The 144,179-nt window shown below is 38.8% G+C and overlaps 1 protein-coding gene and 1 long non-coding RNA gene across 8 annotated transcripts; one reads left to right on the top strand and one right to left on the bottom strand.

The window, feature by feature from the left end:
* Nucleotides 1-24,522: 24,522 nt before the first annotated feature.
* Nucleotides 24,523-27,187, bottom strand: LOC131524051 (uncharacterized). The gene is made up of 4 exons (XR_009266915.1): nt 26,295-27,187; nt 25,455-25,495; nt 25,264-25,358; nt 24,523-25,051 (listed from the first exon to the last, which is right to left on the bottom strand). It is a non-coding gene; the product is annotated as an uncharacterized LOC131524051 (long non-coding RNA).
* Nucleotides 27,188-30,343: 3,156 nt separating this feature from the next.
* LOC131524050 (galaxin-like) lies at nt 30,344-118,219 on the top strand. 7 transcript variants are annotated; one of them, XM_058750788.1, is made up of 13 exons: nt 30,344-30,450; nt 35,178-35,341; nt 36,264-36,388; nt 105,988-106,015; nt 106,178-106,275; nt 106,407-106,541; nt 106,691-106,864; nt 107,043-107,088; nt 113,289-113,308; nt 113,527-113,612; nt 114,554-114,774; nt 115,518-115,876; nt 116,004-118,219. In XM_058750788.1, the coding sequence occupies exons 5-13, from the start codon at nt 106,203-106,205 to the stop codon at nt 116,273-116,275; spliced, it is 1,386 nt and encodes a 461-aa protein (XP_058606771.1). In that variant the 5' UTR covers nt 30,344-30,450; nt 35,178-35,341; nt 36,264-36,388; nt 105,988-106,015; nt 106,178-106,202; the 3' UTR covers nt 116,276-118,219. The 7 variants fall into 7 exon arrangements, 6 of the variants coding, with proteins under 6 accessions (XP_058606771.1, XP_058606770.1, XP_058606769.1 ...); XM_058750787.1 differs by lacking the exons at nt 30,344-30,450; nt 35,178-35,341; nt 36,264-36,388 and adding exons at nt 102,727-104,027; nt 104,149-104,193 and having other exon boundaries at nt 106,181-106,275; XM_058750786.1 differs by lacking the exons at nt 30,344-30,450; nt 35,178-35,341; nt 36,264-36,388 and adding exons at nt 102,727-104,027; nt 104,149-104,193.
* The last annotated feature ends 25,960 nt before the right edge of the window (nt 118,220-144,179 follow it).

Raw genomic sequence — 144,179 nt, 5'->3', positions numbered from 1 at the left:
GTATTAAACTATACATTACAATTATAGCAAATGAATAAATCATATAAATGAAAAACTTAAAATAATGAATAGACGGTTTCAACAGCAACAACATAAACAAACGTTACTGCGCATGCGCGCTTTTGTGGCCCTAACTCAACTTCCGGTAGACATCCAAATAAGTCCCTCTAGAGTAGATTATGTTTTGATAACAAGCAAAATATGTTTGCTGCTTAAATCAGACGGACTGAGATGCAGCGATAACTACTTGGACGGACTTATTAAAAATGCAAATTCATTCTCTGCCAGCAGGAGGCGCTTTAAAGGCGGAGAACTAAAGTTTTCCCCAGAAACGGCTGTTGGGCTGTACGGTACACAAAGCAGTGCTGAGCTTACAAACGCTGCTTTATCAGGCATATAACTTGCTAGATGAAATGAAAATGACATTGAACATTTTCTAAAGACCTTCAGAAATACAGTGATATAAAAACACCCGCACCTCGTTTTGATTTTTAAACGTGCATTACGTGCTTATGTTTATTCAACGAAGCAATTTGGAAAATCGGTCCGTTTTGATATCGTGGTGGGTCGCCACAAATAAATAAATGTATGTGAAACACATCCCACAGCACAACAACCTGAGCCCAACTTCATTACTCATCACTTTAACTTTAACTGTGTTTGTAGCCGGCGCCACTAAGACCGATAAACAAACACAGAAGTTAACTTTGGTCCAGGCGCGTGCGCCCGATGAAACCGTCTATAAAACACAAATATAACAAATACATTAAATTATAAATTAAAATGCTCCATCGGGACAAGACCATGGGAATCAGATAAGCCCTTTACGCAATCTGACATGGCTGCGGTTAGAATTGAACTGCGGGTTTCGTCTGGCCAGAGGAGAACTGGCCCCCCGACTGAGACTGGTTTCTCGCAAGGTTTTTTGTCTCCATTCTGTCACAGAGGGAATTTTGGTTCCTTGCTGCTGTCGCCTCTGGCTTGCTCAGTTTGGGACACTTCATTTCTAGCAATTATCGTCATCATTTGATTGCACAGATACAATTTAAACAAAACTGAGCTAGACAATGACATCTCTGAATTCAATAATGAAATTAATTTAACTGAAAATTGAGAAAATTGTGTCTTTAATCTTATCATTATACATTACTGACACTCTATCCTCCAATTTGATACTGTTAAGTGCTTTGACACAATGTGTATTGTTAAATGTGCTATATAAATAAAGGTGACTTGACTTGACTTCCACGGCTCAACCATATTCTCTAAACTGGATCTCAGACAGGGCTACCTACAAGCACCTCTTCACCCCAGCAGCAGAAACCTCACAGCCTTTGTGACCCATGCAGGTGTATTTCTTTACACACGTATGCCATTCGGACTTAGCTCCGCCCCCAGCTGTTTCCAGAAAATCATGGTGTCTGTGTTGGTTGGTATACCGGGGGTGGCCATTTACCTGAATGATTTGGTTATCCATGGGCCCACCCCCCAGAGCCATTATGAACGGCTCAGCAGAGTCTTTGCAGCCCTAGCTGAACACAAACTAACCCTTAATGCGAAAAAATGTGTTTTCTCTGCACCGACCATTGAGTATATGGATTTCCAGCTGTCGGCGGATGGCGTCACACCACTTCAGTCAAATGTAGATGCCATACTGGCAATTCCCGAACCCAGCTCAGCTGCGCAGGTCGCATCCTTCTTGGGCATGACAGGCTACTATCTGAAATTTCTCCCACATTACTCTGCTACCACTGCTCTACTACGGCGTCTGCTGCGTAAGGATGAGCCATGGGTGTGGTCACAGGAATGCTCTGATGCTGTGTGATGAGATGACATGATACAGGGAGTGCCTCATCACCAACGCTTCCTAGTGGTTGTCTATGACCTGCACTCGAAATGGCCCGAACTCACTACCACCGGCTCTGTGACCTCTCAGATCATAATTAACTTCCTGGACTCTCTGTTCTCCCGCTGGGGCCTTCCAAATACTATCACTACTGACAATGACCTGTAGCTGATCTCGGCTGAGTTCACCACATACCTCAAAAACAAGGGTATTCGTCACATGCGCACGGCATACTATCACCCCCAAGCTAATGGTGGCGTCGAACGCTTCCACCAGTCACTGAAAAACAGTCTCAGAGCACACTTGTTCCAGGGATGAACCTTCCCACAGGCCATCCATCACACACTGCTGCACTACAGGGCCACCCAACACACAACAACGGGGGTCTCTCCAGCTTTCCTCAAGCCTGGCCGTGAACTTCACCTTCCCCTCGACAGGCTCAGCCCCACACTGCCTGAGGGACCACAACCGAGGGTCAGGGCCTCTGTCGCTTGCCAGCAGAGGCGGATGAAGCAGAAATTCAATCTCTCAGCACGTGCTAAGGTCCCTGACATAAAGGCTGTGGATCGGGTCAGGGTTCGCAGGCCCCACAGAGACAACAAATTCGCTTCATATTAGTCTTCCCCTCTCCAAGTTACTCATCAGTTGGGCCCAGTCACCTTATTGCTCAGTGACGGCACACGGTGGCATGCAAGCCGCCCTCGCCCCCGGCACATACAACATTTGTCACATCTCAAGCCACACCTCCAGCTTGGCAGGACACCCCAGCGCTTCAGCAGACGCCTCAGATAGCTCCCGCACAGGCTGCAGACATGCCCATCAACCTGCCAGCTGAGATTTGTGCCTGCCCATCACAGGCTGCCCAGCCTCATCCTCGTGTTTCTTCACAGCCTGTTCGGACTCGTTTTCGCTCGGGGCACTTACAGGACTTTGTGTCAACATTTCATGTTTGAAAACCTGTAGGAGGGGGGGGAATGCAAGTGATGCATCGAGTTTGATAGTGCTGAAAGCATTCCGTTATGCCTGATCAGTTAATGTGTTTGTTTACTTGGGACTGGAGACAGACAGGCGAAGTAAAAAATGTGATAAGTTGATACAACTCTCTGTGTCAGTGTGATCCTTATCAAATATAACAAGGTCATCTTCAGACCACGCTGGCAAAATGTTTTTAAAATATTTTCAACCAAACCGTTCCTGTATGGCTCATAAACAAATTCAGTAAAGAGCATGCCGAAATGGACTCAAGGTTTTATCTCTGCAATGCTTTAGTGTATTTAGAGCAAACTTGGTTTTTGTCTTATAATATTTATTACCTGACCCATATAGCAAAATTCCTGAGGCCCACACTGTAAAAAATTTCAAGCGGTTTCAGCTAATTATTATTTAGTAACTAGTTCCACATAAATTTTACATTCAGTCAATTTCTGACTTCAAAGTGTTATCTGAATTATTATTTTTTAGTTGGCTCAACCTTTACTGAACTAGTTTTATAGTCCATTCAACTAAAATGTTTTAATTGGTCAAACATTTAGAAAACTACAGCAAGTTATGTCAACTAAAAATTAAAGGGGTGGTTTACTGTTTTTTTCGAGGCTTGATTGTGTTTATGGGGTGCAGTCTAACATGTGTTCATGCTTCGTTTTTTAAAAAACGCATTATTTTTCATATAATGTACCTTTATTCCACACCGCTCTGTCCCTTCTCTGACAAATGCCTCGATTATTTCCTGTTTTTATGAAGCCCCTCCCTCAGAAATACGTGATGGGCTCTGATTGGTTAGCTGGCTCAGTGTTTTGTGATTCACTAAACCGCCAAGCATGCGTCTAAATGTCCCGCCCCTTGGCTCAGCGGCATGTGCTCCGGTTGTATTGTAAACAATGGCATAGTCTATATTGCTTATCAATTTGAGCCCGATTGAGACGCAGAGGATATTAGTGAAGAGGATCGCGCAGAACCTGTGCAAGCACGGCTCTTAATGGTATGTTTGTTTGTTTGTTGTCTCATAATTTTAGATACGCTGTTATTATGCTACTGCTTATGTTAGCTTTTAATATACGGTTTTATTCTGATTAAAGCTTTAATACAGTACGGCAACCGCACACGCGTCCATGTATAACGCTTCTCATTGCTATGTGAAAATGTATAATTGGAACAGTTTGTTGGAGCTGATCTGACGATCTGAATGAGAGAGAGAGAGAGAGAGATGCAGAGCAGGGCGACGCGAGGAACAGTATTAAGAACTGCTGCTTTAGAACATTCATTTTGAAACTTGTGAATCCATTAGAATCGTTAGAAGACAGAATCGCGATTCATATATGAATATATTTTTACGTGCACCCCTAGTTTTCTCTTCCTCTTCTCTAAAGCAGCACAGCATGGCCTCGCCCCCTTCCTTACATGTTCCCGAGGGCGGGGTTTATCTGGGTCCATAACGTATCAGACCCGGGAAGTAGCTCGTTGTAGTCCCTTACCAGCCATTTTTGTAGGCATTAAACTTCCAGAATTTTAAAAGACGATATCTCTGTTTGCATTGAACTTTCAGCATTGCAACTTTGCAGATATTGTTTATGCTCAAACAGCAACATTACACACTAACTAACGTTAAAAAAGTGAAATTGCAGTCAACCACCCCTTTAATAATTTACTCCATGTGTTTTATATGTTACCTTAACTATGATGTATTACTTGGTAGTGGTGGCACAGTACACAGATGTCACGGTTCGGTACGTACCTCGGTTCGGGGGTAACGGTTCGATACGATTTCGGTACAACAGGGGAAAAAAAGAAATCTACTATGCTCAGTTTCTTTTCATTTATTTTTAACAGACAGTAGTGCAAATTGCAATTTTTTCCATCTAGATGTGAAAATACTAAATATTATTACGTTATACTGTATATATAAAATCTGTTTTGTTTTCATTGTGAGTGTACACAAATAAAAGCAGACCTTTATACAGTGATTATTAATAAGACAATAAGTGTTTAAAGTTGATTCTGCTGGTATAAGGAAACAGTTGAAGTGATTGTGCCGGAACACACACACACACACATCAGTTCCAGCATTGCTAACTTGACAGCACAGTTGGTACTTTATCAAAATAAAATACAGTGAGCCAAACATTAGCACGCCCGCCTCTGTGTCACCGTTGGAACGAGACTGAAGTACAAAGCCTATCATTTACATAATAAATAATAGTTTAGCATTCAGATACGTTACATCGCAAATATGGAAATATTATGGAATATTTGGATTTGTACTGAATGAGAGAGGTAGGATTCACAAGCACAAAGCCCCATTTCGCAAACAGTTGAGTGCGCAAGCCTTTAAAGTATACTCCTTTGTCAGTCTATGTGAGAGATGCGTTCAGAATCAGCACATGGTCACTGTCTAGTGGACTTTGTTTTCAAGTGCGCAACTCATGGCATTCGCTGTTCTTCTGCTGGCGGTTATCAAACAGTGTTGCATTACTGCGGGTGCCCCCTTCTGGATTGAGGGTGAATTTCCTGTATTCGTAGTAAGGCCTCATGCACCGAACCGAGATGCCTGTACCGTGACGGTTCGGTACGCAGTGGCGCAAAAAAGGGGTATGCAGTATATGCAGTGCATAGGGGCGCCACACATAGGGGGGTGCCATTTTGCCAAAATCCCTCTGTGAAAATCTTCTATAGTAATAAAATGTAATAAATAATCAAAAGCTTAGTTATTCAAACTAATTAATGCAACATTTTTATTTAACAGTTTTTAGCATTTTAATGAGTTCAAAAATGTATTTATTAAAAACGTATTAAGACGTGGAACGGCCGTATCGCCACGACCACAACAAACGGGAGACTTTTCAGACGCGCACTTCAGCTTGCCCTTGGCACGCGAGTCAAACAAGCGTGGAAAAGGTAGGCTACAGGTGCCAAATTAGCTTCAGTAGAACAACAGGGAACTGCAGTCTGATGGGATATTGTTATATGTCAGTAAATCAAACTTTCCTGTCCTTTCAGCCGTTTTACTGTGCTCACGACGCACACTCTTCAGTTGCATGCGAATATGAATGTATGCGAACATCATAAAAAAACGCACTAGAAACTGCGAGCATACATCGTCAGTTAAGTCACGAAATTACCAAAATGGCGATTAAAGCTGCAAAGCTGTGCATGCATGTATGTGCATTACATTTAAGAAAGTCTCTCAAATGCATGCAGCCTACTGAAATATTCTGCGATTCGAAATCACGATAGGGCGCAAGATGATAGGCTATGTAAAAAATTGTTTTGTTAAATTGAATGCACAAGTAGGCCAAATGTGAGCACAATGCAGTTAAATGTGCTAGAAAATATGTACTTGTTTTTCGTTAACTTGTAAATACAAAAATGAAAAGAAAATTAAACAATAAAATGCATAAAATAACTCATTTTACATTCTTACATTATTTTCCTTTGTACAGAGGTATATCTCTCAAACTCTTGCTACTTCACACTTCAATACAAAACAATTCTGAACTTTGACAAAAAAGAGATTTTTAAATGTTATAATAGTGATTTTATAATGTCTAAATATAAATCCATTAGCAAAACATGTAAAAAGAACTATATTACTGAGTGGAAATGGTAAAGAAGACAATAAATGATCCTCTGCTGCCATTTAGTGGCCATAGTGGGAATCATAACAATCATTTTAATAGTATTTGTTTTTCTACCAGGTGAAATCTTGGCAGAAATCTTCCACTTAGCATGGCAAATTTTCCATGAATTAAAGAAAAAAAAATGCAGATGTTCTTTAAAATAAATTTTACTATATAAAAATGTGCAAGAATATGAATAACTTTTAGGCAAATAAATTATATTATATTATATAACAAGTGAGCAATATTACATATGTTTGAAAAAAAAGTGTTCTACTGTCTGGGGTCTACCATCAGGAGTTAAAGAGGATGTTATGTGACATACTTTTCTTTTTTTCTTGTTTTTACTTTTTTCCCTTTTTCCCTATGGTATTAAAAAAGAGGGAAGGGGGTTCAAACCTTTGTCACTTTTTTGTTGATAAAAAATGTTGACTGGATTTGTAAATAACCATTAATTTAATGTTTCTAATATATATTTGTCCAGACTTGATATAATATGTCTTCTCTACCAAGCCCAAGCAATAAAATTAGTTCAACTTAAATATTTTTGCCCTTCCAACATTTTGTTAATTGGATTTTTTACATTGCAGATCAGGCCGCAAGTAAGTCAACGGACCTTCCCGATGTCAGCCAAGAATAAACCAAATAAAGCAGAACTGGATCAAATCTGGGTCACATTGATTTTAATTCTGGCCCAGATCCGGCCCAGATCCAACACCTTGCTCCGGCCCACATACTGTGAAGAATGATGGCACTTGGGCGGTCCGCTCCTATTAGCAAAATTTGGGCCAAAAGCAAGCGATAGGACGGTCACACGGCAGCCATGAAAATAAATAAATAAATAAAATAAACCAGAACTGGCCCGAATCTGGGCCACATTTATTTTAATTCTGGCCCAGATCTGACCCAGATCTAACACCTTGCTCTGGCCCACATACTATGTAGAATGATGGCATTTTTGGGTGGTCCACACCTGTTTGCCAAATTTGGGCCGCAAGCAAGCCATAGGAAGGCCGCATGGCAGCCGTGACAATAAATAAATAAAATAAAGCAGAACTGGCCCAAATCTGGGCCACATTTTATATTAACCCTTTAACGCGTACGATCACACCAGTGTGATCAGTCTTGGCTGGTCCCAGGAGCGTACGATCACACCGGTGTGATTAGAACGTTCAGTGCATCATGTCATCAACTGCTGAATTCAAATCTGCTTTCTGGCGCGGAGCCAGATCAGACGCGGGAGCGCTTGTCATATTATCACTTATTCAGTGTTTTCAACCATATAATGCTTATGTGTATTTAAATGTCTGAAATCTAAAATAAGTACTAGCAAAACCATACATTTATAGTTTGTAAAATATGCACTGGTCTATGGAAGCAGCAATAATGATCCTTAGAAATATAATTTGACGACATGTTTTATTGATATCATATACAGATTGTGTAGATAACTTTAAAATTTACTCTGCTCTTCTCCCAGTTTACTGGAGACTTATTTTAATGTGTTTCGGGAGGAGAGGATGCATTTACTTGTTGTAAATCCCACAGCTGGGATTCAGCGCGAACAAACATGGCGGCGCCCATCACCCGGTATAGATCAACTAACACGGTCATTATAAAAGTGTTTAAACAACCAAATATAGTAAAATATTTGAAATAAGTCCTTCATAAGTTTGAACCTAAATGCTTCTCACTCAGACTCTACCTACACAGTAAGTCTGTAAGTCTCACGGCTACGCTGTGTTAAAGAGCGCAGAACGAAGATGAAAGGTTACATATCATAAGTCTTTAATCCAACAAGGGTAAATCCAACAAGGGTACAACCTGAATTCTGGAAATGTTAAGACATTTTTTAAGTTTGAATAAAATGAAAACTAAAAGAATTTCAAATCACATGAACCAATATTTTATTCGCAATATAATATAGATAACATAACAAATGTTTAAACTGAGAAATTTTACAATTTTATGCACAAAATGAGCTCATTTCAAATTTGATGCCTACTACAGGTCTCAAAATAGTTGGGACGGTGGCATGTTTACCATGGTGTAGCATCTCCTCTTCTTTTCAAAACAGTTTGAAGACGTCTGGGCATCGAGGTTATGAGTTTCTGGAGTTTTGGTGTTGGAATTTGGTCCCATTCTTGCCTGATATACAGTGAGGAAAATAAGTATTTGAACACCCTGCTATTTTGCAAGTTCTCCCACTTAGAAATCATGGAGGGTCTGAAATTGTCATCGTAGGTGCATGTCCACTGTGAGAGACATAATCTAAAAAAAATCCAGAAATCACAATGTATGATTTTTAACTATTTATTTGTATGATACAGCTGCAAATAAGTATTTGAACACCTGAGAAAATCAATGTTAATATTTGGTACAGTAGCCTTTGTTTGCAATTACAGAGGTCAAACGTTTCCTGTAGTTTTTCACCAGGTTTGCACACACTGCAGGAGGGATTTTGGCCCACCTCCACACAGATCTTCTCTAGATCAGTCAGGTTTCTGGCCTGTCGCTGAGAAACACGGAGTTTGAGCTCCTCCAAAGATTCTCTATTGGGTTTAGGTCTGGAGACTGGCTAGACCACGCCAGAACCTTGATAGGCTTCTTACAGAGACACTCCTTGGTTATCCTGGCTGTCTGCTTGGTCATTGTCATGTTGGAAGACCCAGCCTCGACCCATCTTCAATGCTCTAACTGAGGGAAGGAGGTTGTTCCCAAAATCTCGCAATACATGGCCCCGGTCATCCTCTCCTTAATACAGTGCAGTTGCCCTGTCCCATGTGCAGAAAAACACCCCAAAGCATGATGCTACCACCCCATGCTTCACAGTAGGGATGGTGTTCTTGGGATGGTACTCATCATTCTTCTTCCTCCAAACACGTTTAGTGGAATTATGACCAAAAGTTCTATTTTGGTCTCATCTGACCACATGACTTTCTCCCATGACTCCTCTGGATCATCCAATTGGTCATTGGCAAATTTAAGTCGGGCCTGGACATGTGCTGGTTTAAGCAGGGGAACCTTCCGTGCCATGCATGATTTCAAACCATGACGTCTTAGTGTATTACCAACAGTAACCTTGGAAACGGTGGTCCCAGCTCTTTTCAGGTCATTGACCATCTCCTCCCGTGTAGTTCTGGGCTGATTTCTCACCTTTCTTAGGATCATTGAGACCCCACGAGGTGAGATCTTGCATGGAGCCCCAGTCCGAGGGAGATTGACAGTCATGTTTAGCTTCTTCCATTTTCTAATGATTGCTCCAACAGTGGACCTTTTTTCACCAAGCTGCTTGGCAATTTCCCCATAGCCCTTTCCAGCCAAATATTAACATTGATTTTCTCAGGTGTTCAAATACTTATTTGCAGCTGTATCATACAAATAAATAGTTAAAAAATCATACATTGTGATTTCTGGATTTTTTTTTTTAGATTATGTCTCTCACAGTGGACATGCACCTACGATGACAATTTCAGACCCCTCCATGATTTCTAAGTGGGAGAACTTGCAAAATAGCAGGGTGTTCAAATACTTATTTTCCTCACTGTAGGTTTCCAGCTGCTGAAGAGTTTGTGGTCGTCTTTGACATATTTTTCATTTAATGATGCGCCAAATGTTCTCTATAGGTGAAAGATCTGGACTGCAGGCAGGCTAATTCAGCACCTGGACTCTTCTACTATGCAGATAGGAGTTTTACTTACTCTAACATGTTCTGAGGGCAGAAAAGAAAATTATTGGTTTACAGATTCAACCAATGAAATTGAAGCAGAGGCGGGGTCAGGAAATTTAGACGTGTAGAGGGAATACTTCAAACAGATATGTTACTGACACTTTGTGGAAGGCATTTATTGCAAGGTAAGTGAATTTACATTATTTTTTATTTTTTAATGAAAATACAAACATCTCTAACGTTTAGTGAGATAATTAGCAAACAAAGATGCACAGAACAAATAATTATCGACTAAATATATCATATCGTATGCATTTTCATTAGACTGCTTCATCAGTTGATCGCACCAAAGGTGCTATTGAGGTAACTGGAGTAAAACATGTTTTTCCAATGCTACCGCTCTGTCTGTGAAACCGATATGAGCAACAACAGAACTCGTTCAAATCTCCATGACATTTCATCAGTGAGTTATCATTAGCATTAGCATTAGCACTGCTCTCGGAGGAGGAGTACTCAATATTCATATTACTGTTATTTTTACTGAACTATATACTGCTCTCAGGGTAGGAGGACTCAATATTCATATTACTGTTATTTTTAGTGTACTATGCGCTGCTCTTAGGGCAGGAGTCTTTAAAGGAAAACACCACATATTCCATTTTCCATATTCTAATATGTTCTTCCCTCAACTTAGATGAGTTGATACGTACCTCTCCCATCTCAGTGCGTGCACTTAATCTCTCTAGCGCACGGCGCAACTATGTTAGCGTTTATCTTAGCACCATTCATTCCTTAGGATCCAAACAGGGATGAATTTAGAAGCCACCAAACACTTCCATGTTTTCCCTATTTAAAGATGGTTACATGAGCAGTTACACAAAATAAAACGTGGCGATTTTCTAAGCGGATAAAAAAAATAACTATAATGTATGGCGGAAGAGCACGTCGCAGCACTTCGACCTCGGCGCAGTAATATCATCACTCAAGTGAGCACGTCGCAGCACTTTAAACAAAAATAAACCGTTCAAAAATCAATGCCATTATGTCACGGGAAAAGAGACAGGATTCAGTAGCGGATACAAAACAAACAGTTTATTGAAGAATATCCAAAGACACACAAACAGAGAGTCCACAGGAGTCCTCGCGGGGGGCTGACAAGTCTCTGTAGTGCAGGGATGCAATGGGCAGCTCACGGAAGTAGAAATCCCAGGAAAAGGCTGTGAAGATGACCAGGGAGCCAGACACCGGCGCAACAGAGTGACCAGGAAAGCGAGGACAAACACCAAGGATCTGACAATACAAGATGAGGTTAGCACATCTAATATAGAGCCGCAAACGAGCCACACCTGGGAATGATTAGCTCGTAGTGGTAATCAGACACACCCACTCACACACACATACACAGACCAAGCACAGATGAGACCGTGATCCCATGAACCGTGACACATTAGTTATGCTTATTTAAAATTGTTTCAAGTTTTTCCACAAGTAATAAAAGTATGGAAAAAAGTAAACAAGATTCACCCAAAGGTTTTTGTCATATCTCTGCTGCCACTGAAAACAGCTGTAAACTGTTGTCTGTTTTAGGCTTTGCTGGGGTGTTTCATGATCTTCTTCAGCCTGCAGCTGTAAAAGGAAAATATAATATACTTAAGTAAAGCAATGTGCTGAGCCTAACCAAATGCAACATTAGATCATTGACAACAGCTAAAATATAGCATTTCAGTAAATAACAAACCTCAGCTTTTATAATAAATTTAGATAAGATTGCATATATTTTAAGACAAGTGTATATCAAATAGATGGAAGCTGTAGTATTAAAAACACTTTACAATAAGATTCCATTTGTTAGGTAACATGACCTATCAATAAACAATAGTTATATAGCAATTATTCTTAGGATTAATTTCAAAATGTACTAATACAGAAAATCAAAAGTTCATTCTGTTAAAATTAAATAATGCATAATGAACAAACATGAATTTTCAAGTGTGTGTATTAAATAACATTCACAAACATTAATTAATGTTGTAAAAATATATTGTTCACTCCCTGTAAGATGTTATGGCGCTTTTCCAATGCGTGGTATGACACGGCTCGGTTCAGCTCAGTTTGCGTTTCGACTGCATTCAATGAGTATAGAAGACCAAGAGGTGAAACTTTGTAGAAAGTTCCATTGCAACAGCAGCGCCCAGCAGCAGCCCAGCGCTTCCGCCATTTTGGGGTGAAAGCGACTCAGCAGTCCACTAGATTCTAGCTGTCGCTATGGCAAATATCAGCTCATTTGTTTAAAAAAACGTGCATTAAAGCTGAAATACAGCCTGAACGATGACAATAATAACGTACAATCACTACACTAGTGATCAACAGTTTATTTTACAGACTTTATTTTGAAGTCTTCCCTTTTTTTCACAAAACCTTTTGCTCTCTAGAAACCATGTCAGTTTCTGCTGAAAATATTTCAAGTGTTATTTAGCATTATAAACACTGAATTAATACCAACATATGAAATTAATTAAATTAATGACAGAAAAATTAGGAATGTTGGACAATAAATATATAACAGGAATATAACAGCTTGACAGTAAACTGTTTTTGCAGTACTGTCTTATATTAATGCCCGTTCCAGGGGATTAAAACGAACAATATAAGTACAATATAAGTTGCATAAGCTCATTGTAACTTAGTGTCATCCATATAAATCATTATTATGTTTTCTATGGCTAGGATGTGCAGTTCCTAAAAGGATTTAAGTTTACTACTAGACTAAAAACAAGTCAAGTCAAGTCACCTTTATTAGTTAGTTATTTTGTAATTTTTGGTTGATATATCTGGGGATATATCTCTGGGGGTCATCTGGGTGTCCTGGTCTCCGCTGACGATCAGGGCTGTAGACATCATCTCTTGGTGCTGATCCACCATCTGATCGGATACGGACTGAGAAACAGACTAGGAAAGAAACAGACAAATATTAGCGTAGATGCCATTCAACTTACGATGTAACGAGTACATCGTGTGTTATGGGGAGTGTTCCCGGTTCCGGTTGATCTAATTAATGCAGCCTAACAATCCTTTAACAGATTTGAATAATAGAAGCGTATTAATGTGTTATGTGTAAGCCAGGCTAAAGAGATGGGTCTTTAATCTAGATTTAAACTGACAGAGTGTGTCTGCCTCCCGAACAGTGTTAGGTAGACTGTTCCAGAGTTTGGGTGCTAAATAGGAATAGGATCTGCCGCCCGCAGTCGATTTTGATATTCTAGGTATTATCAAACGGCCAGAGTTTTGAGAACGCAGCGGACATGGAGGACTATAATGCGATAAGAGCTCGCTCAAGTACTGAGGAGCTAAACCATTCAGGGCTTTATAAGTAATTAACAAGATTTTAAAATCTATCCGATGCTTGATAGGGAGCCAGTGCAGTGTTGACAGAACCGGCTAATATGATCATATTTCCTGGTTCTAGTAAGGACTCTAGCTGCTGCATTTTGGACTAACTGTAGTTTGTTGATCAAGCGTGCAGAACAACCACCCAATAAAGCATTACAATAGTCTAACCTTGAGGTCATAAACGCATGAATTAACATTTCTGCATTTGACGTTGAGAGCATTGGTCGCAATTTAGATATGCTTTTGAGATGAAAAATGCAGTTTTACAGATGCTAGAAACATGGCTTTCAAATGACAGATTGCTATCGAACAGCACACCTAGGTTCCTGACTGATGAAGAAGAATTGACAGAGCAGCCGTCAAATGTTAGATAATGTTCTAGGTTATTACATGTGGGGTTTTAGGTCCGATAATTAACACCTCTGTTTTTCAGAATTTAGCAGTAAAAATTACTCTTCATACAGTTTTTATATCGACTATGCATTCCGTTAGTTTCTCAATTTGGTGTGTTTCACCGGGCCGAAGAAATATAGAGCTGAGTATCATCAGCATAACAGTGAAAGCTAACACCATGTCTCCTGATAATATCTCCCAAGGGTAACATATAGAGCGTGAAAAGTAACGGCCCTAGTACTGAGCCTTGAGGTACTCCATACTGCACTTGTGATCGAAATGATACCTCTTCATTCACTGCTACGAACTGATGGCGGTCAGATAAGTACGATTTGAACCATGCTAAGGCACTTCCACTAATGCCAACAAAGTTTTGTAGTCTATTCAAAAGAATGTTGTGGTCGATAGTGTCGAACGCAGCGCTAAGATCCAGTAGAACTAATAAAGAGATACAACCACGATCAGATGATAGAAGCAGGTCATTTGTAACTCTAATGAGAGCAGTCTCAGTACTATGATACGATCTAAATCCTGACTGGAATTCCTCACAGATATCATTTTTCTCTAGGAAGGAATATAATTGTGAGGATACTACCTTTCTAGTATCTTTGACAGAAAAGGGAGATTTGAGATCGGTCTGTAATTAACTAGATCTTTGGGGTCAAGTTGTGTTTTTTTAATGAGAGGCTTAATAACAGCCAATTTGAAGGTTTTGGGGACATATCCTAATGACAATGATGAATTAATAATAGCCAAAAGAGGATCTATGACTTCTGGAAGCAGCTCTTTTAGTAGTTTAGATGGAATCGGGTCTAACATACATGTTGTTGGTTTAGATGATTTAACAAGTTTATACAATTCTTCCTCTCCCACAGTAGAGAATGAGTGGAATTGTTCCTCAGGGGTCTATAGTGCGCTATCTGATGCGATACTGTAGCTGACGGCTGCAGGGATACAATTTGATCTCTGATAGTATCGATCTTGGAAGTGAAGTAGTTCATAAAGTCATTACTGCTATGCTCTTGGGAAATGCCAACACCTGTTGATGCTTGATTTTTCGTTAATTTAGTTACTGTATTGAATAAATACCGGGGTTATGTTTGTTTTCTTCTAGAAGAGACGAAAAGTAATCAGATCTAGCAGTTTTAATGCTTTTCTGTAGGATAGGGTACTTTCCCGCCAAACTAAACGAAATACCTCTAATTTAGTTTTCCTCCAGCTGCGCTCCATTTTCCGGGCTGCTCTCTTTAGGGCGTGAGTGTGCTCATTATACCACGGTGTTGGACTCTTATCCTTAATCTTCCTTAAGCGTAAAGGAGCAACCGCATCTAAAGTGCTAGAAAAGAGAGAGTCCATAGTTCCTGTTACATCATCAAGTTGTTCTGAGCTATTGGATATGCTGAGGAACTGAGATAAGTCAGGAAGATTATTTATAAAGCAGTCTTTTGTGGTAGAGGTAATGGTTCTACCATATTTGTAACAAGAAGTTGGCTTTACAGCTTTAGCTATATGGAATATACAGGAGACTAGATAATGATCTGAGATATCATCGCTCTGCTGCAAAATTTCAACGCCACTGACATCAATTCCATGTGACAGTATTAAATCTAGAGTATGATTTCGACAATGAGTAGGTCCTGACACGTGTTGTTTAACACCAATTGAGTTTAGAATGTCTATAAATGCTGATCCCAACGAATCTCTTTCATTATCAACATGGATATTAAAATCACCAACGATTAGGACTTTATCTGCAGTCAGCACTAACTCCGATAGAAGATCAGAAAATTCTTTAATAAAGTCTGTATGGTGCCCTGGTGGCCTGTATACAGTAGCCAGTACAAACATCACAGGGGATTTATCATTAACACTTGTTTCTTTGGATAACGTTATATGAAGCACCATTACTTCGAACTAATTATACTTGAAACCCAAACTCTGAGAGATACTGAAAATATTTCTATAAATTGTAGCAACACCTCCCCCTTTACCTTTTAGACGCAGTTCATGTTTGTAACAGTAATCTTGGGGTGTAGACTCATTTAAAGTAATGTAATCATCTTGTTTTAGCCAGGTTTCTGTCAGACAAAGCACATCTAGTTTATGGTCAGTGAACATATCACTTACAAAAAGTGCTTTTGAAGAAAGGGATCTAATATTTAATAAGCCAAGCTTTATCATGTGTTTATCTGTATTATATCGTTTTTTTATTTGTTGAACATCAATTAAATTGTTACTATTACTTTGGTTTGGATGTTTTCTGTATTTTCTAGTTCGGGGAACAGACAAAAAACAGTTAAAGTTAGCAGGTGCATAAGACAGCGCTATGTCTCACTTCAAAACACACAATATTTGTACACTTTTGTGAATATTCACCTGTCAGAGTCTTTGAAAAAATTATGAAAGGCAAGATTTTTTACTGTCACACTGATTAGTTTGCACCAATCCTGGGTTTTAGGTACTATGAAAGTGGCTTGGCTTTTAGCGGCGTTCATTGCCATAGTAACTTACACTCCACAGTTAACCTGCTCCGGGGCAGGTTATGTTCTGGGTTAGAGATTTCAAATTGAAATTGGACCAATCAGATGTGAGTAAAGTGACACATCTGAGGCAAAAAGTCACTCCCCCAGTTTCTCTTCCTCCAAATTAAAGGTCCAAAAAAAATTATATATATATATATATATAAACAAACCCGATTTAAAAAAAGTAGGGACACTGTACAAATTGTGAATAAAAAAGGAATGCAATAATTTACAAATCTCATAAACTTATATTTTATTCACAATAGAATATAGATAACATATCAAATGTTGAAAGTGAGACATTTTGAAATGTCATGCCAAATATTGGCTCATTTTGGATTTCATGAGAGCTACACATTCCAAAAAAGTTGGGACAGGTAGCAATAAGAGGCCGGAAAAGTTAAATGTACATATAAGGAACAGCTGGAGGACCAATTTGCAACTTATTAGGTCAATTGGCAACATGATTGGGTATAAAAAGAGCCTCTCAGAGTGGCAGTGTCTCTCAGAAGTCAAGATGGGAAGAGGATCACCAATTCCCCCAATGCTGTGGCGAAAAATAGTGGAGCAATATCAGAAAGGAGTTTCTCAGAGAAAAATTGCAAAGAGTTTGAAGTCATCTACAGTGCATAATATCATCCAAAGATTCAGAAAATCTGGAACAATCTCTGTGCGTAAGGGTCAAAGCCGGAAAACCATACTGGATGCCCGTGATCTTCGGGCCCTTAGACGGCACTGCATCACATACAGGAATGCTACTGTAATGGAAATCACAACATGGGCTCAGGAATACTTCCAGAAAACATTGTCGGTGAACACAATCCACTGTGCCATTCGCCGTTGCCGGCTAGAACTCTATAGGTCAAAAAAGAAGCCATATCTAAACACGATCCAGAAGGCGCAGGCGTTTTCTCTGGGCCAAGGCTCATTTAAAATGGACTGTGGTCAGACGAATCAAAATTTGAAGTTCTTTTTGGAAAACTGGGACGCCATGTCATCCGGACTAAAGGGGACAAGGACAACCTAAGTTGTTATCAGCGCTCAGTTCAGAAGCCTGCATCTCTGATGGTATGGGGTTGCATGAGTGCGTGTGGCATGGGCAGCTTGCACATCTGGAAAGGCACCATCAATGCTGAAAGGTATATCCAAGTTCTAGAACAACATATGCTCCCATGCAGACGTCGTCTCTTTCAGGGAAGACCTTGCATTTTCCAACATGACAATGCCAGACCACATACTGCATCAATTACAACATCATGGCTGCCTAGAAGAAGGATCCGGGTACTGAAATGGCCAGCCTGCAGTCCAGATCTTTCACCCATAGAAAACATTTGGCGCATCATAAAGAGGGAGATGCAACAAAGAAGACCTAAGACAGTTGAGCAACTAGAAACCTGTATTAGACAAGAATGGGACAACATTCCTATTCCTAAACTTGAGCAACTTGTCTCCTCAGTCCCCAGACGTTTGCAGACTGTTATAAAAAGAGGGGATGCCACACAGTGGTAAACATGGCCTTGTCCCAACATTTTGAGATGTGTTGATGCCATGAAATTTAAAATCAACTTATTTTTCCCTTAAAATGATACATTTTCTCAGTTTAAACATTTGATATGTCATCTATGTTGTATTCTGAATAAAATATTGAAATTTGAAACTTCCACATCATTGCATTCTGTTTTTATTCACAATTTGTACAGTGTCGCAACTTTTTTGGAATCGGGTTTGTATATATATATATATATATATATATATATATATAATTTATATATTATTGTTAATCCATCACACACAGTTTTAGTTTAACAATTATTATAAAGCATTTATTTTAAATGAATATTAATATATACAGATATGTAATATAAATAAGCTGTAGAATCAATAGATAATGCTTTAAAAATGACTGTATAAAATAAATTCACAAGTTTCACTTGTGACTGATAGAGCAAGACAATTTATTTTATTTATCCTCTTTCATGGACAAGTACTTTCTTCAGTGTAAATTTGTTTAAATTCCTCATATTCTTCAATTTTAACCTTTATCAAAAGAGTTTTGGATCTTTTGGCTCTCACGAGAAGTGAATCCCAATTGCTCTGCAAGACATATGATTGGCTGTTCACCATGATGTCACACATTCAAGTGCACGCGCTCCACAAACTCAGGGTATCAAAGCCTGAGTTGACAAAGAATGTTGATGATCAACATCATGGTACCAACAAAGCTGGATTGGTGTGGTTTGGTTTTGTCAACTCAAAACTAATCCTGCAAATCGGAATTTGTTTAGCTCCCATCATGGTACAGGCCCCAGGTCCTATAGACCCTTTTTCTGTTAGTAAACATTGTGATGTTTTTCTGTGGGCGGAGCTTAGGTGGAGGCAGAAAGATTCCACTGACTGCTTCACTAACGCTAGCTATGAAGTCTGTTAGCTTGTTTTTTTTAATAATAACTGGAGAAATTCCGATTTTACCTGCATACATAAGGTCACTCACTGTCCAGGACCGCGATTATTTGAAAAGGTTAACTTTAACGGACGAAACCAGATTGGCTGACCCGCACATGCTTTTACTCAAAGGATGGACAATCTGACAGGATTCCTTTCGGTTGAGTTCCCTTCGCCTCTGGCTTGCTCAGTTGGGGACACTTAATTTCTAGCAATTATCGTCGATTTGGTTGCACAGATACTATTTAAACTAAACTGAGCTAGACAATGACATCTCTGAATTCAATAATGAAATGCCTTTAACTGAAAATTCAATGTTTAATCTTATCATTATACATTATTGACACTCTATCCTCCAATTTGATACTGTTAAGTGCTTTGACACAATCTGTATTGTTAAAAGCGCTATATAAATAAAGATGACTTGAGTGACTCACATCTAACGTGTATAAAGACAAACTTATGTCTGTCTAGTCATGAAGATGTTTATATATATATATATATATATATATATATATATATATATATATCAATTTCAGCAGGCAACTATTTTTACAGCTACATTATTATTCCAGCCACAATTGATCACAACAATGTATATACAATTACAAATGATTAAGCATATAAATCATCAGTTTGTTGTGTTACACACATGCACCCAGACATTATTTCATACACGACATAGTAGTGAGATGCATAAGAAATCTTTAGACATGCCCGTAACAACAAAAGACAATACTTTATAGAACCTTTTCTGATGAGAAGTGTGCGTTTTTGTTTGGCATGGCAGCAGGTATGTGATCAAAATTAAAATTGGAGCCTCTACTACATCGATTCTGGCACCCAACATCACAACAAGATGATATTTTAAGCTCCTTGTGTAGCCGAATCTGTGCTGGTTTGAATTGGCCGCCTCCAGTTTTCGCTTTGTTTTGCCTCCAGCTAGCTCTGTGACGTAATTGTGACGTCGGCCCTAAAAGGGTCTTATATGACACTAAGTTATAATGAGCATATGCGACTTCACACATTTACAATTACTTACTATATTATTATTTACTATTACTCCACTAGGTCTGAAATATATATTGTACTTTTTAATCCCCTGTAACAACTACAAACATGATGATCTAGAATATGATGCATTGCTGTGTCTGTCATAATTAAATAATTAAACAATTTTGGAGAAAGTGGCTGTACTTTTTTGTTTTTGTTTTTTACATAAAAGCATTTTTTTTTTTTTTTTACAGTCTTCCTTTAACAGACATTAATATAAGACAATAATGCAAAAAACAGTTTACTGTCAAGATGTTATTCCTGTTATTTATTGTCCAACATTCCTAATTTTTCTGTCATTAATTTATTTCATATGTTGGTATTAATTCAGTGTTTATAATGTTAATACTTATTTTCAACACATATTTTCAACCGAAACTTACATGGTTTCTAAAGAGCAAAAGGTTTTGTAAAGAAAAAAAAAAAAAGGAAGACTTTAAAATAAAGTCTGTAAAATAAACTGTTAAAGAATTTGATGATGAGTACTCTAGTGATTAGGGTACAACGGGGCTAAAGGCCCACCTTAAGAAAAAATGTGCTATTAACTGCGCCTAAAATGTATAATTGTTAAAATATATACGTTGTATTGAACATTAATGGAGCAACAGATTTTGTGTGAAAATAAATCATTCAAGTTGTTTATTTTGTTTAAAAATCTTATAAATGTATGAGGTGGCAAGAGGGGCCTTTTACCCCACACACGGGGTAACACAAATACTTCAGCTAAAATAATGCTTTTTTAAATAATGTCTAAGTTAATACTTGTTCAAAACAATCACTTTAGCAAAGTTTGTACTATCTTCTGCTTATTTTGAAAAATAAAAGTATTAATTTTTGTTCAATAAATATACTGTAAAATATGTTAATATCAAAAATATATTTTAAAATACAGAAACAAAATAATTTTAATAAGTAAAGATTCTGAAAGTATTGAAGGAGATCCAATAATAATTGAATATATACAGTATTTACAGTAGTAACAACAAATTATAATGTATTGTATGATATGATTAATATCATGTTTTTAAATATGATGGTTTCATTCTAAACATGGTGATTATCTCTAATATGGACACCCAACATAATATATGATATTTGCCATCTGAATCTAAGCATGTCATGTCAACAAATGGAAAAGTCAGCGATCTATTAATTATCATGTTAATTACTGTGTGCCTTTAGCCCCAACAGCAGGGGCGCTTTTTACCCCAAATACCATACTTTTACATATTCTTTCGTTATTTAAAAACTGTTGCTTTAATTATCTTAAACAAAACTGAAAATCATAAAGAAAACCTTTGTTAAGACAGCCTCATCCCAGATAGCACTCGTACGTCTGCAAGATGTCTGTTAAAGATCTCTTGATCTGGAAAGCATCTGCTGTCTATAAACGTCTGACAGACGTCTTTCAGATGTCAGTTTTACATACATTCTAAATCATAAACATCTTAAAGACATCTAATAGACGTCTATTTGACATCTAAAAGGAGACGTCCTATAGATGTATTGCAGATGAAAACACCTAAAAAATATGTCTTGCAGATGTAAATGCAGACATCAAATAGACGTCTCTGAGATGTACGTGTGCTATCAGGGATAACCTAAACCAGGGTGCCCAATCCTTCTCCTGGCGATCGACTGTCCTGCAAAGTTCAGCTCCAACTCTAATCAAACACACCTGAAGCAACTAATTAAGGTCTTCAGGATCGCTTGAAAATTAAAGGGATGTGTGTTTGATTAGAGTTGGAGCTGAATTTTGCAGGACAGTCGATCGCCAGGAGTAGGATTGGGCACCCCTGACCTAAACCTATGCAGTCTGAGGGGAAAAGACTTAATAGTAATAACCATCTCTTTAGTTTATTACCTTTGTTACCACATTCAGTGTTATGGAAAAGAACCATCATGATAGAAATTCACACATTTATAAACTGCAAGAAATAAAAAGCTACAATTTGAGACCAGAAACGCATCACGTAACTGTAAGAGTAAATAATAATAATAATAACTATACTAGTTTTTAAGGAAGCTTGTAAATGAACTAATTTCTCTGTCCAATGCTGTCACGTTTGTGACAAAAGAACGAACGACTCGAAAGACTCGCGAGATGAACTAATCAATTCTCTTTCTGGCTCTGACTGCATAGGTTTAGTTTATAAGGCTGTCACTTGATGAACGAACGACTCAAACCCGAAGACTCGGGAGATTAACTAATAAATTCTCTTTCCGGCTCAGACTGCATTAAGTTTATGGAGCTGTCACGTGATGAACAAACGACTTAAACACAAAGACTTGTCAGATTTGAGGTGAGCTAATCATAGACTAAAGACCCAGGTAAACAATGAATTAATCTTTTCTGTTTCTACTGTCACCCCCCATTTTTGAACATATACATGAAAGTGCACTATCCACACTTAAACTCTTATAATTCATGAATGCTTTGGAATACAGACATAAGGTTGGACGCTTTTTTAAGAAGACAATCAGCAGATTACTGCAAAAGTGGAATTATTTTAAAATATGAAAGTATCAAAAAGTTATAGAAGTTTAAATTTACTGTAAAGAAAATACAAAATATAATTTTTTATATATTTTATATAAAATAAATATTTTACATAACAGGTTTTACTCTAAAATTGGCATAAAATTAAAGCCTTATGTCTCTATAAGTTATGTTCCAAATTTGAAGTTGATATGAGAAAAATTGAGGTTCCTGTGAGATGTTATTTAGGGCGTCATACCACAAACAGCCACCGGGTGCCATTCAACTCCATTGAATTTTTTTTGATGCATTTTTGTGTCACAAATGTCTATATTTCTCTGTCAATATTACTCCGATCACAAAAAAGCACCAAATATGGAATCCTGAGAGTCAGACCTTTCCGACAATATGTATTTTGTCAAGATTATAAAAAGTTTTGATTCTAAAAGACCGTAATACATTGTGTAATATGACACTTGACACCACCCACTAAGGGGGAGGAAACCGCCAAACGATTTTAAAGTACAATTTCCATGGTAACGCAATATCCGATTTCAAAATGGTTTTCACAGGATGAATTTTGAGGTTTTAAGCTTTCAAATGATATATAATTTATGATGATTACTCAAATATTTGATAGGGAAAAAAGACAACGAAAAAAAGAGCGCCAAGCGTCCCACAGGTGGGACGGTGACAGTTAAGGGGTTAAAGCATTATAGTTTTGTATTGATTGTAATGTGATCAACATTTGCATAAGTAGCACGTAATTATATTTTGCTAAAATGAACGAAATGGAAACGACTCGAAAAAAGATTCGTTCATTTTGCAGAATGAGACTCAAAGGTCCGAGTCAGTAAAATGATCTGAACTTCCCATCACTAGAATTTTCACTCTAAAATGGCGGCTGCCGAAGCGCCACCTAGTGGCTGTTACCGAAAATGCATCAGAGTTTCGTCTCTTGGTCTTCTATACTCTTTGGTTGTGTCTCGTGCCGCAAGTTCAGTGACGCAGGCAGTGACGATTCTCTCCGGCCAATCAGTGATCAGCAGAGTTTACACGTCACGTTTTGGTAACATACGGCTTGCTTGGAACCTCGGCCGAGGTGGTACTAAAAAAGTAGCAGATACCATGTAGTGGAAAACTCCCCAAAAGTGAACCCTACCCATGCCGTACCATGCAGTGGAAAAGCGCCATTAGATAATAACATGAAGTCATGTTAATGAATGGTATCTTATTGTAAAGTCTATACAGGAGATAAAATTTGTCTGTACTTTCATTTAATCCAAACTGTGTACATATTTAATTTTAAAGGGCTATTAAAACCTGCTAGTTATCCAGCCAAGGATAACTGTCTAACTACCCAGATAGCAAAATTTGTCTGGCCCACCTCTGGGCCACAACCTTGCTTAGCTTCTGGCCCAGTTCCGGCTGGGTCCCCGGCCCAAAACTGGCACACACACTGAAAACCGACTCAAACAATTTCCTCTGGCCCAGATGCAGCCCACGCCCCGTAAAATGACTCTTATTTATTGACATGGCCCAGATCTGGCCCGCACACTGTAGAGTGACTTCTATTATTTTATGTGGCCCAGGTCTGGCCCAGACACTTTAAGCCAGATCTGGCTGAGATTCGGCTTGGTCCCCGGGCCGAATGTGGCCCAGAAACTGCTAAATGTAATTCAGCAGTGAAACACAAATACAACCATTTAAAAACATTAAAAAGGCTTTAATTATAAAATTACCAAATACTTTAATATAAATATATATGAACAAATGCACTACAGTATAAACATTCACACTTTTTAAACCACAGAGTAACAAGTAAATTATATTTACTGATATATATATATATATATATATATATATATATATATATATATATATATATATATATATATGAATGAATGAAGAGTTCATTTGCAGAAACAGATAACTTCATATTTAACAATTTTTTAAATCATGTTTTTCATTGTGCATTCCAATTAATCTCAATCAAACTGCATTCAAGGTTATTTTGATTAGGTAAATAATAACTAATAAATACTAGCTAACTAACACAATAAAAACATAACAAAAAACATGATTTTTAAAAATATTTTAAAAAAAAGGAGTTATCTGTTTTTGCAAATAAACTCTTCATATATAAAACATTGTGTGTCATAATTCAGTTCAGTTCTTATCAAATGGTGTCAGTGCAGTCAAGTCAATAATATTGCTGAATATTAGGTGTCTTCAACCAAGCAAGACAAAAGGCAACAGTGACAAGGAACCCAAACAAGACCCGGCTCAGTCAGAAAACAGTCTCCACTGGCCAAACGAATCAACGTGGTGTGATTATTCCAGGCTGCATCACAAGTCAGATTGTGGATTGATATCATTCAGAATATTTCATCCAACTTCTTCTGCATTAAGAAACATCACGCCAGCAGGTGAAGCTGGTAAAAAGGGTCTGCACAGAGGGCTTGTCTGGTTCTCGTAGTCTTTGCTGAGGATCTGTGCTGGGGCCATCAATGAGGTCTTCACAGGGATCTGTGATCTAGCTGACATGATCTCCGCTGACAGTCAGGGATGTGGTGTGGTCGTTCCTGGGTGCAGGTCCACCGTCTGGTCTGGATACCGACTGGATCAGCTGATTACTGTAACCTAGGGATAAGGGTGAGACATTATATAAGCAACTAATATAAGCATTGATGTCATTCTTCTTACAAATTAACAAGTACGTTAGATATTATAGGAAGTGTTGCTGCTTACCCTAGTTGGTGCAGCATAAAAATCCTTTAAGAGATTTGAATTATACAAATGTGATAGTGTGTCATGTGTATGGAAGGTTAAAGAGATGGGTCTTTTAAACTCACAGAGTGTGTTTGATCAGCTGGAGCCACCTCTTCATAGTCCCCTTGACCTCCATTTCAGCAGCATTAGCTTGAAAGGTTTTCTTCCAAATTGCAGCCTTGAAATATGTATAAATATATATTGTAAGGTAATTATTTAATCTTAAGCATTACAGTTTTTTACAATCATTAGAACCAGATCCCAGAATTCACACCTTGTATGTTTGATGAATGTTCATGCAGCAGCTCAGAATTTCTGTAAAAAAAAAAAAAAAAAAAGTCAGATTACATACATATAGTGTTCAGATTAAACTATTAAATTTGTTTGCTCATAATAATCCCCACCACAGTAAAATAAGTATGATTTTAATCACATCATACGGCATATATATGCTTCAAAAGTTTTCATTCACTCTAAAAACTGAACCTGCTCAAGTGCAGCAGACAGATTAGGCCTCCATTCAAGAAAAAAAGATGATGCACTTACATTTTACGGCTCTCTCTTACGTATCGTTTTTCTCTGTCAGAGCTTCCCACACGGCAGTGTTACCACAAAATAAACATTATTATTAAATTCAGATTGCACATATTGAATTGTCTTAGCAGGTGTAATGCTACAACAGCGTGCTCAGTTTGATTCACAAATGACTCATTTGAATGGTTCAGTGAATCGAATCAGAGAGTCACTCGTGTAGATGTTTATGGCGCCACCAGCGCAGTCCGATTCCTTTGATTCAATAGCAATCACTCGTTGAAAAAGACGAATCGAATGAATTCTAGCAAACAAAATAGAATTTAACTCATTAAAATTTAATCACCTAACATGGACTGCACTGGATACAGCTCATCGGTTTTCATATTAAAAATTACATATCGTTTTCCTAAAGAGACCGCGCCTAACAGCTAACGTTACGTTACTCAACATATCCCGGACCGAATGGTTTTTCTGAAGCTATTATCATCGCAAACCTAACAGAAACCATCTAAAAACTATACTCTTCGTGACATTTAAACATCAAACAACACTAGACTGATCATTAAATAACTTAATTTACCTTTTTGCAGCTGAAGTATTCCTCTTGAGAACTGTGCCCGCCGAAATCTCCTCAGGATTAACCGCCAGATCTTTCTCTCAGTGGCTTTCAGTCTAGCAGCGGCCGCCGGAGACAAAACCAGCTCGGGCGGAAGATAGATACACACAACTACACCAAGTGCGGACCTGCCGCACGTACAACAGCTCTCAGCCGAGATCGGCCCAGAGAGAAAAAGCGTCTGTCAGCCAGAAGTGTTTTGTACAGTCGGCGCGGCTCTGGCCCATTATCTCACCGACGTCGTGACTGAGCCGACAGTGCCGCATTTCAGCCAGAATCGGCCCGAGTGTGCTTGCTATCTGGGTAACTACCCAGCAAACACAGAACGTTGTGACGACGTCGCCAGTTCGTCGTCCTTTGGTCAGCGCGACATTACTTTATGGCGACGTTGTGAGGACGTCGTGGTAAAGTTCAATTTTTTTGAATCTTGGCTGAAGTCCCAGAAACGTCGTGGGCACGTCCTCAAAAGACGTCGCTAGATAGTCCCATGAAGAACATGCGACACGGTCAGCTGGTCTCATGGTAACTTTTCATATTATTGCACTACATCATGTTAAGATACCATTTGGATAGCCTATACTGAATTTATCAAGCAATTTAAAAAGATGGCATGAATTATTATATTTGATGTGTCATCAAATTAAGGACAAAACAAAAACCAAATAGTTCAGCAAATGGTGATCATTGTTAATGACATGTTTGTGAATGACTGAGAATGAGATTTATTGAAAGAGGGCAAGGGACAAATTAACATTTAAACCAGCACTGGGCGGCGCGTCACGTCACTGTTTGAGTACTGCGCGAGAGTGCGCGTGCCCATCATTAACGGTCAACTTCCAGCGGCCTGACACGGAGGAAAAGGTAAGCGCTACAAATCTACTTGTATTCATCGTTTTTACTGATATATAACGTCAGATGTCACCAAAGATGAGTAGTGTTTAGTATTTTTTGTAGGTTTTCCAGTTTAATTTAATAAATGCCCTGTAAGGTTAATTAGCTCACGAGCAGTCTCATGAGGCGGTCTGAGGTAACGTTAACCCTTAAAACATTGAGGTAAAAATTTATACCTTTCTTTTAGTTATTTGAAATTTAACAAGATCAACTATACAGTATTCACTTTCAAATTATTTAAATTTTAACCATAGTAAAGTTAGTTTGTTTGACTGCCTGCCTTTCGCGCTAGTCATGATGCTCATGTTAGCCATACTGTAAACTTGAATATAAACCGCTGTATAAAGTTTAATTAGACCGAGGCTGCCGAAATCATGTTCAGTGTCTGTGGGATTAATAATTTCCGCCTTTCCCCCTCAAGTAACAGGCCTGTAAATTGTGTCATCTGCTCGTTAATGGTGTTTTTTACATGCATGCTTTGTATGCTAGTTTAATTCTCAAATAGATCTGATACTTTAGTTTCAGCAAATCTTTAATAAACAAATGGTTCACTTTTTGTAGGTCCTGACTGCCACCAGTTGAGTCAGTGATTCAGTGAGTTGCTTATAAGAAAAAATGCTCATTTGTTACAACCTTGTATTATACATTTTTTAATTCATTTATTCAAGTGGTTTTTTGTTTGTTTGTTTGTTTTAATCATCAGGTGGAGAGACAGTCTGGGCAGCAGCAACAAGACAACTATTACAAGTAGAGATGGGTTTCAAGAACTGGTAATACTTTGCTTCCTGACTTGTTCAGTACTGAAAAATGGATATACCCAGATAGCACACGTACGTCGCGGGGACGTCTGTGCGATGTGTGCGTTTGCATCTGGGAGACGTATTTTTAAGGGCGTTTGCTCATCTGGAAAACGTCGCATAGACGTCCTTTCCCGACGTTCCAAGGACATCTGGTGGACGTATTACAGACGTTAATTATTAGAATGTTACGTCTATGAGACATCTGATTTACATAGCATAGACGTCGTTCATAATTAGACGTTTTAGACGTTCATTCATATTTACTGCTATTGATAACAGCTGCCGCTACACTGATTATACTTGCGTTTACACATAATTGATAAGTATGATAACTAAACCCGAGTATTTCCACTCAGAATGAAAGAACACAACAGCTGTTGAATGATTTGTATCATTTTATTAACAGTGAATGAAAATAAGCAGTCATTTATTTTATTATTATTATTATTATTTTAATCCTGAAACAAAGAAACAAACAACAAAACGTTGATTAAGACGGCGTTGTCCCTGGGGCCAAGCGGAGATAATCCTTAATATGTTTTTCAGCCTCATGTGCTTCAGTTGGCGAGGGAAGCACGGGATTCTTCATAGCTGCTCCTGTATGTTAAAAGGTAAAACTAGAATAAGTTTAACAAAGACAACTTTTTCACTTATTGGTTACTTAAATCCATAAAATAGGTTTTATTTAACTGGGTTATTATGAATTTGGACAATGATATACATAAGCAAAACATAAAAAATGTTTGCAACATCCTTCCTTTATTAAAGCCATAATGTCTGTGTCAGTATCAATTAAATGATCTCGAATTAGTCATATTTTTAGTGCTTGTATAAAGTGTACGCCGACCCATACAAATCCATGCATTAACTGCAAAATAATGTAAAATAATAAGACATTTATTTAGTCTCATACGTCTATTTAATTGTTCATATGATCCCGAGGGCCGAGTTACTACCTGAGAATGATCAGCCTATGTTAATAAAATCTAATTAATATAGAAAATTGATGTGCAGTTAATGCTTGTCAACTGTTTTTACTGTCAGTCAGCGTTTTAGGTTGTAATATAACATGTGCTTTCAAATTGATTGGTCGCTGTTCATTTCCAATAGTGCTGAAATTCTGCTTCAGTCATAAAAACTTTAAACTTCGCTATGCTATTGTCTTTCATGTAATCGGTTTCAGGTTCTTTTAGTGTGACTCCCAAATTAGTGCAGACACAACCTGAGTCGAATATTAATAATTTTAAAGTCTACTTTGAAAACTGGGCTGGTCAGATTCAAGGAATCGACTCTTTTGGAGTCGACTCCTCATCACTACTGCGCACGTGCTTCCAAAGATCATCACATCGCACGTGGAAGACATCGCCGCGGGAAAACTGAGGTACGTAGCCTGATTCATTGTCATTAATATACGTGGTGGTCAGCCAAATATATATTTGATTTTATATAAAGTAAATCGAACAGATAAAGTATTACCTTAATTTTGACAGATAGGTGTTTCTGTGGTTTAATCAAGTCGCGGTAAGAGCAGATTTTGTAGTTCATCAACAGTTCTCGGTCACTTAGCCTAATTGTGTTAAAACAAAAGTTTCCATTTCTAAAATGCTCTTGTGTGTATGAAACAACATTTTACACTGTTTAAACGGCATGTATCTGCTGGTAGGCACATGCATCTTAATATATAAAGATATTATGTAGGCCTAAGTCTGTATGAAAAGTTCACGAGGAGTAATCACGCTTTATGAAGCTGTATCAACAGTTCCATCTTTAAAATTATTGCATGCACTGGTAACACTTTACAACATGGTATCATTTGTTAACATTAGTTAATGCATTAACTAGCATTAGTGAACAATGAACAACACATTTGTTACACTATCACTATTTATTAATCTTAGTTATTGCTTGTTAATAAAAATACAGGCATTCATTGTTTGGTCATGTTAATTCACAGTGCATTATCTAATGTTAACGAACAACTTATGATTTTAATGCATTAATAAATGCTGAAATTAGCATTAACTAAGATTAATAAATGCTGTAAAAGTATTGTTAATTCTTAGATCATGTTAACTAATGAACCTTAATGTAAAGTGTTACCCTTACACTGTACACTGTTTTGTTTATTCTTGTATTTTGGTATATGTTTTAATTTTGTACAGCACTTTGGCCAACAGCTGTTGTTTTTAAATGTGCTTTATAAATAAATATGACTGACTGACTGACTGACTGTACATTGGAAAACGTTTTGGACGTACCTATTAGGAGTGCTCCTATGTTTGTTTTCCTGATCCCTCGCTTTTCTCCCCTTCCACACCAGTTCAGCTGTTTGGCTACAGGACCAAAAACCTTGGAGCATATTCTCCATATGGTTTTCTTCAGTGTGTGTCCTCCACTGACGGATAACCTGTTCACCTTAAAAATAAAAGGTTCAAAACATTACAGACAAGCACAAACATTATGGCCCTGTTTCACAGACAGGGACAGAGCTGGGTAGTTAGCAATGAAATCCATTACATTACACATTTTAAATAATGTAATCAGACTACTTTTAGAATTCTTTTGGATTACTTTTGACCTAACTCGTCTATCATATTGATTTAAATAGGATAATCAAAGTACCATATGAACATAAAAATACAAAAAGTAAGTAAATATATTTTAGCTGTTGTTATTAACAACATGAAGTGCATTAAACATTATATTATATCAAGGTTTCCCAAACTGGTGTTTGTGAAGGAACTGCAGGGGGCTAATGAGTTTAATGAAAAGCTAATAATGATTTAAATCACAATTAATATATATATATATATATATATATATATATATATATATATATATATATATATATATTAAATGTTAAAAATATTAAAATGAAAGCATTTTAGAATCAAATAAAACAAATTACTAAAAAAATTCTATATTTTATTTGTTTACCTGCATTTCATGTGACCATAACCAATGTCAGAGAACCAATGAACATGCAAAAGGGATACTTAATTATTAAAATATTTATTTTAAAATCTCAGGAGTACTTCAAGTAAATATATTAGGTGAAAGAGTATCAAATGACAAAAAAGTTTTTGAATTTGTGTATTTTACTGTTTGAAAGACAAAAGCCTTCCAAAGACATAGAAATACATGGTTAAACAACCTACAGGGTAATGATTCAAATAAAAATTAATGTGTTCATCATCAGTAGATGCAATGTTCTTAAACCTGAAATTATATCTAATTACAAGTACTTAATTTTTGGAATCTGATTACGTAATCCAGATTACATGTAATCAGTTACTACCCAGCTCTGGACAGGGATTAGTTTAAATCAAGACTATAGGTCTTAGTTTTGCTTTTATAAAAATGCTGTGTGCATCTTGAGACAAAACAATGGCACTGACATATTGAAAGGTATGTCATTGCAAGTTATTTTCAGTTAAGATAGCTCACACTTGCATTTTAGTCTGGGACTAGCCTTAAGCCTTGTCTGTGAAACCGGGTATATAATAGAAATAATTTACTTCACTACAACTGTTAAACCTACAAATGTCAGTGATTTTTACCATCTTTTGCATCATTGCTTTTTCTGATAGTTGTCTTTCCAGTTTTTCTAGTTCCTCCATGGTTTTGAGAGGAAAGACATCATCCTCACTGTCCACCAGCAGCACTGGAGCATTGGAACGGCTGTTAGCTGCAAGGGACTGGACCACTGAAGTTAGATGTTTGATCTTCATGTCCAGTTCGTTGAGTGCCTCCAGAATCGCCCTCTCAACAGCTGCAACACAGTAGGTTTATCTGGGAGAGAGTTTTTATTAAACTATAAAATGTATAATTTTACAAATTTAGTATTTCAATTTAACGTACGTGTACATTGATTAGTGATGCAGCTCCATCGTCTCACACCAGAAGCACCTGCAAGCACAAAAAACTCTTAAATGTGATAAAACTAACACGTCATAAAAATGATGTTGCTAAAGAAATGGCTACACGCTTAAAGCCTTGGGCTGATGATACACCGGGCAACTTTTTGGGCAACGTTGCTGTCAACAGGCAACCAAGTGAGACACAGGGCCCACGACCGATCTAAAGAAGCCAAATTGAAATGTGTTATCCATTCTCAACGGAAAGTGCCCAAGCAACATTTCTCAAAAAAGTTGCCCATGTGTATCATCAGCCTAAAACAATTTTATTTACATTTTTAAAAACTTGTAACTATATCCATTTGATTGCACGTAGTTTCCATGATTAAGCTGGATTAAACTGTAAATCACAGGATCCAGAAAAGTAAAAAACACAAAACTAAATTTAGGGAAAGTAAAACTGAATTTAAAAAAAAATGAAACAAAACAAAAACAAAGCAGGCTGGAGCCGGTAGCCTCGTGGTCAGTGCTTCCATATTGTGGTCAGAGGCATCAAACCACGGGTCCTCTGAGTTTTCTGAGCAAAATGAAAATGAAATTTTTAACATTTTTGTAGCTACAAAATTATTAGTGCCCCAAAGTCATTGAATTTTGCAAATTTAGTCTTTTTGAACCCAAAATATGAAATTATGTGATTTGTGCAGAACGAATTTTGGTAACACTTTTGTCACGGTTCATAGATCCAATGTCTCTCTCTAGTCTCGTGCTTTGTTGTTTACATGTGTGTGAGTGGGTGTGTCCGGATCGTTACCGTTGATCAGTATCCAGCTGCGATCACTCTTCATCACCAGCTGCCACTCATCTCACCTCCTATAAATACTTACCACCTTCTCATCTCCTTTGTCAGATCGTTTTATGAGGTCAATGTTGTCTGAGCCTGTTTCCGTGCCTCGTGTCCCGTCTTCAGTTCCTGTGTTCCGGTTTCACATCTTGTTGGATCGTCTATGTGTCTGGTTCCCGTCATCCGTCATCAGAGCACGCTGCACTTCATCCATCACGCCACGTCTGACCATCAAAGTCCCTGTGCCACCGCCTGCATCACCCGGATCTATCACCTTCCATTTTGACTTTCAATAAACAGTTTTACTTGCAAATTGTATCCTCGTTCTTGACGTAACAACTTTAGAATGCTCCTCCATGATTACTGGGTCACTAATTTCTTTAGAAGGATTTGTTAGTACTTTAGTCATTATTAGTGGGTTATCATGATCTGTGCTTTAGAATTAATTATATACAAACATTATTTACATTAATACCATATAATAGTTCGTATAGTCCTAAAAAAAAATTGTAGTTATTGGTTAGCTATTAGTGAACTACCTCATTTTCTTGAGAACTATGCTTACTTATTGGTAATACTTTATAATAAGTATACACTAACAAAGCACTTCTAAATAATTTTCAAAGCATTGGTTAATTGGTAATAGTTCATAAACTGTAATTAATACATTAATACTGCATATAAATAGTGAGTTCTTCATTCATTGTCACTGTAATTAACAATGTGTTATTGTTTAATTAGCTCATATGTAATGAGTTAGATAATGCCTTGTTAACAACTTATTAACCATAAACATTTCTCACTGTAGGGTTGCGGAATCCGTGACAAAAGTGGTTGTGTTTTGCTTTGTGGATAGGCTTAATTTATTTATAAACATTTTATGGAACTCCTAATACCAATGAAATTATTATCCAAAAGAATTTGGTTTGAAACACTTAAGTAATGAAATCTTCCAATATTCCATGACCATTAATCTAAAGTAAAAATGGTAGCACTTTACCATTAGAATATACATATTGCAATAAATGTATTGATCATTGTTTTTTCATGTTAAGTAATTAATACATTAATTACTTGTGATTAATCCATAGCTAGATGTGTATAAATAATAATTAATTCTGCAGTAGTAACTGCCCATTAAAAAAATACAAATGACTTACTATTTGTTCTTGAGACGCAGGATGCTATTTATTTATTTATGTATGTATGATTTACTATTTTCACTTACAACAATCAGACGGCAATCGACACTGAAAAAAGAGATAAGAGAATAATTATTTTCATGATAGTCTAAATAGATAATGAATTCCCATAGTTTATAAAGGCTCTGATGAATATGTATAATATCATCTGATAATGCAAGATGAGAAGAAGAATGCAGAGACCTTACAGCCCACTAACAAATAAGCCACAGTAAGATGCATTTTCATTCTTGAGAATCACAACAAACAACAACAATAATAATAACAACAATTATTATTATTATGTTTTTTACAAAATGAGGGATGACAGATTTCATCTATACAGGTGTAAAGGTTTATGAGTCTCTCTATAGGTGCACGCGCCATCATGTGAGAGAGAGATAGAGCTCACGCGCTCACAGTCAAACCTGTGACAAGGCACTACTATCCATACAAATATGAATAATGAAGATATTATTAAGAATAATTGTATAATTTATCTCTTTTTAAGTAACGTTAACATGACAGATGACTCGCAAACGAAAGAGCGTCTCTCAAACGGACCGGATTGGCTCCATTGGCAATGACGTCACACTGATGTAACGGCATTTAACGATGTTTTTTGAGCGGACTTTATACAAAAAGACGGAAAATCGTTGTCTATGTGAGATGTTATACATTTACCGGAAAAGACAGTCCAACTTTTATTACAATTTAATGGGTTTCATGAGTGAAAACGCCTGCTATTTATTTTAGCGGTTATTCCCATCAGAAAAACTAACTGTTCCCGCTCAGGACTATTTGTTATTATAATTACTCATAATTAAATTGTATTTCTTTCTTTATAGTTTTAAATGTCATTTACTTTTGTTGTCGGCCCATACTTTTAAAAAGTAATTTAACTAAATCGGTTAAGTAAAGAGTAATTCACCTCAGAAAAACGCACTGCTGGGGATGTCACTCGAAGGGGAGTCAGGTGTGCGCGAGGTGAGCACAGACCCGGCTTATATATGCCCCGCTGCCCGGTTCGCGGGCTTGGCACGCGACTAAGAATTTAAATATTGAGAGAAAAGTTTTTTTTGTTGTTTTTTTAATGTATGTACAATTATATAATGACACACTGCGTTAACTTGGTATTAAACGTCAAAAAACAGGGTTTTCAAATAGTGTGGTGTTTGTGTTTTCATACTATATTCAAAGCAATGGTGTTACCAAAAATATAAGTCATATCTATTTTTTTTTTTTTTTTTACTAACGTTGCTTTCTTTGTCTCCCAGTTTGAGTCCCTCTTTGTTAAATATAGTTGAGCAACCCCATAGGTGGCGATGTACGCACGCGAGTCGCCAATGTGCCAATGAGCCAATGGATGAAGAAGAGCCAGCCACGCATTTAGCCACGCGATCTCTTCACTCACTGTGTATGGTACTTTAATGGGTGAGAGGTAAGCATAGTATGATAGGTGGAAATGTATGGTTTTATGATAGTATGTTTGTCATTGGTGGGATTGTTGTAACATATTTTTAAAAGTGAACTAATTTTAAACCGTTTTACTCGACCATATGTTGTAGCTCCGCGTTTTGCAACCAACATGATGCGTCGCCTATCTTAAGTAAGCAACAGAGATAACATTTGCTCCCAAATCAACTCCAATACACATAAATGCATAGCAAAATTCTTAATTTAAATAATATATTTGTTTTATAAAATTTTAGAAATTTAAATGCATGCAATACTATAAATCCATTAAATTCCAAACCCATGTGACCTAAAGGCATCAAAGCATGTACAAATTAAGAAAGTTATTCACTAAGCCTTGTGCAATATAGAGAATATTATTCAGAATAATAATAATATTTATTGCATTTTGCTGTGAAAGGGACATTTTCTTGAATATTTCTTAATGAAGACATTAAAGGGATAATTCTTTAAAAAAATAAAAACTAGCATCCTGCATTTCTGATTTGCCAGATTCATCATAGTATGCAAATTAATAAATAAATAAAAACTAGAATCCTACATCATAACATGCTAATAATTTCTATATTACCTGTGGCTCAGTGGTAGAGCATTGCGGTAGCTGCGCAAAAGGTTGTGGGTTCAATTCCCAGGGAACACGCATACTGATAAGAAAAAAAAGTATAGCCTGAATAATGGTTTTGGACAAAAGCGTCTACTAAATGCGTAAATGTAATAAATAAAAAGATACTGTTGGCTCTTAAAAAAGCCTTTTTGTGTGATAATGTCATATAGTTATAATTTGCTTTGATTTATAGGGATTAAACTACTTTGACTAGTGACTTTACCATTTGTTTTAATAATGTTTATTTGCAGTGTAATTTATTCTGTTTACCTGACTCATGCAGAATTCTGTCCTGATGTTTGGCTGTGGTCCCTCCATCATCCACTCTTCAGCAGCTGGTCTTTGTATGGTGTCCTCCATGATCTATACAGATCTAATTGTCTCGTCTCCCACAAACTCCACTTTCAGGTATGTTTTTTCTTTGTTTTTATTTTTTCAACAACATTGACTGCATTTTTGCATGCCAAAACCTAGGGCTGCATGATATTGAAGAAAAATGCATTATGCGATTGCAATAACTTGTAAAATAATTTGATATGCAAGTGTGTAAAGTACACTTAAATTATATGTAGGTATATTTAAAATCTGAAAACTCTATAACTCGTGTTAATGTTTCACATTCTTTTTGTGAGAAGAAAGCATGCCCACAACTTCTGAACAGCTGTGCTTATTGTAGCATTACATAAAAAGTGCCATTTTAACGAGTGTAAACCAGGGGGTTTAGGGTTTCACGGAGGCCCAAATTAGGTTTATTTAACAGCAGGAACTAATCAAATGTAAAAATTAAACACTGCTTAGTCTTCACTATATGAATTAAATACACACTGATTCTCATTAAAGCTACAAAATATATTCAGTCATGAGCAGTGAGAGATTTTCTCTTTGTCATATCATATTAAGCACACAGAAGGAAACAGGTTTATTTAGTTGCTGTAACTTTAAGTGCTTCAATATTTTGTTACACACACTTTCTGAACTGTTTGGTCCACTTAACCGACGTAACTGACTGTGTTTATGTGAATACTCACCAAGACAGGAATTTTGACCATTTTGGGTAGGACTGCACAATATATCAAAATTTCAAATGTACATATTGCAATATGCCTATTGCAACAGCTTGCATGACTTTAATACTTCAAAAGATTAAAAAGTCCAAAAAGATTTAGGTCGACACATACAGCAGAGAGTAGACTGGACACACGACTGTTACATGCGTGTGACATGCTTAATGTTATTAATACAGTAAGCGAAGTAATCACATGCACAGAAAGCCACCTCTGATTAAAAAGTTAAGAAAGAGAGCCCACGTGTAACAATATTTTGGATCCGTGCAGCTCTTAAAATAACAGCAGTCTGTTAAACCTGCTTCTGTCTGTGCTTAATGTTAATGAATAAAAGACAGAGAAAATCACTCACTGTCTATGACTGAATGTCTTGTAGCTTTAATAAGAATCAGTGGTCTGTGTGGGTCCTAATGCCCCGGTATAGTGACGGGGACACTATACTGTCAAAAAGCGCTGTCTTTCGGATGAGACGTTAAAACCGAGGTCCTGACTCTCTGTGGTCATTAAAAATCCTGTGACACTCATCGTAAAGAGTAGGGGTGTAACCCCGGTGTCCTGGCCAGATTCCCTCCACTGGCCCTTATCAATCATGGCTTCCCAATAATCCCCATCCACTTGATTAGCTCTATCTCTCTCTCCTCTCCACCTGAAGCTGGTGTGTGGTGAGCGCACTGGCGCCGTTGTCCTGTGGCTGCCGTAACATCATCCAAGTGGATGCTGCACACTGGTGGTGGTGGTTGAGGAGTGAACATGTAACGTGAAATTACAGAAGAAAACCTGGATTTACAACCATTCACTTTTATCTTATGTTAACAGTAGTAGCCTAGTTTGCATACCTGAAAAATAATGTCTGTCGTTTAACATTTTTTATATCATAAATTGTTAGCAAATATTACTGAATTGTCTCGTCATGTTTAGCTGCTTACATTTCACCTCAGCTCGCATTCAAGTGCCGTGCAGTTTAGCTCTGTGAACGGTAAATCCCACCTTCTACACTTTGATTGGCTATTTCAAACATTTTGACATTGATGAGCGCTTTTGAGCCGCTGCATTGAACCGGAGCACAAAATTAAATTAATTAGAATGTTTGACTCAAGTGGGCTGCTCGGGCCGATATATATATATATAAATCTGACCGGCCCACATTAAAGAAAATGGTCCGGCCCCTCTGACATTTGCCAGAATTGCCAAATGGCCAATCCGCCCCTGCCCACATGATTGTAAAGCGCTTTGGGTGTACAGCAATACACAATAAAGCACTATATAAATGCATCATTCATTCATTGATTCAGTGTGCATTTAATTCATACAGTGAAGACTAAGCAGTGGGTTTTTTTCACATTTGATTATTCAGTTTGTGTTGATAAACCTAATATAGGCCTACCTGAAACCTTAAACCCCCACTTTGCAGTAATTTCAAAATGACAGTAACTTTTTGTTATGCTACAGTAAAACACTACTTTTCACTTTCAGAACATGCAATAATTATTTCAAATTAGAATGTGAAACATGTATATTGGTTATAATTTGAAATATTTTAAATATAATTTAACTTTATAGTACACTCCTTAAAGGGGTCATAAACTGAGAAACCAAAATTCCATATAAGACATATAAGAGGCCATTGTAACTATAAAACATCCTGTAAGACAGTTTAACCCAATTAATTATAAAAGTAAAGAAAAACAAAAGGACAAACTGTTATGACTCATAGGTAGGCTATGTTTACACTGTCACTGTTTGGGAGTAACATAGAGACTCACATCTGTAAGTAAATGCAGATGTTTTCTACACACAACTGCTTACAGTAGTGTTTCGGATGCTGTCTGTATGCACAAGTAACTGAAGTCCAGCAGTATTATTACCTCTAATTATAGCAATAGTGAGTAAAGAGTTCTATTTCATCTCAGTCAACACGCCACAGTATGGGTCAGCCTCGCTAAGGATGAGCTGTCAGGAGACGATATATCAAATTAACCACGCCCCGCTTGCAATCACCTCCTATAAATACAGGTGTTAATCAGCCGGCCCTTTCTCTTTTTTGCCTCCTGGCTAACGATTGAGTTGGTAAAGACGGTGAGATTTGCTTTCTTTATTACTTAAAGTAACTGGCTGACGGGAACCTCTTTGCCTGTGAGGGTGAAAGTTACCGCGTTGTCGCGTGCTGTTTGTGAAGGAGCCTCTTAACCTAGAGGATTAAGGCTACAGTGTTACTTCTGTTGTAAAGGTGAGTATTTAACACAGATTGTTTGGCAAGGGGGCCTCTTCACCTGTGAAGGTGAAGGCTACCAAGTTTGAAGTAAGCTGTTTAAATAAAAAAAAAAAAAAAACACAGCAGGGAGAGATTTTCGTTTGTCATTTCAGCCAAAGAAACCTCTTTGTCTGTGAAGACAAAAGCTAGCTGAGCTGTTTTTCACTTCCCTATTTAAGATGCAAGAGGAAGAGAACATTGGTTTCCCAGCAGAGATCCCTGCAGGACAAGTACGTCAGCCTGAGCAGAATCTTCAAGAAGAAGGTATCGGGCGTAAGCACTCTCGCAAGCGCAAGCATGTAGAAGTGGATCATCTTCAGAGACAGATGCAAGGAATGCAAGAGACTCTGAATAATTTGTTACAGGCACAACAGTGGCCGGTGGGGCCTCCAGGCCCTGGGGAACTGGTGCAAAAACAGCCATGCCGCCACCCAGATGAGATATCTGTGATAGCATCTGGAGTGTTTGGAAGGGAAGGCAATTCTATGCCATCAGATCAAGAGGACATCTCTGATTCAGAAATGGATTACTCTTCTCAGGCTTCGGATCCTGTTCCTTTGGATCCATCAGATAAGGCGGTGATTGCTAGAGCAGCAGAACGGGCGAACCTGGCTTCACAACCTGCCTCAACATCAACTTCGGTGTTTGATAGAGGCTCTCAGCGAAAAACGGAAGGTTTGCCTATACTTCCAGACTTTGTGACAGAGTTGCATTCTTCATGGAAGGTTCCAGGTTCCACTGCCCTCCCTAAGACACAGCTGGGCAACCTGGCAGGGGCGGCAGCTTACGGGCTTGCTTCAGCTCCCCAGATTGGGCCCACATTTGCTATGTTGGCAGGAGCAACCACCCGGGCTGGCAAAGATGCTATACACCCTAACAAGTATTGTAGGTTAGTTGACAGTCAGCTAAAAAGAACATATCATGCCTCTGCCTTGTCTGCAAGACTGGCATGCACCAATTCCCTCCTGTTGGTTTATTTAGAGGGTATACTACAGGATTTGTCCTCTACCTCGACGAGTGAAGACATTCCAGAAGCATTACGGGTGATTGACATGCTGATCCGAGGAACAAGTGCACATGCCCAAGCTCTGGGACAATCGATGGCCAGTGCGGTTCAAGCGCGTCGTCAAGTATGGCTGTCCCAGGCCAATCTTTTGGACCAACACTGCATGGCAGTCATAGCAGCTCCATTGATCCCTGGTGAGGTCTTTGGGCCCCCTTCAGAGGCAGCACTGGAGCAGTCCCGTGACAAGAGAGTTGACACGCTCTGTGCGTCTGGCACCAGTTATTCGTGGGCGCGGACATCAGCGGGGAGCAGTAGCTGGACTCGGCCGGAATCGTTAACCCAGGCCTACCCAGGGCAGCGGAGAACTGCTGGCCAAGGGGCTCTAGGGGGACCAGGCCAAGGAGCTCGACAGTCCTTTCGTAGGGGCAGACAAGCAGAGTCTTCTATCACACGAATCGTCGCTGACAATCAGTCTCCGGCCACACACTTTTCCAGTCAACAGCTCCTCCACTGGCGCCAATGCACCCAATGTCCATGGGTGCTAAGCACCTTGGAGTTCGGATACAGGCTCCAGTTCAGGTCAAAACCGCCAAAGTTTCAAGGGATTGTCCCTACTGTTCTGGGAGACGAGAACCAGTGCAAGTCTCTCACAGCAGAGGTATCGGTCCTTTTAGGAAAGGGAGCAATAACACACCTGCCCTTGGGAACAATGGGGCAGGGGTTTTATTCCACCTATTTCCTGATTCCGAAAAAGGATGGGGGTCTTCGTCCCATCCTCAATCTCAAGGGATTCAACCGTCATTTGAAACGACTGCCTTTCCATATGCTCAACATATCAACCCTTTTAACCTTCATCACGCAAGGGGATTGGTTCACAACAGTGGACCTCCAGGATGCTTACTTTCATATCCCGATTCACAGGAACCACAGGAAGTATCTAAGGTTCTACTTTCAGGGCAACGCATACGAGTACAATGTTCTCCCCTTCGGTCTGTCATTGGCCCCTCGCACCTTTACAAAATGTATGGATGCAGCGCTCATCCCACTTCGTCGTCAGGGTATACGTATAGCAAACTACCTGGACGATTGGCTAATTTGTTCCCCTACAGAACAGCAGGCCAGGAACAACACAAAGGTTGTCCTAACCCATTTACAGAACTTGGGGCTGAAGCTGAACAGCAAGAAGAGTTGTCTCATCCCCACCAAGGCAGTGACATACCTAGGGTTGACCTTGGATTCAACAACGATGAGAGCATCTCTGACCTCTCAAAGGCAATTAGTGTTGGAAGAATGTCTATCCCAGCTCCTCTGGAAGGAGCAGGTTACAGTGAAGTTTGGTCGGAGGCTGCTTGGCCTGTTGGCAGCAGCCAGTCAGGTAGTACCATTAGGATTGCTTCACATGCGCCCTCTGCAGCTATGGTTAGCAAAATACAAAGTGAGTCCATACGAGAATGGGCAGCGACTGATCCCAAGGAACAGGGATTGTCTTCCAACAGTCCAGTGGTGGCTCTTGACTCCAGGCCTAAAGGAAGGAGTCACACTGGGCCCTTTATGTTTAAGGGAAATGATAACAACAGATGCATCACTGGAGGGCTGGGGTGCTGTCTGGCGAGGCAATCCAGCACAAGGACAATGGGATGCCTCGTGGAGAGGAGCACACATAAATCTGCTGGAACTGGAGGCAGTATTTCGGGCCCTGATCCATTTTCGGCCTCGGCTTCAGGAGAAGCATGTCATTGTTCGCTCAGACAGTACCACAGTAGTGTCATATATAAACCATCAGGGCGGGTTACGTTCAACGTCCCTTTACAGGAGAACTCGGGACCTTCTGTTATGGGCACATGCTCAGGGGGTGTCCCTGAGGGCCTTACACCTCCCGGGAGAGGACAATGTAGCAGCCGACCTTTTGTCCAGGGGGGGCCCCAGGCCAGGGGAATGGCGACTACATCCGGCAGTGGTGCAGGAGATCTGGTCTCGGTTCGGGGTGGCTCAGGTGGATCTCTTTGCCTCACTGGAAACCACACATTGTCCCCTGTGGTATTCAATAATGGGCCCCAAGGGGTCACTAGGGGTGGATGCTCTGGCAAACAAATGGCCTCCAAGGCTCCTGTATGCATTCCCTCCATTCCCTCTTCTGCCAGTGGTCCTAGCCAAAGTAAGGATCTTAAAGGCCAAAGTCCTGCTGGTGGCACCAGATTGGCCCCAGCAAGCATGGATGCCGGATTTGGTAGCATTACAGAGGGGACCGCCATGGCGTCTCCCAGTCAGGAAGAATATGCTGTCTCAGGCCCAAGGGAAACTCTGGCACCCAAATCCAGGGAAGTACAATCTGCACGTCTGGCCACTAGATGGGAGTCTTCCAGAGCTCTGGGAGAGGCGGTTCTAACAACATTGCAGGCAGCAAAAGCCCCATCTACAAGGAGACTGTATGCTGCTCGATGGGAAAGGTTCTCTCAATGGTGTCATTCCAAGGGAATGGGCCCAGTTTCATGCGGGGTGGAGTTAGTTTTGTCATTTCTCCAGTCCCTGTTGGAGACGGGACTGACGGAGTCAACCTTGAGGGGATATGTAGCGGCTATATCAGATCGCCATATGGACTACGGAGGTAGCACAGTTGGTGTCCATCCTCTTGTGAAATGTTTTCTGAAAGGAGCTCGTAGATTAGGTCCATCTCAAGCTCGGTTGGTTCCCTCATGGGACTTGGGCATTGTCCTGAAAGCTCTGACAGAACAGCCCTTTGAGCCATTAGACAAATTGGGATTAGAACTTCTCACGTTGAAGACAGCCTTTCTCTTGTCTATTGCTTCAATTAAGAGGGTAAGCGAATTGCATGCCTTGTCAGTACACCCTGCATGCTTGAGACTGGGGGAAGAAGATTCATCCATTTCTCTCCTTCCGAACCCATCATTTCTGCCAAAAGTTTTGCCTCGTTCTTATGTCTCCAGACCTTTGGTACTAGAACCCTTTCATCCCCTCCTCATGATTCAGCAGAAGCAGCCAGATTACATCTAATCTGCCCAGTCAGAGCACTGAGGAGATACATTGCTTGCACTCAACAGATCAGACAGACTGATCAGCTGTTTGTCTGTTTTGGAGACTCAGTGCGAGGCCAGGTGGTGTCCAAGCAGCGGCTCGCAAGGTGGGTGGTCAGGCTAATAGAACTAGCCTACCACAGCATTGGAAGGCCTCCTCCCAAGGGGTGGTGGCCCACTCTACTAGAGGAATGGGGCCTCTTGGGCATTATTTAAGGGGCCTCTCTGGAAGAAGTGTGTGTGGCAGCAGGCTGGTCGTCCTCTTTGACATTTGCCAAATTCTATCGTCTGGATCTGGCAAGGACAGTTTCATCTGCTATTCTGCAAACAGCGGAACAGTTATAAACTGCTTTGTTACAGTTATGTCAAGGTATTATTACCTGGTGGTTTGGTTGTAAGTTATATGAAGAACTAATAAAGGTTCTGTTGCATTAATCATGTCCTGGTTATTGCCCCGCTAGATTTCCCCTCATGACCTTATCTGGTACACAGTTGACCCATACTGTGGCGTGTTGACTGAGATGAAATAGAACGGAGGGTTACGTAGGTAACCTAGGTTCTGTGAATGAAGTCAACACGCCACGAAGCGTGGTCACTCGGGGACTGCTTAGAGCCAGTCGGAAAAAGAGAAAGGGCCGGCTGATTAACACCTGTATTTATAGGAGGTGATTGCAAGCGGGGCGTGGTTAATTTGATATATCGTCTCCTGACAGCTCATCCTTAGCGAGGCTGACCCATACTGTGGCGTGTTGACTTCATTCACAGAACCTAGGTTACCTACGTAACCCTCCGTTATCAAAGATGGCGACAGCCATACTACTAAAAATCTTAAGACCACTGGCACAACAAGAGTCCAGACAAGGCATGACTTCATCTGTTAAATCTGAACCAGCAGCATCTTTTATAACTGGAGTAGATGGGATTGAGTCAAACACAGAGCACAAAACTTGAAAGGAGCAGAGAAAGTGCTTCAATAAACAAATATTATTTGTGGTTTGCCCCGTCAGACGCTTCAACAGATGCGTGTGGACTTGAGTCATGTTTCTCCAGTGAATAACTTACATTTGATGGTTGTGTCCTTGTCTAATTTGGAAATAATTGAAGCAAATAGGAGCATAATAATTCTGACTAAAATTGACATTTTTCTAAAATATTTACTTTAAATGTAGGTTTAATATTCTGTTTAGTACCCATACATGTAATTACTTCAGTTGTTACATGTAAAACAATTGCTTAGCAGCTATGTTCATTTACTATATTCAGAATATACGTGTATATACATGTGAATGTGTTCCCCATACCAGTTAACCAGTCTGTGTTTTGTTTTTAGCATTTTAAATACGTTTTGTTTTTTGTGAATGTGTAGCACAGCCTACGAAAATACATTCACTATATTTGTTTTCTTTAACTTCAGTTTTCATGTTATTTGGAGGACAAAATTGGGCAAGATATAGGGGCCCACTGAAATTCTTCTTCGAAGTTTCATTAAGTGCAGTCTATAACCCGTGTCTGCCATGCACGGTCTGCACCTTGTTTTATTGCAGATGTTATGGATTATTCTATTAGAGCTCTTTATATTCTTTATTTGAGACTGTTATTATGTAGAGACTGTTATGTTGTGAATAAAGTCAATTCAACTCGATGCTTTCAGCAGTTAATACATTAAAGTGTGTCCTTAATGTTTTATTATTTAAAGATTTAAAGATATTATTTAAAGTTTATTACAGGCTCAGTGAATTTTCTTTCACTAGAATAAGTGTACTGCAAACTGTCATAATCAAGTCTGGGGTTTGTCAGTATCATTAATTTTGTGAGGCATTAAATCAAATAGACATTTGTATAGTGTTTCATCCAAAGGCTTCTTCCTCATTCATCAAGGGTTTTCTTTGCCTTTGTCACCTTTAACATTATTTGGAACAAAATATGAATATGTACACTATATTTCAATGCATGGAATGGAGTCAAAGAATCACTGACACAAACCGTTCACCTTCATACAGACCATGGTATAAATTAAGGTGTTACTCAAATTTTCAAGCTTGTAATGTTAACAATTGATTTTCTAAGCAGCAGTCAAGCGTGGCATAAGAAGGGTCTAATTTATGCTTTCTGCAAGATGACATACAAGGAATGTAAACCAGTAAAGTAGGTAAAATTACAGTTTGCTTGAAACGAGGGTCACTTCAAATAAGAAACGGCTGGCATTTTTCTGCATGTATTTTTGTCTACAGAGGATCAAACAAACAGATTTAAAGGCTGGTTGTGCATGGTGGGTTTCAAAGAGTGTTCCTGTGTGTGTGTTTGTTGTTGTATTTGTATTTTATTAAAGTGTCTTCGGACGCGAGTGGTGCGATGCACGCAACAATAATCACTATCGCCTGGATGCAGCGCGACTCGACAAATCTCCCGTCAGTAAAATGGCGTAAAATCTATTTCTGGCGTAATCATGCAACAACGGTTGCAAAAACCAGGGTTCTACTGATTCGTCTGCTTGCTCCGATCCGGCGCTGCGTGCATGGCAGCAGGTACTTTCAAATGCTGAAGATTCATCGTATAGAGGTAAAGAAGACAACTCATTAACAACAAAAAACGTTCGATCGAATGCGATGTTTATCAGATGCTACGATCTTTCACAGACGTCTCCGCGACGTACCTGTGCTATCTGGGAAGCCCTCATTTTGTCACTTCGATGTTCTGCCTTCGCATATTTTCAAAGAGGTTTTTCCAGCCTTAAGTCCAGTTGTTACTGCTATTATCAACAACTCCTTAACAAATAGAATTGTACCAGCCTCTTTTAAACATGCTATAGTCCAGTGGTTCCCAAACTGGGGGGCGCGGAGTTATGATAAGGGGGGCGCGGCAAGGCTAGTGTACATACAGTTAGCCGATATTTATAGGGACCAAAAGAGAAAAACGGTCCAATGAGCCGAAAATATCTGCCGCGCCGCCCGGCAGTATTCAGCGCTCTCTCTCTCTCTCTCTCTCTCTCTCTCTCTCTCTCTCTCTCTCTCTCTCTCTCTCTCTAATCACTGCCGTCTTGACACTCCGCTGAATATTCCGCTCTATGAATGTGCGCAAAGCAAAGTCCTCTCAAATAACGCGCCAACAGAAAATTTCAATGTATACTTGTTCCTTTTTGCAATAGCACTATTGTGATGTAACATGCTGTAGTACATATGTACTGCACAACGGTGGTAAAATGACGCCACCCTCTCGTGACGCGATGTTCTGCAGAGAGATCCCAGTGTGCTTTGTGTCCAAAAATTTGATTTATTACCTCTCATAAAGATAAGACCCCCCCACCCCTCCCTCCCACCCAAACTGGACACCTGTTTGTCCATGCCCCCACCCATCTAAATGAGCATCTGTTTTTACTGTCCAGTGATTCTAAGGTATTTATGAATGTTTTGGGAAGCGTGTTTTTGTGTGGGCCATTGAAGACTATTATGTGTTTAAACTTTAAATTGTGAAACTGTTAAACGGGACAAAGGGAAGTTTTTATTAGAGTTTTTCACGCACACATATCAACAAAAAACATACGTAAAATGAGCAACGACTTGCTAGTGTTGTTGTAACGAACTCTAACTAGTTTAAAAACGTTTTAAGTTAAATAAAAAGAAGTAGAAGTGTACGTGTTTGTTTATTTAAAACAAACAAAGCATCTGACACCTTAGTTAAAACAATAGCATAACATTACAAAGTTAAATAATATAGAGTTGAATTATCTTACCATCTTCTAAAACAAAACAAAAAAGCATCAGAAGCGAACGTTTTACAACGTTCTATCATTACAGATTAAAAGGTAGCTTTTCTCACAAGTTACAGCAAATAGATCTGACTTATCTTACCCGTATTCTAAAACAAACAAAAAAAAGTATCTGAAGCGAACGTTAAGTAAAAAGTCAAAATCTTGTCACAAAAATTAAACAAAAGAAAAAGAGCAGCCCATCCGTCAGATAACCGCACACTAGCGCGTTAAAGTCAGAATGCGTTTACGCCGCTGAATCCAGACCATGCCTTCCGCCACCCCCCTAACAGCGTAAGGAGAGACCGATGCAAAGATTTAAAAGAATTAAAGTAATGTTTTAACATTAGAACGAACGTTATTTTAATAAATCTTTAACATTTCTTAATTAATGAAACAATTCGGTACTCATCCTAAAGCTTTTCACTTTAAAATTAGGTGTTTACCTTTTAAAAAAACAGTAGGCCTACCTAAGCCGCAGGGTATTTTATTTTATTTTATTTACTTTAGTTTAGTTATTCGCACTTAATTTAGTAATTCCTTTATTTACTCTTCTATTTTTGTCAAGTTTAAGACTTCTGACGTGTTATATAACCCAGACTTTTTTCACTTTTAAAAATTAGGTTTTTTTCTTATAAAAATCGCCTCTAAGCCGCAGGAAAAGGTTGTTTGTCTTGTTTTATTTTATTTTAGTAGTATAATACCTTTATTTACTCTTTGATTTTTGTCAATCTTTAAACTTTCTAGCCTGCTATAACGGTTAAAACGCATACGCGCGTATGTGAGCGGTAACCGGAATGAAAGCAAATGTTTCGGACGTCTTTGGATTTTTCAGCCGTAGACGCCTAAACTTTTTACATTATAGCACGAAATGTAAATACTTTGTCTCACGCAGGGGACAACGAAATGAGTACGACACAGTGTGTCTGGACGTATGATTAACGACACGTCCGTATCAGATCGAGAGTTGCTGTAAAACATCTAAAGGTGTTTCTGGAGACGCAACTCATTTGCAATCTAAGAGTTTTTGAGGGGGGTGTGACATCGTAAACTTTGGTGTAGCTGTTCATTTATCAAAGGATCGTCCCCTTTTGAAGTTTTTATATGACACATAGCTGGTTAAGTTAAAAGTTAGGTATAGTTTAGGAAGAAAATACTCAAACATAAATACAAACATACACAAACAATCCCCTACATTTAAACATTTAAACTTTTATGATGTCTCATACAAACCTTTTACAAACTTGTGAACTTTTAGAATCACACTGGGTATCTCTACAAGATGATGAAAAGCAGCATGATTAAACAACAATATAACTATTGTTTTAACAAATAAGTTAAGATTTGTAGTTTTATATCTCTCAAACCTAAAACATGAACCTCTAAAGCAAGGATTAGAAGCAGTCAAATAAAACGACTGGTCTATATAGGTTTATTTTACTAAGAATTGATCAAATAATTGACAGAGGAAATAATGCAAATATTCAATAAGTCCAACTTATCAACCCCGCCTGATGTGTCTGACGGTTTGTGACAAATATCTTACTGATACAGTTGTGTTAAGATATTAAATATGTGTAAAACATGTGTAAAGTTCAATATTACTGTTAAAAATAGTATAATAAAACACAAACACTCGCATAAACAACAAACACACATACTAAAACAATCCTATACAGTTAAACATTTAGACTTGTATGATGTTTCATAGGAAACTTTTACAAATAAAAAACTTCACACTGGGTATCTCTACAAGATGATGAAAAGCAGTACGATTAAACAATGATATATCTTTTGTTTTAACAAATAAGTTTTAGATCTTTCAAACCTAAATCATGATGCTCTAAAGCAAGGATTTGAAGCAGTCAAATGAACCTCTGCTGAATGCAAGGCAGTTACAGAGATTTTCTTTATGAAAATTTAGATTTTCCAACTTATCAACCCTCGCCTGATGTGACGGTTTGTGACAAATATCTTACTGATACAATTGTATTAAGATGTTAAGTATGTGTAAAACATGTGCAAAGTTCAATATTACTGTTAAAAATAGTTTAATAAACCACAAACACTCACATGAAAAACAAACACACACACACACACACACACACACACACACACACACTAAAACAACCCCTGCAGTTAAACATTTCAACTTTTACGATGTCGTATAAATACACTTTTACAAATAAAAACTTTTAGCATCACACAGGGTACCTCTACAAGATGATGGAAAACAGTATGATTAAACAATGATGTAACTTTTGTTTTAACAAATAATTTAAGGTTTGTAGATTTTAGATCTTTCACACCTAAAACCGTGATGAGGATCCGAAGTTGTCAAATGATCCTCTGATGAATGCAATGCGCTTACAGAGGTTTTTTCTTTATGAATTAGATCTAAAATAGACTAAAATTAGCTGTTGTAAGGTTGTTTACAACAAAATAGTGTCTTAAACAAGGTGGAACAAATGCCTCATCTTTATAACAGATTAGACTTTCTTTCTCACTTTAAAAACGGTATTATTAACCATGCTGTTTAAATGCAATATTTATTTTTTCACACTATAATGTTTTATTTTATTAAAATAAAAACAATCGACTCTTTATAGTTTTATTTCACTAAGATTTGATCAAATAATAGATCAACAATAAAATATTTGATAACTCCATCTTATCACCCAAACTGATGTGTCTTACGGTTTGTGATGACATCAGAATCAGAATAAGAATGAGCTTTATTGTCAGGTATGTTTGCACATACGAGGAATTTGTTATAGTGACAGAAGCTCCACAGTGCAACAGAAAGACAGCAACAGGACAGGACACAGATAATAAAAGAATAATATACAAATAGGCAATGTACAAAATAGCAAAAACGCAATATATAATATAGACAATTATGTATATACAGTTATGATATGTGCAAAATTCTAATGAAAAAATAAGCATGTGTTAAGATGCATGTTACGCGTGTGTAAAATATGTGTAAAGTTCAATATTACTATTAAAAAAAGTTTAAAAGGTCATTTTTAGCTTTCATATAGGATTCACAACCACACTCAGTTGCTTTTTGTGTAACAGAGTCCCGGGGCAGATGAAAATAGAATGCATGAAAGACTTTTCATTTAAGATATTATAATGACAGACTAAAAACTTTAGATTGATTAAAACAACTGAGGTTATGCATCTCTCTTGAATATGTATACAGTAACCAGTGAGTACATGAAACATTATTGTATAAATACACATCCTTGTAAATTCAGCATGATTCTATCATATTAATCAATAAAAATAACAACCGGTTTGTTGGAAATAAAAATAAAAATAGTGTTGTGTTTCTAAGTTAGAATGTTTATAGTTTGTAGTAAAATCTTAACTTTAACCTAAAGCATTTTTCTTTCAAACTCTCTCACGCACGCACACGGCTTTCCCACAAACTCCCAACAACATACTTAAGTTTTGTTTTATCATCTAGAAACCCTATAACGGAGTTATGTTTTTCATTATTACAACTATAGATGCTGAAAGAGGTCATTAACCTGTTTAAAATGTGAACAATATCATTTAAGACTAGTTTGACAAACAACGATGCGATCATAAAACAAACCTGGAACCAATTTGAAACATTCTAACAACAAGTACAACCATTGCAGCAAATGTATTCAATCAATCAATCAAACTTTGTTACAGACTCAAGGTCCAGATTTAAAAAAGACAGTAGACAACATATACAACCCATAGCATCTATAACAGACATAAAGAGTTACAAAATACAGCAATACCGGTGTCTCCACAACTTTGACTGATACCGTGTAGTACTAACCCCTATATCTGATAAACCCGCAATAATCTCATTTTTAGAAGCATTAAACCGACAGATAAAACTATACATAAGATTTGTAACAGTGTTTTAAAAGTGATTACTCTCGCACTCACAAACATTTCACTTGCACTATGACATCTAGGCCTACGTAGTAAGATTCTCATTGCATCATTATAAGCTGCTTGCGGCTTCTGTAAACTAGATGCTCTGTAGTTACACCGCAAATGAGTGTAAAGTGTTGTACAGTATGCTTTGAAAAGTGACACCTTTACTTCATCTGAACAGAAACTAAAGTTACGTAAAGTATATTCGCCTGCATATACATCATATGGCGTAGCCTGTCAATATCCTCATCATCTGTCACGTGTTCAGTGATAAAATGCCCAAGGTATTTTACTTTCGCGCACACAGTGAGACTCTTGTTAGACAACTTAAAAACTGGAAAATTTATATTATAACACCGCAGTAAGATAAAACTCTGGACGAACAACTTATCAGATGTTCTACGTATTATTACAAGTCCCTGCTTACCTAGATGAAACTAGAAAATATAAACGTGAGCTAACGGGTGTTAAAAATACCGGTCACGTTCAATTAGACGAACATGCAGAGGTAGCGAACACAACGAACTTGGGGGAGGGTCGCGAAGCAAACAGTCTAACACAACACACGTTCTCCAGAATGGTGCTCATGATGGGTTCATAATTTCACGATGAAGACCGACGGGGTATTCAGACACCTGCAGCAGGACTGACTGACTTTTTCTTAAGATTTGATTTCAAGAACACACAACCGAATCCTAAAGCTATTTCACGAAATAACACAACAACGGGTGCACCATTTCAACATATACACAAGTCTGTTTTACCATAAGTATATCGTATTCTTTTTATATACATATATTTGTTTAGGCTAAATACGTTTTAACAATTCTTTTGTTTTTACAAAGATGTTAAATTGAACACGTGTAAATAATATCTCATTCAAGCGCTGTAGACTTTCAGGTCAGGGAACTACAACACCCAGCATACACCTCAGACTACAAACATGGCCGTATGCATATACCAAAATGGTCATACGCGACAGATCTCTAAATCGTCGGACTACTGATTATACGCACGCTCAGATAACCTATATAAAAAGACACACGTCCACACTTTTTGTGAAGAATATTAAGTTCTGTGTTGCGATCGATGTTACAAACCCCTTTTTGTGAGCTCTGTTAGTGTCGCGAAGCCGATTCATTTCCGCGAATCGATTCTTTCCCACAGTTCGGTTCAACGAACCGATTCACCGGATCCTTACGTCATCTCGCAGTTATGTCAGTATACGCTTCTTTTCTAACAACTCGGGGTCATTTTATATCAGTGAAACATTCAAATAAAGATAACAGCGTGAAGGCGTCTTTTGTTCATTTAACCTGTTTGTGGTCATGATTTCATTCACCGATCCTTCATGTCGGATACGAGTCAGACCGACCAATATTGAGTAGCCTACACGTAAACGCTGATATGTTCTACACGTCTGAAGTATAAGTGTGTAGAAAGAATAAACCGGTCTTATAAACTCATCGATTTGGCTTAACAACTTTAAAAAATAATCTGCATGAACGATAAACCATACACTCTTAAAATCGATAGTACACAAAATATGTGTAAAAGTACCGATAACATAATAACTTAATGTTTTGGTTCGTGTCTTACACAACTGCGCGTTACTTAACGGTTTATTAAGTTTTAATATAAAAGATAATAGTCTGTTAACAATTTAGATGCTTTTATTATGAAATCACACAAAGAACCGCTGAAGTACGTACTGTTATGGAATTAATTGAAACAATACTACGTGCTCATTTAACCGCTTTATTTACGGCATGCTGAATATAAAACTCTTAAACAGGAACATTAAAACATTTCAAACTTGTTAAACACCCGCTTCAATACATTCAATACATAAAACATTTATCAAATACTACAAAACAATAGTTAGGTAAACGACTTACAGTTGATGTCATTTTAAGCAAAAGGCGGAATGATTCACGTCTTTTTTTTATTCTGTCCACACCAATGCTTTGACACCGGCGTTTTAGGCGTCTGTCTTTTAGGTCTGACCCAGAAAACGGATGTCTTAATATTTTGTTCTTCTTTTTATGAAAACATGCGGCAAGCAGTTTTTGACCTCATCTGCATTATACCGACACATTTTAACATGTCGTAAATTCCAATAGTTAGCAAATGCAACTGTTTATTACTGAGATAAGACACATCAGAGTTGCGTTCTATTTAACATTTTTCATCTACCTACATGTTTATCGGCGCTACTGTTCTAGGCCTCCTCACACCTTTGTGAGATATAAACCGCAAAGTTTTTCATAGCGTTACGCTTTGAAACCGGAACCGTTTCAAAGAAGTTTCCATGACTTTGCGTACCGCGGTTTCACCATCCTTATCTTATTTTCCCAACCTAATTGTAATTGTTAGGCCTTACGCTTTGTCTCGTTAGCTCCTCTTTGTTCGCATAAGTCAATATTTCTACGAATTTGGTTGATTTAATAAAATATTGCATCTTCATTCGAGACATTTACGTTATATTATTATTATATCATCCTAGTTTATATCAGATATACAAGATTGTTTCTTATCAAATATTTTATTGTTGATCTATTATTTGATCAAATCTTAGTGAAATAAAACTATAAAGAGTCGATTGTTTTTATTTTAATAAAATAAAACATTATAGTGTGAAAAAATAAATATTGCATTTAAACAGCATGGTTAATAATACCGTTTTTAAAGTGAGAAAGAAAGTCTAATCTGTTATAAAGATGAGGCATTTGTTCCACCTTGTTTAAGACACTATTTTGTTGTAAACAACCTTACAACAGCTAATTTTAGTCTATTTTAGATCTAATTCATAAAGAAAAAACCTCTGTAAGCGCATTGCATTCATCAGAGGATCATTTGACAACTTCGGATCCTCATCACGGTTTTAGGTGTGAAAGATCTAAAATCTACAAACCTTAAATTATTTGTTAAAACAAAAGTTACATCATTGTTTAATCATACTGTTTTCCATCATCTTGTAGAGGTACCCTGTGTGATGCTAAAAGTTTTTATTTGTAAAAGTGTATTTATACGACATCGTAAAAGTTGAAATGTTTAACTGCAGGGGTTGTTTTAGTGTGTGTGTGTGTGTGTGTGTGTGTGTGTGTGTGTGTGTGTTTGTGTTTGTTTTTCATGTGAGTGTTTGTGGTTTATTAAACTATTTTTAACAGTAATATTGAACTTTGCACATGTTTTACACATACTTAACATCTTAATACAATTGTATCAGTAAGATATTTGTCACAAACCGTCAGACACATCAGGCGAGGGTTGATAAGTTGGAAAATCTAAATTTTCATAAAGAAAATCTCTGTAACTGCCTTGCATTCAGCAGAGGTTCATTTGACTGCTTCAAATCCTTGCTTTAGAGCATCATGATTTAGGTTTGAAAGATCTAAAACTTATTTGTTAAAACAAAAGATATATCATTGTTTAATCGTACTGCTTTTCATCATCTTGTAGAGATACCCAGTGTGAAGTTTTTATTTGTAAAGTTTCCTATGAAACATCATACAAGTCTAAATGTTTAACTGTATAGGATTGTTTTAGTATGTGTGTTTGTTTTTATGCGAGTGTTTGTGTTTTATTATACTATTTTTAACAGTAATATTGAACTTTACACATGTTTTACACATATTTAATATCTTAACACAACTGTATCAGTAAGATATTTGTCACAAACCGTCAGACACATCAGGCGGGGTTGATAAGTTGGACTTATTGAATATTTGCATTATTTCCTCTGTCAATTATTTGATCAATTCTTAGTAAAATAAACCTATATAGACCAGTCGTTTTATTTGACTGCTTCTAATCCTTGCTTTAGAGGTTCATGTTTTAGGTTTGAGAGATATAAAACTACAAATCTTAACTTATTTGTTAAAACAATAGTTATATTGTTGTTTAATCATGCTGCTTTTCATCAGCTTGTAGAGATACCCAGTGTGATTCTAAAAGTTCACAAGTTTGTAAAAGGTTTGTATGAGACATCATAAAAGTTTAAATGTTTAAATGTAGGGGATTGTTTGTGTATGTTTGTATTTATGTTTGAGTATTTTCTTCCTAAACTATACCTAACTTTTAACTTAACCAGCTATGTGTCATATAAAAACTTCAAAAGGGGACGCATCCTTTGATAAATGAACAGCTACACCAAAGTTTACGATGTCACACCCCTCAAAACTCTTAGATTGCAAATGAGTTGCGTCTCCAGAAACACCTTTAGATGTTTTACAGCAACTCTCGATCTGATACGGACGCGTCGTTAATCATACGTCCAGACACACTGTGTCGTACTCATTTCGTTGTCCCCTGCGTGAGACGAAGTATTTACATTTCGTGCTATAATGTAAAAGTTTAGGCGTCACGGCTGAAAAATCCAAAGACGTCCGAAACATTTGCTTTCATTCGGTTTCCGCTCACATACGCGCGTATGCGTTTTAACCGTTATAGCAGGCTAGAAAGTTTAAAGATTGACAAAAATCAAAGAGTAAATAAAGGTATTATACTACTAAAATAAAATAAAACAAGACAAACAACCTTTTCCTGCGGCTTAGAGGCGATTTTTATAAGAAAAAAACCTAATTTTTAAAGTGAAAAAGTCTGGGTTATATAACACGTCAGAAGTCTTAAACTTGACAAAAATAGAAGAGTAAATAAAGGAATTACTAAATTAAGTGCGAATAACTAAACTAAAGTAAATAAAATAAAATAAAATACCCTGCGGCTTAGGTAGGCCTACTGTTTGTTTAAAAGGTAAACACCTAATTTTAAAGTGAAAAGCTTTAGGATAAGTACCGAATTGTTTCATTAATTAAGAAATGTTAAAGATTTATTAAAATAACGTTCGTTCTAATGTTAAAACATTACTTTAATTCTTTTAAATCTTTGCATCGGTCTCTCCTTACGCTGTTAGGGGGGTGGCGGAAGGCGTGGTCTGGATTCAGCGGCGTAAACGCATTCTGACTTTAACGCGCTAGTGTGCGGTTATCTGACGGATGGGCTGCTCTTTTCTTTTGTTTAATTTTGTGACAAGATTTTGACTTTTACTTAACGCTCGCTTCAGATACTTTTTGTTTGTTTTAGAATACGGGTAAGATAAGTCAGATCTATTTGCTGTAACTTGTGAGAAAAGCTACCTTTTAATCTGTAATGATAGAATGTTGTAAAACGTTCGCTTCTGATGCTTTTTTTTGTTTTAGAAGATGGTAAGATAAGTCAACTCTATATTATTTAACTTTGTAATGTTATGCTATTGTTTTAACTAAGGTGTCAGATGCTTTGTTTGTTTTAAATAAACAAACACGTACACTTCTACGTTTTTAAACTAGTTAGAGTTCGTTACAACAACACTAGCAAGTCGTTGCTCATTTTACGTATGTTTTTTGTGTGCGTGAAAAACTCTAATAAAAACTTCCCTTTGTCCCGTTTAACACAGTTTCACAATTTAAAGTTTAAACACATAATAGTCTTCAATGGCCCACACAAAAACACGCTTCCCAAAACATTCATAAATACCTTAGAATCACTGGACAGTAAAAACAGATGCTCATTTAGATGGGTGGGGGCATGGACAAACAGGTGTCCAGTTTGGGTGGGAGGGAGGGGTGGGGGGGTCTTATCTTTATGAGAGGTAATAAATCAAATTTTTGGACACAAAGCACACTGGGATCTCTCTTTCTGCTCACGTGCTCTGATAATAATAGATTTGTAGGACTATAAAAAAAGTTATATCCGATTCGGTTTCATAGAACTGAATAAAAATAATATATTGATTGATATTTAATATTAATAGGCTATATTTTCTGTCCAATTTTGTGTTACTTTCAATAAACGTGGTTATTTTATTGGCTTGTGATTTTTAAATTCAGTATCATTAAAATTGAGTTAAATTAAAAAGTCTTACAAAAATGACTTAATATTATTTAATAAAATAATAAATAATTATTACAAAGCAGTTTTGGTTTCGGCCATTGATGTCACCTCTGATTCAACAACAAGGCTTCAGTTTAAGTCCAAGGCATTGGCTGCATTTTGGATTGGAGTGGAAAAGGACTACCCATTGCTGGACAGGAGAGCCCTGGCAATACTCCTTCCTTTTGCCACATCCTACCTATGTTAGATAGGGTTTTCTGCAGTTGCCTCAATCAAGACAAAATACAGATCAAAGCTGGACATTGAACATGAGCTAAGAGTGGCAGTCTCACAGCTGCATCCCCGATTTGAGAGGATCTGCAGCACAAGGCAAGCCCATCCCAGTCACTGAAAAGACTGTGGGACTAGTAAGAATAAGTCTAAATCCTGCAGTTCAAAAATGTTCATTTTTGACAACAAAGAGAAAATCTGTTGAAAACAATTAATACTGTTACATAGTTAATAATAATAATAATAAATAAATAAATGTTGAAGCTGCATGCTTTACTTGTAATGCTTCTACTATTGACTAGTTCCTTATTTATTTATTTATTTATTTTTTTCCAGTAAGTTGTCACACACCGAATTTGTGTTAATTACCATTAATGAATTACAATGTTTCAAACAAATCCTCCTGGAGGTGTGTTTGTGTGTATGTGTGGGTGTGGGGGGGGGGGCCTTCATTTTTTTTATTCTGCAAAAGGGGGGGCCGGCAGAAAAAGTTTGGGAACCACTGCTATAGTCAAACCACTGTTAAAAAAGCATCTTCTTGATCAGCATAATCTGAATAATTATAGACCCATATCTAAATTATCTTTCATCTCAAAAGTTTTGGAAAAAGTTGTTTATTCACAAATTTCATCTTACTTGAGTACTTTTAATATTTTTGATAGATTTCAGTCTGGGTTTAGAGAATTTCATAGTACTGAATCTGCCCTGGTGAAGGTTACTAATGATATTTTACTTTCCCTTGACTCTGGTTCTTGCTGTATCTTAATCATGCTTGATTTAAGTGCAGCATTTGATACAATAGATCATGACATCCTTCTTCAAAGACTTGATCAAATAGTTGGTTTTCAGGGATCTGTACTGAACTGGTTTGCTTCCTACCTTAAGGACAGATCTTTTTCAGTGAATCTGGGAAACTATTTCTCATCTCGGGCTAAAATGTCCTATGGTGTTCCACAGGGCTCTATTCTGGGTCCTCTTCTTTTCTCCTTATATATGCTTCCACTTGGTTATATTTTTCAGAAACATAAATTATCATATCATCTCTATGCCGATGATACTCAACTTTATTTTCCTATTAAAAACAATAACTGTTCTATGTCTACTCTGTTTGCATGTCTTCAGGACATTAAATACTGGATGGACTTAAATTTTTTACAGTTAAATAATGATAAAACTGAAATAATGGTGTTTGGTCCAACAGCTGTGTCAACTGGCATTGTCAAGCAGCTTGGCCCGATCATGTTAGAAACCTTGGTGTTGTCTTTGATCCTGTGTTGTCTTTTGATAAGCAGATTAGTACTGTTGTGAAAAGCAGTTTCTTTCAGTTAAGATCAATTGCTAGAATCAAGAAAATGCTTTCTATGAAGAACCTTCAAACTGTAATTCATGCGTTTATAACGTCAAGGTTAGATAACTGTAACTCACTTTATCTGGGTCTGCCTAAATCATCTTTGAACCGACTGCAATTGGTCCAAAATGCGGCAGCCAGATTATTGACTGGCACCAGAAAACGTGAGCACATTACCCCGGTTCTCGCCTCTCTACACTGGCTCCCGGTTCAGTTTCGTGTTGATTTTAAGATTTTGCTTTTTGTTTTTAAGGCTTTACATGGTTATGCTCCTCAGTATATCTGTAATCTCCTCACTCCGCATTCCACCTCTAGATCTCTTGATCGTCTAGTCAATTTCTTCTTCGGTTCCTCGTTCACATTTTAAAACGAAGGCGACTGGCTTTTGCTGTGGCAGCACCTAGGCTTTGGAACAGTCTTCCCCTCCACATTAGATCTTCTCCTTCTCTTTCTTTGTTTAAATCCGCTTTGAAAACCCATTTTTATTCTGTATGTTTTAATTCTGTTTGAGGGTGTACAATTTTATTTGTCCCTTTGTTTGTCTTGATTGGGTATGTTTTTACCTTGTTTTATATTTGTTGAACAGCACTTTGGTTGCAACTCCTGTTGTTTTAAATGTGCTTTATAAATAAATAAACTAAACTAAACTAAACTACTGCATTGTGGAAATTACCATGTATATGTGCACATCTAATCAAACAGACCTTGAATTATTTTTGATCTTGTTTGCTTTGTCCTTTCAGTCTTTTAAAGTCTTTTTTTGTATTGCTACAATATGTTGCTACAAACAAGCAATATGTTGTCTTGAGACTGATCCAGGTGAAATATCAATAAGAAGTCCTACAAAAAAAGTTTGCAGAAAGGTGCATGTTAGTACGGTAAAAACAGTTCAATGATTTGCAAAGATCACAATATAGTTTGGCTAAACATATGCGGACACCTGACCTGACCATTACACCTAACTGAGCATCCCATTAAAAGTGGGAATGCACTGAAAGTTGCTTTGTAATAACAATGTCAACCAAATGCATAAATGTGAGAATGTTAAAGTCGCTAAGTTCTTCCGTACATCCCATTAAATAATTAGCCTGAGGGAAGAAACTGTTCCTGTGTCTGGTCGTTCTGGTTCTCAGAGCTCCGTAGCGTCGACCAGACGGCAACAGTTATAATAGTTAATAATAATTAGTAGCCAAAATGTGCCCCCAAATTTTTAAACCCGTAGAGTAGTAACTTACTCGTGGTGTCTGTGGTCTTGCTGGCATCTCAGTCTTTAGGTTTTCTTGTAATCTTATGAATTTAACTTAATCCTTCATTTTTGGTAATATTTAAGCTTTCGTAGTCTCAGCTAGGTTAATTAAAATATCTCCATCAATTTCAGTCTGTTAAAACAACAGGAGTCATAAAATTATAGTTATAAAGGCAGTTATAAAGTACATACAAACAGTATTATTTTAATTCAATATACTACCTTGATAGGGACAATGGTGTCTCTTTTGAGAATTGATGATAATAGCGCTGCTGTCGTCCAGGTTCTTCACGAATGAAGTAGCGGCACGTGACCAAGCAATCAATGCAGCTCGCAGCGCCCTCTGTTGGTGAAAATAATCAATACACGAGTGCTCTGGTAACCAGCAGGCTAAAATCTTAAAGAATATCTTGAAATAAAACATCTGAGAAAAAGTCTTCAGGTGTAGTAACCATGGTATGTGTGGAATGATTAACTCTGGACCGGTAAACTGACTTAATATTGTGGCCACATTAACATCGTTTGTACTTAATTTTTCTACAATTCTGTGGCCCGTCGTCATTAATTCATTATGAAACACACAATTATGACATTACGTAGGTGTTATTTTCATAGCTTTTCAAAAAGATCGTAGTTTATTTGAAAGGTTTTGTTGTCTTACCTCAGATATTCGTGCTGCTCCACTGAGTGCCGCTGCTTGCGCTTGAATGTTTGTTTGTAACGGTTTTTCCGCGTGACCTCTGACCTCGCGCGAAACAGTTTCAGTGCTTTGCATTGCGTTACACACCAAGCCCAGAAACCCTCGACCTGGTTTAAATTGTTTTTGTTTTGTTTGTTTTTATTCTCAAAATCGAAACAATATAATCAAAATAGTAATAATAATAGTATAATAATGATAATGATAAAAACAACAACAATAATTAAACTACTAATAAAGAAAGAAAGAAAAATCTTGCTGATGAAACCTTACACAACACATAGACTTGCTTCACATTTGAAGGAGTGTTACAGAATGACATAATGGTGTTCCTCAATCATATAGGCAATAGCAAAGCTAGTATTGATCATCTATGAGTATTGATACTTACCAGCAACATAAACTAATATACGTTGATCAGGCGTGTCACACTCGTTAATATCCGACACTAACGTTACGTGATATAGCGGTGTCTCATCACTGCAGGAGAGAGAGAGATAAACACGTTTTTGTTTCATTAAGTGTTTGTGTGGTAAATGCAAGGCCATGGTCACAGCTGAGGAAAGTCAGTGCTGCAGGGAGTGTAGTGTCTTCCGTCTCTTTCTGAAGAATTACGCACAGTCTTGAAGTTTGATTCCAGAAGAAAAGACTTTATTATCTATATAGCGAGAATAAAGCCGAGATCCTTTCTGCAGAAAAGTCTCTCGATTGTCTCTGGGCTTTGGTATATATACACCAGTTTTTTAAGGCAGGTTTCCTATACATTAGAAGCCCCTCTCATGCATACCCTTCTACATTTCGCTTGCGTTGGCAAACCTATCTCTTCCTTGGGAGCTGAGACTTCCTAGACTTGTTATGGTAAAGGAAAAAGCTCCCCTATATTTTTCCAGATGTTTCCAGTTTGTACATTTTAGCCACATAGGCACTTTTAACACAGAGGCCTTTAGAACATAATAGAGGATTAAAAAGGATATATAAATGGCAAGATCAGAACCAAACGTCTCTCTCTTCACTTGACTAAGAGAGAGTAAAAGATTCTGTCTCCTTTCCCTTTTTATCATATAGAAAACAATGTTATAAGCATGAGCGTGCATTTGGTTCAGCGCTTGCCTGTGGTTGTCACAGTTATGTATATTAAAACATAAAAATACATTCAAAATATAATACATTGAATATCCCAAGAAAAATAGTTCGGATCTGTTGATCTTCAGCCCAGATACTTTGCGCATCGTAGAGGGCCATACATGGGCATAGGTTGTGCTAGTTCTTACACCCAGGATTTGGCTCTTCTTTACACCTCTTCTTCATAGTCATCAGAGTCGCTGGAACTGTCCTCCAAAGTTTGTTCATTTGAGATCAGCTTGTTTAGCAATCCTTCATAATACTCATCCAAGTTCCTTTCTGTGATTATTCGTTGGTTGTTCGGGAATTTTATCATTTCCATTTGTTTAACAGTAGCATTGACGACCAATGTTCTCAGTACTGGTAATACACAGCAAAATAATAATCCTCCCATTAGTATAGCAGCTCCTAAAAACATTCCCAGTTTAGCAATCCATGCTCCCCATGCTCCAAATTTCAAATCAAACCAATCCCATATCCGTTGGTCCCTTCCTGCATTTGCTGTAACTTCAGCTCTTAATTTTTTAATTGTAATCATCACTTCACTAAAAGCTCCTCCAGGGGCAGTATTATTGGGTATGAAAGTGCAACATTGATCTCCAAACATGATACAGACTCCTCCCTTATCAGCTAAAAGCCAATTCAGGGCCTGTCTGTTTTGCCATGTCATTCTACTTGTCGCGTGCACTTGTTCTCCTAATAGGGTCAACGCATCGTCAGTGTAATTTAATGAATCTTTGTTGGTTATAATAAATGTAATTAATCCACTCTACATTTTTGTTAGGCGTGATCCAAACAAATATTGATTCAAAACCTGCTTTCACTTCATCTCTTGCCTTAAATTCGTTAGGAATCCCTCTCGGTTGTCCAATTGCGTCTAAATATACCTTGGGGTCCGGCTCATAACCTCTTTTGATTCTGTTGTCTTCCTTGCTATCGCTTTGTTCTGTTCCCCATTGTGCCATGTTAAGTTCTTGAAGTAATCTTACTCTTACGCACATACCTTTCCATCCTACCGGTAAAGAAGGCAACACTGTCTCACCTCCACAGATCCAAAAGAAATCTGCTATTATTAGTGATTGATCTTCATAAATTTCTATAGAAGGCAAGGCAATAGTTTGATTTTCACATTCTTGAGGTGTTATTTTATTCCTTTTCTTTTTTCCAAGTGCTAAAAGTTCTGGAGCTCTAAAAGGAAGTCTAGACTTCCAAGAATTTTTCTTATCTATATACCAAACTATAGCACATTTGCCCTTGAACTTGCCTACATCTTGTGTTCCTTTCGGTTTATGAAAGCACTCATATTCTTGTTTATAATCTATGCCATACCATTTTGGAATCTCTACTTTCCTTTTTTCAATTTTTATATATTGGCCGATGTCCGAATATTGACACAAAGATCCCCAGAGTGGTCTAAAAAAATGATTTGTTAATTTAGGATTTCCTAAAAATCCTAGACATTCAGCAATACAATATGGTCTAGTGAAATCTGTCAAAGGACAAAAGTTTCTCCCAAATTCGGCACATTTTTGGTAGTCATATGGATTTGGTACGGCTATTACTTTGTTTAACGGAGATTTGGAGCATAGCAAGCAATTTTCTTTCTTTGTTTCTCTTGCAGTAAAAGCTGCCCATTGATACCATTCATTATTTTGAGCTGTTTCCCATAATTCATCATTTTGCCTAACTACTTCATCCCCCTGCATCTCATAATCTGTGTCTATATGATTTTTGATTAGCATTAGCTCTGTCGAGTTGATATCTTTACCACTGTTATCCAAAGGTTTAAAAGTTAATTGAAGGGAAGTCTGATTGCTTTCTATTGGTTGAGCTTGGAGTTGCATTATTAAGTACATTAGGCATAAGATGGTCTTCAGACACATTATCGGATTTATCCTCTTCCCTTTCCTGTTCCTCTGACAGGAAGACTGGAGCTCCTTGTGAATCATTTTCTGTGCTATCGTTTGTTTGCACTTCACCCTGCGTTTCAGGTTCCTCCTTGTCACTTTCTGCTGCACAGTCTGTCGGTCTGTTTTCCTCCCTTTCCGTCTTTTTCTTGGGAACTCTCGTGCAGTGGTTTAGATGATACCACGTTGTACTTCCCTCCACTTGTACTGCTGTCGGAGTTGCTCTCACCACTGTGTACAGGCCCTCTCTCCTCGGCTCATTCCATTTTCTCCGGAACACCCTCAGATATACTTGGTCACCTGGAACAACTAGACACGTTGTTTCCGTTTCCTCGCTGGGCTCTTTTCTTTTTTCCTGTGAATAGATAGCTTTATGTATGGCAGTTAGTTTCTTCATATATGAACGAAGTTCCATTTGTAGCTGCTCTAGAGGCGGTCCTTTGTAGGTGTAACGGGGCTGACGAGACGTGAGACATGTGGATCCATGTGCAAGCTTTTATTGGCAAGAGACGTGGTCATAACAGGCAGGGTCAAACAATGGCAAACAGGTATGGCAGGGACAAGACAAAGAGTAATCCTAGAGCAAGCAAAGGTCGGTCGACAGCGAACAGTATCCGAAGGGGCCAGGCAGAGAGATAATCCAGGGAACACGGGCTAGAATCCAAAGGGGGTGCAAACAGTGTCCGAACAGATAGACAGGGGTAAATACAGGGAACACAGACTAGAAAATAACAAACGTTCCGTAAAGCAGCTGACACTAGGGGAGTGAAAAACACAGGACAATACAGGAACAGAACAGAAACACGGAATGACACAGAAAGGGTTAATCCAGGAAACACGGGCTCTGTAAAGTTGCTACGGCTTGCGGAGCGGTAAACACATTCAATACTCGGCAGAGAGGCAGAGAAAGTCCAAGGCTTATAAAGCGTGTGTGATCAGTATGTGCGTGGGATCAGGTGTGCGTGTGATTAGTGCAATGAGTGATTGGTGACAGCAGTGATCAGTGTTGGATGATGGGAAATGGAGTCCATGTGGTGAGCGAGTGACCTCTGGTGGTGAATGGACGGAAGTGCATACCAGATTCGTGACAGAGATAGCCTGGGAACTAAGGAGAATGGAGACACAAGGAGGAGACAGAACATGCACAGACACAAGGACTGAGGTAGGGAACATAGAAAGTTTATAATTAATCTCCATAGCAGTGACTGGATAGAACGAGAGTTCATTGACGGCCTCCTTAGCCGTGACAGGACAGAACGAGAGTTCACTGACGGCCTCCATAGCCGTGACAGGACAGAACGAGAGTTCATTGACAGCCCTTCTGGCTGCGACAGGACAGGCAGAGGATTCACAGACGGCCTCCACAGCCGTGACAGGGCAGGACGAGAGTTCAGGGACGGCCTCCCTGGCCGAAACAGGACAGGACGATGAATCAAGGATGGCCTCTATGGCCGTGGCAGAGCAAGACGAGAGTTGGTGAGTGGATACCACTGACACCTCCGGAGGTTCTGCAGCGGTTGCCGCGACCTCTGGAGGTTCTACAGCGGTAACAGTCTCCTCGACCGCAACTCGACAGACCGAGAGAACATTGCAGGGCGCCACCACCATACAAGAGGCTGAGGCGAGCCCGGCCGCTTCGGAAGGTTCTGCAGCGTGTGCCGCCACCTCGGGCAGTTCTGCGGTGGTGTACGCAGCCCAAACGCAACATAAAGTGATTCCCATCAGGGGAAGTGCCTCGGACAGGGGAATATGCATAAGAACAGGAGGGTTAGTGTGAGTTGGTTTGGGGATACCAGCCGTGCGTGCAGACACCAGCGGTACATCCCTCAAACTAGACATCAAATTGGGATAGTGGAAGACTGACCTTGATGATCTGGGTGTGTCAGCCCGGACGTGACGTGACTCTGGAAGGTCAGCCGTGACGGACTGCTGTGACTCTGGAAGGTCAGCCGTGACGGACTGCTGTGACTCTGGAAGGTCAGCCGTGACGTGCTGCTGTAGCTCTGGACGAGCAGCCGTGACGTGCTGCTGTGGCTCTGGACGAGCAGCTGTGTCGTGCTGCTGTGGCTCTGGACGAGCAGCTGTGACTTGTCTTGACTTGTGAAGATCAGCTTTGACTTGGCTGGACTTGTGAAGATCAGCTTTGACTTGGCTGGACTTGTGAAGATCAGCTGTGACTTGGCTGGACTTGTGAAGATCAGCTGTGACTTGGCTGGACTTGTGAAGATCAGCTGTGACTTGGCTGGACTTGTGAAGATCAGCTGTGACTTGGCTGGACTTGTGAAGATCAGCTGTGACTTGGCTGGACTTGTGAAGATCAGCTGTGACTTGGCTTGATTCATGACGATCAACAGTGACTTGGCTTGATTCATGAAGATGAACGTTGACTTGACTTAGCTCTTTACTGGCAGCAATGACATGACGGGGTGTTGTTATGGCCGCCATTTTGTGAGCGCACGCTGATACGTCTGCCATTTCCGTCACAGACGCAGCGTCGCGTTCCTCTTCCATGACACCCACAGTAAACAAAGAGCCAGCACACCGCAAAGCATAGTCCATAAAATCCCTTAAACTAACATTAACTCTTTAACGCGTACGATCACACCGGTGTGATCAGTCTTGGCTGGTCCCTGGAGCGTACGATCACACCGGTGTGATTAGAACTTTCAGTGAGTCACGTCATCAACTGCTGAAATTCAAATCTGCTTTCTAGCGCGGAGCCAGATCAGACGCGCGAGCGCTTGTAATATTATCACTTATGCAGTGTTTTCAACCATATAATGCTTATTTAAGGTTTCAGACATTTAAATACACATAAGTACTAGCAAAGCCATACATTTATAGTTTGTAAAATATGCGCTGATGTCTATGGAAGCAACAATAATAAATCCTTACAAATATAATCTGACGACATGTTTTATTGATATCATATACACATAGTGTAAGTAACAATAAAGTTTACTCTGCTCTTCTCCCAGTTTACTGGAGACTTATTTTAACGTGTTTCGGGAGGAGAGGATGAATTTACGTGTTGTAAATCCCACAGCTGGATTCAGCGCGAGCAAACATGGCGGCGCCCATCACCCGGTATAGATCAACTAACACGATCATTATAAACGTGTTTAAACAACCAAACACATTTACTTGCACATATTTCAGAATCGGAATATCAGATATTTAATAATATAGCGAGTATGTTTGTGAATATTAATAATAAAAAAAGGAAAAACGAAATAAAAGCAATCCATGTGTCATACAGCGCTATTACGGCTGCGGTGTGTCACATGACAAGCATGACGCGTCGCCATGGAAACAATAAGGCTATAAATTCTAAAATAACGGTTGCCTAAAAAAACTCACGCCTGGGGCTCAGCTAGAATATTTTAAACTCACGTGCGAAAGGGTTAAATTTTCCCTCAGGTAACCATGACTTTATGGGTTCACTTAGTCTAAAACGGAAAATGTCCTTTAAGACAACCTCATCAAAAGGAATCCTAAACGCCAGCTCACCGAATTGAATGACGTACTCTTCAATAGATGAACTACCTTGTCGCAGATCGAGCAGCTGGTCGAATAGATCCATACCTGGCCAGGGTTCCTTGGAAAAGCCGCTGGATCCTTGTGTGGCCGAGTATTCTGTAACGGGGCTGACGAGACGTGAGACATGTGGATCCATGTGCAAGCTTTTATTGGCAAGAGACGTGGTCATAACAGGCAGGGTCAAGCAATGGCAAACAGGTATGGCAGGGACAAGACAAAGAGTAATCCTAGAGCAAGCAAAGGTCGGTCGACAGCGAACAGTATCCGAAGGGGCCAGGCAGAGAGATAATCCAGGGAACACGGGCTAGAATCCAAAGGGGGTGCAAACAGTGTCCGAACAGATAGACAGGGGTAAATACAGGGAACACAGACTAGAAAATAACAAACGTTCCGTAAAGCAGCTGACATTAGGGGAGTGAAAAACGCAGGACAATACAGGAACAGAACAGAAACACGGAATGACACAGAAAGGGTTAATCCAGGAAACACGGGCTCTGTAAAGTTGCTACGGCTTGCGGAGCGGTAAACGCATTCAATACTCGGCAGAGAGGCAGAGAAAGTCCAAGGCTTATAAAGCGTGTGTGATCAGTATGTGCGTGGGATCAGGTGTGCGTGTGATTAGTGCAATGAGTGATTGGTGACAGCTGTGATCAGTGTTGGATGATGGGAAATGGAGTCCATGTGGTGTGTGGTGTGAAAGTCCATGTGGTGAGCGAGTGACCTCTGGTGGTGAATGGACGGAAGTGCAGACCAGATTCGTGACAGTAGGGACCTCTACAATATGGCACAGGCATGGGTCGACCCGTAAGCATTTCATGCGGTGTTAAGTGCGTGGTTCGGTTAGTTTGCATGCGATAGCTCATTAGTGCTAGAGGTAAAGCATCAATCCAATTAAGTTTAGTACTTTCACATATTTTGTTTATTTTGGCCTTGATAATTCCATTCAATTTCTCTACCTGTCCTTGACTTTGAGGATGGTAAATGCAATGCATTTTTTTTTGTATGAATGCCGAACCGTTATCTGAACTTATTTCTGATGGTATCCCAAATCTAGGAATTACTTCTCTTGTTAGAAATTTGATTACTGTCCCTGCTCCTAGATCTGCTGACGGTACTGCCTCCACCCATTTGCTAAATCTGTCAACAATCACCAGCATGTATCTTTTACCTTGTACTCGCTTTATCATGTCCACGTAGTCCATGACCAGATGTTTAAAGGGCCCTTCAGGCACTGGTATATGCCCTATTGGTGTCGTTATCCCTTTTCTCACATTGTACTTTGCACAAATTTCACATGTAGACAAGAATTCATCTACCGTTGCATACAAATAAGGAGACCAATATCCTTTTGGTTTTTAATTTTTCTTACTACTTACCCCCTTGCGCAATGGTCAAAACCATGCGCATCTGCGATAAGAATATTCAAAAGTGAAATTGGTGCAACTATGTGTCCTTCATGGTGTACGCCAGATCTCTTGTGAGTCTTTTTTGGCCCCCCTTTGATGCCACATAGTTTGTTCGTAGGGACCTGCTTGTTGCTGAATTCGAATTATATCATCCAATTGAGGTTGAGGTTCTATAAATACTACAGGTGCTAATACTGCTATTTGACATCCTGAAGCCTTTTTTGCCTGTAAATCTGCTGCATTGTTTCCTTTAATGACATAATTATTTCCTTTTTTGTGTGCTTGACATTTGATTATTGCTAATCTTTTCGGTACCATCATAGCAGAAATGAATTGCCCTATTTGCTCACCATGTTGGATGGGAGTCCCATCACTCTTTTTGAAACCTCTTTGTTTCCACACGGCACCAAACAGGTGACATACACCATGAGCATATGCTGAATCAGTGAAAATGTTAGCAGTTTGTCCTTGTGCTAACTGACATGCAGCTGTAAGAGCTTTTAATTCAGCTAATTGAGCAGAACAAGGTTGTACACAATGCTGTGATATTACTGGTACAAATTCTTTCTTGTTCTTCTTCACTACTGAATATCCTATGATTTCCTTCATGGTCTCTAAAGCTAGATCCATCTACAAAGTAAGTGACTTCTGCTTCAGGAATGGGTGTTGACTCAAGATCTGGTCTTAATCTGGTAAATGCCAATGACTCATTCACACAATCATGAGGTTTTCCTTCAAAAGACAAAGGGATCAAGTCTGCTGGATTGACTGTATGACATCGCTTAATAGTTACGTCTGGATACGTAAGCAATGAGGAGTAAGCCAAAATTCGAGCCTGTGTTAAAACAAATTTCCCTTGTTCTAATAGTTCTACAGTTTTGTGATGAGTGTAAATGGTTAGTGGGTACCCCATAGTTATTGTGGATGCTTTTTCATAAGCATAATATACTGCCGCTAGGCCCTGTTGGTAACATGGAGGATATCCTTGAGCCACATTATCCAGCTTTGTGCTGTAATAAGCTATTGGCTGCTTTTTCCTCCCACTGCAAGTCTCTTGCATTAGTACAGCTGATGCATAACCATCAGCTCTATTGGTCACATACAGATGAAACATTTTATTATAATTTGCTGTTCCTAGTGCAGGTGCCTGTTGTAATTCTTTTTTCATCGTTTCAAATGCCAGTAGTGCATCTGTATTCTATATTAAAGGATTGCTTAGATGCTGAATTCCTGCCTGTTTCATCATTTCTCTCAATGGTCCTGTTTTTACTGCATAGTCTTCTATCCAGTCTGAACTAAAGCCAGTCATTCCTAGAAAAGTCATCATTTGTCCTACTGTTTGAGGCATTGGCGTTTTACTTATGCCTTCTAATTGAGTGGGTGCTATAGCTCGAGTGCCATATGCAATCAATCTTCCTAAGTATTCAACTTGAGGTTGACAATACTGTATTTTGTTTTTGGACACTTTGTGTCCTCCTTGCACCAATTTTGTTAAGACTTTAATGGAATCACTGTGACATTGTTCTAACGTAGATGCAGAAACGAGTAAATCATCCATGTACTGTATTAGCGTTCCGTCTATTACAAGATCTTCTAAATCGGCCTTTAGCACTTGATTGAATAAATGAGCCGAATGTTTGTATCCCTGAGGAATTCTTGTATAGCTATATTTTTTACCTGCATATGTAAATGCAAACAGGTATCTACTCTCCTCTGCTAATGGCACACTAAAGTAGGCAGAGCAGAGATCAATTACGGTAAAGTATTTGGCATTAGGAGGGACGTTCGTTAGTAACGTATGTGGGTTTGGCACATCAGCTGGCAAATCTTCAACTATTTCATTGCTCGTAAATCATGAACAAGACGCCATCGGTTTTTGTCTGCTTTTAGTATAGGCATAATTGGAGTATTACAGTAACAGCAACTAGACATACTCCTGCCTTCACTAAACCTTCAATATTGTCTTTTGTGCCTGCCTCAGCTTCTGGTTTTAAAGGATATTGTGCTTTGGTTTGAGTTGAACTCTTACTGGATTAGCTGATTTTATTAATCCTACATCAGTATCATGTTGTGACCACAATTCAGTTGGTACCTGTCTCTCCATTTCTCTAAACAATTCAGTTTCAGTATTGTTTAGTAATTCAGATGTTGTGGTCATTTGTGTCAAATTCTTTTGACTGATTTCTACTTCCTGTGGAATACCTAGCAAACTGGTTGCACACAAAATTTTGATGTAATTTTTGTCAGCTGAATGAAAAATCAACGGATGTTCTGTTGATTCCCATTTGCTTTTTCCTGCTTCTTTCATCATTGGTCCTAAATCTTTTGTTTCCCAGTTTTTTCTTACATATATTGCAATATGTGGGACAGAATCAGTTACATTGAACCATTTTTCCACAAATTCACTGTTTGGAATATTTAAAGCCGCCCCTTGTTTACCTACTATGATATACTCAGAGACTGTTTCAACTTTTTTACCTTTTGTTTCTTCTTGCCATTTTTGTTCTATTTTTTCATCTCTATCTGGATCATAGATCATTGTACAATGCTTCAGGAATCTGTGCTTCAATAAATTTTCCCCATTTGTTTACTGTCTGTCTCGCATCTTGTTCTATCTGTCCTATCCAATAGACATTTGCTTTTGGCTCTGCAACCACCATTTGTGTTTCTGTTTCTATTGCATCGATAAATATTCCTTCTGAAGAACACCAAATTTGTAACCCCAATTTGCATAATGCTTCTCTTCCTAACAAGTTGATAGGAGTTTGATTTGATACAAGAATGGGCATTGTGATACTTTGATTTTTTTGTTTGTAGACACACTGGAGCTGTCATCGGAATTAATTCCAGGCACAAAAGACAATTAATTAACTTACCAAGCCTTTCGATCCACAAGAACTGGAAGCTGCAATGAACATGCTGAAACCTGGGAAAGCAGCAGGAACCGACGAAGTACTGACGGAAATGATACAGCACCTGGGACCTAAAGCAAAGACCTGGCTCCTAGAAATGTTGAACTCATGCATGGCAGAGAAAATAATCCCACCGGCATGGAGAAAGGCCAAGATAGTTGCAATTCTCAAACCTGGAAAGGATCCATCATCCCCAAAGAGCTACAGACCAATCTCACTCCTCTGCATCACCTACAAGCTCTATGAGAGGCTATTACTCCAACGCCTTATGCCAGTTATAGACTCTAAGCTCACTAAAGATCAAGCTGGTTTCCGTCCCGGTCGCTCCTGTGCTGGGCAGCTATTAAACCTCACCCAACACATTGAGGATGGTTTTGAGTGTAAACTCATCACTGGAGCAGCTTTCATAGATCTTACTGCTGCCTACGATACTGTCCAGCACCGCACCATGATTAGGAAACTTTTTGACATGACTGGTGATCTTGACCTGTGTCAAATCATCAAAAGCCTCCTCAACAACAGGCGCTTCTTTGTCCAATTAAATGACAAGAAGAGTAAATGGAAAGCCCAAAAGAACGGCCTACCACAAGGCAGTGTACTGGCCCCCCTCCTCTTCAACATCTATACTAATGACCAACCACTTCACTCACAATGCCGTCGTTTTATTTATGCGGACGATCTCTGCATCACCACCCAACAGGAGAACTTCCAGAAGATTGAGCCTATCCTGGAAAGTGCCCTCCAAGAGATGACAACCTACTACAAAAACAACCACCTGAAACCCAACCCATCAAAAACCCAACTATGCAGTTTCCACCTCAAAAATCGAGATGCGAAAAAAGAACTGAGCGTCTCATGGGATGGCTACAAACTCTCCAACCACCCTCACCCTGTGTACCTGGGAGTCACACTCGACAGGACTCTCTCTTTCAAAACTCACCTCCAGAACACCAAAGCCAAGATCAACACTCGCAATAACATCCTGCGGAAACTGGTCAACTCAAAATGGGGTGCCGACCCACCAACCATCCGTGCAACTGCCTTAGCCCTGTGCTTCTCCACAGCCGAACACGCTGGCGTGCTCAAGCTGGAGCCGCTCCCACCATACCAAACTGATTGACACTGCCCTCAACGACACCTGCCGCATTATCACGGGATGTATAAAGACAACGTCAGTCCGTGCCTCTACGCTCTAGCTGGCATTGCCCCCCTACATCAGGCGATCCATCATCGCCCAAGGCGAGCGGAGAGCACAGGAGTTTGACACCAGGCACCCCTGCACGGACACATAGCACCCCACCCGTCTGAAATCGAGAGCCAGTTTCCTGCTGACAGTCCCTCCTCTCCAGACAACCAAAGAAATAGCAAGGACCAACATTTGGAAAGATGATTGGAACCAGCTAATTATACGAGCTCAGGATTGGATGGAGAGAGGAATCACCCCGACTGAATGTCTCGCCAGCGGGCACGATCTCCCATGGCTAACCTGGAAGACCCTCAACAGACTACGAGTGGAACAGGGGAGGTGCAAAGCACTTATGAAAACATGGAACCACCAGACAGACGACACATGTAGCTGTGGAGCAGTTCAGACAATGTCCCACCTACTGGAGTGTGAAAACGCCCCCCAGTGCAGCCCCCAGGACCTGGCTGAACCGACCCCATCAGCTGTGACCTGCGCTAGATACTGGCAGAACGACATCTGAAATTGCAACGGACTCGAAAAGAAGATCGGAATTAATTGCATTTGTCCCGAGAATCCTACTGTCTTTGTGAATTTTCCAGACAAGGGGAGATGTGAAGCAAATTTTGAATTTAAACAAGTAAAAATTGCTCCTGTGTCTAGCATCATAGGTGTGTTTTTACCTTCTATTTTAATTTGCATAATAGGCTCTTGATCTGCTTTGGTTGTTAACATTGGTAACTGGTTCTCCCCTGTAGAATTCTCTGGGCACCCCTAGTATCCCTGATTTGGTCCCCTCCACGGATTAACAGGGCCTTCTCCTGTACCTCGATCGGACTGCTGCCAGCCTTCTTCTCTGCCCCCTCGAGGGTACTGTTGGTATGACAAGGTGGGACAATTATATCTGATATGTCCGGGCTGGTTGCACACCCAGCACAAATCCGGAGGCCCAGTATTAGGTCTGCCCCTTCCTCTCTGGCCTCTCTGTGTTGGTCTTTTTCTCCATCCCATTGGAGCTGGCTGTTGGGGGTAAACATTAATTATGGGTACAGGAAGCTGGTGTGTGTTTGGTGGGCCTGCTGCAGATGGGTTTGCCTGAACAGTTGGTTGCGGAGCACTTACAGGAGACATAACTGTCATTTGTTCCTCTCCCTCTTTCACCATCGGAGCTTGAATTTTTATTTTATTTTTCTTTGTCAGCTCTTCAAGCTGTAGTTGAGTTAGCTTGCGTTGTAGCTCTTTCTCTTGGGTCTTGAGCTTTAGTTCATTCTTTCTGTGTTGCTCCACTGCATGTGTCACATGATCACAAAATTCTTTATGAGTTTTTGAGTTCAAGCCAACAACGTCTTCTAGCCTGCTTTTTACGGCTGGAGGCATAGCTTCAATCACAGCTTGTCTGAATAGTGTGGCCATTAACGGGTCTCCCTCAGGATTTATTTCAGTCTCTTGTTTCCAGTTTTTCAACTGTCTCTGGACCTATGTGGTTGGATTTTCTTTATCACCCAATTCTCGTCCCTTTAATGACTTAGGATCCAGTCTGATCGGATACTCAAGTCTCAATGCTTGCCACACTGCTGGATGAAATGCATCAAAAACAATCCCATCCATATTGTGAGAGTTCACCGCTCTGTCTAGAGTGGCTGCTTGCAAAATTTCATCCATCTTTGCTCCTCCTATAATTTTGGCCAGCAATGCTTTAATGTCCCCCACAGCCAAAAGTTTACCCGTCGTTTCCTCCTCAAACACCCTGATCCATTTCCCAGCACCCGCATGTATAGCGGGAAGGCGAGCAATCAGTCCTTCGAGGTCCTGAGGAGCCCACGGCACATATTGTCCCTGTGCACCTTTAATTAAAATCGGAAGCTGTGCAGCCAGTGGTCTAAGTGTTCCTTTTTCTCTTCCCTGTTGCCATTTTCTTGTATCAAATATCTCTCCTTCAACATTAATTTCCTCATTGCTGTCGAACAGCTTAATTCTCCGTCTCTCCAATTCATTTTCTTGTTGAATTTTCTTGCCTGATTCTCTAATTTTTTGACCCATTTCTTGTTCAATCATTTCTACTTGTGCTTTAATTTCACAATCTTTTCTCCTTAATCTTTCTAACACTTCCTCATATCTCGTTTTATCTTCCTGGTCTGATTTCATCGTTTCTAAGGCTATTCAGGCTTGCTTGTAACAATCCATAGTCAGATATTTTTCACTGTCCTTTTTCTGTTCTCTACTCCCTGCTTTTACATCTGGTTCAAATTCAACTTGACCTTCGACCTCTATTCCTCCCAACACATCAACTTTTCCCTTGAGAATCGGTAATAGTTTTTCTCCTGACGGATAAGGAGGAGGTTGAGAAAATAGCATCTCTTTTTTGCATGTTTCTCTGTCTGCCTCCTTCAAAATTTTCCTGGCCTGTTTTATACTTTTTAACGTGTTCTCCTTCTTTTTTAAACATAGCTAACACCTCTTTTTCTTTTTCTCTTTTTCCTTCTCTTTTTTCACGCTTCTTATTGATACAGTTAGTTTTGTAATTCTTTATCAGAGTTTCCATTTCCTCACACAACGCTACATCAAACGTCCCTTCCTTTGGCCATTTTGTAATTTTATTCTTTGTTCTCTTTTGCCATTTGTCTGAGATTTTATTTATCATGTCCTTACACAGAGGATATTTCAATCCTAATATCTCTACCGGAGTGGCTGCCATATTTTCTCCTCCGATCCTTCTGTCCTATTTTTTATTCTATTTATTTTATATAAATGTTACCACTATTTTTAAATTAATTTTAGTATCTTGCCTCTTGTCTTAGTGTTTTCTATCTGATGCATGAACACTTTCTTTATATATTTTTTTTTCAACTTTATTTTATGATCACACAGTATTCATAAAATCTTTAATAATTATTTATTTATTTTTCTATTAACTATTGCCTCTTCTGTTTTATCTAGTGTGCACTTATTATTTTTAATGTTCTTCATTTCAACTTCCTATCTTAATCACTCCTCCTCCACAGCACTGCTCTCAGAAAGTTTTCTCTCCCTCCTGATCTTTTCTCACACAGACACCCAACATAAGATCTTATAACACATCTGAATTCAATCTTTATTGACCCTATTCCTAGAAACATTCATACCACTAAGTCCCTTTATTTTCATTTACTCTTTATTTATTTATTTGAGAGCTCATTCCTTCATACAGCATCCTTTTATTTATAAGGACTTCCTCACACAAATTATCCCTTTATTTCATAGGGCTTATCAATCGTTCATCCCTTTTGGGTGTGTCAAGAGCTGCGGCCCTTCTCCACTTGGGAAAAAGGCACACTTCTCTCCCCAAACCCAATCGGAATTTATTCGTTTTCTCATTCACTCTCAGTCTTTCACACCCACACGCATTCGAACACGGACACAGTTTCAAACATTCTTCAAAACAAAACAACAAGACAAAGCTTTTTTTCTCTCTCGAGTATTCACCTGCTCCAGAATACTGGTTTTCTCACTGCAACCCCTCTTTATTCTCTCTTTCTCAGTAAAAAAACAAGACTCTGCCAGGAATTTTCATGCCTACCTAAGCTGACCTCTGACCTTAATCAGAGCGGTATCCGTAGGTCTCGTGCGCTCACTCCCTCACATAGGCCCAGATTTAATAAACATACTCCATTGCTAGCAATGTATGTCTGCCTACACCATCCAGTTTCAATTTAGGCTACTTATCAAGGCCATAAACAATAAACTAGATAAATGCATGCAGTTATTTCTTCTAGAATAAAACTCCCTTTTGTTCTTTTCTTTAAATTTAGAATTTTGGAAGAGCAAAATTTAAGTGTCTTACCACTCAGAGCAGACTGGCAAACATCACAAAATTATATAAGCAAAAATGCTTACCTGTGGCCACTTTTTTGTGCTGTTCGTCAAAATTCTGCTCCAAGCGGTCGTCCACTCTGCTGCTCTGTTCCGATCCTGTTTGTGACGGCAAATGTAGTGTCTTCCGTCTCTTTCTGAAGAATTACGCACAGTCTTGAAGTTTGATTCCAGAAGAAAAGACTTTATTATCTATATAGCGAGAATAAAGCCGAGAACCTTTCTGCAGAAAAGTCTCTCGATTGTCTCTGGGCTTTGGTATATATACACCAGTTTTTTAAGGCGGGTTTCCTATACATTAGAAGCCCCTCTCATGCATACCCTTCTACATTTCGCTTGCGTTTGCAAACCTATCTCTTCCTTGGGAGCTGAGACTTCCTAGACTTGTTATGGTAAAGGAAAAAGCTCCCCTATATTTTTCCAGTTGTTTCCTGTTTGTACATTTTAGCCACATAGGCACTTTTAACACAGAGGCCTTTAGAACATAATAGAGGATTAAAAAGGATATATAAATGGCAAGATTCACCTTGATTATACTTGATTAATTCAGATCATTAACAATAAAAATCTTCTTCAGGAGTTAGATACATACTGGGCTTTAGTGGAGAATGTGACCCCCACACTTGATGTGTAGTGTCTGACTCTGCACCCAGGCTGAGGCTTGCTCTCTGAACCCATATGTGCTACAGATAACCTCAGACAGGAGCACAGACCTCTCCAGGCCAGCAGACATCATAACTAAATCATAACAAATGTTATTTCATAGCACTGTTAATACCCAACTAAAAACACAACATTACAACTGTTAATTAACACACACATACATACATACATACACACACACATATATATATATATATATATATATGTGCACCAAACATATACTACCGAAAGAAAAATATACCGTCGAACCCATTTAAAAACATTTAACAATCTTTCAGTCTGGGTATCACACTAATGTGTTGTTGAAGTGTGTTAAATCGTGAATGCTATGCTAGATACATGCCAACCGCCTGATCTTGTTGATCCTCTGGAGGGATCTGGAAAGAGTGCAGGTGTAGTGGAAGACAAGACAGTGCTGTGTTCTCGTGGAGCCTGTGGTGACCTGCAGTATTCCTCTCTCAGACAGCATATGCTGGGAGAAGCAAGCAAAAGTTTAGATCACATTCTCTGCTGACCATACTTTTCCACTCGGCCTCCATCACATCTGCATCTCCGTTAGCTGCAGTCCAGTAGAGGTGGTTCCTAACAGCTGGCCTCCACAGCTTCATATCTTCACACTCCCATCTTCCAAAGCCTTAAACACACCACATGACAAAAAATTACCAATTAGCTGTGCAAACAATGTTACTAAGCTGTCACTAGACTTAATGGTTATAATATTAGCAAACTGAGGTTAACTTACCAGCTATGTCTTCTCATATAGTAACGTTTTTATACGGTTTTTAAAAATATAACGATATTGCTAACGCTTACAAGCTAGCTGTGGTGCTTTACAACAACTTATATACATCTCGTTGCGTCTCATTATTTAAATAATTAGAAAATGTTAAAAAGCAAGTCTTACGGTGCACAGTTGACATTTTCGTGGAGCAGCAACTCTGACGGATCCGTGAGCATCATGTCTCCGCCGGCGGCCGAACAACAGTCTGACCGGTATCCGATGAAGCTGCTGTGTGCACCGAAGAAACCGCAACAGCTCGGAGTCTCACTCGCTTCTTGCTTTGATATCCCATGCTGAACTGCATCATATCATCATATTATCGGGATGATAATCTTCCGGTATATAGTGATCGCTAAATTACACACCACCGTTTGAAGCAGATGCAGTCTCTTCAGCTGCACAAATGCACAGAGGCCTGGAAGATACCGTCCTATTTCTTGTCAGGAAACCTTGTGGACTCGATGTCCTGACAGGCTGGAGTTTTGTGCAACCTCCACAAACACAATAATTTACCATGACGATGATAAACCGAAAACAATAACTACCTAACTGACTCGCGCCCGCTCCACTGAACACCAGCAGAGCGTGGTACACGACTCCCTCTCGTGACGTAATATGACGCGATGTTGAAAAAAAGCGCTTTTTCAGAACGGTCAAGGAATGCATCACTTTTTCTTCTAAATTTGTGCCCTCACGCCTTGTAAAACATTTAAACATTGTGCACTTTAATCGGTTAAGTAAAGAGTAATTCACCTCAGGAAAACGCACTGCTGGGGATGTCACTCGAAGGGGAGTCAGGTGTGCGCACGGTGGGCACAGACCCGGCTTATATATGCCCGCTGCCCTGTTCGCGGGCTTGGCACGCGACTAAGAATTTAAATATTGAGAGAAAAGTTTATTTATTTATTTTTTAAAATGTATGTACAATTATATAATGACACACTGCCTTAACTTGGTATTAAACGTCAAAAAACATAGGGTTTTCAAATAGTGTGGTGTTTGTGTTTTCATACTATATTCAAAGCAATGGTGTTACCAAAAAATATAACAGTCGTATCTATTTTTTTTGTACTACTTTCTTTACCTCCCAGTTTGAGTCCCTCTAAATATAGTTGAGCAACCCCATAGGTGGCGATGTACGCACGCGAGTCGCCAATGAGCCAATGGATGAAGAAGAGCCAGTCTTGCATTTAGCCACGCGATTTCTTCACTCACTGTGTATGGTACTTTAATGGTTGAGAGGTAAGCATAGTATGATAGGTGGAAATGTATAGTTTTATGATAGTGTATTTGTCATTGGTGGGATTGTTGTAACATTTTTAAAAGTGAACTAATTTTAAACCGTTTTACTCGACCATATGTTGTAGCTCCGCGTTTTGCAACCAACCGCGGTGCGTAAGCAACATAACATTTTATCCCAAATCAACTCTAATACACGTAAATGCATAGCAAAATTCTTAATTTAAAGAATATATTTGTTTTATAAAATTTTAGAAATTTAAATGCATGCAATACTATAAATGCATTAAATTCCAAACCCATGTGACCTAAAGGCATCAAAGCATGTGCAAATTAAGAAAGTTATTCACTAAGACTTATGCAATATAGAGAATATTATTCAGAATAATAATAATATTTATTGCATTTTGCTATGAAAGGGACATTTTCTTGAATATTTCTTAATGAAGACATTAAAGGGATAATTCTTTAAAAAATAAAAAAAATAAAAACTAGCATCCTGCATCTCTGATTTGCCAGATTCATCATAGCGTGCAAATTAATAAATAAATAAAAACTAGAATCCTACATCATAACATGCTAATAATTCCTATAGTAACATGTTTGTAGTTCCTGTAGCTCAGTGGTAGAGCATTGCGGTAGCTGCTCAAAAGGTTGTGGGTTCAATTCCCAGGGGATACACATACTGATTAAAAAAAAAAATAGTATAGCCTGAATAATGGTTTTGGATAAAAGCGTCTAAATGCGTAAATGTAATAAATAAATAAAAAGACGCTCTCGAGATACTGTTGGCTCTTAAAAGAGCCTTTGTGTGTGATAATGTCATATAGTTATAATTTGCTTTGATTTATAGGGATTAAACTAATAAACTACTTTGACTAGTGACTTTACCATTTGTTTTAATAATGTTTATTTACAGTGTAATTTATTCTGCTTACCTGACTCATGCAGAATTCTGTCCTGATGTTTGGCTGCGGTCCCTCCATCATCCACTCTTCAGCAACTGGTCTTTTTATGGAGGCCACCATGATCGATACAGATCTAGTTGTCTCGTCTCCCACAAACTCCATTTTCAGGTATGTTTTTTCTTTGTTGTTGTTTTTTCAACAACATTGACTGCATTTTTGCATGCCAAAACCTAGGGCTGCATGATATTGAAGAAAAATGCATTATGCGATTGCGATAACTTGTAAAATAATTAAATAATGCTTAAAGTGTGTAAAGTAAACAAATTATATGTAGGTATATTTAAAATCTGAAAACTCTATAACTCACGTTAATGTTTCACATTCTTTTTGTGAGAAGAAAGCATGCCCACAACTTCTGAACAGCTGTGCTTACTGTAGCATTACATAAAAAGTGCCATTTTAACTAGTGTAAACCAGGGGGTTTATGGTTTCAGGGAGGCCCAAATTAGGTTTATTTAACAGCAGAAACTAACTAATCAAATGTAAAAATTTAACACTGCTTAGTCTTCACTATATGAATTAAATACACACTGATTCTCATTAAAGCTACAAAAGATATTCAGTCATGAGTAGTGAGAGATTTTCTCTTTGTGATTCATATTAAGCACACAGAAGGAAGCAGGTTTATTTAGTTGCTGTAACTTTAAGTGCTTCAATATTTTGTTACACGCACACTTTCTGAACTGTTTGGTCCACGTAACCGACGTAACTGACTGTGATTATGTGAATACTCACTAAGACAGGAATTTTGACCATTTTGGGTAGGACTGCACAATATATCAAAATTTCAAATGTACATATCGCAGTATGCCTATTGCAACAGCTTGCATGACTTTAATACTTCAAAAGATTAAAAAAAGTCCAAAAAAGATTTAGGTCGACACATACAGCAGAGAGTAGATTGGACACATGACTGTTACATACATGTGACATGCTTAATGTTATTAATGCAGTAAGCAAAGTAATCACATGCACAGAAAGCCACCTCTGATTAAAAAGTTAAGAAAGAGAGCCCACGTGTAACAATATTTTGGATCCGTGCAGCTCTTAAAATAACATCAGTCTGTTAAACCTGCTTCTGTCTGTGTGCTTAATGTTAATTAATAAAAGACAGAGAAAATCACTCACTGTCTATGCCTGAATGTCTTTTGTAGCTTTAATAAGAATCTGTGGTCTGTGTGGGTCCTAATGCCCCAGTATAGTGACGGGGACACTATACTGTCAAAAAGCTCCGTCTTTCGGATGAGACGTTAAAACCAAGGTCCTGACTCTCTGTGGTCATTAAAAATCCCATGGCACTTCTCGTAAAGAGTAGGGGTGTAACCCCAGTGTCCCGGCCAAATTCCCTCCACTGGCCCTTGTCAATCATGGCCTCCTAATAATCCCCATCCACTTGATTGGCTCTATGACTCTCTCTCCTCTCCACCTGTAGCTGGTGTGTGGTGAGCGCACTGGCGCCGTTGTCCTGTGGCTGCCGTCGCATCATCCAAGTGGATGCTGCACACTGGTGGTGGTTGAGGAGTGAACATGTAACGTGAAATTACAGAAGAAAGCCTGGATTTACAACCATTCACTTTTATCTTATGTTAACAGTAGTAGCCTAGTTTGCATACCTGAAAAAAATAATGTCTGTCGTTTAACATTTTTAATATCATAAATTGTTAGCAAATATTACTGAATTGTCTCATCATGTTTAGCTGCTTACATTTCACCTCAGCTCGCATTCAAGTGTCGTGCAGCTTAGCTCTGTGAACGGTAAATCCCACCTTCTACACTTTGATTGGCTATTTCAAACATTTTGACACTGACGAGCGCTTTTGAGCCGCTGCACTGAGCCGGAGCACAAAATTAAATTAATTAGAATATTTAACTCAAGTGGGCAGCTCGGGCCGTTCGTCTGAGCCGATGGACCAAATGTAGGCTACATTTACTATAATTCATTCTTTATATATTTTCGGAATGGGCCGGCCCACATTGTACAGCAGCCCACCGGGAAAACAAATCGTGCAGACGATAAAAAGCCATCATATAATGGCATGTAAAAACTTTTTTTATATAAATTTTTATATTATTTTATTTATTTATTTATATAAATATAAATATAAATCTGACCGGCCCACATTAAAGAAAATGGTCTGGCCCCTCTGGCATTTGCCAGAATTGCCAGATGGCCAATCCGCCCCTGCCCACATGATTGTAAAGCGCTTTGGGTGTACAGCAATACACAAAGCACTATATAAATGCATCATTCGTTCATTCATTCATTCAGTGTGCATTTAATTCATACAGTGAAGACTAAGCAGTGGGTTTTTTTCACATTTGATTATTCAGTTTGTGTTGATAAACCTAATATAGGCCTACCTGAAACCTTAAACCCCCACTTTGCACTAATTTCAAAATGACAGTAACTTTTTGTTATGCTACAGTAAAACACTACTTATCACTTTCAGAACATGCAAGGATGCTTTCTTTGTCAGATTAGAATGTGAAACATGTATATTGGTTATAATTTGAAATATTTTAAATATAATTTAACTTTATAGTACACTCCTTGAAGGGGTCATAAACTGAGAAACTAAAATCTTTTGACATATAAGAGGCCATTGTTTAAGAACTCAAAACTGTCTTGTTAGTCTAAAAACAGTTTATATTTTTATTTATTTTAATTTGGTCCTTTATTCACTTAATTTTACCGCAGATTTGTTTACAAACAAGGCACAATTCGACACAGGATTTTTTAGAAAGATTGAAACTAAAAGATGATGCTGTCTTTTTTTAAGCTTTTCTGAAGCTTATTTTTTGCTATAATCCAAAAGACTATGGGGTCATTCCGTGTCAACTCAACCAGAGGTCCCTGGCTCAATTTTTTATTTACATTTTTTCTGAAGAGAGATAAATTTAAGTTTATTTATTGAATAATCCACATTTTTGTAGGGGGGTGAAAATGGCAATTTTCACCTAATATTTGGAGCCAAATTACAGGAGGGTAAAAATGACTTTAGAAAGCTGGCTGCATCTTTATATTATGTTTACACAGAGATTGTATGTATTAGTAAAATCTGTTGATTTTAGCAATTTTTGTTCCATTATAGGCCAACAGTGACCGTTCAAAAATGTTTGTTCCTCAGTTCCTTATGTTGTTGGTTTGTTGCAGTTCAGCATAGCAAACTTTGGTTGATATGAGTGTTTGTTTTTGTTTTTTCAATTTCTGTACCTGAAAACTACTGTTAATACCTACCTGAAAAGCGCTGTTTATTTTATTTGTTTGTTTGCTTTGTATTTATTTGTGCTACTGATTGTAGTTTGATTATTTGTACTTGTTTGACAATGGCCCTTTTTTTTCTCTGTACATAGCACATACCGAACTCTATCGAAGCTGGGCTCTTAATACCGTGATGTAAACCAAAATGTGAGTAATTTGAACCATTACACCCCTAGTACATACAGTGGGGCAAAAAAGTATTTAGTCAGCCACCAATTGTGCAAGTTCTCCCACTTAAAAAGATGAGAGAGGCCTGTAATTTTCATCATAGGTATACCTCAACTATGAGATACAAAATGAGAAGAAAAAAAAAAAAATCCAGAAAATCACATTGTAGGATTTTTAAAGAATTTATTTGCAAATTATGGTGGAAAATAAGTATTTGGTCAATAACAAAATTTCATCTCAATACTTTGTTATATACCCTTTGTTGGCAATGACAGAGGTCAAACGTTTTCTGTAAGTCTTCAGAAGGTTTTCACACACTGTTGCTGGTATTTTGGCCCATTCCTCCATGCAGATCTCCTAGAGCAGTAATGTTTTGGGGCTATCGCTGGGCAACACGGACTCCAAAGATTTTCGATGGGGTTGAGATCTGGAGACTGGCTAGGCCACTCCAGGACCTTGAAATGCTTCTTACGAAGCCACTCCTTCGTTGCCCGGGCGGTGTGTTTGGGATCATTGTCATGCTGAAAGACCCAGCCACGTTTCATCTTCAATGCCCTTGCTGATGGAAGGAGGTTTTCACTCAAAATCTCATGATACATGGCCCCATTCATTCTTTCGTTTACACGGATCAGTCGTCCTGGTCCCTTTGCAGAAAAACAGCCCCAAAGCATAATGTTTCCACCCCCATGCTTCACAGTAGGTATGGTGTTCTTTGGATGTAACTCAGCATTCTTTCTCCTGCAAACACGACAAGTTGAGTTTTTACCAAAAAGTTCTATTTTGGTTTCATCTGATTCTCCCAATCCTCTTCTGGATCATCCAAATGCTCTCTAGCAAACTTCAGACGGGCCTGGACATGTACTGGCTTAAGCAGGGGGACACGTCTGGCACTGCAGGATTTGAGTCCCTGGCGGCACAGTGTGTTACTGATGGTAGCCTTTGTTACTTTGGTCCCAGCTCTCTGCAGGTCATTCACTAGGTCCCCCGTGTGGTTCTGGGATTTTTTGCTCACAGAACTGAGATCTTGCGTGGAGCCCCAGATCGAGGGGGATTATCAGTGGTCTTGTATGTCTTCCATTTTCTAATAATTGCTCCCACAGTTGATTTCTTCACACCAAGCTGCTTACCTATTGCAGATTCAGTCTTCCCAGCCTGGTGCAGGTCTACAATTTTGTTTCTGGTGTCCTTTGACAGCTCTTTGGTCTTGGCCATGGTGGAGTTTGGAGTTGGACTGTTTGAGGTTGTGGACAGGTGCCTTTTATACTGATAACGAGTTCAAACAGATGCCATTAATACAGGTAACGAGTGGAGGACAGAGGAGCCTCTTAAAGAAGTTACAGGTCTGTGAGAACCAGAAATCTTGCTTGTTTGTAGGTGAGCAAATACTTATTTTACAGAGGAATTTACCAATTAATTCTTTAAAAATCCCACAATGTGATTTTCTGGATTTCTTTTTCTCATTTTGTCTCTCATAGTTGAGGTATACCTATGATGAAAATTACAGGCCTCTCTCATCTTTTTAAGTGGGAGATCTTGCACAGTTGGTGGCTGACTAAATACTTTTTTGCCCCACTGTATGTAAATATGTAAATATTTTTGCTTCAGCTCAAAACTGATGTCCCGATGTAATAATCAAGAAGCAAAAGATCGGGTTGCACAAATAATCAAAATAAAACTGAAGTCGTGATGTGGCTTATATAATTACAAACCCGATTCCAAAAAAGTTGGGACACTGTACAAATTGTGAATAAAAAAGGAATGCAATAATTTACAAATCTCATAAACTTATATTTTATTCACAATAGAATATAGATAACATATCAAATGTTGAAAGTGAGACATTTTGAAATGTCATGCCAAATATTGGCTCATTTTGGATTTCATGAGAGCTACACATTCCAAAAAAGTTGGGACAGGTAGCAATAAGAGGCCGGAAAAGTTAAATGTACATATAAGGAACAGCTGGAGGACCAATTTGCAACTTATTAGGTCAATTGGCAACATGATTGGGTATAAAAAGAGCCTCTCAGAGTGGCAGTGTCTCTCAGAAGTCAAGATGGGAAGAGGATCACCAATTCCCCTAATGCTGTGGTGAAAAATAGTGGAGCAATATCAGAAAGGAGTTTCTCAGAGAAAAATTGCAAAGAGTTTGAAGTTATCATCATCTACAGTGCATAATATCATCCAAAGATTCAGAGAATCTGGAACAATCTCTGTGCGTATGGGTCAAGGCCGGAAAACCATACTGGATGCCCGTGATCTTCGGCCCTTAGACGGCACAGCATCACATACAGGAAAGCTACTGTAATGGAAATCAGAACATGGGCTCAGGAATACTTCCAGAAAACATTGACTAAAGAGGACAAGTACAACCCAAGTTGTTATCAGCGCTCAGTTCAGAAGCCTGCGTCTCTGATGGTATGGGGTTGCATGAGTGCGTGTGGCATGGGCAGCTTACACATCTGGAAATGCACCATCAATGCTGAAAGGTATATCCAAGTTCTAGAACAACATATGCTCCCATCCAGACGTCGTCTCTTTCAGGGAAGACCTTGCATTTTCCAACATGACAATGCCAGACCACATACTGCATCAATTACAACATCATGGCTGCGTAGAAGAAGGATTCGGGTACTGAAATGGCCAGCCTGCAGTCCAGATCTTTCACCCATAGAAAACATTTGGCGCATCATAAAGAGGAAGATGCGACAAAGAAGACCTAAGACAGTTGAGCAACTAGAAGCCTGTATTAGACCATAATGGGACGACATTCCTATTCCTAAACTTGAGCAACTTGTCTCCTCAGTCCCCAGACATTTGCAGACTGTTATAAAAAGAAGAGGGGATGCCACACAGTGGTAAACATGGCCTTGTCCCAACTTTTTTGAGATGTGTTGATGCCATGAAATTTAAAGTCAACTTATTTTTCCCTTAAAATTATACATTTTCTCAGTTTAAACATTTGATATGTCATCTATGTTGTATTCTGAATAAAATATTGAAATTTGAAACTTCCACATCATTGCATTCTGTTTTTATTCACAATTTGTACAGTGTCCCAACTTTTTTGGAATCGGGTTTGTAAATATCGCTGCATGTTTCAGAATGAATCCCAAAACTGTGATCATCTACACACATTTAGCTTATGATACAGTGTTTTCTGTACTACATAAGCTTTACCTCTTTAAGTGCTGTAATAACAGGCTTCTAAAACCTGTTGTCAGCAATAGAGAAGCTAAGACAGTGGTCTCAAACTCAGTTCCTGGAAGGCCACTGTCCTGCAGGGTTCAGCTACAAATCTAATTAAAAGGTGTGTTCACGCAATGTCGTAATTGTGATTTCAGATTGTAAAAAAGTGTTTATGTCCTCAGAGTTCATAATTGCAGCTTGTAAAATGAGTTTTCTGAGAGCTCCTGCTTGTATCATGTGACCACTGTACCACCTGACCTCTGCAGATCCATTTAGCCATTGATAGTGGTGCCATAGATATGCATAATTCCCATTCCGAGGATGTAAACAGTTCCAAATAGAATATCACGTTGAAATCTCAAGCCTACGGTAATTACAAGATGGCATGAACGCAGTAAAACATACCTGATCTAGTTAATCAAGGTCTTCAGGATTACTGTAAACTTCCAGGTGGTGAGTAAAGGCCCTTTCACACAGGACGCGGCAAGCGCTGCGCCTGCCGCTGGGTTCAGCGCAGCCCTTCAGATACAAGGCGATTTGCGCTATGCTCGCCAGAGCGAAGTAGGCGGAGTTTTCCATTTTTTTAGCGAGTTCTATACTTCGTCATTGGATTGTTGTTCCACCTTTCAGTCAGCAGCAAAACATGTAAACACACCTGACATGCCAACTTGAATGGAGATGTGTCTCCATGACACAGCTTTTCTCCCGATGTCCCTATACGACCGCAAACTTGTATTGTATAGCTCTGGAAATTCAGACACACAGAGAATCAGCTGTTCATCCATTTTGAGTTCGGCGCTTGTTTGGATGCCCCGTTTCTATTGGCCTCGCGGGGAAACGTCACAGAGCGCAGCGGCAAAAGTTGAACTATTTTGAACTTTGACCGCGGCGCGCGCGCAAGCTTGCTTTGGTCGGCGCAGCAACTAACCGCCCTCGCGCAGCGCAAGCCATTGAAATGAATGGGTTTCATAGCGCAGCGCATTCCGCGTCCTGTGTGAAAGGGCCTTTAGACCTAAACTCGAGTTTTTTCTTTTTTTTTTTACACTGAAATATTCTTAGAATCAGATTTTTTTTTGCATTTAGATTCCCTATCTTAAAGGGCATATTCCAGGTTAGAGACTCCTGTGAGTCGATGTATAGAAAAATAATGTAGGAACTAGATTTTCTTTAAAATATACTTTAAAATACACTATTAAGGCTTCTAGAGTCGTTTTTGTGAGAGAATTTTACTTCCGCATCTGAAAACCGCCAAAACCGGAAGTGACGGTAACGAGAGGGAGAGCGGTCCATGTTAACCTACTGCTAGCAACTCGCGGCAGTTGACATGCCAATGCAGTTGGGGGCCCGTCCACACCCCTGACACTGCATGCCCGTTGTACGTGGTACCCCAGCCAGTGGCAGAGGCATCCGTGAAGACCACGGCATGCCGGGACACCTGCTCTAGGGGCACTCCTGCCCGAAGAAACAAGGGGTCTGACCATGGGCTGAAGGCTTGGCGGCATTCCAGAGTGATTGCCACTCGGTACGTGCCGCGTTGCCACGCCCATCTCGGGACTCGGCCGTGAAGCCAGTGCTGAAGCGGTCTCATATGAAGCAAACCGAGCGGGGTTACTGCCGCTGCGGCTGCCATATGCCCCAGGAGCCTCTGAAAAAGTTTCAGTGGGACCGCTGTCCTGCCTCTGAATGCATTCAGGCAGTTCAATACTGACTGAGCACGTTCCTCTGTGAGGCGTGCTGACTGCTCGACCGAATCCAACTCCATACTGAGAAAAGAGATCCTCTGCACTGGGGCGAGTTTGCTCTTTTCCCAGTTGACCTGAAGGCCCAACTGGCTGAGGTGACCAAGCACCAAATCCCTGTGTTCGCACAACCGCTCCTGAGACTGAGCAAGAATGAGCCAGTCGTCGAGATAGTTGAGGATGCGAACACCCTGTTCTCTCATGGGAACAAGGGCTCCCTCCACGACTTTCGTGAAGACGCGGGAGACAGGGCCAGCCGAAGGGCAGGACCTTGTACTGATATGCTCGACCCTCGAGCATAAGCGCAGAAAGCGGCCTGTGTCGAGGAAGTATCGAGACATGAAAGTCTGGCGTCCTTCAGGTCGATCGCTGCAAACCAATCTCGGGGACGGATGCACTCGAAAATGCGTTTCTGCGTGAGCATTTTGAACGGTAGCTTGTGAAGACTCAGATTCAAAACTCGCAGGTCTAAGATCGGTCGTAACCCACCGCTCTTCTTGGGTACAATGAAGTAAGGGCTGTAAAACCCCGACCCCATATCGGCTGGAGGGACCGGCTCTATCGCGTCCTTCGCCAGTAGGACTACGATCTCCGCACGCAAGACATGGGCATCGACCGCTTTCACTGAAGTGAAGTGGACACCTCTGAACTTGGGGGGACGCCGGGCGAACTGAATCGCATAGCCGAGCCTGATGGTCCGAATGAGCCAACGGGACGGACTGGGGAGCGCTAACCAGGCTCGCAGAGACCGCGCAAGCGGGACCAAGGGGACCGTAGTCGTACCCGCAGTGGGGCAGCGAGGTGGAACACAGGGACGCGGCTCGGGGGGCTCTCTTTGGGAGGCGGCCCGTAGCAGGGTCTGAGTGTGCTGCGCAACACTTACCTGGTTCCACGGTCGGACAGGGGGTGCAGGAGAGGCTTGGGTGACCTTCTCGAACTGCGCGCTGCTGTCCGCTGGCGACAGAAGAGGTGGATGAGAGTGGAGAGGATTTACTCCTCCCACTACTCTCCGAGCCCTCTTCGGACCCGGAGATGAAGGAAACTGCTCTTCTATTGAAAATTTGGGTACCGCTGACCGTTGGGCCAGCGGCGGAACAGAAAGAAAAGGATTTACCACCCGGCCCTCCTCCGGGGGAAGGAGCGGTGCAGTCACCACCTCCTGAAGAGCAGTCCCAACCATCTCCGGGTCGCCCGTCCTAGGGCCTCTTGCTCTTGGCTTTGCCGCCCCTCTTGGCGGGGGCCTGGACGGGCTGGGGACCCCGCCTACGACTGGCTCCGCGACGCCGCTTGGGTGGAGGCTGTTGCTGCGGTGCGGGAGCGGGGGCAGCCGTAGGGGGTCGCCCTCGGCGACGAGCAGGCTGAGGTGCTGCCGGCGGCGGGGTGGATGCAACAGCGGACCGCCGTGGCAGGAAGTGACTGATCGCCTCAGACTGCTTCTGTACTGCTGGGCGAAGTTCTCGACCGTGTCGCCGAAGAGGCCGGTCTGGGACACGGGGGAAATTAAGGAACCTGACTTTGTCGGTATCCCACATGTCGGCCAGACACAGCCAGAGATGGCGTTCCTGGACCACCAAAGTGGACATCGCACGACCCACTGACCGCGCTGTAACCTTCGTCGCCCGAAGCGCGAGGTCCGTCGCGGCACGAAGTTCCTGAAGAACTTGCGGATCATGACCACCCTCGTGCAGGTCCTTCAGTGCCTTGGCCTGATGGACCTGCAACAACGCCATAGCGCATAAGGCGGAAGCGGCTTCCCCACAGGCCCGGTAAGCCCTGCCGGTAAGGTCCGACAAGTGCTTACAGGCCCGGGAAGGGAGAGACGGCTCCCTCCGCCAGGTGGAGTTAGGGCACAGTTGCATAGCAACGGCCCGCTCCACAGGGGGGATGCGCGTGTAACCCTTAGCCACCCCGCCATCAAGGGTGGTGAGGGAGGAGGGCCCACCGGCACGGTTTCGGGCAGTAAAAGGTGCCTTCCACGTACCAGTGAGCTCTTCATGCACCTCCGGGAAGAAAGGAACTGGGGTGGGTGGCTGAGAACCAGCTCGTGCCACCCCGAGAAACCAATCGTCCAGCCTTGAGGGCTCGGGACACGGTGGAGGATTCCACACGAGCCCGACCCTGTTGGCGGCCCGGGAAAGCATAGCCATCATTTCCGGATCTGTATCGGGCACAGCTACCGTACCCGAAGGAGGCAACCGCGCCGACGCGTCATCTCCAGAAAGGTCTGACTCACCCTCCGATGCAGCTATCGACATCTGGTCATCGGGAGGAGTGCTGAAGGAAACGGATGGTACACACCTTGAGATGGCCCACCGTGCTCCCCGGCAGCTCTACTGGCTGCGGAGTGCAGGAGGAGTGAGGGTTCCTAGGGGTTGGTTCCCGAAGGAAGCGCACTCACTGTAATCCTCAGGTCACCAGTGCCACTGCTCGCAGCAACCCTCTGAGGAGGATTGGAACGAGGCAGCGGCACTGGGACTCCGCCCCTTTGCAGGAACTGGAGTCTCGACCGCAACTCCGAGATGGTCATTCTCCCACAATGGGTACATGACTCATCCACAAACGCTGTCTCAGCGCGCGCTAAGCCCAGGCACGCGATGCAACGCTCGTGACCATCCCTCGGCGCCAGGTAACGACCGCACCCAGAAACACACAAGTAGAATGTCATCTTTAAAAAGACGCAAGCTCTACTTGTGTAAGCTCTTTTAGGGACTTTACTCTTTTTATCAGTGCTGAAGCACGCAGGGGAACGGCCGCGGCAACACGGACAGGGATTTGTGCAGCCTGTCGTGTGCGCTCTCTCTCTCTCTAACGCTCTCTTACCAGCTGTAAAAACGGCTTTTATGCGCTGTTTAAGCGCCCCGGTTACCAGCCGTGAGAACGGCCTTTTCAGCTCTTATGCTCAGAAAAAAAGGCAAAAAAAAAGAGAAGAAAAGGAATAAATGGAGAGGATTCGACCCCGCTGCTGTGCTGTACGCCCGCACTTCCACAACCAAAGAGATCGTCCTGCAGAGACTCGTCTTTCTACACTTCCAGCAGAGAACAACCGTTCGGCTCCGAAGCGAAAAGCTAAAGATGCAACGCACCTGCTGCTCATTATATACCCGCGCTGCGAGGTGAGCAGCAGCTGCATATGATTGCATGCCAATATGCATTGGCTCGTTTTAGTTACACTCGAAGTAGATTGGCCTCTCTAGCGAGATTCCTATTCGTCGGTCAGTCCGACGTACGTCGAACGTGACCGACTGAATGGGAACAATCCTTCTTTAATGGTCGCATAACATTTTTTATTCAGTTATGATGAGCTAAATGTGAAAGCCAAAATCTGTCAGCAACAATTATTTCTGCTTTCTGCTTGTCTTAGATCAGTTTGGGCACGCATGCACAGGGCAGCTTTGGGTTTGTTGCTCTGTGCTGTTTAATGTATAGTAGTTATAATGTTGTTCAGTTTTATTCATTACTGTCAGCTTTCACAGCAATACTATTAAATTAGCAATTATCTCTATCAAACCATCAAACATGGACCTTAAAGGGATGGTTCACCCAAAAACTTTATTCAAATAAATTAATATTTTGACAATCATGTTCATCAGTCTGATTTCAGTGGCACAGCTTAGTGTAGTATCTAATACAGAGGTTGTTGACAGTATTGTGTGCATGTTGCTGCATTGTACATGGTGTTCACTGCCTGATATTGTATTATTGTTTACACCTTCAGTAACTTGTACATTATTTCCTTATAAAATGCTCTAACATCTTTTTCCATTTCTTTTCTCCACCAGACACCCTAGGAAATGGTTCATCCTAAGATGCACAGATCTACCTATAGCCCACCATCATTCCCACACCCATCTTGCAACGAAGTTTCATTAAGTGCAGTCTATAACCCGTGTCTGCCATGCACGGTCTGCACCTTGTTTATATCAGATGTTATGGATTATTCTATTAGAGCTCTTTATTTGAGACTGTTATTATGTAGAGACTGTTATAAATAAAGTCAACTCACCTCAATGCTTTTAGCAGTTAATACATTAAAGTGTGTCCGAAATGTTTTATTATTTAAAGATTGTTATAAAGTTTACTACAGGCTCAGTGAATTTTCTTTCACTAGAAAAAGTGTAATGCATGGAATGGAGGCAAAGAATCACCTGACACCAACCGTTCACCTTCATACAGACCATGGTATAAATTGAGGTGTTACTCAAATTTTCAAGCTTGTAATGTTAACAATTGAAATTCTAAGCAGCAGTCAAGTGTGGTATAAGAAGGGTCTAATTTATGCTTTCTGCAAGATGACATACAAGGAATGTAAACCAATGATAAAGTAGGTAAAATTACAGTTAGCCTGAAAGGAGGGTCACTTCAAATAAGAAACTGGGCTGGCATTTTTTGCATGTATTTTTGTCTACGGAGGGATCAAGCAAACAAAGGGATAGATGGACAATTTTAACAAATAAACAGATTTAAAGGCTGGTTGTGCATGATGGGTTCCTATGTGTGTTTGTTGTTTTATTTGTATTTTATTATAGTGTCTTTGGATGCGAGCAGTGCAATGCACGCAACAAAAGAGAGACCCCATAGGGGGAGAGTGGGGTAAAGTGAGACTTTTTTTGCACCCTCTAAGCGAGCTAAAATTATATATCAGTAAAATTTACACATTTACCATTAATTCAGGATGTTTCCTAGCAATGGAAATGATCAGAATGTATTCAGGACGAAAGTCAGTGAAAATATGAGTGTTTTTTAAAAAGTCGTCTTGTGTCTCACTTTACCCCAGCTTAGGGGCAAACTGAGGCAGACCAAAGAAATCAAGGGGGTAAACTGATCCACTTACTATTTCCACTCTGAAACTACCAACACATGTTGTAACAGTTAGAATCCTGACAGCTAGCTTGACAACCACACATTCCAGAACTAATGTCAGACTAGTAACAGAATCATGGGGATTGGTCAATTAAGCAATTTTTTTTTTCTTAACACTTGAAAGTTGCCCTTTGTACACACCGCCCGTCGCTACTACCGATTGGATGGTTTAGTGAGGTCCTCGGATCGGCCCCGCCGGGGCTCCTCGCGAGCTCGTTTTGCGGTCTCTGCCGCATCGTCACAATCGTGATCCTTCTTAAAGGTCCCATGGCATGAAAATTTCACTTTATGAGGTTTTTTAACATTAATATGAGTTCCCCTAGCCTGCCTATGGTCCCCCAGTGGCTAGAAATGGCGATAGGTTTAAACCGAGCCCTGGGTATCCTGCTTCTCCTTTGAGAAAATAAAAGCTCAGATGGCCCAAAGCCCTGATCTGGAATCTTCCCTTTATGTCGTCATACGGGGAAAGGTTACCTCCCCTTTCTCTGCTTTATCCGCCCATGAGAAAATGAGCTACTACCATGCGAGGCGAGCACAATATTTTTTTTTTCCTCGAGAGACATGGCTTGCAAACGAGCGAAGCATGACAGTTGCTCAGTGTTTGGATGTACAAATGAACACCGAAGTATTTTTTTAGTTCCTTCATCCGAGCCTATGGCTAGCATTAGCTACATGATAATAACTGTAACAGCATACATAAACAAACCAACTAAAGTACCGTATCCAGACACAATATTTTAAACTAACCATTCAGAGACGTCCTGCTGTAGCCGCTGAGTTGCAACTTCTTCATCCGGTGTTTCTCCATCCGGATCAGATTCTGGGTCAAACTGAAAAGCTTGAAGGAGTGTGTGTACAAGCCATTGTGATACATCCACTGTCAACATTAGCGCATGGTAGCGCAAGCTGGTTAAGGCCACACCCCCACCCTCCACCTTGCCCCGCCTCTCTCGTCCTTAAAGCTACAGACACAGAAATGGCACGTCCTAAGGAAAGCTCATTGTGGGACTGGCTCATAGTGGCTGAAATTCTGCACCAAGGCTGAATTTCGGGAAACAGACTTCAGATACAGTATTAGGGACCACTTAGGCCTATATAAAAGCATCCAAAAAGCAGCATGTCATGGGACCTATAAGCTTTTTTTGTGGGTTTCTGCCGCCTCACGTCCGATACCTTTGCCGCATCATCATGGCAATCGTGTTGCCTTTGTCACGCTTTTTTCCAGGCTCGTCGAGCCAGTGTTACGACTTCTCTTCGGGTTAGAGGTTTTTAACCTGACCGGGTGGGCGGGGAGGACCGCGCCGGAGCCCCCGGCCTCCCACTCTCCACCGCCGCCACGCACTCCGGCGTCTTTCTTTCACTCAAAACGTCAAAAAGACTAAATTTAACTTGTGCCTCATGTCTCACTTTACCCCACAGCATTTGTCTCACTTTACCCCACCGCCACATTTTAGAAAAAAAACGATCTCTCTTAGCAATTTAGGCTAATCTTCAGCTAGCATCATCATATGTTGGTAGTTCATCAACATGTATGATATACGTTTTTCTACCTGAATCAATTTGCTTTGGCACAACAGTTGATTAAGTTGACAGCAAGAAAATTTACTTTTACATGCAAAAAAAATATTTGTGTGAAAAAAACATGCTTACCACAGCACCATGAGGTCCACTCCTTCATGGCCAAGGGGAAATGGGAGGGGCTTGAAAACATAATGGTCATATGACCACAAATGTGTTCCGTTGCCTAGATACAGGCGGTGTCTCACATTACCCCACTCTCCCCTAATCACTATTGCCTGGATGCGGCGCGACGACTCCTATTTCTGGCATAATCCAAGCTCTTTGCAACAACGGTTGCATCTGGTGTTACGTTGAAAACACGAGTTCTACTGATTCGTCTGCTTGCTCCGATCCGGCGCTGCGTGTATGGAAGCAGACTTTCAAATGTTGAAGATTCATCGTATAGACATCGTATAGAGATAAAGACGACGACTTATTAACAACAAAAAACGTTCGATCGAATGCGATGTTTACCAGATGCTACGATCTTTCACAGACGTCTCCGCGACGTACCTGTGCTATCTGGGACAGTTATTCGGGAGTGCCCAAAACGAGTTTACGGGGGGGAAAAATCGATTCAGAGATGTGGATTTGGACGGCAATTAAATTACCACAAGACATTGGTGTTTGTCAAAAAAAAAAACAGTAGCTAATTCAGCTGGGGATTTTTACGGGGGTGGTGAGAGAAAACACCAACATCCTGGATTCAGACGCCATTAAAATCACCAACTACCCCCTGTAAATGGTGAAAATCACTTAAGTCCTCCTGAGAAACAATTACCGTTCGAATAAGGCTATAGAATGACGTATAACACCGGATGCTGGAGACAAGCAAACACAGGGTTTAAATACAGGGAGTAAACTAGATAATTAATCAAACACAGGAGGAACCAAATGAACATAAGGAACCATAATGAGGACAGGAACAGGAAGATAACCAAATAAGGGCATGGCGGGAGAAACTAGGGCAGACACATGGGGAGCAAAAACACGGGACTGACACTTGCAGAGTGAATATGACCCCATTATGCCTTCTAGGATTAAAAGAGAAATGATTTCTGTAAATCCAGTGGCTGAATTATGAACAGTTTAATGTCATTGTGTGAATTATATGTAATCATGTAATCAATAAAAAGTAACTGTAATCTAATATGACCACTTTAAAATGTAATAATCTGATAACAAGTAGGCTACTTAGATTCTTTAATCTGATTACACAATTTGGATTCCATGTAATCTCAGATTTTGTTCAAAACGCTCAAAATATATAAAAATCTACTGCTCAAAATATAATAAAAAAGGAAACAAATACATAACAATAGGTATTTCCAGTTTTATGGATGTTGCCATACTTCATATTTAGTCACTGTTATACAGTTACAAGTGATATTCAAAACTAGAATAAGACTTCAGTTTGGTTGCTCGTTCATACAGCCGCTATTGTAAGCTGTGTGAACTGAACATTTCGAGACTCACACTTGTAAGTAATGCTTCCTTCACGTGCAATCGGAAATTTCCTATTTCCCACTTATGAAGTCGATTCAAGTGAATTAATGTCGGAAACAATAAAATGTAGCATCCCACTGGTTGACAATCATAAACATTCACCACGCTATACATGCAGTTCGCTGACAATTCTGGAATTTCGGTCAAATGCATGCTTATTTCACTGCTTATAAGACATACATATGCTTCGAATGATCGTTCATATCTAGCTTATAAATGCACTACGTTAGCTACAAGATAAAGGGAAGTAGTTGTTGTGAGAACAGCACTGACAGCAGCAATGGTTGTTCCCTCCACCATGTTTAAAGTTTATGACCCGCCCAACTCGGAAACTCGGGTATCAAAATTCCCAGCAAGCAATTTACAGTTTAATAGACGTCTAATAGTCATCCAAACTCAGCCCAGACGTCTAGGCTAAAACAAGGCTAAATTTGGGCTGTCAGTGAAAATTTAATAGACGTCTAATCAAAGCCCAAGATTAGACTAGACATCTATTAGACCACTATTGAACGACTACATGTATGCGTCTAATAGACGGTGAATTTTGGTCTAGGCTAAAACAAGACTGAATTTGGGCTGTCAGTGAAAATTTAATAGACGTCTAACCATAGCCCAAGAATAGACTAGTCATCAAATAGACGGCTAATGAATGCCTACATATGAAGAGTTCATATGCAAAAGCCGCTAAATGCCACCTCTGTCAAAAGTAAACGTTAGTACACGTTCAACAAATATTTTTGCTTCAAATCCTCTAAATCCCAGCGTCAACCCATTCAGAAATATCGGTTTGTTGGCAAAAATCTCTAAAGGCCACTTCCCTTTGGCAGCAAAAGCTGCTATGTTCCGAGAACCAATCAGAAGGCGCAAATCGAATCATATGATTTCGAGAGGTTTCAATACAGCGGCGCGCTGAGGAGCCGGTTTTTCTGTGGAGATTGTTTTAGATTCAGATTCAGATTCATATTTTTAACATAAAAGATGGAGTACAATGAAATGGATGAGCCTGTCCTACTGACATTGAATAGCAGAAGAAAACGTTATTTACCTCAAAACTCTGCCCGTTATAAGGCAAAAGAAAGTAGATACAGTGGAAATGACTCGGTCGCAAGTGTAGCATGCATTCGTAACAGTTTTTTGTTGTTAAAATAAGCATGCTGCCATTTTGTGCCATTGTGGTTATGATGTGTGAATCTTTTCTTTTTTTTTTCCTTTTTTAAATATTTTTGGGGGCTTTTTGCCTGTATTCAGACAGGGTTTCTAGTTGCATCTTTAGTGATTTTTCAACTAGGCCTGTTTACTGTCTTGTCCCAAAGAGGTGGATTTGGAGGTTTTTGCAAAAAAAGCACAAGTGGATTTAGCTGGTTTTGACGCAAAAGAAAATATAACTTGTTAAAAACCAATGGATTGTCTAAAGTGAGATTTTTGAAAAAAAGTTATTTTATTCACGAACTAATTACCTTATCATTACCTTTAAAATGAAACTACTGAGCCTGATCATAAGAGCCTGATAAAAAATGCTCATTTAAAAGAAAAGAAGTCTGATAGATTTACAGGGTTTTGCATCTGAACTCTTCATATATACATCTAATAGACAACAAAATGACAATCCATCCAAACAAATTAAATATACAGCTTTTATTAAGAAAAATATTATTTTTAACAACTTAGACAACTTAAAACCATACAAAATGATAAAAAAAATACAAAAGAATTAATGACATAATAATGACAAGAATATTATAAATATAATACACATAAATATTATGATAAAAAAATCTGAAATTTAACAACTTAAGATAAAAAATGAAGAAAAAATATTTTAACAAGATATTTAAAAGAAAAAAAAATGTAATACAAATCAAGAGCATGTTATCACACTTAACATTAAAACATTACAGATAAATGACAACATAAAAAAAGATTAAACCTTTTGTTGGTTTACTTATTTTAACAAATAAAACAACCAAAAGTGAACTTAAAGGAAATTATTCATTATTGGTTTTATTTCTTGTTTAAAATGCTTCCCAACTGCATTCCTCAAGTCCAACTCTATTGCTGCCAGGAAGTTGATCATCACAGCATCTGCCAAATAAGAAAAAAATAGCATAAGAAAAGCTTTTTTGACATAATTCTTCTACTTTAATTACACTTATTGTGACAGGGAGTCATTCTCTTTTGCTTGGATGCCTACTAAAAACAAAAACGAGATATATATTGTGTATCACCATTCAGTATATTAAAAAAAGATCTGGTAAATGTTGTGTGTTGTATATACATACCTCTAATGACAGAGAACAGTGCAGTCTTTTCAAATGCCTCTTTCTGCAGCAGACTACCCCCCTTCATGTTGAATTTGGACATGAGGGAATTATTTTAAACCATAAAATATACAGATTGAGGTGGTTAACAATTGCGGACAAAGTTTGACATTTCAAAATGACCATTAAAGAAATTTTTTATAAAATTTCTGATTTGCGTTGTAACTTATTGAGTATTGACACCACAATGTTTGATTAATGTGGCACGTTTTTAGGGCTTTACCTGTCCAGCATCCTTCTGGCGCTGTCATTGAGGTTTCTTCCTTCAATTCTGCACAACTTTGACACCTGAATAACACATGCCAATGTCAGGCAGTTAGTATTGTGTGTGTCAGTGTACAAGTGTTTACCAACTTTAAACATTGATGCCATTGACCTGCAAGTTTTCCATCACTAACCCTTTAAAACTCTTTATTCCAGCAGTTTAAGTTTTTCCCTATTAGTGCCCCCCACAATCTGTCTCTGCCTCCAAAATTGTCTAGCACAACTGATTTCATAACAACACAGTAATGGCTGCTGTAACTAAAAGGTAGCTCAGTACACATTACCCTCAAATGTACATGGAATAATAAATTCACCCCTACCATTTTTATTATAATGTTTTCTGTTTGTACTGTTTAGGTTTTTATGCTGCATTGCACATCTGAGCTATTTGCACTATTTTAATACTGCTGCAAACATTTTTATAATTGATTAATTTTATATTACCATTTTAAGTCATCTCTATTTTGAAGCTTTACTATCAATTTGGAAGTTTCAAAATAAATCTTATTTTACTTGTACAATGACAAACTAATGACAATTAGTTCATGCTCTCTCTGTATGTAACAAGCCATTGTTCAGTCAAAAATTCAATATAATAATTAAAATAAATGATGGACTTTGTCAAAGATTAGCTTTACTGAGGAAATGTTGTTTTTTTTATTATTTATTATTTATTACTTTTTTTTTTTTTTTTTTTTTACCATTGCTGCCCGGATCTCCTCCATTTCCAACTGCTTTTCCAGATGTTGAAACTCCTCCTCATTTTGTGCAGTTCTTATGAGTATGTTCACTGGATAAATTAATATAGATTAATCTTTGGCAAAGCTGTGTTTGTTCTATTGTTTGCTCTTTTGTCTCTTCTTGCGCTGTCTTACAATGGCTTGAGTTAACACATACAAATGATAAAACTTTTACTTTATCTATTAAATTTTGCAATTAATCCTCTGAACACATGCATGCCGTTAAAATTAGACCAATTGCCTCGATTTCACCGGGTGGACTAAAAGCAGACTACACGTAGCCTGTCCAATTTAGAGCTAAAACGTGGCTACATATAGACCATATAATGAAATGACACTTATATCTTTGTAGATATTATTGACACTGCGAACATGATGTTAACCATCTGAGCAAAAACTACAATGAATCAGTTTTGACTATCAGTGGGCTAGAAATAGCCGGTCTGACTTCCGAGCTAAACTGAGGTTATGCACAGGCTAAGCAAAGAACATATCAAATAAATCAAACCAAACACCTTGTAAACGCTGTTGACTTTGCTTACATGATGGAATATCAAACATCTCACAAGTTGTTTTGCCAAAAAACGACATGTAACCAAATTCAGGGTTATTTAGGTTAGAAGTGGGTTACACATAGCCGGACTATATTGGGTCTTAACCGAGACGGTGAAATGAAGGCTATTGCTTTCTGGGTTATTTTGAATTTCCTAGTAGTAAATACGACTTGAGAGGCCGTTCACGTCCAGTTTACGATTAGGAAATTCGTATTTACGATAATTCCGATAGCACGTGAAGGCAACATAAATACAGTTGTCAGTCCCAAGCAATCAAAGTGTGAACTGCACACAGGTGTTTTTTATTTAGCTATTTTTAACTTTTTCGCATTAAACAGACCTTTGCTGTTAATCACTGTAATTCTGTATAATAAAACATCAAAAGAAAGGGCTGAAGTGAAAAGGTATTTTTTTCTCTTCTTTCACAACACTCACATATTATTGCTCAGACCATCACTGATCTCACTGGGAATTTTGTATTGCACGTAACGTGGGCAATCACTTTCCTAGCATGAGGTCATGCACTGTGTTTAATATCATTGGGGGGTTTCTTGCACTTCCCACACATTTTACAACACAAGCATATATTGTATTCTTAGAGGAAAGTGTAAACATTTTGTCACACAAGTAAATACACTATGATTTTATCTATAACCTGATGTCAGTTTAAATCATATCAGATTTTATTTTAGCTTGCAAAACTTTGGCATATGGCACAATCTGCTCAAGAGTGAGATTGAAGTGATAATTCGCCCCAAAAATGAAAATATGCTGTTCATTCACTCCCTCTCAGGCCATCCAAGATGTAGGTGAATACTTTTCTTTAATAGAACAGTAAAGAAGATTTAGCTCAAACCATGGTCCTTGGTGATTCATAAAATGTAAGCCTACGGCTACCATCACTTTGAGATTCAAAAAAGCATATACAGGCAACACAATTAATACCTGATGATATATTGAGGTCTTATGGATTGAAACGATTGGTCTGTGCAAGAAACTGAACATTATTTACAACATTATTCCCTGTAATCCATTGCCTCAGGCAAAAATCCAATCACAAGAGAAAACTGTAGTATTAAAAAAAGGGACGAACTGTGGTACCAATAAAGGTACATTTTTGGCACTTTTCTTTCTGAGAGTCAAAGACTCTCACATTAATGTCTGTTTGGAATATGTCTATCCACTGTACACTGCACAAACACTTCAGGCGATACAGCGCTCATATGTTTGTTTACCTGCAAATACCAATATACTGATCTTGCATTTATGATGTGAGAGGACACACAACTAACAAAACGAGACCTCTCACAAATCCTTTAATGAATTGACCAATCTTTATAAATGATACTTTTTCCATATCTCATTGTTGGTTACTATTAACAGTCTTGGAATATGCACTGCTTTGTCTCCTGATGGTGGATGTCTAAAGACTGGCAAACACTAGGCTCCAGGAAAACCTGTAGAAATCAGCCAATCTGTTTAGGACTGACTATTTTGATAGATTATTGCCTCGCAGCAAGAGAATTCCCCCTGGATCAAGTCCCAGCCGAGCTTGCAGGACTTGGTGGAGTTTGCATGCTGCATAATGCAGTGTTGACATGGGTTTTACCTTGGGATGGGGTTTCTCCCTAGGGGTTTTGCTGGTTGCACTGGCACCACCAGTAGAAACTCTGAAGTGGCATAAGGCAGCCTACAGTGACAGCATGATTCAACAATGTAAACAGCTGGAGAATAAGGGATGGTGTGATCAGAGCTGTGTTTTTTGTTGTGATGAAGTTAGAGTATCTTGATGTATCTAGATGTATCTTACATCACTATTTGATTTGATGGTTGTTTGGTTTGATTATAAAATCCTTTTCAATGCATCACAATGCATGAGTAATGCAACAAGATATTTCTCATAGTGTACTGTGCTTTAACTTTTTTTTTTTTTTTTAATGATGTTTTATTAACAAAGTTCGGGAGGAGCACGTTCAGATAATTAACCTAATTAACACAAGAGGAGAACAATCAGTAATCAACCCAGTTAACAAGATAAGAGGCATTTGTATATATACACAGCAGACTTACCTCTGTTCATTAGCAGTTTTCCAGCATCCCTCCGCCACCCCTTCTCCGTACTTACAACTATTCCTGTCCTAACCTGTAGGGGGGTACTCTGGGCTCGGGCCAAAATTCAGAGTTCGGAGCCCTCCCCTCGGACAGCACGCCAAATACGCATAAACTTTATTCTATTTATTATATGTAAATGTGAACTCGTGAATTTAAGGAAAGCAAGAAAGAAAAGAGAGAAAAAATTCTGAAAAAACCAAAACATCTGACAAAAGTGTTTTCCTTCCAAAAGGCATGCGCAACTTATTTAATTTATATGTAATAAGAGTACTCTATTTACAATAAAACAATTAATTTACATACATGATAGGCCTTTAATTCTTTTTTTTTAATCAATTATTTTGTTTTCATGCATCGATGCAGAATCATTTACATCAGCATCGTATTGTAAAAAAGATTATATTCTACAGCTCTAGTCGTGGTTTTTGTGATAACGGAGATGGAAAGTAAGTTATGTGACTGAAAGATCAAAAAAGGAGGGCCAAGAGATGAAACAACGAGTTATTAAATAAGAGCTAAAATAAACTACAATTGGACAGATGGATCTCTTTATGAAACCAAGAGTAGTCTTGGTTTCTCTCTCTCTTTCAGTTTCCAAATGTGGTCTGTTTTGTTGAAAGCAACTGTTTTGGATTTGGAACCATCAGGGATCATCAGTGTCTGACACTCTCTACACCGGATGCAAGCGGCACGGCGTGACATACAGTATACAAATACAAATGCACATGTAAATATACAATTGAACCCATTATAATCAGTGATGCTGTCTACACTTGACACGCGACACTTGGCGCGACACGATAAATCCTCGACAAGCTGATGCCTCGTTCTATTTACGACATACTGACACAAAGTTCAAATGATTTTCAACAGTCGCTTTCTTGCGTCTAGTGTAGACCGACTTTAGCTGTTGCGGCGTGGTGCAGCACGACACATATGACAATTGTTGCATCCGGTGTAGACACGGTGCGAGTCAAGATAGATTTATTTTTTGTTTGTTTGTTGTTGTTTTTTTTGGTAACAACAGATCAACTTTCCCTAAAATAATAGTTACAAAGGCAGCTGATGCAAGACTCTGCAATCATTTTTGACATCAAAAGTTTGATGACACTTGCAATGACTCATACATACCAAACCGACAACAAAAGGAAAGCTGAACAGCTTAAACATTAAACTTCTCACAGACAGGCTCCGCAGCTGAATCATCATGCCAAGTCGGTCAGCCAAGTTGGTAATTATTGTCATTACCATGATATTTATTTCATCACTAATATTTATTAGGATTATTAGTGATACAACATGCGCATGTGTTTGTATTTGGTTTGCATGTGGGAGCGCTTGGTTGGAAACCAATGGTGATTTAAACATGATTCAACAATGCTAAATGTATGCATGCCAGTAAACAACTTACAGTATAATAGTAACAACATTCCGGAGAGCATTACAAAGTGTGATGATATGGATCTCATCGACTGTGCAGTTCACTAATCAACCCTACATGCAATGATGCTGGTAAAGCGAAACATCAGCTGGTGTAAAAATAGGAATTCTGTTATCATGCCCATACTTGTTACTTCCTTCATGTGCTTTTGGCCATCACAGTCTGTGGTCCTTCCTTACTTACTATGATTCAGCCTGAGGGGTGGAGCAAAAGTTTTATTTTGGGGTGCATAAATTCTCATCCTCGGGATATCTAATCTTTACTGAACAAGGATACACAATGGAGATCTACACATCAACTGCATGTATGACAGCACATTTTTAAAGTTTTGGGTTACCTCCATTGTAGATGTAATTTATTGTGTAAGTGATAGAGCCTATTTTAGAACTTATATTGTATTTTTTTTTTTTTTTTTTTTATTGCAGGTGTAGTAACAATCTTGTGCATTTTTGCCACATCCTCTGCAAAGGGTAAGGAAACACAAATTATACTTTTATTACTGGACATTTAGTGTCAGCTAATGTTGTTATTTAAAAGAGTGCACTGAAACAAGAAATTGACTAATAAATATCAGTGGTGTTATTCGAATTTTCAAAATATTATTCCAAAATCGTTGTTAACTAATTCATGTGCAAGTACAAATCAGTAGACAAACAAACTCTGTGTGTTAATGCGCGCGGAAGTTTTTATTTATTAAATCAATAATTTTTATTTATCTTTTTTTTTTTTGTTTGTTTGTTTTTTTTTTTGAGGCGGAAACCGGCTCTTTATGAGCCATGCACGGTTAGTCAGAGGGAAGAAGTAGCTTTGGGTGGAGCGTGCTCTGAGTAGCCCAAACAGATTGGATACCACTTTGACTGGACGGCGGGGGACAGTATTGATGACCGTGGTAGTGTAGCGATTGATTAGTCTTAATCTGAGATTTAGATAGTTGCTATTACATGCTACGCTATTACGCATCAGTATGTCGCGGGCCGAGGAAAAAATAACTGTACTGTATGTTACATTGTGTCTACACCGGGAGTGAGCGACACGACAATAATTAAGCGGCGCGGAACTACACGACAAATCCCCGACAGTAATTTGAAGCCCCGTTCTCTCTCATGTACTCCAAGCCCCTGAGCTACTTCTGACACGACGAACAAATGGTCGTTTGGTCGCGTCCGGTGTAGAGACGGAGGTAATTCCCGGACTTTTTGGGTTCCATTTTATTATGGATTCCGTTGTTTTACTTTCTGTTTTGACATGTATTTTTTCTGTTTTGTTGAATGTGATGCTGGGCAGGGTCTCGGAGTTAAATAGGGCTCATCGGAGGACTGCATATTGTATTAATTTCTAACAAATGCAGTGCTGAACAGTTTAATAAAAAATCTGCCTTAACCCCATAAAAGGTACAAAAGAGGAGAAACATGAGTGGAAAATTGTATTCATAACGCGTGGCGAGGTCTTTTTCGTGATTTGGCCATTTTTGCAGCGATAGTGGCCGAGGTTGTTTGTATGGCATAAGTTTAGCAAGTGGTTTTTAGTAGAATTCAGATCTTTTTTCTGAACCATAAGGAGTGTAATAGCATTAGTGCCATCCAATGACATTCTGTGTATTAACAAACATTTATAAAAGAAGAAAAGACATTACATTTTTGTATAACAGGCACAAGAGAGTATGAATGAACTTGCACGAAAATTCACTTTACCATGGTTTTAGGTTAATGGTAATAGTTCACCTGAAATTGACAATTCCGTCAAGTCATTACACCGCATGATGTACTTCTGTGGATACAAAAGAAGATAACTTGAAGAACTGTTCAAACTGTTTATCCATTTAAAAAAAAAAAAAGAAAGAAAAAAAACTCACTGACATTTTTCAAAATATCTTGTGTTCCACAGAAAACAAAAAGTCATGCATGTGTTGAACAAGTTGAGGGTTAGTGAATAATGACCCTTAAAACATGAAATGTATTTAACAACTCCTTTTTTCAACCTATAAATATAGGGGAGGTTTGTTCTTTGTGTGAGCAAATGATGTGATGATGTGAGTAAAAAGAAAGCAATTTCATCAGATCAAGGGCAGATTTACTACATTTTGATTCAATATTACAAATAGTTTGCACTAATTAACCATTCACAATAAGACCAGAAACTTCTATTAGGTCAGTGTTATATTCATGTTGACTTAAATCTTTATAGCATTTAGAGTTGTTTTACCCAGTTATCACTTTTAGAACCACTAGTTACCACTAATTTTTCATAATCTCTTTGTTCCTCAGAAATTTGCCATCATGACAGAGGGAACAAGTGAGTGACCTTACACTGAGCCTTAACTCTGAGCCTCTAAACACAGTTGCATAAGAGATTTTTTTCAATCATTATTACATATGTTTTATCATAGATCACTTAAATGTAAATTAACAGAATGTTTTGGTAAGAGTAAAATAGGAGTGATCTGTATTATGTCAGCAGCAACGCAGGTTTCAATGGACAGATGGAAGGCAGCCATCATCTGCACTGGTGTGGGAATGTGTTTTACAATATCTCAGGAAGTTCCTGCTGTAATGGTAGGAGAGACTCCTGCAGCTGTCTGTTTGTGGTTACTGAGTCACTGGGAGTAGAGGATGTGATTCACAATAAGTTTATGACATATACAAAGATTGGACACTGTTTTAGATTGTATTTTAATATGTTGCAGGTAATATAACTCTGGGATTAAGCCAGCTGGTGGCTGACTGCTGTGGTTCTGTAGCTTACAATCCACTTAATGAGATTTGCTGTAATGGCAGGATTCTGACTCGAAGCAGCACTTACGTGAAATGCTGTGGCAAAGGTAGCCGATCCACTTTATACACTTTGTTTGGCATTGTCCAGATTTGACACATTTTTGCATGTTTAAGAAATGTTGATGAGATTGGTTGATCTTCTTACAGTTAGCTCAAGGATGACGTTTTATGAGTTTTCTCTTACTCTCATTTACAGACATGTACTTGACAACGACTCATTTGTGTTGTGGTAAAAACAAACTATTTCAACAGAAGGAAAATCATTCTTGTTGTGGCAAGGAAACATATGACATGACAACCCACTGCTGCTGTACTAACACTACACTAGAAGTAAAGCCTAAAAGTGAAACTTGCTGTCCAAAAGCAACAGGTGTGTGTGTATACATCTCTTACAGTGATTATTAGATAAATAATTAAAGAAATGTGGTGCAAGTGGCTAAACAGTGGAACAAAGACGTCATGTACTGTAATCTTTCATGTGTTTTTAGTCAAAGTAATAGATCTACCATTTGTTTTAGTAGATCATAATCTGAATATTATTCTTACAGATTCTGATAGAAAAACTGAACGCCAGCAAGGCCCTCCTCCCACCCGGTGAGTCACACAGACAGTTAATTAAGTAATTAATTGTTTTAAAAAATACTTTTACAATGCAATAATTTCACATTCAATTTTCAAATTAATGTAAAAACAGCATAAATACAGTATATTTCTAATATTTGTATAATGGAATCTTTTTTTTTATGACTAAAGGCCAGTATCACTGATACCAATACTTCTGATGTCTCTAGGAAATTGTTTTTTCCCCTAATATTTAACCATTGACTAGCCATTCATTACAAGAGCTATTAATTTTAATTAATCTTAATTTAATTAAATAACATTTATTAGACTACTTAAAATAACTTCTAATTTAAGTGAACTTAAAAAAATCTTCACATAAACCCATTATAATAAATGTCATATTTAGTTACCTGTGCCCTTCAGCAAGTAGAAAATATACAGAAAAGTTATTAAACACTAAATTCTAAATTAAATATAGATGAATCTTTAAAGCTACAAAAGTTATTGATTTCCTTTTTTTTCTTTTGATCTTTGATTAATAGACATCACACTGTTAGACATAGCAAACTGTATTTGATTTACAGTTGCAAACTGTACTGTTTTACAGTATATTTGTCAGTATATCTACTGTAATTCATTAATTTTAATATAGATTTCATTAGATTTTATCATTTTTATATAAAATTCATTTTATTTTTACTCTACATTTACTGGCATTCAATTAAAACAGACATAATAATTACAAAATATAAAATTCTTTATTTAAAACATTGCATGTACTGTATAACTACAGTCTTCCAATGCTGGAAAAGTGCATCTTCACCATTTCTCCTGTCTTAGGACATTTTGCAGTGCATTATGTTGTATCCTCTGGATTTATCCTCACAAAAATACATAGCCATCTGCAAAACTCAGGTGCTGCTCCAAAACGTGGCCACCACCTTTGCTCACCATCCACTTTGTTAGTGACAGAAATGTCTTCTCTGAAAAACAAGAAGTAGAAATGACACGCTTTTAAAAGGCAAACCCCATATAGAATACACAAACCTCTCAAAACCATAGTTGTTCTCTTACCATGAATTATCAGTCTCAGGGTGGCTGGCCTGCTCATGTCTTTCTTGATGCTTCATTGCAGTTGTCTTTATAACACAAATACAAAAAAATGTAGTAAATCTTAAATTCTATTAAAAACTATAACAAACTAATTCTAAAACTAGAAAGGCAGCTAGCCATAAAACATTTTTAACCTAGCTAACATACGATTTTATTTTCTCAATAGGCTACTAGCCAACATTAATTACTAACACCTGAACAAAATTTCACATTAGTTAACTTAATGTTAATATAAGCGTTGCTCGTTAAAAATAATTTTAATTCGGTAACTTAATTCAATAAGCTGACAAAAGTTTACCATAGTAAAGTTTGTTACCGCCATGTTTACGGGTAAATGTTATTAGGTTAAACTGGTGTGCAAAAATATGACACAAACACAGACAAACGTACACACATTTTTACCTTGCTTGCTGGTCTTATTCTCTCGTAAGGTGCATCGACACACAACGCAGATGTTCTCTGGAACTCTTCCACTCTCGCGGGTTCATCCCCGGGCAAAACCCGCGGTGCTGTTCCGTGTCTTCCTCGAAAGCGACTCAAAGACAATATACTGTAGAACCCATTATACTATCTACAGTGGATGCGGACAGTAAAGTGATGCCCCATTATATTTCTGACATACAGATATACTCCCAAGTACTCGCGCTGTTTCTGACATGAAAGACAAATGGATTTTCCAATCATTACAAGCGATGTAACACGTCCAGTGTAACACGTCAGTCCCAAGCTGTTCCAGCGTTGTAGAAACGGTGTAGGGCAAATCGTGTCAATCAAAGTGTAAGAAATTAGGAAAATAAAACAACCTCAATAGAATGGCGCCAAAGAGGCCGTTACAGTAGTAGCAAATACAGTAGTATACAGCAATTTAAAAAAATACAGTAAGTCTCTGTATGTGGGGTTTGACATCACAGAAAATTCCCATGATGCAAAGGGTATTACAGTTATTTACTGTAAAGGGAATTTGCAGTATTATACTGGGTGATATACAGTAAATAACTGTAGAATGCATCTCTCTTTACCTATTCTGACCCACTTCAGGTCTCAAAGTCTCTACTAATTGAATTGAGTTGAACCGAGGGTGTTAGATGAGGGAGACATTGTTGGGGTGCTCTAATACAGTTTGTAAAACCACTGCATTTCAGAGACTTATTCTTAAATGTGACTCATATAAAAAATACATTCATACACACACAGTTTAAGCTTTAATTGCCTTTTTGGTAACTTCATGGCTTAACTGATGACATAACTACGACATTGCATGCTCGTAGTTTCTTTCGCGATTTGATATGAAAGGATACAGCCTACAGCACACGCTGGCATATTTTCGCGATCATTTGACTCGTGCCTGGCGCTAAGGCGAAGTTGGAGCGCGTTAGACCGAAACAGCAGTTCTGAGTGGGGTGGCGGACCCTATCTCCGCGCCTGAGTTAACAATGTTAAACATTTTTAACGCGTTAAACTGAAAAAATGTCAAATGTGTGTAAGTAAATGTTTGAAAACTTTTTGTTTGTCATTTGAAAACTTTATAATGCTCATTCAGAGAATCGGATCTTTGGATTAACATCACGTAAATTCACCCATTTCTCCCGAAATAGCCTACATAAAAGCAAGTCACCGTTGAACTAGGAAAAGAATAGAGTTAACTTTATATTTAACTAAACTTTTATGTGAATAAAACATCATCAGATTTTAATTAAAATAATTATTATTGCAGCTTTCCTCAGACACCATTGTATTTAACAAACTCACAAATCCATGCATTTAACTAATGTCTTTTTGCTAGTAATTAATTTAAATGTCTGAAACCTAAAATAAATTTGATGTGTTTCAAAACACCGAATTGTGATATGGGCTATGAAAAGCTCTTGCACTGATTCAGTTTGACCCCCTCCAACCCCTCGAACAGTGTCAATTACCATTCGATGCAGACGATCACTGGTGCATTTAGAACATCACTGATAAATTCAAAGAGCCAGAGACACAAAAAATAAATTTAATGTAAAAAAAAAAACGTCTCTGGGTCAGCGTCAGACAAAGCGCGAAAAACGTTGAATTTATCAGTGATGTTCTAAATGCACCAGTGATCGTCTGCATCGTGTGTCTCAGATTTGAATTTAGCAGTTGATGTTTTTCTTTATATATATATATATATACATACATGTACAGGACAAACTGCACATTTCACCCAAAATTGTTTGCTGTGATATGATTCCAGACCCCTGGCAATCAGCCTCCCCCCCTCCCCACCTCCCCACCCCCCTTGGACCACACCTACATGGGGGGCTAGATTGCATTGTATTTTAAATATAAACTTGTTCTGTTACATTACTGCTCTAACATAACACTTTCAGTTTCAATTAACTAGCACTTCAATTCTCTTTCACTTGCACTGGATTTGTGTAGGCTATATAGTGTATATTTAAGGTAGCAATACAATACAATACATGTCATATTTATTAATATTAATAATATGACAATATATGTAGTTAATATTGGTTAAATGGAAGGGGGAAATCCTGTCCATACACAGCTAGGGGGAAAAAATTATAAAAGCACTGTTCATTTACTTGATATAGGCCTAACAATTGATATTCAGGAACTGTGAATAAATTACTGAAAAAAAAAAAAATTACTTCAAAATAATAATAATAATAATAATATCATTGCTATAACATCCTCAACAAACAAAAAAGAGTTTACCTTAGATAAAGTTTGATTAATATGTACATACAGCACCGGTCAAAATTTTGGACATTATAGTTTTTAATGTTTTTTGAAAGAAGTCTCTTATGCTCATCGAGTTACATTTATTTGGTCAAAAATACAGAAAAAAATAATATTGTGAAAAAGTTTTTTTTTTAAAAAGTATTTATTTAAAATAGAAATCTTTTGTAACAATACCATTCAGATGTTTGCAATTCAATGGTCAGTATTAAAGGAATTAATACTTTTATTCATAAGGATGTATTAAATAAATGCTGACAATTCAGCTATGACTCTCAGAAATAGATATTTTAAAGTATGATAAAAATAGAAAACCATTATTTAAATTTCACAATATTATAGTTTATTATAGTTTCGGTATTTCTGATCAAATAAACGCAGACTTGATGATCATAAGCGACTTTCAAAAACATTAAAACTAGTAATGTTCCCGAACTTTTGACCGGTACTATATACAGGTGCATCTCAATAAATTAGAATGTTGAGGAAAAGTTCATTTATTTCAGTAATTCAACTCAAATTGTGAAACTCGTGTATTAAATAAATTCAATGCACACAGACTGAAGTAGTTTAAGTCTTTGGTTCTTTTAATTGTGATGATTTTGGCTCACATTTAACAAAAACCTCTCAACAAATTAGAATACTTCATAAGACCAATAAAAAAAATCATTTTTAGTGAAATGTTGGCCTTCTGGAAAGTATGTTCTTTTACTGTATATGTACTCAATACTTCGTAGGGGCTCCTTTTGCTTTAATTACTGCCTCAAATTCGGCGTGGCATGGAGGGGATCAGTTTGTGGCACTGCTGAGGTGGTATGGAAGCCCAGGTTTCTTTGACAGTGGCCTTCAGCTCATCTGCATTTTTTGGTCTCTTGTTTCTCATTTTCCTCTTGACAATACCCCATAGATTCTCTATAGGGTTCAGGTCTGGTGAGTTTGCTGGCCAGTCAAGCACACCAACACCATGGTCATTTAACCAACTTTTGGTGCTTTTGGCAGTGTGGGCAGGTGCCTAATCCTGCTGGAAAATGAAATCAGCATCTTTAAAAAGCTGGTCAGCAGAAGGAAGCATGAAGTGCTCCAAAATTTCATGGTAAACGGGTGCAGTGACTTTGGTTTTCAAAAAACACAATGGACCAACACCAGCAGATGACATTGCACCCCAAATCATCACAGACTGTGGAAACTTAACACTGGACTTCAAGCAACTTGGGCTATGAGCTTCTCCACCCTTCCTCCAGACTCTAGGACCTTGGTTTCCAAATGAAATACAAAACTTGCTCTCATCTGAAAAGAGGACTTTGGACCACTGGGCAACAGTCCAGTTCTTCTTCTCCTTAGCCCAGGTAAGACGCCTCTGACGTTGTCTATGGTTCAGGAGTGGCTTAACAAGAGGAATACGACAACTGTAGCCAAATTCCTTGACACGTCTGTGTGTGGTGGCTCTTGATGCCTTGACCCCAGCCTCAGTCCATTCCTTGTGAAGTTCACCCAAATTCTTGAATCGATTTTGCTTGACAATCCTCATAAGGCTGCAGTTCTCTCGGTTGGTTGTGCATCTGTTTCTTCCACACTTTTTCCTTCCACTCAACTTTCTGTTAACATGCTTGGATACAGCACTCTGTGAACAGCCAGCTTCTTTGGCAATGAATGTTTGTGGCTTACCCTCCTTGTGAAGGGTGTCAATGATTGTCTTCGGGACAACTGTCAGTTTAGCAGGCTTCCCTATGATTGTGTAGTCTAGTGAACCAAACTGAGAGACCATTTTGAAGGCTCAGGAAACCTTTGCAGGTGTTTTGAGTTGATTAGCTGATTGGCATGTCACCATATTCTAATTTGTTAAGATATTGAATTGGTGGGTTTTTGTTAAATGTGAGCCAAAATCATCACAATTAAAAGAAGCAAAGACTTAAACTACTTCAGTCTGTGTATATTGAATTTATTTAATACACGAGTTTCACAATTTGAGTTGAATTACTGAAATAAATGGAAACTTTTCCAAGACATTCTAATTTACTGTATGTAAAAATACACAGTTTAAAATGAAATGTTTTATAAATAAAAAAAGTTAGGAATCATATTTGTTTCAAGTGCTTTTTGTGGGGGGCGGGGGGCCTCCAACATAAATTTTGCCTAGGGCCTCCAAATGGCTGGAACCGGCCCTGATAGGCTACATATATATAGGCCGGATCAGGGCCGGATAGGCTATATATAAAAAGATAAATAAAAAAATTTAAAAAACGTGTATATATATATATATATGTGTGTGTGTGTGTGTGTGTATTCTCTTACAATGGAGGTCTATTAAATAATTATTTGAAAATTATAGGCTACTAATATAATTTTGTGTGTGTTTTGTTTGTTTGGTTTTATGTGTGACCGGAAATCTCAAGCACTCAACCCATATTATCAGGTAAAGTATTTGCCATCCTCATTGTATAAAATGTGTACATATCTGTCTTTTGATTGGACAGTGATCTAGTTAGTTCCTAGATATCCTTTTATAGTCTCTTTAGTTCATGCCTAACCTAAAGGTTTTTTTACAAATTATTAAATAACTCTTGTCTTCATTGGAAATGATGGTCATTCTATGGTTATTGTTGTAAAAACCTCTTACTCATTCTGCTCTAGACTTGAAGTGTGGATCAGAAACCTACAATCCCCATGAACAAATTTGTTGCTCAGGGAATCTGTATAAGGCATCAGCACTTACTAAGGTATTGCTTTTTGACCTGAAGCTTAGTTTTGCTATATATTTTGCTAATATATATTGGCCAACTGGCACATTGCATTGTGATTGGCCGAACACCACAAGCACTCGTCGGAAATGTAACGCCCCTTTCCATAATCGCGAGCTTCAGCTTTCAAAATAAAAGTAAAGACAGTTAATAATGTCCTTAGTTTTTCCATCAGTTCAAGCCCGAAAGGGGAACAGAGTCGCGTGACAGACACATAAACACACAATGCGCAACTCTCATTTGAACCGTCAATAGCAAATACTTATACTAATAACAAAACATACAGTCGCTGACTCAGAAGTGCCAGATTGTCATAGCAAAGTCAGAATTACCGCCTCTCCTAGGTTCACGAAACGGTCGTCCATAAAATGCGTTGTGATAACATCTGGGCTGTGCTGTTCTGTTGTAAGTAATCTTAATGATTCCTAATTGCATCTACTTTCGGAAGGCCAAATAAAGTGCTTTTGCTTTCACATAGAAACACACAGCGTCTCCCTGTCATGGCTGCATCAACACTACTGCAGTTACTGAAACCACGCCGCCTTTCTTTGCGAGAACATTTGGGCGCCGTTACGCAAATATTTCCACATCGTGACGTAGACATGTGGGGGCGTGTTTGAATGAGCCGTTTTAGGTGGGCGTGGCAGAGTCTTAACTTTTATAAAGAATATCTCTTTGGTTTTGAGACTTTAGTCTTTGAAACTTCAGGGATCTTATATATATCTTATATATGCACAATCAGCTTGTAACACTGCAAAGAGAAAGGAAAACTTGAAATCGCATTATATGACCCCTTTAAGTATTTGGAGAAATGAGAGTAGGCTATATGTATTCAAAAACTATGCATACATTATTCAAATACGTATACATACATTATGCATACATTATTGTACAGTACTATGTATACCTGTGTCTTTCAGTGCTGTGGCCTAGATGCTTACACTCTGTCAGATGGTGATGTGCTGTGCTGTAATGGAACCCTTCATCTGAATGTGCCTGAGCAGTCAGAGTGTGTTGGAGGTGTTATATATACTCCAGGAAACACTACTTGCCAAATGTCGACCCGTCCTCGTGTTGGCGAGCACTGCTGTGGAGGACAAACCTTCAATCCTCGCTCGCATATTTGCTGTAATGGACACAGGTAGGCCCACAGATTACAAAGATTTGATTTAAAAGTGCACTTAGTACTTTTTTGCTCATGTTTTAAATAATTTCATTGTTTTGATTCATTTTGCAATCATCCAAACCTTGATCCTTGATCTTAACAACACATCCACCAAACAGGGACAACCTGCCTAATGTAGAATAACATATTTCTCGCAAGTATAGATAATTTTTTGTGGGAATAACTTTCTATTGTGTCTTTCTCTGCATGTTCCTGCTCAAATAGGTCTCAGATCAGGAAACAGATAGCAGTACCTGTGTGAATCTGATAATCTAGTAGCTTTAGGCAAAACCATAAAAAAATTGCAGATAGTTATTGTTTGGCCTGTAGCCTGATTTCATTCTACCCACGCTGTCTTGACAAACGAGGCTTTGTCTGTAACTGGAAATTCAAGTCTGAAGTCTAACGTGCAGAGACAGCATAAGAATATGCGGTAACACTTTATTTTGATGGTCCCTTTTGAACATTCTGTTGACACTAAGTAATGTTGCAACTACGTCAACAAACTCTCACAACAGTATTAATAGACTGTCTGCTTCATATCTACTAACTCCTTATTGTGTGGCACTACATTTCTCAAAGAAGACATATTCATATAGCACAGCTCTAGAACAGTCTCTCAGTCATCCAGGCCACCCGATAAACCCTTAATAATTTTAAAAACACTTGAATGACTTTTCTTTCAACCTTTTGTTGTTGCTGTTGTTTGTTCTATTTAGCCACAACAAGAAGAATGGCAATTTCTGTTGTGGTTCAGAAGTCTATGACCACCACAACCAGTTCTTGAGATGCTGCTCAGGTCATCTCTACAACCTAACCCATTTACGTGGGAAAGCAGAGTGCTGTGGAAGCCTATTGCTGCAATATGATAATCAAACTTGCTGTTCCTCCTCAACCAATTCCATACTGTATGACACCAAACAAAACCACAGTTGCTGTGGGCATTACTACTACAAAACATCCCTGTGGAGCTGCTGTGCTGAACGTCTCAAACCAACACCAAAGCCTAACAGCTCTCCTGCAGAATACAGACTTAAACCACTAACAGACCTGATCCCTGAAATGTGCAATAAAACAGGTGATGTTCTTGAATATCTGTTTTTTTTGTTTGTTTTTTTTCTGGGAAAACAAAAACAAAAACATGAAATACTAAATATTTTTTGGAAGTAGACTAAATGATTAATTTTTTATCTGTGTGTTTCTAGTGTTCTTTGGCAAAGTGGAGAGTGTGACACTTGAAAATGATCTGCGTCATGTGGTGTTGAAAGTTGTGTGGAAAGTCAAATCTGAAAATTTCATCAAAGACCCTTGGCTTTATGTGTCCCTGGATCACTGCAGCTCTCCTGCCACAGACAACGGCATGACCTACCTTTGGGAGGAAAACCAGAATGGGAAGCACAAGCTTCTCTCTCACCCTGTTGACCTAACATCTGACATGTACATGTTATATTCTGTATGTTACCAAAAGAAGGGATAGAAATATGGATTGAGGTCTATTTCCCATCATTTCCCAGAGCATGCAGGTTGTCATAAGATTTCTGATCATTTTTGATAAATGACAATAGAGACAAGTCTCTGTTACACAGCATTACAGCATCACATGTTGTGCATCTGTGCTTTTTACCTCATTGGATATTTTTATTTAATCTAAATAATGGATTGATCCTGTTTGGAATGGTGCATTACTCTATTTATTCGGTGAGGTAATTTTAAGCTTTGTTAATGTGAAAAATAGAAATAGAATCAAAAAAGAAAACATTCTTCTTTTTTAATATTGAGTTCTCTTAAAGAGTTCTTTTTTTATTATTGCTGAGCAGTGTTAATTTTATATATTTTAAGTTGCACTGCATTTTTTTGTAATCATACTGTATTTTATCAGTCTCAGGTCTATTCCAATTTTGTTAAATTTTTAACAGTTTGACAGGTTCATGTACTAAGCTCAAAGGTGCTCAAATGCAATTAATGGCTTTTATCCTAATCCTTGAGAAGACAATGATTATTTCATATATATACAACGGGGCTAAAGGCCCCCCTTAAGAAAAAATGTGCTATTCACTGCACCTAAAATGTATAATTACAGACAAAATATATACGTTGTATTGAACATTAATGGAGCAACAGATTTTGTGTGGAAATAAATCATTCAAGTTGTTTATTTTGTTTAAAAATCTTATAAATGTATGAGGTGGCAAGGGGGGCCTTTTACCCCACACACAGGGTAAAAGGCCCACCAGTATGGGGTAAAAGGCACATGGTATTGATACAAATGTTTCAGCTAAAATAATGTTTTTTAAAATAATATATAAGTTAATACTCGTTCAAAACAATCACTTCACTTTAGCAAAGTTTGTACTATTTTCTGCTTATTTTGAAAAATAAAATAATTTTTGTTCAATAAATATACTGTCATTAAAATGTTAATATAAAAAATATATTTTAAAATACAGAAACAAAATCATTTTAATAAGTAAAGATTATGAAAGTATTGAAGGGGATCCAATAATAATTGAATATATATTTACAGTAGTAACAACAAATGACATTTTATTATATGATATGATTAATATCATGTTTTTAAATATGATGGTTTCATTCTAAACATGGTGATTATCTCTAATATGGACACCCAACATAATGATATTTACCATCTGAATCTAACCATGTCATGTCAACAAATGGAAAAGTCAGCCATCTATTAATTATCATGTTAATTAGCCTACTGTGCGCCTTTAGCCCCAACAGCAGGGGCGCTTTTTACCCCAAATACCATACTTTTACATATTCTTCGTTATTTAAAAACTGTTGCTTTAATTATATGAAAATCATAAAGAAGACCTTTGTCTGAAATTATATGCATTAATTTTAGCGATTCTCATTTGCTACTTAAATCTACAACATTTTAAAAAACATAAAATATTAGATCAAGTAAGCACAGAATCAACTTCGCGCTGCTGCGCGATCGCATCAAAGATCAGATAAATATACATGTGCATCTTGAAAAGCGAATGTTTTGGAAAGTGCTAAGCCATGTTTTTGTGCCATCTAGTGGTTTAGATGAAAATAATATCAAAGGGGCCTTTTACCCCGGGGCGCCTTTAGCCCCGTTGTACCCTATATATATATATATATATATATATATATATATATACACACACATTTGCACTAAAATGTATGCTAAATTTACAACTGAATTTAGAGACAATCAAAAATCACTGTGTTAAGATGAAATTTAATCTGTCTGTCTAATACATTTTGTGACTTGGGAGTTTTAAACTTATCCAAACTCCTATATACTGTCTTATTTCTATGCTATATACAACTGTGAATACACCTTTCATGTTAAATGTTGTGTGAAGAAAATTTACTCATTCAAGCTGTATTATGGTATTGCAGATATGGAATTTGAAATATATATATATATATATATATATATATACAACCCAAATTCTGGAAATGTTGGGATGTTTTTTACATTTGAATAAAATGAAAATTAAAAGACTTTCAAATCACACAAGCCAATATTTTATTCACAATAGAACATAGATAACATAAATGTTTAAACTGAGAAATCTTAAACTTTTATCCACTAAATTAGCTCATTTCAAATTTGATGCCTGCTACAGGTCTCAAAAAAGTTGGCACGGGGGCAACAAAGTGCTGAAAAAGCAAGAAATTTTTAAAAGATTAAACTGTGAGAACATCTAGCAATTAAGTAAGTTAATTGACATCAGGTCTGTAACATGATTAGCTATAAAAGGGATGTCTTAGAGAGGCAGAGTCTCTCAGAAGTAAAGATGGGCAGAGGCTCTCCAATCTGTGAAAGAGTGCGTAAACAGATTGTGGAATGCTTTAAAAACAACGTTCCTCAACGTCAAATTGCAAAGGCAAAAATCTCATCATCCACAGTGCATAACATCATCAAAATATTCAGAGAAACAAGAGAAATCTCTGCGTAAGGGACAAGGCCGAAGACCTTTGTTGGATGCCCGTGGTCTTCAGGCCCTCAGACAACAGTGCATCACTCACCGGCATGATTCTGTCACTGACATTATGACATTACTAAATGGGCCCAGGAATACTTCCAGAAACCACTGTCGGTAAACACAATCCGCCGTGCCATCTGCAGATGCCAACTAAAGCTCTATCATGCAAAAAGGAAGCCATATGTGAACATGGTCCAGAAGTGCTGTCATGTCCTGTGGGCCAAGGCTCATTTAAAATGGACTGTTTCAAAGTGGAAAAGTGTTCTATGGTCAGACAAGTCCAAATTTGACATTCTTGTTGGAAATCATAGATGCCATGTCCTCCGGACTAAAGAGGAGGGAGACCTTCCAGCGTGTTATCAGCATTCAGTTTAAAAGCCAGCATCTCTGATGGTATGGGGGTGCATAAGTGCTTACAGTATGGGCAGCTTCCATGTTTTGGAAGGCACTATGAATGCTGAAAGGTATTTAAAGGTTTTAGAGCAACATATTCTCCCCTCCAGACGACGTGTATTTCAGCAGGACAATGCAAAACCACATACTGCAGCTATTACAACAGCATGGCTTCGTAGTAGAAGAGTCCGGGTGATGAACTGACCTGCCTGCAGTCCAGGGGCAAGATTCACGAAAATCTTCTTAAGAAATGAGTTAAGAAATTTATGAAAGTTCGTAAGAATGTTCTTAAGTGTAAATCTTCAAAAAGTTCTCAAATATATTCTTAAGAACATCTTAATTTTTTCTTCAGAAAAAAATAAGTCTTTATCTGAGTGAATACATGATGCACTGATAAACTCGCACTTTATTGTCTTTTTACGCTTCCTGCAGATTACCCTAATAATCATAATAAGCACGCACACTATTTTCGTCGTGACTTTGCCTGGTGCTCAGCTTCATGTTTTTAATGCAGCATGTTTTTGAACAGTTACTTTTGGCTGTTTCTCAATTCCAAGAATGCAAAAAACGGACTTGTGTTCTCGTGGAGAACCGGTCTTGCCAAGCTTCCTCGGAAGAACGAACTCGGAAGGACGCGAGAACACAGAACGCACCCTTATGAGAATTGAGATGTGCTGCGTTCTTGCTTAACTGACCGCATAATCACAGCATAAGCAGCGGCCAATAGAGTGGGGGAACTATGATGTCACTTTGTAGGCGAAAACCCAGAAGCGAGTTAGCATTTTAGCATTGGAAGATGCGACGGCAGCCACAGGACAACGGCGCCACTGCGCTCACCACACACCAGCTACAGGTGGAGAGGAGAGAGTGTCATAGAGCCAATCAAGTGGATGGGGATTATTGGGAAGCCATGATTGACAAGGGCCAGTGGAGGGAATTTGGCCAGGACACCGGGGTTACACCCCTACTCTTTACGATGAGTGTCATGGGATTTTTAATGACCACTGAGAGTCAGGACCTCGGTTTAACGTTTCATCCGAAAGACGGTGCTTTTTTACGGTATAGTGTCCCCGTCACTATACTGGGGCGTTAGGACCCACACAGACTGCAGGGTGAGCACCCCCTGCTGGCCTCACTAACACCTCTTCTAAGAGCAACCTAGTTTTCCCAGGAGGTCTCCCATCCAGGTACTGACCAGGGGTGCGTTTCCCAAAAGCATCGTTAGCCAACTACGGTCGCAAGTTCCGTCGTTACCAGCATAGTTCAACGATTCGGTGTTTCCTGAAACCATAGCTCAAACGAACGTTCGCAATCAGCGTCACAAACTTACGTGGTTGGAACTGCAGCTCTCGATCTGTGGTTAGAAGCATAGTTTCTTGTTAATAAGATATATGGGCTTAAATAAATATGTTATCATATTTTATGCACCTTATTTCGAAATGTACAGAAATACGTGCTTTAAATGTCCTTTAGTTAAGATTATTTCATTTATTCACTATACTATTTATTACTAATGTCTCATTACAGTTTTAGTTCGGCTCTAGTTTTGTATTTATTCCAGTTTATATGAAGCGGTTCATGTAGCGTGGATTAAAATTCATATACAGAGTAAATTCTTTTCACTAAACGTTAAAAATAAGTTTGAAACAGTTGTCGGGAGCGCGATGGTGGTGACGTTGAAGGCAAGCAACCGTGGTGGTGTAGTTTGTTTATAGCCTAAGTTTAGCTTTTTAGTTCTGGCGCTTTTATTTAGGCTTCAAAATTCATCAAAGTGATATTATTTTGTGAAGATTATCTTGATGGACACAACGTGTAAGTTTCATGAACTATGACTGAACACAGAGCTTATTTTTTGCGATTATCCAAAAGCCTATGGAAAAATCCCATTGTTTTTTTGTCGAGGAACCAGTTTCATGCTAACAGCGATCCGCCTACAGAGTGACGTCATAGTTCCCCCACTCTATGAACAATAAATATAACATAACATTACAAACATATGTCATAACTTATTAAAACATTTCTATTATACAGTAGATATTATTTTCATATAATTGTATATTGTTTTATTTTACAGTATATATGTTTAACTATGACTATGTTAAGATTAATTTTAATATGCCAATAAAAAATACTGCAGACTTTCTCCGGGTCTTATATCTTTATTAAAATTAAGCAAAACAAAACGATAAATGTTTACTTTCAAGAGTCGTCAAGTATTTGCGAGAGTGAGTTTAAAGTTACAGGCTTCCGTACACTGGCTTCCTGCAGTGTCTTCTGGGATTTCTAACGGCTCGATTCTCTCAAGTCTGCACTCGATGCATCCTCGATATCAAGAACACATCCGGGTATTTTCATGCGTCCTCTGTTCTTGCATTCTTTTTTCTTTTTTTTTTTATTCCAAAAATTGTAGAAATATACAAGAACAGGGAAACAAGACATGAATGTATTCCTACAAAGAACAAACATAAAAATAAAGACAAAAAACAAATATTCTGGATTTGCGTACATCAAATTATGGAATTATCTATACAGAAAAGTGCAAAAATAAAATTACATCATTTTAGAAAAGCTGTCATAGTGCATCAAACATTTGGCACTCTTTTTGTTATTTGTCAGTCTTAGAGATGAAACAAGAGAATCAAATTCAGAAAGAAAGAGGGGGAGAGACAAAGGAGATTTAAGCCACTTTTGCTTATGAATGAAGAATTTAGCATTTAGTATAAGAAAATTAACAACATATTCAAGAGGTAGCTTTGGATTTTCATAATACAAAATAACATCTTTGAGGACGAAGGTATGGGTCGCATTTGTAAGGATAGAAACATAGGTGCTTAAGTCAACCCATAATTTGTTGGTAACACCACAATCAAAAAACAAATGGGAAGCTGTTTCTTCAACAAAACCACAAAACGAGCAAGACTCATCAACATCAGAATATTTAGAAATAGACAAATTAACGGGATAAATTTTATGAAGGATTTTATAATGAACCTCCTTAACTTTGTTAGATATACAAAATTTACTTGGCAAAAGCCAGGCCTTTCTCCAATTTATATTTGTTATAAAGGAACCCCATTAGAATTTCCCTCTTGGAGTAATCTTTCTCTTTGTCTGAAATATTTTGCGAATATGTTTGTTATTGCATTTCCGATCTAAAATATCAATACCACCTAAACGTAAAGCCGGATAAACACTGTTGCCTTTACTAAATTTGAGGTGACTTTTAATTAACTGGGTTAAGCCTACTGGGATGGCTCTCATCAAAGTATTATATTCCTTTAGTGGGACTGGAAAATAATGGAGATTCATAAATTGTTCATAAGTTAAAATATTACCAAAATCATCAAACACAGATAGAATACAGTTCAAGTTATTATTAAACCATCTAGGGAAAAAGAGAGACTTATTTCTAACAGTTATATCAGCATTATTCCAAAGGAGAACTTTGTGGAGGGAGAAACCATGGACCAAACACAATTTCCATGAAAGAAGACATTGCTGATGGAAGTTAGATAAGGAAATAGGTAATTTGCCAGGTAAGAAATTAATTTTAGTAAGAAAGATAGGCCACCAAGTTGGTCAAATATCATATAATTTGGTCATATAATTTGGAATAAAGAACCACAGTGACATTGGATTCATGAGGCACCTTCTCAGCCAATTTACTTTAAAGGTGTTTACAGTATCTGCAAAGTCCAAAAAATCAAGGCCACCTTCGCTTCTGGAATTAGCAAGCACTTCTCTTTTTAATTTGTAACGTCTATTTTTCCAGATAAAATCCAAAAATATTTTATTAATTTCCTTTATAGCTTTATCGTTGACAAATAAAGAAAGAGCAGAATATACAAAGTGAGAGAGCCCTTCAACCTTAGATAAAAGAACTGAGAACAGAGAGATCTCTCTGAAGCCAGATGTTAAAGATCTGTTTCGTTTTTTTTTCATTTGATCAAAAAAGTTTAAATGATGTCTACTGATTGAATTTTTAGTGATATGAATTCCTAAATATTTTACACTTTTTTTAACTGGGATACCTCCTAAGAATATATCATCCATATCATGAATTGACATAAATTCACATTTCGAAGTATTAAGTTTTAGACCTGAGGCACATGAAAATTGTTCAACCAATTCCAAAATCAGAAATATTATAGTTGAAATTAGAGGTATAAAGATTGCTATAGAAATTTGCAACAAAATCTGAGATTACTTTTTGGTCTTTGGAAATGACTCAGTCAATATTAAGAGCGGAGAGAGTTTTCCTCTGACCATTTCTTTTTTCCAGGGCAAAAAAATAGCTAGAATTTCTTTCCCCCCTCCTCCAGCCATTTTGCATGAGATCTTGTGTTCTTGCATTCTTGAGAATAGAGTGGGGGAACTATGACGTCACTTTGTACACTGAAAAAAGTGTACAAGGCATGTCATTACTCTAAAGAAGTTGTTATACTTGATCTAACTCAAAACATTTAATTTTCTGTCTAGCCATCAGTGTTATGTAAAAAGTTTGGTTGGTTTAAATTAAAAGTAAGTCTTGTTAGTGTAATGTAAATACATTTCTTTAAATTAAATTAAAAATATTGGTTTCCATTGTCACGTGACTTCTAACGTCATCCGTGGTCGTGCGTGAGGACGTTCAGTTTTCCGCCATCTTGTTACAACGCATGGATGAACTCGGCGTGGTAAAACGGGAATCAAGAAAATTGGTAAGTAATTTTAAACATACGTTTGGGCGTATTATTAACATTATACATGTATGATTTCATAAAATATTATGTTGTACTGTTGTTTTACATACGGTTAGTATTACTAGTTTGACGGCTCTAACTCGGCTAGAAGGTTTACAAGTTTCCCTCATCACGATGTTAAACCGAGTGGAAATAAAATAATAATAATACAAGTAAACTGCTTGAGGTGAGATGGATTGATATTGAAACGTAGTATAAAGACTGTTTCGGGTATGCTGGAGTGCGATACTGTATGGCGCCATGTAACGTTATAAAGTACATGCACGCTTCAGACGCTTTGTATGGACTTAACGTTGTTATGAAGCTTTATTATTATGATGATTTTTATTGATTTATTATGAAGCTCGCGTTCGCAAGGTATTCGCTCTGCTTACTTGTATGGTCTCTCATTTATGATTAATGTTAACACAACGTTAGCTTTACATGAAGGCCCAAACACATGTCTTTAGTGACGTGCCTAAACACTTATTTTAACGTGTCGCGTCGACCAGCATACCCGGTAAAGAAGTACCCTAACCCTAAAAGGGTTAACCATAACCCTAAAAATGACAAAGACGTTTGTCTTACGCAGACAAGAGATTGTGGAAAACCAATCTAGTGTTCAAGAACTGCAAGAAAGATGGCCAGCTCTGTTTCAACGAGGAGGTAAAAGCATGTATTTTATTGAAAAATGTTAAAATGTAAGTGACTAATCCTGAATTTACCATAGTTTTTACCATGGGATTTTAGTATGTAGTGTTTTTGAAAATGTCTTAGATGCCCTAATTATACCTTGTGTGTATGTATTTTTACAACTAGTTCTCAAAGTAAAATAATTTTTTTCAGAAATCTATTTTCTGTTTCTCTTTCTTACAGATTAATGGTGAATTTTTGCGCATCAGGACCTTACCTTTACAGTCGAGATTTATGGCCTCTTTGGACAGACAGAGCTCTCAGCTTCTCCAGGTTATTAGGAGCAAAGGTGGAGTCCTCCGTAAAAAAAAAACTAAGGACACTATTAAAGTTATGTATCAGGTATTGTGCATGTCACATTTTGCATGTGAACAAAATTGCTTGTGGCAATCAATTTAGTAGTGTTTTGGTCTAATAAAAACAATACAGTCGTGGCCAAAAGTTTTGAGAATTACATAAATATTAGTTTTCACAAAGTTTGCTGCTAAACTGCTTTTAGATATTTGTTTCAGTTGTTTCTGTGATGTACTGAAATATAATTACAAGCACTTCATACGTTTCAAAGGCTTTTATCGACAATTACATGACATTTATACAAAGAGTCAGTATTTGCAGTGTTGGCCGTTCTTATTCAGGACCTCTGCAATTCGACTGGGCATGCTCTCAATCAACTTCTGGGCCAAATCTTTACTGATAGCAACCCATTCTTTCATAATCACTTCTTGGAGTTTGTCAGAATTAGTGGGTTTTTGTTTGTCCACCCGCCTCTTGAGGATTGACCACAAGTTCTCAATGGGATTAGGATCTGGGGAGTTTCCAGGCCATGGACCTAAAATTTCAACGTTCTGGTCCCCGAGCCACTTAGTTATCACTTTTGCCTTATGGCACGGTGCTCCATCGTGCTGGAAAATGCATTGTTCTTCACCAAACTGTTGTTGGATTGTTGGAAGAAGTTGCTGTTGGAGGGTGTTTTGGTACCATTCTTTATTCATGGCTGTGTTTTTGGGCAGAATTGTGAGTGAGCCCACTCCCTCGGATGAGAAGCAACCCCACACATGAATGGTCTCAGGATGCTTTACTGTTGGCATGACACAGGACTGATGGTAGCGCTCACCTTTTCTTCTCCTGACGAGCCTTTTTCCAGATGCCCCAAACAATCGGAACGGGGCTTCATCGGAGAATATGACTTTGCCCCAGTCCTCAGCAGTCCATTCACGATACTTTCTGCAGAAGATCAATCTGTCCCTGATGTTTTTTTTGGAGAGAAGTGGCTTCTTTGCTGCCCTTCTTGACACCAGGCCATCTTCCAAAAGTCTTCGCCTCACTGTGCACGCAGATGCACTCACACCTGCCTGCTGCCATTCCTGAGCAAGCTCTGCACTGGTGGCACTCCGATCCCGCAGCTGAATCCTCTTTAGGAGACGATCCTGGCACTTGCTGGACTTTCTTGGACGCCCTGAATCCTTCTTTACAAGAATTGAACCTCTTTCCTTGAAGTTGCTGATGATCCTATAAATTGTTGATTTAGGTGCAATCTTAGTAGCCACAATATCCTTGCCTGTGAAGCTATTTTTATGCAACGCAATGATGGCTGCATGCGTTTCTTTGCAGGTCACCATGGTTAACAATGGAAGAACAAAGATTTCAAGCATCACCCTCCTTTTAACATGTCAAGTCTGCCATTCTAACCCAATCAGCCTGACATAATGATCTCCAGCCTTGTGCTCGTCAACATTCTCACCTGAGTTAACAAGACGATTACTGAAATGATCTCAGCAGGTCCTTTAATGACAGCAATGAAATGCAGTGGAAAGGTTTTTTTGGGATTAAGTTAATTTTCATGGCAAAGAAGGACTATGCAATTCATCTGATCACTCTTCATAACATTCTGGAGTATATGCAAATTGCTATTATAAAAACTTAAGCAACAACTTTTCCAATTTCCAATATTTATGTGATTCTCAAAACTTTTGGCCACGACTGTACATCTTGAACATTTTGTAGAGTCTGGACATAGACATCAGAAGAGAGTGCCTGCTGAAGTGCTTGATCAAGTACCTTGGTGAAGATGCAAGCTGTCTGATCAAAGAATACCAGGTAATGTAGACAATGCAAACTACTGAAATTTTCTCCAACCATGTTTGCCTTAAAGTTATATTTCACTACCAAATCAACATTTCCCCATGTTTTACTCGCCCCCAAGGCATCCTAACTGAATATGGTTATATTCTTGAAGAACAATATAGGCAAAGTTATAATCCTACGTATCATTTTACTTCCAAGCGGTAGAATGGGAGTGAATTGTTGACTTTGGATGCACTATTTGAAGCTTCAAATAGTGCATCCATCGATCAAAGAACTGCTCGACACAGCTCTGTGGTCTTAAAAAAGGTCTTCGAAGCCTTAAGGGTGAGTAAAACATGGGGAAATTTTGATTTGGTAGAGACATATCGCTTTGAAGTACTTCAAGTAATTGTGTTATCACATATCAGCCTGTGTGACTTTCTTCCACAGAACACAAAAGAATATATTTTGAAGAATGTTGTTAAAGGGATAGTTCACCCAAAAATGAAAATTCTGTCATCTTTTATTCACCCTCAAGTAGTTCCAAACCTGTATGAATGTCTTTGTTCTGCCGAACACAAAGGAAGATATTCTGAAGAATGTGGGAAACAGAGCAGTTCTGGGGCACCATTGACTTCCATAGTATTTTTTTTTCCCTACTATGGAAGTCAATGGTGCCCCAAAACAGCCTGGTTACAAACTTTCTTCAGAATATCTTCCTTTGTGTTCGGCAGAACGAAGACATTCATACAGGTTTGGAACTACTTGAGGGTGAGTAAATGATGACAGAATTTTTATTTTTGGGTGAACTATCCCTTTAAGAGCCCCCCATTCATTTGCATTGGTTTTGTGTCCATACAATAATAGTGAATTGGGGCTGTGCTGTTCTGTTACCAACATTGTTAAAAATTCTGCAGAGGACAGTTTCATACAGGTTTGAAATGACAATAGGGCGTGTAAATGATGACAGAATTTTGAATGTGAACTACTCCTTTAAAAGTTCACCCAAAAATGCATTTTGAACACTGTTGAGTAGATTGATAAATGCCTCTGATTGGCCATTGTGGTACTGCACTCAACAAATATGTCTGTGATTGTCTACAATGGTCAACACATGGGAGCATTTGATTGTACAAGTGTTTAAAAGCATTTTCAAAGCCAAAGAGTGTAAAAGTATGTCTTCACCCAAAAATGAAAATTGTCATCACTTACTCTACTCTTGTAATAAACCGTACAAATTAGGGCTGCACGATATATCGTTTCAGCATCGATATCGCGACATGCACATCCGCGATAGTCACATCGCAGGATGTGCGATTTTTAGTATACTGACCGTTATATTTATACTGATCGTTTTCGCGACAGCTATCGCATCACGCCACCCCGCGACGCACTGTCTTCACTGGACGCGAAAAACGACCGTTGCAAATCCTTTGAACTTTGTGTCAGTAAGTCATAAAAAGAATGAGGGATTTACTCGCAAGGATTTGCCGTGTCGCGCCCAAGCGGCAACCTCCCGCTGCCTCTAGTGAAACCAACACGGAAGTGACTAAAACTGCAGTTCATCGACTGGCCGCTGGAGGCTGGCTCCAAAAGGGAGTCAATCACATAGACTCCCATGTTAAAATGCCCAACTTTACAGCAGAAAAAAACATGTTTACAGCCTGGTACAAAAAATTATTTTGGTCTATATAGCTAATTTTGCCCTTCGTGACAACTGTGAGGGGGGTGAATTTTTTTATAACTCATCCGTTTAAATTATATTAAGCCTTAAAGTTCTGCATAATTAAGGGCGTGGCCACTTGAGTGACAGGTGGACTGCCGCGAGCTCTGCTGCTCCAGAGTGTGAAACTCACTAGTGCGAAACTTAGAAAACTGGCTTTAAAGATTTGTATTTGTACAGAAAAAAATAATTATAGGTAGGACACTGGGAATCTGGCAATTAGATGTTTTAATCGTTATTGCTTACAGTGCTTTGTTATATGGAGCAGTTTGTTAGATCGCGGTCTCTCTCATTCAACATATAAAGCACTGTTTATTTATTTTATATCTTTGTTCTATTTTATTTATCTATGTTTGTAATTTGTTCATTTTTCTATGCTGATTTACTCCTCTACAATATTTTTTTTCCAAATAGAGCTTTTCAAGTCATCTGGAGGTTTTTTTTTTTTTTTTTTTTTTTCATATCGCAATATATATCGCAGAAATACAAAATATCGCAATGTGAGTTTTTTCCAATATCGTGCAGCCCTAGTACAAATTAAATTTTTACACTGAACACAAATGAAGATATTTGAATGAAAGTTAGCAACAGACGTTTGGGCTCTACATTGACCTCCATAGTAGGAAAGCTAACTAAATTTTGTTATAAATTTTTTTTTTTTTCCTTCCACAGTCCCACAATTACTCTCTGTTCGTTTATGTTTTTAGGCTGACCAGAGGGAGGAAGCGGAGAGAGAATTTGAAAGGACCACCATGGCATTTTTTGTGATCCGTGAAAGTGATGCTCTTAGTCGTGCACCGGACATTTCCATTGCCATTGATGGTGTGGAAGAACTAAATGAGTTGCCCTCTTTTGCATGTGCCTGTGCCTGTGCCTGTGCCATGATGTTTGGACTCATTTATGCACTGAACTTAAAATATCCTGAAGGACTCAAATATGCCTTTCAAAAAATAATCATGAACATGGAGAGTAAGCAGATGAGCTGAAGGGCGCAGAACCTCTCTTCAAAGCTGCAGGAGTAATTTTGTTTCCTTTGACCCAGCTACAATGTTCTGCTGATGGTAAATTTCTTTGTATAAAAGGCTTTATACAGTCCAACATCTTCAAAGTTAACTGTACTACTGTTTACAACCTGATTTGTTTTATCTTGGTTAAGTTGTTTTATCTAGGGTTAGTTAAATAGTTTACCCAAAAATGAAAATTCTTAGGTTGTTTACTCTTCCTTAAGCTATTCAAGTATTTAACTTTAATTAAATTTGGTTAAGAGACATTTTATGACAATTATGAGAGAAGTTTCATTTTTGGGTAAACTATTCCATTAAGGTGAATTTTTTTATTTATTTTTTATTTTATTATTTATTTTATTTTTTTCTTTCTACCATTGGCTAATTTCGTAGGTGTTTTATTAAGTGTTTGGTTTTACACTGCCCATTTTAAAACAGTTTTTGGGCCAAACCTGTTTTAACTTCAGAAAAATTCTAAAGGTTTGATTGTGTAGTCAGTTCTAAGTGACTGTTCATGGAAAGATTGCATGTTTCTCCTCGAAACCATAACTGATTCTCATGGTGAATTTACATTGAATCCAGTGTGTCTATGTATATGGATACTAAAAACTTTTATACAGTATGTGTTTTTATAACAATACTATACACATTGTAGAAATATTTTATGACATAAATTGTGAAGTTTGATGTTTACATTGTCAGTGTGTATTTGTATGAGGATACTGTACACATTGTAAAAACATTTTGTATTATGACAAAATAAATTGTCAAAAGTTTGATGCTTGAAGTCATTCATCTTAGACAGATGATAAAATTACACATTCTGAAAGTAAATACATTTCTTTATATTAAATTAATATTTTAAATTGTATTTGGTTGGATATTTGGTTAGATGTAAAGTAAAAGAATTAAGTTAATACAAAGGGAAAACATTAAGACAAAGTATAATTTGAGATTTCATTAAACTTAAAAACTTTATTTGATTCAAAGATACTTTTTGCTTTGGCTAAGTAATGGATAGTTAATTATTTTCAAAGTAAAAATTTAAAGTTGATAAAAAGTAAAGTAATTAGATGTAACAAGTTGACGCAAAATGTTTACTTTGGTCCAATGAAACACTTTTTTTCAGTGTAGTCTGTTACATCGGCTGTTAGCATGAAACTGGTTCCTTCGACAAAAAACCAATAGGATTTTTCCATAGGCTTTTGGATTATCGCACAAAATAAACTCTGTGTTCAATCATAGTTCATGAAACTTACACATTTTGTCCTTCAAGATAATCTTCACAAAATAATATAACGCTGATGAATTTTGAAGTCTAAATAAAAGCGCCAGAACTGAAAAGCTAAACTTAGGCTATAAACGAACTATAGCACCACGGTCGCTTGCCTTCAGCGTCACCACCAGCGCACTCCCGACAACTCTTTCAAACTTATTTTTAACATGTTTAGTGAAACGTATTTACGTATGTACATGAATTTCAATCCACACTACATGAACCTTTTCATATAAACTGGAATAAATACAAAAGTAGAGCCAAAATAAAACTGAAATGAGACATTAGTAATAAATAGTATAGTGAATAAATGAAATAATAACTAAAGGACATTTAAAGCACGTATTTCTGTACATTTCAAAATAAATCCTTGATTAATATGAATATTTGAATTAAAAATGTATCCCCGCGTATTTAATCTTTTAAATAACAGTGAGCGAGTCTTTGGATATGGTAAGATTAAACATATTTTAGTGAACAAAGTACCACATTTCAGCTTTCATTTTGTTAGGGTGGGTACACACAATATTATTTTATCCTTTTTTCTACAATCTCTTTCTAACAACTTCATGCGGCCGTATACATTTATTTTTGATGTGGCTTTAAGCACTATGTTATCATCATTAAAGTTTCACTTTCACCACGTAAAGCCAGTAAATGTGGTGTTTACATGTAATAATCATAATATGAATTTACCTTGTGGTACGAACCAGAGCATGTGAGCGGAGCGGAGTGGGGAGCGAGCGGGGAGCGGAGCGTGCGAACCCAGATAGCAAGCACACTCGGGCCGATTCTGGCTGAAATGCGGCACTGTCGGCTCAGTCACGACATCGGTGAGAAGATAATGGGCCAGAGCCGCGCCGACTCTACAAAACACTTCTGGCTGACAGACGGCTTTTTCTCTCTTCCTCAGAAGCCCTATTACATTACACCAGCCCCAATTGGCTGGCAGACGTGACGTTGTGTCTGAGAGTGGCCTCCCCACCCTTCAGTATAAAAGGAGCGACACAACATCACTACGACATTCAAAAACCTCTTCTCACTTCACACCAGAAGCCTTTAACGAACTCTCGGACGAACGACTGGCCACCACGCCGTTTTTTCGCCAGACTCCTTCAATTTTGCATTCCAGCTGATTGCAAGGATTGTTCGATATACAATGGCTGCAGCAATGCAGACTGTCCCGGCTAGTGAGGGAGATGCTGTGTGACTTTGTTCATGCGGGATCAAAATTTCATGCAAAGATACACAGCAGGTCTGCTCTGCATGTCTTGGGCTGAAACATGCCCAAATGGCGATCGAGAACCCCGGTTCCTGTGAACAGTGCGCACGCTTCACTACGCCAAGCACGCAAAGCTAGCCTGTCAAGCCACGATCCCCTCATGTCACCTAGCCCCGTTCCAGCTGCCACTCCGCAGGTATCCATCCCTGTAGAGCTGCCCACCACGGCAGCTTTATCATGGGGTGAACAGCTTGACGTTTGCGTCCCTCTGTCCAGTGTGTTCATCACGGAGGAAGAAGACGATTTTGAGGAAGAGGGACAATCGGATTTTCTTCTCTCTGAAGAAGAGGAAGATTTCGAAGACTCCCCTTTCCTCCCCCCTGTGCACACGGCACAACCCCTCACCGCGGCAGTGACCGCGGAAGACGCGGACGGGGCACCATCCCCGCTGCTCAATGTGGATCTGCAAGATGTGTGCAAACGCGCTGCAGAGAAACTAAATATTCCGTGGCTGACCGTGGTAGCAGAGGCTGCAAAGTCTCGCTACGAGGGTAAGAGGCTGCCGAGAGCGAAACGGGCAGCACGGCAGCTCCTTCCTGTGTTTCCAGAGCTCCTAGAGGAGCTTGCGGTGACCTGGAAGGACAGACCGTTCACTAGTAAGTTACCCGTACAGGGAGGATCCGCTCTCGATGTGGAGGGAATGGAGAAGGCGGGACTTCTCCGAATGCCCCCCATGGAGCCATTAGTTGCCGCGCACTTGCACCCAAAGCACACGGCGGCAGCAAATCCGACGTTGCTATCCAAAGCGGACCAGATTTGGAGCATATACGGCAGAGCGACAGTGGATCTGTTCACGTCCCACGACAATGCTCAGTGTCCTCTGTTTTTCTCACTAAAAAATCATAGCGCGCCTCTGGGGATAGATGCGCTGGCGCACGAATGGCCTTGCACTCTCCTTTACGCGTTCCCACCGATAGCGTTGATATCCCCAACACTCTACAGAGTGAGGGAGGAGGGACTAAAATTGATATTAATTGCTCCGAGGTGGCCAGGGAAATATTGGCTAGCGGAGATCATACATATGCTATACAAAGACCCGTGGTCTCTCCCGCTGCGCAGAGATCTTCTGTCACAAGCAGAAGGGGAGATTTTTCATCCACATCCAGAACGCCTGGCACTATGGGCCTGGCCTGTGAGTGGTTCAATTTGAATACAACTGGTCTGTCTGACAGCGTTATTAGAACCTTACAAAATGCTAGAGCTTCATCGACTAGGTCTCTTTATGAATGCAAATGGGGCGTGTTTGAGCGCTGGTGCGCAACTAAACATGAGATTCCCTTTTAGTGTTCAGTGGCAGTTGTTCATTTCTTCAGGATTTGATAGACCAAGGGAAAGCGTTTTCAACATAAAAGTGTTTCTGGCTGCCATATCTGCTTGTCACATTGGTTTTGATAACAAAACTGTGGGGCAGCATCCTTTGGTATGCAGGTTCATGAAAGGTGCGCGCTGCGCCTTGCCAGTTTCAAAACCGATTTCCCCCTCATGGGATTTGGGATTGGTACTAGATGCCCTTTCCATGTCCCCATTTGAGCTGCTGGATAAGGTTGATTTAAAAATATTGTCATTTAAGACGGCACTGCTGTTAGCGCTAGCTTCGGCAAAGCGCGTAAGCGAGATTCACGCGTTTTCAGTGCATTCAGCGTGTTTGCAGTTCATGTCTGGGGATGCAGGGGTAGTTCTGAAACCTAATCCTGCATTCATGCCCCAAATAGTTAAGGCTATCATTCCTCTTGAGTTAAGATCCTTCTATCCACCACCTTTTGCTTCATTAGAACAGCAAAAGTTAAATGCATTGTGTCCAGTGCGCGCTTTACGCATTTATACAGAAAGAACTAGAGGGTTCAGGGAGAGTGATCAGCTGTTCGTATCTTGGATGAAACCTCGTACGGGGGAAGCCGATTACTAAACAGCGTTTATCGCACTGGATAGTGGAGGCAATCTCGTTGGCATATTCCAGTAAAGGTCTTGTGTCCCCATCTGGTTTACGTGCACACTCAACAAGGGGAATGTCAACTTCCTGGGCTCTATTTAAAGGAGTCACGTTACAGGATATTTGTGAAGCGGTGAGTTGGTCCTCGCCGCATACATTTGCAAGGTTCTATAAACTGGATGTTACAGCTCAGACTTTAGCGCATGCAGTATTGAGCGTAGGAATGTGAGTCACGAGTCATGACTCGTTCAGCCCCGGATATAGTAATGGTGGTTGGCAGGAGACTTCTAGGCAGGCTATCTGGCAATACGGGAGTTAGGATATCCCATAGTGAGACACCGAAACGTATGCTTGAAAGAGAACAATAGGTTACTTGCATAACCCCGGTTCTCTGATAGCATTAAGTGAGGTGTCTCACCAGATCACCCTCCTTGCTGTGTGAAGCGAGGAAGAGGTGTGCTTGTTTTGAATGTCGTAGTGACATTGTGTCGCTCCTTTTATACTGAAGGGTGGGGAGGCCACTCCCAGACACAACGTCACGTCTGCCAGCCAATTGGGGCTGGCGTAATGTAATAGGGCAGCGGTTTTCAAAGTGTGGGGCGCGCCTCCCCAGGGGGGCGCCACAGCATGTCAGGGGAGGCGCGGGGAAAAATTATAATAAATAAAAAATAATTAAAATTATTTATTTTAATTATTATATGTATTTTTATTATATTTAAATGTTTTTATTTTAAACGATACTAAAAAATAAAGTCAAAAATATATTCGCCATTGGGTAAGTTGTCTTAGACTTTGAAAACCCCTGTAATAGGCTCTGTGCACAAGCGTAGCGACAAACTTCCGCTATCGCTAGAAGTCGGGATATCAGTTTCCGGTTTTCATTCGCGTCACCCAAAATGTCAGTATTTACTAGATGTCTCCGAGATCTGCCAAGCAGAATCAGCGATGTCCATCACATCGTTAATGCCTGGTCTCCTGCTCCACTACACAAACGAAACAAGGGATTCAAACGCAATATATCGAGTTATATGCACAAAAAATTTAATGTACATGTTATTTCAGCATCTAGCGGCTAAGCTAGTTAGCAACATGTTCATTTTAGAAGCTTTTATTTTTTTTAGGTGATAATTGTATTATCAATTGTATTAAACATCTCCCCCTCTCAGTTTCTAATAAAGATCAGGGCGCAGGTGAAGCATTGTCTGGTCATTTTGCTACAGGTCCATTTAAGAACACTTTAGCATACTTTTTTTAAAGTACTTATTATGGAAATATATTTAAAATAATATACTTAACTGTAACAACATGTGATGCTTTTGGACACTTAACTGCACGCTAATTGCAATTAAATGAAAATGTGTACTTTTGTTGAACCACTTAATCTATCTTTATCTTTATATGTAATTTCACAATTATTCCAGAAACTTTAATTGGACATTATTATAAAGTGTACTTTTAAAAATTGTCCTTGTTTGTTAAGAATCATAGTCATGAAATTGGGCTCCCTTTTAAGTACACTCAGGTGGCCTGTTATTAAAATTATTAATATTATCTGTAAGTGAATTTAACATCACAATATTATAATATATATTCTGAAATAACTGAACAAGAATGCATGCAGTAACCCGAATTGGGACCAGCAATAGGTACTCACCTGCCAATTTTAGCCACTGTTTTCATTACATACTATTTTAAGAGTTATATTAAATATTAATTACCTTGGCAAAATCCCCGGGACATTAGAAACGCCGGGTTATTAAAGTAACGTTAACAAGCTTATAATTGTGGGTTTATCAATCCTAGCTTCACCATACACTCGAACTGTGAGTTTTCTCAGCATTCCTCATCATGCACCTGTAGCACAATGAACAGACAATGCTTCACCTGTGCCCTGATCTTTATTAGAAACTGAGAGGGGGAGATGTTTAATACAATTGATAATACAATTATCACCAAAAAAAAAAAAAAAAACAACAGTCTGCGTTTAAAATTGAGAAGGAAAAGCTTCTAAAATGAACATGTCGCTAGCCGCTAGATGCTAAAATAACACGTACATTAAACTATTTGTGCATATAACTCGATATATTGCGTTTGAATCCTTGTTTCGTTTGTGTAGTGGAGCAGGAGACCAGGCATTAACGATGTGATGGACATCGCTGATTCTGCTTGGCAGATCTCGGAGACATCTAGTAAATACTGACATTTTGGGTGACGCGAATGAAAACCGGAAACTGATATCCCGACTTCTGGCGACAGCGGAAGTTCGTCGCTACGCTTGTGAGAGGGGTCTGGCTGCAGACCGTGGGCGAGTGGAGCTCCACTCTCGAACAGGAAATACGTCACCTCCACTTGAATTAATCAAAATGGCGTCTTCTTTAAATTTTAACTCAAATAATTTTATTTTATCATCGCTACAATGGCGAACTGACACTTTTCTAACGTGCAGTGCAAGCAGAACGCACAGGGCTTTCATGAAATTATGCACAAAAGGATGAAGAAACACGATGGAATATTTTTATCCTATAAAGATTGTGGGGCTGGCTACCAGGGAAATGGACAACGGGGAGTGCTTTTGGGGTTTTACTCCTCAGATGACCGCCCTGGCTACTGTAGCTGGGATTGCTTTATGGACGATGGAGGTCTTGGTACAGAGTGAAGTGTGTGTGTGTGTGTGTGTGTGTGTGTGTGTGTGTGTGTGTGTGTGTGAGAGAGAGAGAGAGAGCGTGCGCGCAATGTGTCTTTACTGTAACAATCACGGTTACTTGCAGTTCATGTGTTTTCAATATAGTGTAAGATTTTTTTTTTTACTCAAACAATTAAAACTTAAATTGTGGAAATTATTCATTATTTTACTGTGGTTGATTTGTATATGTTGTTATTTAGCTTAAAGTACAAATAATGTTTCATTTAATGTTCACTGCTAAATATCACAAACATAGTGTTTACTTTCTAAAATGTATGGAATGTTACATTGGTAGTTGAAATATGTATAGTTAAAAAACAAACATGAACAAAAGGCAGAGGCCCTCAAAATGTGTATTTTAAACCTACCGCTATGTTTTAATGTCTGTTGTGCAAATTGCTGGGGGGGAAAAAAAGACAGTGCTGTCGTGTCATAAACCGTAAAAACTTAGTTTATTATTATTATTATTATTCCGAAGATAAAAGTACAGAAAATATCAACACTGCTTACAAAGAGGTGACTATATGCAAAGCACCATTTATATATGCTTATATAGCAATTAATAAATATTACAAAACGAAAGCTTTAACAAAATAAATGAAAAAGATGAAGTTTTTAAAAGTTTGCCCGGACCAACATTTTATTTTTATTGCTGAAATCAAGAACATACAAAATAGTACAAAATACAAAATACCCACATAACACTTGAACAGACAATAATAAAATAAAACAGTAAAAAATAAATAAAGGAAAAATAATAATAATAGTTTTAGAAAATGAATAAAATAAATAAATAAATGCAATAAAGGGTCATTGTTTGACATAAGACTTCCTACACAAAAACAAAGTGCAGAGCAAATTCATAGCTTTCTTATTATTATATACTGAAATCAAATTAATATAATTCTCCATGTCTCTTAAAAAGACCACAAAGACAGGTTTACAATTTGAGAATTTGCATTTATGAATATAAAATTTGCTTAAGAAAAAAGTAAATTTATAATAAAACAAATATTTTCTTTTGTGGGGTCTGAGTCAAAATACCCAAATATAATATTTCTCATTTGTATAGAAAATTCTGGCAAAAGCTTCATCTTAACAAAAGCACCAATATCATACCAAAACTCCTGAGTGTATTGACATGACCAAAATAAGTGGTCCACTGTTTCATCAGCATTTAAACAAAAAGAGCACGATAGCTCTACATCAGCTCTAAACCTTTGTAGAAATTACTTGACAGGATAAAACCTGTGGATCAGTTTAAAAGACATCTCTGTCTTGCCCGGACCAACATGGCGGCCGCATCGCTAGTGTAAGTGACGTATTTTCACAGGAAGTCTTGCCCGGACCAACATGGCGGACGCGTCGCTCGTGGAGGTGACGTATTTCCGCTCTTGAGTGGAGCTCCACTCGCCCCTATGTCTGCAGCCAGACCCTCTTGACGCTTGTGCACAGAGCCTATTGAACATGCAGATTCATTCTCAGCCAGCAGGAGGCGCTTTCAAACGGTTTCCGCGGTAACGCCAGAACACAAAGCAGACTTTGAAAGGTGCAGTGCTCATATTTTATTTATAGCCTTTTGAAGTTTAATATTTAATTATTTAATTTTGAATTTTAATCGTTTTGTAGTTATATGACCCATTCATACATAGGTGTAAACTGCAACCCGCACGTGATAATGGGACAAAGTAGCACTTTTATTTATATTTAATTTTTATTGAATTTTTATAGATTTTTTTTGTTTTGTTATTTTTTATTAGATTTTGTATTGTTGTTTTTACGATCATTCAAACTATTTATTTCATTTAAAAATGTGCTTGCAGTGTGCTACTATACTTTTGTTAATTATAACTCACTATATTTATTCAGTGCTTCAGATTCCTTTTAACTGTAAAAATGTATAATACATAAATGTAAAAAAAATATATATATATATATATATATATATATATATATTAGGGTGCATCAAAAAACACAATTCTTGAATTTTGATATGGCTGGGTGCTAAAAGTGTTCCAATATATGTAGAAACAACACATGCAAAATATTTTTCCAGTACATGATGATTTAGGGGTGCCACCGCACATCTGTTTTTGTTGGATGAAGTGGTTAACAGTGCTCAATGGTCGCGGCAAGGCACAGATCTGGCCAAGGTTACAAAAAAATGTCTGCTGCACGTAAGGTTCCTAAGAGCACAGTGGCCTCCATAATCCTTAAATGGAAGACGTTTGGGACGACCAGAACACTTCCTAGAGCTGGCCGTCCGGCCAAACTGAGCTATCGGGGGAGAAGAGCCTTGGTGAGAGAGGTAAAGAAGAACCCAAAGATCACTGTGGCTGAGCTCCAGAGATGAAGTCGGGAGATGGGAGAAAGTTGTAGAAAGTCAACCATCACTGCAGCCCTCCACCAGTCGGGGCTTTATGGCAGAGTGGCCCGATGGAAGCCTCTCCTCAGTGCAAGACACATGAAAGCCCGCATGGAGTTTGCTAAAAAAACACCTGAATAAGATTCTCTGGTCTGATGAGACCAAGATAGAACTTTTTGGCCTTAATTCTAAGCGGTATGTGTGTAGAAAACCAGGCACTGCTCATCACCTGTCCAATACAGTCCCAACAGTGAAGCATGGTGGTGGCAGCATCATGCGTGGGGGTGTTTTTCAGCTGCAGGGACAGGACGACTGGTTGCAATCGAGGGAAAGATGAATGCAAAGTACAGGGATATCCTGGACGAAAACCTTCTCCAGAGTGCTCAGGACCTCAGACTGGGCCGAAGGTTTACCTTCCAACAAGACAATGACCCTAAGCACAAAAAATAACGAAGGAGTGGCTTCACAACAACTCCATGACTGTTTCTGAATGGCCCAGCCAGAGCCCTGACTTAAACCCAATTGAGCATCTCTGGAGAGACCTAAAAATGGCTGTCCACCAACGTTTACCATCCAACCTGACAGAACTGGAGAGGATCTGCAAGGAGGAATGGCAGAGGATCCCCAAATCCAGGTGTGAAAAACTTGTTGCATCTTTCCCAAAGAGACTCATGGCTGTATTAGATCAAAAGGGTGCTTCTACTAAATACTGAGCAAAGGGTCTGAATACTTAGGACCAGAACACTTCCTAGAGCTGGCCGTCCGGCCAAACTGAGCTATCGGGGGAGAAGAGCCTTGGTGAGAGAGGTAAAGAAGAACCCAAAGATCACTGTGGCTGAGCTCCAGAGATGAAGTCGGGAGATGGGAGAAAGTTGTAGAAAGTCAACCATCACTGCAGCCCTCCACCAGTCGGGGCTTTATGGCAGAGTGGCCCGATGGAAGCCTCTCCTCAGTGCAAGACACATGAAAGCCCGCATGGAGTTTGCTAAAAAAACACCTGAATAAGATTCTCTGGTCTGATGAGACCAAGATAGAACTTTTTGGCCTTAATTCTAAGCGGTATGTGTGTGAAAACCAGGCACTGCTCATCACCTGTCCAATACAGTCCCAACAGTGAAGCATGGTGGTGGCAGCATCATGCTGTGGGGTGTTTTCAGCTGCAGGGACAGGACGACTGGTTGCAATCGAGGGAAAGATGAATGCAAAGTACAGGGATATCCTGGACGAAAACCTTCTCCAGAGTGCTCAGGACCTCAGACTGGGCGAAGGTTTACCTTCCAACAAGACAATGACCCTAAGCACAAAAATAACGAAGGAGTGGCTTCACAACAACTCCATGACTGTTTCTGAATGGCCCAGCCAGAGCCTGACTTAAACCCAATTGAGCATCTCTGGAGAGACCTAAAATGGCTGTCCACCAACGTTTACCATCCAACCTGACAGAACTGGAGAGGATCTGCAAGGAGGAATGGCAGAGGATCCCCAAATCCAGGTGTGAAAAACTTGTTGCATCTTTCCCAAAAGACTCATGGCTGTATTAGATCAAAGGGTGCTTCTACTAAATACTGAGCAAAGGGTCTGAATACTTAGGACCAGAACACTTCCTAGAGCTGGCCGTCCGGCCAAACTGAGCTATCGGGGAGAAGAGCCTTGGTGAGAGAGGTAAAGAAGAACCCAAAGATCACTGTGGCTGAGCTCCAGAGATGAAGTCGGAGATGGGAGAAAGTTGTAGAAAGTCAACCATCACTGCAGCCCTCCACCAGTCGGAGCTTTATGGCAGAGTGGCCCGATGGAAGCCTCTCCTCAGTGCAAGACACATGAAAGCCCGCATGGAGTTTGCTAAAAACACCTGAATAAGAATGCATGCAGTAACCCGAATTGGGACCAGCAAGGTAAACTCACCTGCCAATTTTAGCCACTGTTTTCATTACATACTATTTTAAGAGTTATATTAAATATTAATTACCTTGGCAAAATCCCGGGACATTAGAAACGCCGGGTTATTAAAGTAACGTTAACAAGCTTATAATTGTGGGTTTATCAATCCTAGCTTCACCATACACTCGAACTGTGAGTTTTCTCAGCATTCCTCATCATGCACCTGTAGCACAATGAACAGACAATGCTTCACCTGTGCCCTGATCTTTATTAGAAACTGAGAGGGGGAGATGTTTAATACAATTGATAATACAATTATCACCAAAAAAAAAAAACAACAGTCTGCGTTTAAAATTGAGAAGGAAAAGCTTCTAAAATGAACATGTCGCTAGCCGCTAGATGCTAAAATAACACGTACATTAAACTATTTGTGCATATAACTCGATATATTGCGTTTGAATCCCTTGTTTCGTTTGTGTAGTGGAGCAGGAGACCAGGCATTAACGATGTGATGGACATCGCTGATTCTGCTTGGCAGATCTCGGAGACATCTAGTAAATACTGACATTTTGGGTGATGCGAATGAAAACCGGAAACTGATATCCCGACTTCTGGCGACAGCGGAAGTTCGTCGCTACGCTTGTGAGAGGGGTCTGGCTGCAGACCGTGGGCGAGTGGAGCTCCACTCTCGAACAGGAAATACGTCACCTCCACTTGAATTAATCAAGATGGCGTCTTCTTTAAATTTTAACTCAAATAATTTTATTTTATCATCGCTACAATGGCGAACTGACACTTTTCTAACGTGCAGTGCAAGCAGAACGCACAGGGCTTTCATGAAATTATGCACAAAAGGATGAAGAAACACGATGGAATATTTTTATCCTATAAAGATTGTGGGGCTGGCTACCAGGGAAATGGACAACGGGGAGTGCTTTTGGGGTTTTACTCCTCAGATGACCGCCCTGGCTACTGTAGCTGGGATTGCTTTATGGACGATGGAGGTCTTGGTACAGAGTGAAGTGTGTGTGTGTGTGTGTGTGTGTGTGTGTGTGTGTGTGAGAGAGAGAGAGAGAGAGCGTGCGCGCAATGTGTCTTTACTGTAACAATCACGGTTACTTGCAGTTCATGTGTTTTCAATATAGTGTAAGATTTTTTTTTACTCAAACAATTAAAACTTAAATTGTGGAAATTATTCATTATTTTACTGTGGTTGATTTGTATATGTTGTTATTTAGCTTAAAGTACAAATAATGTTTCATTTAATGTTCACTGCTAAATATCACAAACATAGTGTTTACTTTCTAAAATGTATGGAATGTTACATTGGTAGTTGAAATATGTATAGTTAAAAAACAAACATGAACAAAAGGCAGAGGCCCTCAAAATGTGTATTTTAAACCTACCGCTATGTTTTAATGTCTGTTGTGCAAATTGCTGGGGGAAAAAAGACAGTGCTGTCGTGTCATAAACCGTAAAACTTAGTTTATTATTATTATTATTATTCAAGATAAAAGTACAGAAAATATCAACACTGCTTACAAAGAGGTGACTATATGCAAAGCACCATTTATATATGCTTATATAGCAATTAATAAATATTACAAAACGAAAGCTTTAACAAAATAAATGAAAAAGATGAAGTTTTTAAAAGTTTGCCCGGACCAACATTTTATTTTTATTGCTGAAATCAAGAACATACAAAATAGTACAAAATACAAAATACCCACATAACACTTGAACAGACAATAATAAAATAAAACAGTAAAAAATAAATAAAGGAAAAATAATAATAATAGTTTTAGAAACTGAATAAAATAAATAAATAAATGCAATAAAGGGTCATTGTTTGACATAAGACTTCCTACACAAAAACAAAGTGCAGAGCAAATTCATAGCTTTCTTATTATTATATACTGAAATCAAATTAATATAATTCTAATAATTAATTCTTTTGACAATGTCAAAAATATCAATTATTATATTAATTTAAACAATTATCATCAATAAATTATTATATTAATTAAATAACATACAAACACATTTTACTGTTTAGATTTTTATAATGAATTATCTTCTTATTGACCCACCAGTTCACATTTACAGCTCTGCGTGTTTGCAGGGTAAAAACATGGGTCGATTTTCACATTGGTCTGAACAAAAAACCTAATGTTCCTGCAATACTGGAGGCTGCGGTTCTAGGACCCTATTTTTTGGGACAGCGCTATCTACTCCAACAGAGGAGACCTGATCCATGGAAACTATTCATTTTTTATCTTTCCATCTTATTTTTAATGTAAGAGCTAGCGTGAACCGTTTGAGGGGGAGTCAGCAATCTCCATTTAGCCTTTTTAGCTGTACAAAACAGTTCATTGTGATGCTGGATGTTGTAAATTAGTATTTGTATTCAAATTATTTTACATTTATTAAAGTACTAATAATCACACCAATTTGTACCCCAAGTGTTTTACCATTTACTGCACTTTAAGTTTGTCACACATCAGACGTGAAGCGCTGCGGCTAATGAACTGAAGTCTCTTACAGACACAAGCCTTTCTTTCCAAGAAAACTGAATTTAAAACCAGAATATATAGAATATATTGAAATAAATTAGGTTAAATTTTTCAAGAGGGTTACCAACGGGTATGTTTAGGGTTAGGAGTTGGTTAGGACAATAATTAAGTGCATACAATTAAACAACTACATAATTCCTTAAAAAATAATAATATACAGAATTGAATAGCAAGTGCTATAAAATAGTATGAGCCACTAATATTTGGTCATTTAGCAGATGCTTTTATCCAAAGCGACTTACAAATGAGGACAATGGAAGCAATCAAAATCAACAAAAGAGCAATGATATGCAAGTGCTATAACAAGTCTCAGTTAGCTTAATGCAGTACACGTAGCAAGGTTTTTTTTTTTTTTTTTAAAAGAATAGAATTAGAATAGAGAGTGCTAGAGTTAGAGGGTCAAATAAAGATGGAAGAGATGTGTTTTTAGACGATTCTTGAAGATGGCTAAGGACTCAGCTGCTCGGATTGAGTTGGGCAGGTCATTCCACCAGGAAGGAACAGTTAATGTAAAAGTCTGTGAAAGTGATTTTGTGCCTCTTTGGGATGAACAATAAAGCGATGTTCACTTGCAGAACGTAAGCTTCTAGAGGCACATAAGTCTGAAGTAATTAATTTAGGTAAAGGGGTGCAGAGCCAGTGGTCGTAGCTATTGGTAGCCAGTGCAAATTGATAAACAGAGGTGTGATGTTCTTCATTCTTTCTTACATTATTTTTGGCTCATTAAAAATTAATCTTGCTGCACGTTCTGGATTAATTGTAAAGGTTTGATAGAACTGTCTGGAAGACCTGACATAATACATACATAATATA

The sequence above is a fragment of the Onychostoma macrolepis genome, chromosome 18 (assembly GCF_012432095.1).
Source record: "Onychostoma macrolepis isolate SWU-2019 chromosome 18, ASM1243209v1, whole genome shotgun sequence".
Taxonomy (NCBI): Eukaryota; Metazoa; Chordata; class Actinopteri; order Cypriniformes; family Cyprinidae; genus Onychostoma; species Onychostoma macrolepis.
The sequence above is the reverse complement of the archived record's forward strand: the minus strand, read 5'-3'. Positions and strand labels throughout refer to the sequence as shown.

Bases quoted from the DNA above. Each gene is read 5' to 3' on its own strand.
- LOC131524050 (XM_058750786.1), top strand. From the start codon at position 104,003: ATGGAGATCTACACATCAACTGCAT. The intron at 106,016-106,177 runs GTGAGTGACCTT...GTATTATGTCAG, and splicing joins CATCATGACAGAGGGAACAA to CAGCAACGCAGGTTTCAATG. The intron at 106,542-106,690 runs GTAGCCGATCCA...TCTCATTTACAG, and splicing joins CGTGAAATGCTGTGGCAAAG to ACATGTACTTGACAACGACT.